The sequence below is a fragment of the Eubalaena glacialis genome, chromosome 8 (assembly GCF_028564815.1).
Source record: "Eubalaena glacialis isolate mEubGla1 chromosome 8, mEubGla1.1.hap2.+ XY, whole genome shotgun sequence".
Classification (NCBI taxonomy): Eukaryota; Metazoa; Chordata; class Mammalia; order Artiodactyla; family Balaenidae; genus Eubalaena; species Eubalaena glacialis.
The window spans coordinates 10122924-10245855 of NC_083723.1; the positions used below are offsets into that span (position 1 = coordinate 10122924).

At 57.3% G+C, this 122932-nt stretch overlaps 2 protein-coding genes and 1 long non-coding RNA gene across 8 annotated transcripts; 1 reads left to right on the forward strand and 2 right to left on the reverse strand.

The window, feature by feature from the left end:
- Nucleotides 1-8523: 8523 nt before the first annotated feature.
- Nucleotides 8524-101528, forward strand: CAMK2B (calcium/calmodulin dependent protein kinase II beta). 6 transcript variants are annotated; one of them, XM_061198385.1, is made up of 22 exons: nt 8524-8687; nt 41391-41485; nt 58905-58964; nt 66315-66369; nt 70178-70243; nt 76085-76157; nt 79998-80100; nt 80189-80272; nt 80976-81070; nt 81240-81362; nt 81822-81905; nt 82629-82671; nt 88660-88700; nt 88866-88937; nt 92027-92075; nt 93479-93592; nt 93935-94015; nt 95027-95140; nt 100083-100158; nt 100263-100357; nt 100516-100750; nt 100959-101528. In XM_061198385.1, exons 1-21 carry the CDS (start codon nt 8623-8625, stop codon nt 100746-100748), a joined length of 1821 nt encoding a protein of 606 aa, XP_061054368.1. In that variant the 5' UTR covers nt 8524-8622; the 3' UTR covers nt 100749-100750; nt 100959-101528. The 6 variants fall into 6 exon arrangements, with proteins under 6 accessions (XP_061054368.1, XP_061054369.1, XP_061054371.1 ...); XM_061198386.1 differs by lacking the exon at nt 100959-101528 and adding an exon at nt 100871-100915; XM_061198391.1 differs by lacking the exon at nt 8524-8687 and adding an exon at nt 58574-58620 and having other exon boundaries at nt 41463-41485.
- On the reverse strand, nt 65414-66519 carry LOC133096733 (uncharacterized). Its single transcript, XR_009701812.1, has 3 exons — nt 66356-66519; nt 65780-66015; nt 65414-65502 (listed from the first exon to the last, which is right to left on the reverse strand). It is a non-coding gene; the product is annotated as an uncharacterized LOC133096733 (long non-coding RNA).
- A 5241-nt stretch (nt 101529-106769) lies between the features above and the next one.
- YKT6 (YKT6 v-SNARE homolog) lies at nt 106770-115562 on the reverse strand. Its single transcript, XM_061198394.1, has 7 exons — nt 115270-115562; nt 112717-112799; nt 111416-111516; nt 110295-110399; nt 109940-110005; nt 107886-107987; nt 106770-107061 (listed from the first exon to the last, which is right to left on the reverse strand). Exons 1-7 carry the CDS (start codon nt 115371-115373, stop codon nt 107026-107028), a joined length of 597 nt encoding a protein of 198 aa, XP_061054377.1. The 5' UTR covers nt 115374-115562; the 3' UTR covers nt 106770-107025.
- Between the last annotated feature and the right edge of the window lie 7370 nt (nt 115563-122932).

The following is a 122932-nucleotide window of genomic DNA, read 5'->3' on the forward strand; positions in this document are numbered from 1 at the left end:
CAGTTTTCTGGGTTATAAATAGCACTGCTATGCATGTCTTTATTACAAATCCTTCTTTCCTCCGAAACCCTGAATAACCGGTGCCCAGCGAGCGCATCCTTCCAAACCCTCCTTGCTTCCCGGCGCGTCCCACCTGCGCCGTGTAGACCCTCGCTATGGACGGTCGCCTGGCAAGTGGACAAAAGGGCACCAGCGGCAGGAATGCAGCCTCTTCCAGGTTCATGGGCATAAACAAACCAAACAAAAACTAAAGGAAGGAGCACCCAGTATTTCCTGATGTTTTAGTCCTTTAAATTTAGAATGAGCTCCTCGTGCACCTGGGCAGAGGCTGTCAGGTGCCCTGGGCCCTGGTCATTTCCTGGTCAGGGCTGTTGGGTTTGTTTGCTTACCTTTATTTTTTTTTTTTCATATTCTCATTGACTTTTAAAAATAGTACAAATATAATAAGTGAAAACATTCTTATTGTGCAAAGTTCACCATAGTTTTTGCATTTCTTCTATGGTATTTTACTTTTTTTTTGAGTCTCTATGAGTCATTTGTATTTTCCTAGAAAATTTTCCATTTCAACTATGTTTTTCCATTTATTGGTGAAATTCTGTGCATAGTGTTCTTTTGTAATCTTTATCTCTTTATTTCATTTTTGTCCCCCATTTTTACCTTTTTGGACTTGTTATTGACCAGACATCAGAAATTTGTCTATTTTACTATGAAAAATGTTTTCAAAGATCCAGCTTTTGGTATTACTGGTTAGTTTTACTCTTGGTTGTTTTTTATTTCACTAATTTCTGTTTGGCTTTATCAAACTCCTCCCTTTACCTTTCTTGAGGTTGTTATTCTTTTCCAGTGTCTTCGGCTGTAAATCTTAGTCTATTCTCAATCTCGCTTGTTTTCTAGTAAATCAAGCTGGCTTATCTCCTCTGAACACTGCTTGGCTGCATCTCACAGCGTGTGAGACATGGTGGTCACTTGTGTCCGTTTATAAGTTTCATTTTTGTAGTTTCTGTAGTTTACAATTTACATTTCCTGCTGAGTGGATGTAATTGGCTTCCTGTAGTTATTTATTTTTAATGTTATTGCACTGTTGTCACTGATTCCTGCTTTTGTAGAATTTTTTGAGACCCTCCTTTGTCTGCTGATACTTGGCCAATCGCTGAGACTGTTCCATGTGACTAGAAGAACATGGATTCTCCACACGTGATACCAACATTTTGTGTAATGTTGTGGTTACCAAAGAGGAAAGGGGGGAGAGGTAAATTAGGAATTTGGGATTAACATAAACACACTATTGTATATATAACAGATAACCAACAAGGACCTATACTGTATAGCACAGAGAACTATGTTCAATATTTTGTGATAAGCTATAAGGGAAAAAAATCTGAAAAATACATACATACATATACATATATACATAATATATATCTGTGTGTGTGTATATATATATATATATATATATATATATATATATATGTATATATAAAACTGAATCACTTTGCTGTACACCTGAAACTAACACAATATTGTAAATCAACTATACTTCAATAAAAATCAATCAATCAATACTATTATAAAGCTAAAAAAAATTTAGGGGTAATTTACATACATAATGACATGTCACGCATGTAAATTACATTCACATAAAAATGCACTGATTTTAAGTGCACAGTTTGCTACATTTTTGACAAATGTATACACTTGTCTAATCACAGAGAAATACAGACCATTTCTACCACCGCAGGAACTTCCCTCGGGCTGCTGGGAGTCAATCCCCACATTGCCTGAGCAGTGCAGCCGCTTTTCTGATTTTTTTTTTTTTTTTAAAGATTTATTTTATTGATTAATTGATTGATTGACTGATTGCTATGTTGGGTCTTTGTTTCTGTGCGAGGGCTTTCTCTAGTTGCGGCAAGCGGGGGCCACTCTTCATCGCGGTGCGCGGGCCTCTCACTATCGCGGCCTCTCTTGTTGCGGAGCACAGGCTCCAGATGCACAGGCTCAGTAGTTATGGCTCACGGGCCCAGTCGCTCCGCGGCATGTGGGATCTTCCCAGACCAGGGCTCGAACCCGTGTCCCCTGCATTAGCAGGCAGATTCTCAACCACTGCGCCACCAGGGAAGCCCCGCTTTTCTGATTTTTATAACCATGGGTTAGTTCTAGAATTTTGTAGAAATCGTATCCTGCAGTATGTGTTCTTTGTGTCTGGCTTCTTTTGTTCAACTTTAGTTCCAAGAGATTCACCCACGTTGTCAAGTGTATCAGTAGTTCTTCTTATTTACATACACTGATTTGTTTACCTGCCCTCCTGTGTATGGACATTTACGTTGCTTCCAGTTTCAGCTACTATGAATAGAGCTGCTATAAACATTGCTGTACAAATTTCTTTTTTTTTCTTTTGACATACATTTTTTTTCTTTTGCGTAAATACCTACGAGCGGAATTAGTGGGTCATAGGGAAGGTATTTGTTTAGCTTTTTAAGAAACTGCCAAACAGTTCTCTAAAGTGGCTGTCTCTAATTTCTGCACAGTTTCTTTTATAGTGCTTTGCATCTGTTAACAATAGTAAATCCTAACAGCTATTAGGTATTAGCTCCTGTCACAAAGCAGAGACTCCCAGTTGGGATCAGAATTAGATCCCCGAGCTGGTGTGTACTCAGGCCCCTGCTCTTTCAGTAGCAGTGGGCTCTGCAGACGTTGGCGCCTTAGGACTGACACCTGGAGAATTGGTGGGCTATGCTCACGGGTGAGGTGGCAGAGACCACCGCTTGTCCCCCCTCCAAGATGCATTCTCCCCTCTTCTTCAGTGATGGATCCCCACATTTTAGCTGGGTCAAGACCTTTTCCCCAGCATCCTTTGCAGCTAAGTGAAGTCCTGTGATAGATTCTGGCCAGCGGGTCATCATGGGGAGGGTCATGCGGCCAAAGCTGACAAGGGCACTCTGTCCATCCTCCCTTTTGTTATGTGGCCACTAGGAACACGGATTTGATGGTTGGGTCTCCATGTTGGGGTCCCAGGAAGAGGGCCTGCCCCTAGTGGTGGAGCAGAGCTGTAGGCAGCTGCGTCCCTGAAGGCTACATGGAGCCGAGCAGCCATGACCGTGACCACCAGGGGTGCCACCTCTGGGTGCCTGGGGAGAAGGGAACAAACGTCTGTTTCAAGTCAGCCCCTAGCTGATGCACACAGGTCCTCTGCATTGGTGCTGGGGATCCTAGGCCTGTAGCCACTTCAGCATACCCTTCAAGCATGTGGGTGGAGGGCAAGCAGGTGAGCACAGGAGGGACCTGAGTGCAGGGTCTCCTGACTCATGCCAGGAGGCAGTTTCCATATGACAAGTCCCTGGTGTCCATGGTGAGGGAAATATGAGCTGGGCATGGCTCCCGGGCCCCTCCTGGCCATTTGGGACCCTGGTGTCATGCTGCCTGCCCCTGCTGGCCTGAGCAGCCCTGGTTGATGGAGACACCTGTGTGAGCATGTGGGAGGGAGCACCGGCCAGCCAGAGGCCTGGGAGTGGGCTCAGAAGGGGTCCCTGCACCCTGAGAGTGTGAATCTCCCAGACAGACCGTGCTGTCCACCTTTTGCTTGGATGCCTGGTGAGAAAGAAGGAGGTCTGGAGGGTTTGTGCCCTCATGTCCGTGGGCTGAGCCCTTGGACAGGCCAGGGGACGCTGCCCATGTCCTACTGGCTAGCTTTATTACTCTGCTTGTTAGTCACTCAGGTGGCTCAGACTCCCTTGGAGGACTCAGGTACCAAGCAGAATGTGCAGAGGAAAAAATGACAGATGTGGTGGTGCCTTTGCAGGCACTCTCTCCTCTGTCTGTTTCATTCCTTAAACACACCAGCTGGTTCTGGCCACAGGGCCGTTGCACGGCTGCTTTTTCTGCCTGAGATGCCCTTTCCCCCTATCCTAGTGTCTCTCTGCCATTCAGATCTCAGCTTAAATGATGTCACCTCCTCAGAGAGGACTTTCCTGGGCACCCACTCTGAAGTTGTCACCCTGTCACCCTCTTTGCTTTAAATATGTGTAGAGCAAATATCACTACCCAATGTTTTCTTGTTTGTTTCTTGTTGGTATTGGGTGTAAGCCCTGTGAAGGTGGCAGTCTTGCCCATCTTGTTCCCTGGTGTGACACAGTTGGCACACACTGACTGCATGCACAAGGCCAGTAGTCACCCTTGAGCAGAGCGTAGTGATTAAAGGCACCAACTATAAAGTCAGGCGACTTTGGAAACCAGTACTGATTTTTGCCATAGACTAGCTGTGTGATCTGAGCCCAGTTACAGATCTGTGCCTTGGTTTCCTCATTTGTAAAAGGAGGCTAATGATAGTCCCTATCTTGCAAGGTTGCTATGAAGTTTATACGAAGTGGTGGGAGTTGGACCTTCAGAAGAGTTTCCATAGTGTAGTGGGTACATTGTAACTTGTAGCTATGGCCTTCATCATCATCATCACCACCACCATCACCACCATAATTACCACCATCACCACCACCATCACCACCATCATTACCACCACAATTACCATCATAAGCACCATCATTACCACCATCACCACCACCATCACCATCACCACCATCATCACCATCACTACCATCATTACCACCATCCCCATCATCACCACCACCATCACCACCATCATTACCACTATCACCACCACCATCACCATCACCACCATTACCACCATCACCATCATTACCACCACAATTACCACCATCATCACCATCATTACCACCATCACCACCACCATCACCATCATTACCATCATTACCACCATCACCACCATCATTACCACCATCATTCATCATCACCACTATCAGCTCCATCACCATCACCACAATCACCACCATCACCACCACCACAATCACCACCATCACCACCATCATCACCTCATTATTATCACCATCACCGACGTCACCACCATCATTGTCACCATCACCACCATCATTCATCATCACTACTATTGCCTCCATCACGATCACCACCATCATCACCATCATTATCACCATCACCAACATCACCACCATCATTGTCACCATCGCCACCATCACTGCTACCATCACCATCCCCACCACTATCATCATTATCATCACCATCACCATCATCACCATCCCCACCACTACTACCGTCATCTCCCCACATGCCTGCCATAGTGTCCTGCGTGGGCTGCCATGTCAGGGCCAGGTGATTGGAGATTGATGAACTAGGGTCTTCCTGCTCTGGGGTACGGCAGCCTGCTCTTCCAGGCAGATGGCTGGGACTGGGAGAGGTGGTGGCAGTGACATCCCTCCCATGACAGCAACCCCTGGAGGCAAGGGGGACAGGAGAGGCCGTGGCTTTCCTGGGAGAATGAGCCCCATGTGCAGCACTTTTGGCTGTGCAGATGTGATGCTTGCTGCCATGGTGACCGTCCTAACAATAACCTCCCAGAACTGATATTCCCCACACCCACCCCAGCTGCCACCTGGGAGAGAGAGCCCTCCTCACTGACGAAAACCAGCTAGAAAGGATAAGGTGGGAGGTGGAGATGATGTGGAGGTGCAGGTAGAAGAGGGCCCTTCCTGCAGGAGGGGTGAGAGGCCAAAGCCAGATGAGAGGGCTTCTGGGGTCTGGAACTCCAGAAAGCATCATGGCTGGTAGCCCTTCTCCCTTCCAGCTTTTCCACTCTTCTGGGAGGAACCCTCTGGGTCTGGAGGTGGGGAGTGGGTTGTCCTGTGAGTGGAGTTGAGGGACTAGGCTGTTTAGGCAGGGACCCTCTGGGTTCCTTTGGTAGCTCAGTCATTCCTCACTGTGGTGCCCTGATCACCCTGCCCTCCCTGCTCTCCTGAGGGTCACACGGTGTCATGCCTTTAATGTTCCAGCCCAGAGGAGGGGCTGCCCTGTTGACCTCAGGAGCTAACAGGAGTAGAACGGCGGCCTCAGATCACACCCTTTCAGTGACCCTGACTTCTCATGTAAACTTGATCCTGGGCAGCCCCCCCACCCGGGGGAAGGGACCTCAAAACAGACACCCAGAGTGCTGCTGTGTCCTTGCCCAGGCCTGTAGGATGCCGTGCATGTGTGTGAGTGTGCATGGAGTGTATATGTGTGTGAGTGTGTATGTGAGTGTGTGAGTGTATGTTTGAGTGTGTGTGCATATGTGTACGGTATATGAGTGTATGTGAGTGTGGGTTGTGTATATGTGAGTATGTATTGTGTGAGTGTGTATGTGTATGTGTGTGAGCATGTATTTGTGTTTGTATGTGTGTGGTGTGAAAATAAAAGAGAAAAGAGGCTTAGTGGGGCAGTAAGGTTTGAGTCCTAGCCACTTCTTGGCTGTGTGACATTGGGCAAGTTGCTTCACCTCTCTGTCTCTCCGCTGTCCCCCTACTAACGTGGGGATCATAACAGTATATGTCTCCTAGGACCGCTTGAGAATTAAATGAGATAATACATGTAGAATGCATATAAGCAAGTCAGTGTCTGCTGTCACCGTGATTTTAATGCCACTGTGTCGTTGCGTGGACTCACGCTGGAAGGAGCGTGTGTGACCCTGTCAGCGCACAGGGTCTGCTTGTAGCCTCGACAGAGCCTGGTTTACTGAGGGCTGCAATTTCGTTTTGTTTGCCAGTTGTATTCTACTGTGTGGGACTGCCTCCTTCTCTTTCCGCTGCAGATGGCCCAGCACGTGTGGGGAGAGGCTCCTGTGGGGCAGAACACAACCGCAAGAGCAAGCCTCTTTTGGTCGGTGAGGGGCCTCCAGTCCTCCCCTGGCTGCCCCAGGAGAGGTGGGCGCCTGCCCATGAGGAGGCACCTGGGGTGCTCTGGTTCCAGCACTGAGCCCTGAAGGTGGTCTCCCCCTCTGCCCTGCCCTGCAGAGATCAAGGCCACATCCTCCACAGGGCCCCCTCTGCCCCCAATCCGGGTCCGGCCTTCACCCCGAGTGTTCCTTGGCCTCCAGCTGTCTCTTGGGTGCAAGCTGGGTCTGCAGAACCACCCAGGACTCGGAGTGGTCACCACCTGGTCTGCTCACCTGCCCGACAGCCGTGTGTCAAAGGCATCCTGGTCGCGGGGGCCCTGGGTCCATCCCCACCGCCCACTCCTGCCTTGGAATCCCTGCATTAGATCTTTTCTCCAGGAAGTATTTATTGTGGCTTCTGGGGCCAGCCCTGGGCTGGCCACCAAGGTGAGAGAGATGAGCAGGACAGGCCCAGAACCTCTGCCTGGGGAGCCTGCGGTACAGCAAGTGGCTCCTGTCAGGGCCGCCTGAACCACCCAAATCCGGAGCTGGCTGCTGGAAACTTCATTTCCTCCGGGCCTCCCCAGGACGGACCCCGGCCCCTTCCTCTCTGAGGAGCATGGGGGTGCTGAGCCCAGTGGGTTGTCTTCACTGGATTTGAAGTCCCGGTTCTAGATGGCAGCCTAGGTGTGGCCCTGGGAGAGGCTCTTCTGTGGGAAACGGGGTCGGCCCAGCCTCTCCTGCCCCTCCCCCCCGCTCGCTCCTCCTCCTCCTCTCCTGGGCCACTTTCAAGCTGGACCCGCTTCTTCCAGGCCCGAGCTGGGAGCAGGCAGGTGGACTAGGCCTGGAAGAGGGAAAATGTGTGCCCCTACCTGGGCAGGGGGGCTGAGAGCTCTCAGGACCCCAAGATGCAGACGGAGCAGCCACTGTTTCCCTGATTCAAGGACACGCTGCCCGAACTGGCAATGTCTGTTCCTGGGACCTCTGTTCCAGACACCCCAGTGTCGAGTGCTAGGAGGAGGGAAGGAGGGAGGGAGGGGCTAGGACCATGGGGGAGTGGGTAGCCTTCACCCTTTCATCTCCCACTCCCAGTGTCCCCAGTGTGCAGGCCTGGTCTGGGAGGCTCCTGGGCAGCTCTGCCAGGGGGCTGCACTGTGCGGTGTGTGGAGTGGTGGAGACCCGGGCAGCAGGGGTCCTGTAGCATCTCCTCTTGGGGGTGTGAGGAATGAGTCTGTGGAGGGAGGGTTCCCCCCTCCCCCATGTGCACCTGAGGCCCCTCCTGAGGTCCAGGTCAAGGCTGGCCTTCAGGGGAGAGAGGGGGCTGGGTTCACTGTGTGCAGTCTCGTGTGTGTGTGTGTGTGTGTGTGTGTGTGTGTGTGTGGCGTGCAGGGAGTCGCCAGGAGGCAGCGGAGAAGCAGGCTCAGGGAGCCAGCGGTTCCCTGTGTGCTTGGCCCCAGGCGCATGGCCGCGGGTGCTGGTGCCAGCGCAGCATGTGCAGGGCCAGGGCGCGGGTGCGAATGCTGGGAGCAGGAGTGGGTGCGAGAGCGTGTGCAGGGCGCGGGCGCCGCTGTAGGTGCAGGGCTCAGGTGCGTGTGCGGGTGCGAGTGCAGGGCGAGATTGCGGGCGCGGGGAACGTGCAGGGGGCGGCGGGCGGGGCGGGCGCGGCGGCGGCGGTGACAGCGTCGCCCGCGCTCCCCGCGCGTAGGTGTGCGGCGCGCTCCTGGCGGGCACGGAGCGCGCAGATCTCGCGTGCGCTCGCCGCCCGGCGCAGCCCAGCCCGGCCCCCGCTCGGCGCCGCGAGCCGAGGTGTCGCCCGCGCCCGCTCCCGTGTCGCCGCCGTGCCCGCGAGCGGGAGCCGGAGTCGCCGCCGCCCGAGCGCAGCAGAGCGCACGCCAAGCCCGTCCGTCGCCGCCATGGCCACCACGGTGACTTGCACCCGCTTCACCGACGAGTACCAGCTCTACGAGGATATTGGCAAGTAAGAGCCGCGGCGCGTGCGGGCCGGGCCGGGGACCCCGGAGGGCGCCGCGCTCCGAGGGCCGGGACCCTGGAGACAGATCCTCTGCGCCGCCGGCTCCGGGTGCACTGCGGCCCCGCGCGACCCCGGCTCCGAGCCCGGAGCGCACGGCCCCGCGCGGCCCCGACCCCCGGGCCCCCGGGGCCCAGCCGCCGGACCTCGGCGCGCGCGGCCCTGCCGGGCCCTGTCCAGCGCGACCGCCCGGCCGGAGGCCCCGGCTCGAGGCGCGGGGCTCAGCGCAGCGGGGGCGGCAGCAGGTGTCCCCGGAGCGCCCGGCAGACGTGACGCATTTGGCGGCCGGAGGTCGGAGAGGAGCGGCGCGCGGGGGCGGCCGCGGGGCCTGGAGCGCGGGGGAGGGGGCGGACCTAGCCGGGAGGGTCGTCCCCGGCGCGAGCCGAGCTGTCCCCACCCCCAACAAGCGGCTGGGCGCGGGGGCGGCAGGACTTGCTCTGCGCCTGCTTCTCCGCGTGGCTCCATCCGCGCGGGGGGTGCCAGCTGCGCTCCGCGCCGCGTGGGAACAGCCTCTGCTGTGGGTGCCCAGGGGAATCGGGGTTCTGGAGGATTTTCCCCCAGATCCTTCTGGAAAGAGGAGTCTGGAGAGCTGGGGGCTGAGGTCAGGGAGCTTGGATCAGGTCACTGGGGTGAAGATGAGGGCACGAGGTGGGAGCCTGTTGGGCTTCAGGGTCATGGAGGCAGGTGGGGGCTGGATTCTGGAGAGTTGTTTGCGGGGAGGTGATGGGAGGGACTTCGAAAGCTCGTTTCAGGTAGGGCCTCACCGGGGAACAGGTGGCTCCTGGGCTTTGCTCGCCAGCAGGAGCCGTGTAGGGCCCTAGACCTGCCTCTGCCGCCGGGCTCTACCCCGAAGCGGGTCGGCGGCTCCTCTCTGGCCTGCGGCTCTCCACTCTGTGCATCAGGGTGGCTGCACCTGGCATCTCCACGTCCGGCTCCAGAACTCCTGAAGCCCTGGCTCCAGCCCGGCGCGGCCAGAGCCCCGTTCTCGTCCATCCTCCTCCAGCCCACCCCCGTGGAAGGGGCGCTGGAGAGGTTTCCTCTTACTCATCCAGCGGCAGATCTTTTTATCCCTTTTTATCCCTTTTATTAAGAAACGTCTGTGGTGATACCTTGTGTTGGCGAGGGATGCTGATCACTGATAATTGTGGGCGCGAGCTGGGAGGAGTGCGGGGGGGTGTGAATTCCCCAGTTCTCCCTACACGTGGGGGACGATGCCAGTTAGGCCTGGGGGGTGCTGAGGGAGTGGGGTGGAGTGGAGAAAGCCCATGGCAGGGTGCGGGCAAGGCTGGGGACCCCAAAATTCCCTTCCCTCAGGTAGGGGCTGGTTGAGTGCCTGTCCCCAAGGCAGGGGGACCTGGAGAGCAGAGAAGGGGTCCAGCACACAAAGTGTGTGCATCCCGGAGGCCCTGAGGAAGCTTCCGGGGCATGTCTGGGAGCAGGCCTGTGAGGACAGGCGACGGGCTGGTGGTCCTCAGGTGGGAGCAGGTGGTTGTCCGAGGCAGAGGGCAGCAGTGGGGGGAAGGTTACCCCGTTCTAGGGGACCTTCTTTTCGTTTCTCTGCTTGTGCCCAGGCCCTCCCAACAGGCGCCCCCGGGCCCTTTGGCAGAAATGCCTCTTCCCGTTCACCCCGTCTCCTCAACCTAAAGCTGGCTCTGCTGACCTCTCCTTCGCTTTTCTGTGAATCTCCCTGGGCCAGCGGCCCTGTAGGGTGGTCAGACCAACCTCGGGCCTCCGGTTCCAGCAGCAGCGACTGGTTATTCTCGTCGCTGCCGTCCACACCCACACTGGGGGATGGAGGTCCTTGGGGCTGCCCTCGGGGAGGCCGGGAGGGGTGGTGGACCCTGCAGCGGAGGCCAGGCTCCTCTCCTGTCGGCAGGAACTGGCAGGAACGTGAGCAGCCGCGGGAAGGGAGCTGGGGGCCTGGGGTGGGAGTGGGTGAGGAAGCCTAGCTGTCGGGGGGCCCAGGGGCCTGGGAGAGGAGGGGAAGACACCCCACCAGCTGGGCCAGCTCAGCACCCCTTGGCGGGGCCCCCAGGCACCAGGCCCAGTGTGGGATGCCCAGGGGCCTGTCACAGCCCTGCTGGGGCGTCCCGGGGCGGGGGAGGAGGCTGGGCCAGTGCAGGGTGAGCTGCAGCGGGGCAGGTGGTCAGGAGGGAGGGTTAGGCACTCAGGCCAGCGTCTCCGCCCGGGGCTGAGGTCCGCAGTGGCCATGTCGGTGGTTGTTGACAGCGCCTGGCCGGCCTGAGGCACAGTTGGTGTTGCTTCCCGGCCCAGGTGGATGCGTCCAAGTTTATTTAAAGCTGCAGCCCCTGGCACCAGTCAGGCAACACTAAACTCCCTGCCCGGGAAGGGCCGGGCCACAGGCCCACAGCTGCTCTCATGATGCGGTCACCGGCCTCTCCCTTCCCTGCCCTGTCCCCTTCTCCACCTGTCCCACCCTCGCCACTGCTGCCTCTGAGCGGGATCGTTCCCTGGGGACCCGGGCATCGGGTCCGAGGGCCAGGAGAAGCTCTTTTCTGGGGCTCTGCCCTTCCTTGCCTGGCCAGGGCAGGGCTCCCCGACACCAGCCTGGAGGCCTAAGTCCTGGGTCAAGAGTCACCTTGAGCCCCAGACAGTCACAGGTCAGGGCGGTGAAGCCCTCGGCCCAACACGGACCGGCCAGCAACATGGTTTAAAATGTTTCCATATTGGATAGATTTTTTTAAATGGAAAAAAACTTCCAGGAGTAGTAAAACAAACACTTGTGTCTCTTCTACCCGGAATTGGAAACTGTTCCTCTTTTGTCATTTTGGCTTTAAGTCCTTTATTTTAAATTGTAAGAAATAAAGCGTTACAAAGAAATGTTAAGGAACCATTGTCCTCCAAACCGACTGTCATGCATTTGGAATTTATCCTGCCCGACTCTTTTTGCTTCATTTACGCACAGATAGAAGTATCGCCAACTAATACATAGGATTCTTTGGTGTGTTTTCTTTAAACTTTACATAAAAATTTGGGAGCTTGCTTTTTCACTCAGCTTAGTCTTCTGGGCATCTGTGCATGGGGACACATTCTGACCTTTCACTGCTGCTGGTGTGTAGTGACCGTAATATCTGTAGTACGTCGTGCTCCCTTCCTCATGGCAGTCGCGGTGTTTCCAGCGTGTCTCTCTTCCACTCCCGCAGCGGGTTTGCTGGCGCGCAGGTGTGAGGGTTTCTCTAGGGTTTGTCCCTCCTGCTGGGGGTGCCAGCGGGGGTCCGGGTATTCTCTGCGGCTCCCCTGGGCCCACTCCCTCCGGCCCCCTCCCCGGGCTCGGTGCCAGCCTGATTTGTCTGGCTGTTTGTTGGGTAGGAAGCAGTCTTGCATTTTGTGTTCAGGCTCCCAAAGCTTCCACTTTGGGGAGTCATCCCCTTTAAAATATGAGTGGTTCCCCCCTGGGAGAAAGCAGCTCCCACACGGCTTTGGATATAATTCAGGGGTTCATGGACCCCCCTCCCCTTGGGGGAAGGTTGTAACAACCTCTGAGGGGCGCATCACTTCGAACATTTGATTTTATTTGAGTCAAGTTGCCGGGGAATCCCCCCTCCCCTCTCCCCCCATTTTATAGGTATAGAACTGCGGCTCAGGAAGGGTGGGCAACTTGCCCTGGCAGCTGGGAAGGCCCCCACCTCCAGCCCAGGGCACCCCTGTCCCTCCCAGCTTCCCCCGAACCTCAGCTAGGCCCCGAGCTGACCTTGGTATGTCCTTGGCTCCATCCAGTGTGCCCCAGTCGGGGGAGAGCAGGTCCTGTCCCGGGGTGTGACCCCTCGCCGGCAGGATCGCCATGGGCCTTCCGTGCTTTCTCGGCGTCCTCTCAACTAGCGAGCGGCCTGCTAAGTAGTTAATAGATAAACTCAGGAAATTCAGAGCAAATCGACTGTGAGCCTCCTGAGCTCCGAAGCCTGGTTGCCAGGGAAGACAGGACTCAGGTCGGGGAGGAATCGCCGTGTTTGCTTTCTCCGCCCTCGGGCACATTGGGTGCTTCCTGCCCCAGGGCCTTTGCCAGTGCTGTTCCCTCCTCCTCTGATGGCCACACAGGTCATCCCCCTGGCTGCTCAGCGAGGTCCCCCTGCCCCCTTCCCGCCTCCTGCCCCACTCAGCCTCTCCCCACTTCTGTCTTCCCCTGTCGCTTGGCACCATCTGACACCAAGGTGGGGGGCAGGTCCTGCCCACAGTGGGGTCTCCTGCACGTGTGAGGAAGGGGTGAGTGAACCCGGTGGTCTCTGTCTGCTAGGCTGGCCCCCAGCGCTGGAGTCTGGGTGCCTAATGTGGGATATTTAGAGAAGAAGTCGTACATGTTGAGGCTGCTGTGAGATGCACATGAAGGTGAGGCTAGTTTAGTTACTATTGAACGGTATTTTTATACCATAACCTACTTTGCTGAGAGCTAAGAATATATCTTGCGCTTGCGACTTGCACTCTTTCTCTGCTGGTAACAGTTAAATGGTGCTTATTACGTTAAGGTGCTTGATCTGTGAAATAGGTACCGTGATCACTCCCAGTTTGCAGAAGAGGTGCCTGAAGCTCAGAGAAGCTCCACACGGGGCCAGGGTTTGAATCCAGGCGGTTGACTCTGGAATCCACCTTCTGGTTCTCTCAGAAGCTCATGACCCTACTCCATTCTGTGTTTTTAAAAGGCTGTTATTCCACTGGCTGACTCATGGCCCGCTTGTGGTCTCCTCTGACCCTGGGCTCCTCAGGGCCTCACCTGTCCTTAGCAGGCTGCTCACCAAGCCTTCTTCGTGCTTTTCCAGCACAAAGGCACTACGCTGCGGTTCCTTTTCGTAAAAACGTCATTTCCTTTGGTCGTCCCTCTGTGACAGCCAACACTGCCCCCATGTGAGGCCGGCAAGGCTTGAAATTTTATTTTATTGATTAAACAGACAACAAGGATAGTATCTTATAAAGAAAAACCAATACATAAGTACGTGCAGTAAATGTGACTCTTCCACCCTCAAGTTTCCTCATCCCCCAGAGGAACCTGGACTGTCTATTTTTTTTTTTTTTTTAATTTTATTTATTTATTTATTTTGGGCTGTGTTGGGTCTTCGTTTCTGTGCGAGGGCTTTCTCTAGTTGCGGCAAGCGGGGGCCACTCTTCATCGCGGTGCGCGGGCCTCTCACTATCGCGGCCTCTCTTGTTGCGGAGCACAGGCTCCAGACGTGCAGGCTCAGCAGTTGTGGCTCACGGGCCTAGTCGCTCCGCGGCATGTGGGATCTTCCCAGACCAGGGCTCGAACCCGTGTCCCCTGCATTGGCAGGCAGATTCTCAACCATTGCGCCACCAGGGAAGCCCCCTGGACTGTCTATTTTAATGTCAGTATAAGGATATATGTGTGTGTATATAGGCGCAGGTATGTATACTCACACATATACACGTCACATGTATGGTTTTAAAAACACGGATGCAGTCGCCATATTTGTGATTCTGCAATTCGTTTGCCTCTAACACTTTTTCATGATGATCCCTCCATGTCAGAGGGACTTTTCTTACATCTAAGGGCCTGTCAGTTCTCTTAGAAGCAGAGATGGGTGTATAGGTGGTGCCATATTTTTAAAACCAAACATGGGGCCCCATGACAAGCACGACAGAGGGAAGAGAGGATGCTGTGTTTGAAATTGGGGCTCCCAGGTTTATCAGGAATGCATGATCGTAGTGGATGAAGGAACACTTTTGTTCTTGGTGGGGCACAGGGGTCTTGTTCAAAAAGAAGCCAAGACCGTATTCCCCTCCTTTTTTTTTTTTAATTTGGGGGATCCCCCAAGAGCCTAGGGGAGAGAGATGCCATGTCGGATTTTCTTTCTTCTACTTAAAACGAAATTCTAGCAGAGATGGTTCCCTTAGAGAGCCCATACTGAGCTGCCTGGAATTTACCAAGTGCTTTAATAAGAAAGACCAAGGGGGAAAAAAAAAGGGGAAAAAAAAGAAAAAGAAAGACCAAGGGGAGGTGACATGAACGGCGTCTGCTCCTTGGAAACATCTTGTCCCTCCCACTGCTCTCCGTGGCCACCTGGTCCACGGCAAGAGACGTGGCCTTTCTGGAGATGTCAAATATATTTTCGAAATGTTTAATTCCCTCTCTCTCCGTCCCCTCAAAATGGAATCTGATTTGGTTATTTTTAAAGCATCTTTCACAGCTGCAAGTCACTTTGTTAGTGTAGAAACGTAAAAATGCATTATGTATAACTTGGTTTTCCAAAAATTATCATACTGGCATGTTACATAGAAATGTATATTTTATTCATATAAGGATCTGAATCTATTTAAAATCTATTTAAAATGAAGACATCCTAGTGGTGCTCCTAGGTGCCTAACTTTCTGGTGGCCTTTGTCTCCTAGGTTAGAGGGTCACCAGCTCGTTCAGTGGCCGCAACTCCTGGTGGACATAGTTCTTTTTGCATTGACATAATGATCCTAAAATAACTGAAGTTATGATTCTTTGTTAAGCCAGATACAAGCATTTGTTGAATTCTGGAACAGATTGGCAATAGCCGGGCATAGATTTAAGAACATTTTTTTGGAGGACGCATAACCCACGCTGTTCTATGGGCCTAATTTGAGAACTACCACCTTTCCCCGCTTTATGAGCAGCCAGTGGGCACTGGGGGGAAGAGATGCTGTGACCGTTACCACGAAACGGGAAGCGTGTCCTGTCCTCGGATGTAACGCCCGCCATGGCGTCGGGAACATCCAAGTCGGTGCCTGTTTTCAGCGACGAGCCGAGGGGCAGCCCCTGCCTTCCTGTCACTCAGCCCACGCTGAATTCCAGGGCTTAGAAGCATGCCCAGTGCACAGTAGGCGCCCAACAGAGTGGCTTCGTGTCACCCTCTAAAAGATGGGAGCCTTGTAGGTGGCTGGGGGCAGAAGGTGCTGGTGGTCTCGGAGGTCCTCAGATGCGCGGCTTGAGTGGCCATCTGTCTTGTCACCTGACGAAGGGTGGCATGACTTAGGTGCTGGCCACGGAGCTTGATGCCAAGTGGTCTGCAGCGTTCTGCCCGTCTCTTAGTAAAGTTCTTCACGTGGCTTTTGTTCTTCTACATTGAGGTGCAGCCTGATTTTCAAAGCCGTTGGTTCGATCCAGGCCGTCTGTTAAGGGCTTTCTGGGTGAAGAACTCCGGTCTAGTTAGGAGCTGCACCTGCTGAAGGAGGCGATCAGGGCGGTGGATCCCAGCCCCCAGCTGCACCTGGCAGACCCCACCTCAGACCAGCTGTATCAGACACGAGGAGGACGATGGTGATCCAGTGGGCAGTGCAGACACAGATCCTGCAGGGGCCTCTGCGCCCCAGGCCAGGCCCCCATGCCTGCTCCCTCTCTGGGCTCTGTGAGAGCCTCACCTGACCACGCGTTTGGAATTTGCCTTCCTTTTTCTGAACACTCAACGAAATTACCCCCTGACCCTATCCAAGTCACCTGGAGCAGGCCTGTCCAGAAGAAACAAAACTTGAGCCACAAAGGTCAGGCACAAGTGCAATTCAAACTTTTCTAGTACTTACAAAAAACTAAACAAAGAAACGGGTGAAAAGAACTTTAATAGTATATGTATTTAAGTCAGTTAATCCAAAATATTATTTCAACATGTAATCAATACAAAAATTATTGTTCAGCTATTTTATAGTTTAAAAAGTGTTATGTTTTTGAAATCTGTTGTGTGTTTTATACATACGGCACATCTCAGTGTGGACCAGCCACGTTTCAGGTTCTTTGGGCTGCGTGTAGGCAGTGGTTACTGTATTGGACAGCGCACAACTAGAGTTTCAAGGTCATTTCTATCATTATTATTACTATTTGCAACTTTTCTGGTTTCTTTTGCTCTTCACACATTCAGCAAGTCTGCCTGCACACTGATCATTTGCCAGGCATTTTCTGGGTGCTTAGGAAACAGTTAGTGAACAAAATCAAGGGTGCCTGCCCTCATGGAGCTTATACTGGTGGCAGAGGCAGGTAATAAACATTAAACAAATTACATGATCAGGTTCTTAGGTGATTAATACTTCTGCTCTGGGAATAATTAAGGAAACTCAGGAGTGCCAGTTAGGAAGGTTGTAGTTATAAAAAAGGTGGTCAGGCCAAGGAAAAGGAGAGAAGCCTCAAATTGCTAAAATCAGGAATGAAAGAGGGGACATTACAACTAATCTTATAGAAATAAAAGACGATAAGGGAATTCTATGAACAATTGTGTGCCAAGTTAGAGATAACCTAGATGAAACAGACCAATTCTTAGAAAGACACAAACGACTGAAATTGACTCAAGAAGAAATAGAAAATCTGAATAGACTTATAACAACTAAAGAGATTAATTAATAAATTAAAAGTTTTAAAATGTCCTACAAAGAAAAGTCCCTCAGGCCCAGATGACTTCACTGGTAAAGTCTATCAAACATTTAAAGAAGAATTAATACCAGTCCTTCAAAAACTTTTCCAAAAAATAGAAGAGGAGGGAATTCTTCCCAACTCATTCTATGAAGCCAAGAACTACCCTGATACCAAAACCAGACAAAGACATCTTAAGAAAACTACAGACCAATATTCCTTATGAATATAGATGAAACATCCTCAACAAAATACTAGCAAAACAAAACTAGCAGCATATAAAAAGGGTTCATTATGAGCAGGTAAGATTTATCCCAGGAATAAAAAGTTGTTTCAAGACACAAAATTCAATCAACGTGATATGCCATATTAACAGAATAAACAAAGAAACTATATGATCATTTCAATAGATGCAGACAAAGCATTTGACAAAATCTAATACTCTTTGCTGCTGGAAACACTCAACAGACTAGGATTAGAAAGGAACTTCCTCAACTTGATAAAGTGCCTCTATGAAAACCCCACAGCTAACATATTTAATGGTGAAAAACTGAATGCTTTCTCCCTAAGACCAGGAACAATCAAGTATGTCAGCTCTCTCCACTTCTATTCAACATTGTACAGGAGGTTCTAGCCAGGACACTTAGGCAAGAAAAAGAAATAAAAGGCACCCAGATAGGAGAGGAATAGGTAAAACGACCTCTGTTTACAGATATCATGATCTTGTATAGAGAATATCCCAAGGAATCCCTGAAAAAGCTATTAGAACTAAAAAATGAATTTAGCAAAATTGAGAGATACAAGATCAAGATACAAAAATCCATTATATTTCATTATACTAGCAATGTTCAATCCCAAAATAAGTTAGGAAAAGCAATTTCATACAATAGTCTAAAAAAATAAAATACATAGTAAGAAATTAACAAAAGGTAATACAAGAGTTGAATGTTAAAAACTACAAACTACTGTTGAAAAAAATTTAAAAAGATCTAGATAAATGGAAAGACATTTCATGTTCATGGATCTGAAGACTTAATATTGTTAAAATGGCAGTACACTCCAAGTTGATCTACAAGTTCAGTGTTAATACCTATCAAAATTTCTGCTGCCATTATTTATTTATTTATTAATTTATTATTTATTTATTTTGGCTGCACCGGGTCTTAGTTGTGGCATGCGGGATCTTTTAGTTGCAGCATGTGGACTTCTTTGTTGCTGCATGCGGGCATCTAGTTCCTTGACCAGGGATTGAACCCGGGCCCCCTGCGTTGGGAGTGTGGAGTCTTACCGACTGGACTACCAGGGAAGTCCCTCAGCTGTCTTTAAAAAAAATAAGTAAAAATAAAATTCATATGGAAATGCAAGGGACCCAGAAGAGCCAGATGATCTTGAAAAAGAACAAAGTTGGAGGACTCACACTTCCCAATTTCAAAACTAACTACAGCTACAGCAGTCAAGACAGAGTGGGTATTGTCTGGCATAAAGGTGGGCATAGTGTGGCAAGAGGATAAACACATAGATCAGTGGAATAGGATTGAGAGTCTAGAATAAACCCATACATCAATGGTCTGTTGATTTTTTGAAAAGGATGGCAAGACAATTCAATGGGGAAAGAATAAGGGTCCGTTCAACCAATGGACAATTGTGTATCCGCATGCAAAAGAATGAAGTTGGAACCCTACCTACCACCAGATACAAAAGTAGATGTACTAGTGGACAGTAAGTACACAAGATGCTCAACATCATTATCTCACAATGGCTCATAGACCTAATTATAGGAGCTAAAACCATAAAATTCTTAGAAGAAAACTTAGGAAGCTATCTTTGTGACCTCGGGTTTGGCAACGGTTTCTTAGGTACAACACCGTAAAGCACAAGCAACAAAAGAAAAGTAAATAAATTGGACTTAATTAACATTAAAAAACTTTTGTGTTTTAATGGACACCGTCAGGAAGGTGAAAAGACAACCCACGGAATGGGAGAAGATATTTGCAAAGCATATATCTGATAAGGCACTTATATTTAGAATATTTTCAGAACTCACTACCTAACAGTAAAAAGACAAATGGCCCAATTAAAAAATGGGCAAAGGACCTGAATAGACATTTCTCCAATAAAGATACACTAATGGACGATAAGCACACGAAAAGATGCTCAACGTCTTTGGAAAATGCAAATCAAAATCGCAATGACATCCCACCTCACTTCCACTAGAATAGGTAGAATCAAAAAGACAGACAATGCCAAGGGTTGGTGAGGATGTGGAGTTGGAACCCTCATGTACTGCTGGTGGGAATGTAAAATGGTGCAGCTGTTACGGAAAACAAGTTGACAGTTCCTCAAAATGTTCCCTTCCTAGGTATGTACCCAAGAGATATGAAAACAAATATCCAAAGAAGACATACAGATGGCCAATAGGCACATGAAAAGATGCTCAACATCACTAATTATTAGAGAAACGCAAACCAAAACTACAATGAGGTATCACCTCACACCGGCCATCATCAAAAAGTCTATAAACAATAAATGCTGGAGGGGGCGTGGAGAAAAGGGAACCCTCCTACACTGTTGGTGGGAATGTAAATGGATACAGCCACTGTGGAGAACAGTATGGAAGTTCCTTAAAAAACTAAAAATAGAGCTACCATATGATCCAGCAATCCCACTCCAGGGCATATACCCAGAAAAGATGAAAACTCTAATTTGAAAAGATACATGCACCCCAATGTTCATAACAGCATTTACAATAGCCAAGACATGGAAGCAACCTAAATGTCCATCAACAGATGAATGGATAAAGAAGATGTGGCACATATATATACAATGGAATACTACTCAGCCATAAGAAAGAATGAAATAATGCCATTTGCAGCAACATGGATGGACCTAGAGATTGTCATATTGAGTGAAGTCAGTCAGACAGAGAAAGACAAATATCATGATATTACATATGTGGAATATGTGGAATCTTAAAAAATGATACAGATGAACTTATTTATAAAACAGAAAGAAAATTAACAGACACAGAAAACAAACTTATGGTTACCTAAGGAGAAAGGAGTGGGGGAGGGATAAGTTAGGAGTTTGGGATTGACAGATACACACTACTATATATAAAATAGGTAAACAACAAGGACCTACTGTATAGCACAGGGAACTATATTCAATATATTGTGAAAAAAACCCCATATATCCACAAAGAAACTTGTTAATAGCAGCATTATCCACAATAGCCAAAAAGTAGAAACAACTGACATGTCCATCAACTGATGAACGGATAAAGAAAATGTGTTATATCCACACACTGGAGTATTATTCGTGCATAAAAAGAAATGGAGTACATTATGGCTTGTGGTGCCTGAGGGCAGGGTCCAAAGCGCCGAGGCCAAGCTGCAGTGAGCCATCCCCCGTGTTCCTTAGCCCCAGCCTTCGCTCCGTCTCACACTGGGGCACCTGTCACTGTGCCCAGAAGCCGCTGAGAGCCGCCTGGGAGCCGGAGGCTGGAGACTGGCGTGGGACAGACAGCAGGGGGTGAGAGGCCGGGGGGGACACCCGCAAACCTCTCCTCTTGCTCCCCCAAGTCCTGGTGTTTCATTTACCATGGTCTGGACTGGCTTTGGGTCCAGAGTGGTCTCAGAGTGGACACGAGGCCATGGCGGGACACAAGAGGCCACATCCTGACCCTGCCCCCCGGCCCGGATCGTGCGCCTGGACACAGTTCCAGAAGGCACCATCCTCGCGCCCCTCTCCTGGCCCTGACTGGGGGAGGGGTTTGTGCCAGGATGGGTGCTGGAGGGTGAGGCCCCTCTGGGAGCAGGAGTGGTGGGTCCCAGCGGGTGTGGTGATGGGCGTGCGTGGCAGAAGGGGAGAGGCTATCAGCGCGATTGGCAGTGATGGGATGGGCTGGAGTGTGGGTGGAGACCAAACCCCGAACCCCGGGCTCCGTGATTCTGGGACATCTGGTCTCCTCCTTCCCGGGCCCGCACACCTCCGTCACCGCCTCAGCTGGGTGCTCGCCCTTCTTTCTCCCTTCCTCCCCGCACCTCTCCTTACCTCCTCTTCTCCTTAGGCCCCTTCCCCAGGCTCCCGTGTCTTCCACTCTTTCTGTCCCCTGGGGCACCCTCCGGGCTGGGCTGTGACCCCCGCTGGCCTCGTCCCCAGCTCCCTGGCCGAGGCAGATCCAGGAACCCGTGAGCCCCTAGGAGCAGGGCCTGGCCAGGAACCCAGCAGACAAGTGCCACACGGCGTGAGGGTCCTCCAGCCCCTTGTGAAGACCGGTATCGGGAGGACACCACCTCAATGCAAGCTTAATGCCTCAAGCTCGGGGTCCCACTTCTAGGGACCAGTAGGTGCCTTGGCTTCCAAGCTCTGCCCCTGGCGTTGCCCCACATGCCAGGGCTCCACTTGCTTCTGTCCTCAGTGACCCCCTCGGGACTGTCCCATCCAAGACTCCTGGGCCGGAGCCTGGGCGCTGAAGCCAGGGCTCCGGTGTCCCCGTCGTTCCAGCGTGGGCTGCGCCCTGGCGTCTCCTCATCTGTGCTCTTTCCTTCCTCGAGGGTCTGTGGCCCCTCAAGTCTGGGGGGGGGTGCCTCAGAGCAGCAGTGAGACTTCTGGGGCGCAGAGCGTGGTCCCTGAAAGGCGGTGCTTTTCACGATTCAGGCCTGAGAGTGGGCGCGTTCGTATCCCTCCATTTTTATTTTCTGATCCACGAACAAATGCTCATCTTGACCGCTTGCCTGCGGGGCAGGCTGCCGAGGACGGCCTGTCCTGGGGGAGTTCAACCTCTCTTTTCCACTTCAAGCTTAGACTTTTTTTCCCTTCCTCCTTCAGCTGTGCCCAGGCTCTTCCTGGTGTGGTGACCGACGGGCCTTCCCCCCATTTGGCTGGCGGGACCCCGTGGAGCAGAGCCTGGGGGGCTGGCTTGGTCCCTCCGTTCCCCTTCTCCTCTCCTTTCTCCCCTCACTTAAAGGATGCTTAGGGGTCTCTCCTGATGCTGTCTTGGGGACGCCTTCTCCTACCTCCCCATCCTCAGGCTCCTCCGCGCTGAAATGCAGGTGATTCCTGCCTCTGGATCGAGCTGTCGTCTGAGCTCCACTCCCCTCTGCTTTCCCACGACCTGTGTCCCTCCGCCCCGAGGGACGGTTGGTGCTGGCACTGGGTGGGGGGCCAGGGCTCGGCTTTGCTGGGGACTTCTGTGCTGTCACCTCTCAGGGTGCGTGGGGTCTTCAGCCTCGGTCCCCACTGGGGCGCAGTCTGCGTGGACCCCCCTGCACCCGCTGCACCCAAATCAGCCTGGGGCTCCTGGACGAGCGGACACTGAGGCCTGGGCTCTGTGCGGCAGCGGCAGCAAGGTGGGTCCTTCCCAGCAGCAGGGGACAGTCGAGAGTGTGCCGAGACGGGGAGGCTGGGTCGGTGCTGCACCCCTGGGCAGGGTCTAAGGAGGGTTACCTCTTAGAGCCTCAGTCTCCTCATCTGTGAAAGGGGTGTGTCATCATGAGGTCAGTCATGCACGCAGTGCAGGGAGCCGGCCACGTGGCCACCCTTCCCAGGGCAGGGCAGGGAGGGCAGAGCCCGTGCACGGCTGCCCTGCGTCCCACCCCAGGTCCAGAGGCCTCTGACACTTCAGCTTTCCCTGCACTGTCTCTGGGGCCTGGGGCTGGGAGGTGGGGGAAAGAGGGGCCGGGGTGACCATTAAGGAGGACACAGCTCAGAACCGAAGAGGGGGCCCTCCAGGATGCCCAGTGCAGTGTGGTTGGCACTGTGGTCCGGCCACTTTTCTGTGCCCAAACCAAGGAGGGTGGGGTGGGGTGAGGAGGGCACCCACGGGCGAGGCAGGCGTCTCCTGTGGGTGGTCTCTGCTGCGGCCTGACCCGCAGAGCGGCGACCCTGCCTGTGCCTGGGCCCTGACTGGGCCCATCACGGCTGCTCGTCCCTTTCAGCTCATGGCTTTCTGTCTGGGATTGTTATGCTTTTTTTTCCTCTAAATTTTTCTTGTTTGTCAGCAGAGGTTAAGGTTTGATTTGTCATGTGGTTCCAAAGGCGCTCTTTTTAAAAACCTGATTTTAAAGTCAGCATGACAAGTTACCAAGTTATTCCATTTTTTCATAATGATTTCTTAGAGATACAGCTGCATATCCTACCAGGAGATTTTTTTTTGTGGTAAAATATATATAACATAAAACTTACCATCTTAACCATTTTAAAGTGCGCAGTTCAGTGGCATTAAGTACATTCACGTTGTTGTGTTATTATCACCACCATCCATCTCCAGAATGTTTTCATCCTGCAGAACTGAGACTCTGTCCCCATTAAACACTGACTCCCCATCCCCTCCCCCCAGCCCCTGGAACCCACCATCCTACCTTCTGTCTCTGAAGTTGACTACTCTAGGTACCTCATGTAAGTGGAAGCATACAGCGATTGTCCCTTTGTGTCCGGCTTATTTCACTGAGCATAATGTCCTGAAGTTTTATCCATATTGTAGCATGTGTCAGAATTTCCTTCTTTTTTAAGGCTGAATAATATTTCATTGTATGGGTGGACCACATTTTGCTTATCCCATTCACCTGTCAATGGACTTTGGCTCTTGTGGTTATTTTCTTTATTTTTTAAATTTTATTTATTGTTTTGTTAAAGACTTTTTTGATGTCGACGATTTTTAAAGTCTTTATTGAATTTGTTACCATATTGCTTCTGTTTTACGTTTTGGTTTTTTGGCCGCGAGGCATGTGGGATCTTAGCTCCCCGGCCAGGGATCGAACCCGCACCCCCTGCATTGGAAGGCGAAGTCTTAACCACTGGACCGCCAGGGAAGTCCCTCTTGTGGCTGTTTTAAAGAACAGAATACATGGTCTCCTCCCGCTGGCCACGACTTCTCAACACTGGGCTGTGTGGCCTTGGGCCACCATGTAACCTCTCTGGTTTCAGTTTCCCCCTCTATAAACCAGGAGGGTTGGTCAGATGACTTTGTGGGGTCCCTCATGTCTCCACGAATTGGCTCTGTGGAAACCCCACTTCCTTCCTCTGCGACTTGCCACGAAGCTCACCTGTCAGATGCCTGGGTGTCCATAGGCCCATCACACAGGTATCTGCATTCCCGGAGAATAAAACTTAAGAGGGATGAAGTCAAATTGACCTGAAACGCAAAACAAAAACAAACCCCTAGAGCTTTAATGGATACACACCTTGCAGGAAAAAAGAATCAAATGGCCACGAAGCCCATTGTCCTAAGCTCCAGATGCCCTCGGGTCTGGGCCACTGTGGGTGGCGCGTCGCGGTCTCTGTTTGGAGCACCTGTCCCGGCAGGCGGTGGTGCTCTCACGCCGCCCACATGCCCTGCCTCCTGCCAGGGCCCCCGAACCTTCCGGTCGGTGTCCCTCCTCCCCCGTCTGTCCTCCGTGAGCTGCGCAGCCTCAGCAGTAATTTCAGGCCCCCGGGGGGTTGGCTCGGTTCTGTCCCTGTCGGTGACTGCCTGGCACCGTGACGAGGGGGACGGATGCGGCTTTGAAGAGCTGCCTTTGAAGGTCGCTCTGCGGGCCCCTCGCTCACAGACCCGGGCTGGGAGGACAGTCCCCAGCCGCTGCGGCTGGGTGTGCATCCAGCTGTCCTGTGACCCGAATCGGCCCTCAGGTCCATCCACGGTCGCACTGGGAGGGCAGCCACTGGGCTGCTTTCCGGGGCGCACTGGCCCTTCCAGCTGTGCTGAGTGCATCCCAGATGTGGAGACTGGAGCCGGGCTCCGTCCCCATCCAGGGTGGCCCCTGAGTGTGAAGGTGGCAGATGGGGGTGCCGCTGGGGCGGGCCCTGGGCTCAGGTTCTGGGGGCCCATATTAAGAGCACGGTGACATGGAAGTGATGTCAGTGTCCCCAGATCAGGACAGTCAGCCTGAGCCCGAGGTGGGCGAGTGGGCTGACCTGGACCCCAGCACCCGGCCCCAGCTCAGCAAGTGCGAGCTGCTCCTTGTCGGAACCTCCTGTACCAGCTCCTTCGGTGCCTCTGCTGGACCCTCCTGGGCCCTCCTGGCTTGGCCGTCAGTGGCGGGCAGCTGACCATGGACAGATTCCCGGGGGGGGGGCATGTGTCCTTGGCCTCTGGCCTTGGGGGGTTCTCTCTGACACTCCCAACTGCAGTTTTCCTTTTGGAACAGAAATCTCAGGGTTTACATGCACGACTTCTCAACACCCCCCCAGCACCCCTGTGGAGAGGCATCAGGTCTCTGCGTCTCTGGGGTGAGGTGGGCAGGCAGGCAGCTCCCAGAGTCCCCCAGCTGAGCACCTCCATCACCACGCAGTTCTGTCATCTTTATAATCGAGGTGAATTCACTTCCTTCCCATAACATGTTCATGCTTGTGAAAATATCAAAGTGTTTGCAGTCATTTGCTGGTGAAATGGCTTGGTGCTCTCTGTCCAAGTGTCAGTAGAAGAGAGGCCCATGATGTGACACCCCGGCTTTGTCCAGAGCGCCCCAGATGGCTGGAGCAAGGATGGTTGTGGGTATCCAGGACGGTCCAGGGCCCTCTCTCTGAGCTGGCTCTTCACGATGGAAAACAGAGGAAAAGTCAATAACGGTTCCGGCAACCTCTGTGGTCCCTGGTCTCTGATAATTCAGGGTGAGTTGATTTTTGCCTGGTGGGCACTCGAGGGGGACGTGCAGGCACCCCAGGCGGGGCATGGGGCCAGGGGTGAGGAGAGGAGGGCAAGAGATCCAGGACGAGGGCCCCGAGTGGGGTGCCACCTGCACACAGGGTAGTGGGAACCCCGGGCCCCTCCAGGCCTGGCGAGACCTTACTGTCCATCCCAACGTCGTCCCCGGCCCCCAGATCATTGCCAGCTTCCCTTGACAAGCTGGAATCCCATGCTGTCAGGATTCTGGGGGCAAACAGGAGCAGACACAAGCGCTGCCCTTGAAGGCTCCAAGTTTATCTTAGGGGCCAAACAAAAACGTGCCTTGCTCCCTCTCTCCCGAGCATGTAACATGCATGATAGGGCCACAGGGGCTGCAGGTGGCAAAGGGGTGGGGGTTGCCTTCACATATAAAGAGCTCCTACAGGTCAATAAGAAAAGAGCCAAAATTCCAACTGAAATACGGATGAAGGGTGTAAGCAGGCAGTTCACAGAAAATGAAATGGAAGTTCTTTCAACCCATGAAAACATGAAGAATAGAAATTAAACCAGAGCCAGTGCTCGCTTGTTCCTGAGTTCACCTCGGGCTTCAGATACGAGACGGTTCTTCCAGGTGGCCCATGGGCTGATGAGGCTACCTCGATCAGTCTCCGGGCTCAGCTGTCCTGAAGCTGATGAACAGAGGCCCTGGGTGTGGGTGGGCTGGGGAAGGGCTGAGGCCCCACAGCGTAGGCAGGAGAGGAATTCCAGAGATGCGGGCGCCTCATCCCCCAGCCCAGGCTGAGCTGTCCAGCTGCGGGAGGCCCTGCTCACCCCCCTCCTCCTGCTCCTTCTCCGGTTGTCCTCCCAGCAAGTGCCCCGCCCCAGGGGCCAAGCGGGGCCATAGCGCTCCTGTTAGCTGCGCCCCAGCCTCTGCAGAGGCCACCGCAGGCCGCACCGCCGGGTCTGACCCGCAGGCCATGCCCTGGCCTGGTGGGAGGAAGGGGCACCGGGCACCGAGGGGTCCAGGGTGGTGCTGGGGCTTTCCTGCCCTCCTGTCCCACCTCTGTCCTTATTTTGGTCTTTGCTTAATGCAAACCCAGTACTCGGGTCATCTCCATGGCTTCTGGGGAGGGGGGACAGGGCCCAGTGTCGTTGCTACTGAAGAGAAGGGTGGAGAAGGAGAGAGACAGACACCTACGTGGCACGGGGGAGGGAGGGGTGGGCGAGAGTGAGGAGCACACAGACGTGAGCCTGGTCCCACAGGAAGCCCAGGAATGGCATGTGCCCACGGAGGCTGCACGCGACAGGCTGGATTTGAGGGGAGTCCTCAGCGGAGACCAGCTCTTGCCCAGGGGCCCGCTCTCTCTTGTCCCCTGGGACAGCCTGGACCACCCGCCCCCAGCAAGCCTCTGGCCTGGCCAGGATCTCATCCACCCCACCCCTTCCTCCACACTGCACCCCATCCACAGAGGGGGAGGGGAGTGGTGGCATTCTCCGTCGTGGTCCCCTTTCTAGAGGCGCCTGATAAATGTTAACAACTGGGCTGGTGGGCGGGGGCGACCCTGACCCATAGTGCTTGCCCATCCCTGTGGTGTAAATACCCCCATCATGTCGAACGTCAAGCTACCAGCATGACGTCAACCACAACGTTTGGTTTTCTGTAGCCAGTAAGAGCCAGCCTGTGAGCCAGACCCGGAAGGAGCCCTGGCAGCTGAGCCCCTGCTCTGACCACAAGCCCCCAGCCCCTCCTCTCCGTGCTGGGGTGGCGCTGCTAGACTTTTGCTTGGCTCAGGTTCCCAGACTCAGCTGCTCCTGCTCCGCCCCCACTGGAATATTCCATCTATTCCCGCCCAACCCCCTATTCTTTCTGAGCCAACAGAGGGCACCTGATAGGCGAATATGCAGGAAGGGTGCGGAGGGGTGTCTGCGTTTAGGTCTTGCCTCTGCCACCCACAGTGCCGTGAGCTCAGCAAGGCATTTGGTGCCCTCACCCTTCCCATCTTCCACAGGGGTCCTGAGAGCCCAGGGGTTAGACACTTTGGAAGCTGTAGAGAGTGGTCCTGGGTGCTATCAGATCTGGAGAGTCGGTGACACCCCCAGCATCCTCCTCACCTGTGCACGTCCTCGCTCGCGCTGGGGTGTCAAGGTTTCAGTGTGACTCGGATATACCGGAATTTTCCTTATGCTTTTCTTTCTTTCTTTCTTTCTTTTTTTTTTTTTGGCTGCGTTGGGTCTTAGTTGCAGCATGCGGGATCTTTTGTTGTTGCGGGCTTCTCTCTAGTTGTGGCTTGCGGGCTCTAGAGTGCGCGGGCTCAGTAGTTGTGGCGCGCGGGCTTAGTTGCCCCGCAGCATGTGGGATCTTAGTGCCCCTGACCACCCGCGTCCCCTGCATTGGAAGGCAGATTCTTAACCACTGGACCACCAGAGAAGCCCCTCCTTATGCTTTTCTGCATGTGGTTAAAAAATCCCCCAACTCCCACCCCTGTCATAAAAAGATGCTTTGTTTTCTCTTTATACTTAAAAAAAAACCTAATGGACTTTATTTTTTAGAGCAGTTTTACGTTTACAGAAATATTGGATGGAAAGTAGAGAGTTTCCATATTTACCTCACAGCCAGGCCCCGGTTCCCTTTCCTGTAACCATCTCACTTGCATTCAGACGTGATACACTTGTTACAATTGATGACCAACATTCCTACATTAATATTAACTGAAGCCCATCGTTTCCATAGGGTTCACGCTGTGTTGCACAGTTCTACATGATTGACAAAGGTATAATGTCATGCATCCATCATTACAGTATTTCAGATCCTCTGTGCTTCTCTATTCATCCCCTCCCATCCTCCAGAGCCTCAGACAACCACTTTTTACTGTTTCTATAATTGTGCCTTTTCCAGAATGTCATGTAGTTGTGAATCATACAGTGTGTAGCCTTTTCAGATTGGCTTCTTTCACTTAGCACCATGCATTTAAGTTTCCTTCATGTCTTTTTGTGACTTGACAGCTCATTTCTGTTTAGTGCTGAATAATATTCCCTTGTCTGGAGTTTCCACAGCTTATTTATCCATTCAGTCTACTGAAGGATGTCTTGGTTGCTTTTAAGTTCTGGTGATTATGAATACACCTACTATAACCATTTGTGTGCAAGCTTTTGTATGGACATAAGTTTTCAGCTCCGTTGGGTAAATACCAAGGAGCATGATGGCTGGATCATATGGTAAGAGTATGTTTAGTTTTGTTAGAAACTGCCAAACTGTCTTCTAAAGCAGCTGCACCATTTTGCATTCCCACCAGCAATGAGTGAGAGTTCCCGTTGCTCCACATCCTCACCAGCATGTGGTGGTGTCTGTGTTCTGGATTTTGTCCATTCTAATAGGTTTGCGGTGGTATCTCGTTGTTTTAATTTGGATTTGATGACATATGATAAGGAGCATCTTGTCATATGATTATTTGCCATCTGTATACCTTCCGTGGTGAGGTGTCTGTTAAGGTCTTTGGCCTATTTTTAATCAGGTTGTTTGGTTGTGCTTTTTATTATTGTTGCATTTTAAGAGTTCTTTGTATATTTTGGATACAAGTCCTTAATCAGATATGTGTTTTGCAAATATTTTCTCCCATCTGTGGCCTGTCTTCTCATTTGCTTACCCCATCTTTCACAGAGCAGAAGTTTTTTATTCGAATGAAGCCCAGCTTATCAATTCTTTCTTTCATGGATCATGCTTTTGGTGTTGTATCTGAAAAAGTCATTACCAAACCCAAGGTCACCTAAATTTTCTCCTGTGATACCTTCTAGGACTTTTATAGTTTTGCATCTTACATTTGGGCCTATGATCCATTCTGAGTTAATTTTTGTGAAACGTGTAAGGTCTGTGTCTAGATTCAGTTTTTGGCATCTGGATGTCCAGTAGTTCCAGTACTGTCTTAGACTGTTCAGGCTGCTATAGCCAAAATACCATAAACTGGGTGGCTTATAAACAACAAATATTTATTTCTCACAGTTCTAGGAACTTCAAGTCCAAGATCATGGCTCTGGCAGATTCAGGGTCTGGTGAGACCTGCTTCCTAGACGGTCGTCTTTCCCCTGTGTCCTCACATGGCAGAAGGGATGGAAAGATTTATCTGGGGTCTTTTTTATAAAGCATTAGTCCTGTTAATGAGGGCTCTGCTCTCATGGCCTAATCACCTCCCAAAGGCCTCACCTCTTAATACTGTCCAATTGGGGTTAGGATTTCAACATATGAATTTGGTGTTGGGGGGCCGGGGGTGGGCATGGACACAAACGTTCAGTCCATAGCAAGCACCATTTTTTGAAAAGATAATCTTTTCTTCCTTGAATGGCCTTTATTCCTTTGTCAAAAATTGGTTGACTATTTGTGTGGGCCTATTTCTGGGCTCTCTATTCTGTTCCATTGTCTATTCTTTTACCAAACCACACTGTCTTGATTACCGTAGCTTTATAGTCTTGAAGTCAGGTAGTGTCAATCCTCTAACTTTGTTCTTCTCAACAATATTGTGTTGGCCATTATGGGTCTTTTGCCTCTCCGTCTGCTACACTTGATCTTAGCCAAAAGGCTGAGAAGCAATTTTTGCCTCTCCGTATAAACTTTAGAATCAGTTTGTCGATAGCCGTAAAATATCTTGCTGGGATTCTGATTAGGATTACATTGAATGTGTAGATCAACTTGGAAAGAACAGATATTGTGACAATATCGAGTCTTCCTATTCATGCGTGGGATATCTCTCCATTTATTTAGTTCTTCTTTGATTTCATTCATCAGTATAGACCTTGTACATATTTTGTTGATTTATACCTAAGTGTTTCATTTTTTGGTGCTAATGTAAATAGTATTGTGTTTTTACTTTCAAATTCCACTCGCTCATTGCTGATATATAGAAAAGAAATTGACTTTTGTATATTAATCTTGTATCCTTCAACCTTGCTATAATCATTTATTAGTTCCAGGAGTTTTTTGGTCAATTCTTTGGGGATTTTCTACATAGATAATCATATCATCTGGGAAGAAAGACAGTTTTATATTTTCCTTTCCAGTCTGTATACCTTTTATTTCCTTTTCTTGTCTTACTGCATTAGCTGAGACTTCCAGTATGATGTTGAAAAAGAGTGGTGAGAAGGGACATTCTTGCCTTGTTTCTGAACTTAGAGGAAAAGCACCTACTTTCTCACCAAAAATATGATGTTAGTTGTAGGTTTTTTGTAAATGCTTGCTGCGGACTGAATTGTGTGCCCCCCCAAATTCATTGGTTGAAGCCCTACCCCCCCACCATGTGACTGAATTTAGAGATTGGTTATTTAGGAGGTAATTAAGGTTAAAAGAGGACATAACAGTGGGGCTCTGATCTGATAGGATTAGTGTCCTTATAGGAAGAGACACCAGACACTTTGCTCTTTCTCCATACGTACGCACTGAGGAAAGGCCAGGTTAGCACACAGCAAGATGGTGGCCACCTACAAGTCAAGAGAAGAGAGCTCACATAAGAAACCAAACCCTGCCGGACCTTGATCTTGGACTTCCAACCTCCAGAACTATGAGAAAATAAATAAATTTCTCTTGTTTAAGCCACCCGGTCTATAATATTTTGTTATCAGCCTGAGTTGACTAATACAATGCTCTTTATCAAGTTGAGAAAGTTCCCCTCTATTCCTAGTTTGCTGAGAGTTTTTATTATGAATGGGTGTTGGATTTTGTCAAATGCTTTTTCTGCATCTATTAATATGATCATGTGATTTTCTTTTTAAGTCAGTTGATGTGATACATTACATTAATTGGTTTTCAAATGTTGAACCAGCCAGGCTTGCACAACTGGGATAAATCCTACTTGGTCATGGCATATAATTCTATTTATACATTGGTGGATTCAATTTGCTAATATTTTGTTGAGGGTTTTTGCATCTATGTTCGTGAGAAATATTGATCTGTAGTTTTCTTGTAATGTTATTATTGATTCAACTTCTTTACTAGATATAGGTCTATTCAAATTGTCTATTTCTTTTTTTTTTACTTTTTAAAATTGAGGTATAGTTAATTTCCAATATTATATTAGTTCTAGGTGTACAATATAGTGATTCAGAATTTTTACAGATTATACTCCATTTAAAGTTCTTATAAAATATTGGCTGTATTCCCTGTGCTGTACAATATATCCTTGTAACTTATCCATTTTATAAACAGTAGTTTGTTATCCCCTACCCTTATCTTGCCCCTCCCCCTTCCTTCTCCCCACTGGTAACCACTAGCTTGTTCTCTATATCTGTGAATCTGTGTTTTGTTATATTCATTTGTTTGTTTTATTTTTTAGATTCCACACATAAATGATATAATACAGTATTTGTTGTTCTGGTCTATTTCTTCTTGTGAGAGTTTTGGCAAATTGTGTCTTTCAAGGAATTGGTCCATTTCATCAAGTTTGTGGACATAGAGTTGTTCATAGTATTTCTTTATTATCCTTTTAATTTCCAAGGGATCAGTAGTGATGGCCCCTCTTTCATTTCTGATGTTTGTGTCCTCTCTCTTGTTATCTTAGCCTGGCTAAAGGCTTGTCAACTTTATGGATCTTTTCAAAGAACAGCTTTTGGTTTCATTGATTTTTCTCTGTTGATTTCCTGTTTTCAATGTCATTTATTTCTGCTCTAACTTTTATTATGTCTTTTCTTCTGCTTACTTTGAATTTAATTTGCTCTTCTTATTTCTAGTCGCCTAAGGTGGAAACTTAGATTATTGATTTTAAAATCTTCTTTCCTAATATATGCATTCAATGGTATAATTTTTTTCTAAGCACTTTTTTTTACTGCATTCCACAATTTTGATAAGTTTTGTTTTCATTTTCATTTTGTTAAAATGTTTAAAATTTTCTTTTGAGATTTCTTCTTCTTTTTTTATTTTACTGTGTAATTTATTCCATAGTTTTTATTTTTAAATGTTTGTAAATTGTAAAATATTACACGTAGAAGATTTTCCATTTAAAAAATAATGTGAAACACCCCTGCACCTAAATACCCAGGACAAGAAGGTAAACTTGACCCACTGACCTTTTCCCTGATTCATATCCCTCTATCATTAGCCTCCTTACCCAAGAGGTGATGCTGTTGAGATTTCTTCTTTGACTCTTGTGTCATTTGGAAGTATGTTGTTTAATCCCCATGTATTTTGGGGTTTTCCAGCTATCTCTTCGTTTTTCATTTCCAATTTAATTCCCTTGTGATCTGAGAGCATACTTTGTATTATTTCTTTTCTTATAAATTTGTTAAGGGTGTTTTGTGGCCCAGAATGTGCTCTATCTTAGTGAAAGTTCATGTGAGCTTGAGAAGAATATGTGTTCTGCTGCTGTTGGATGAAGTCGTCTCTAGATGTTAATTACATCCAGTTGATAGATGGTGCTTTTCAGTTCCACTGTGTCCTTCCCAAATTTCTGCCTGCTGGGTCTGTGCATTTCTGATAGAGGGGTGCTGGAGTTTCCAAGTGTACTAGTGGATTCACCTGCTTTTCCTTACAGGTCTTTCAGTTTTGCCTCATGTAGTTGGCCATTCTGCTGCTGGGGGTATACATGCTAAGGATTGTTTTGTCTTAAGAGAAATGACCCCCTTATCATGATGTGAAATCCCTCTTCGGCCCTGGTAACCTTCCTTACTCAAGTCTGCTCTGTCTGAGATCAATATGGTATATCTTTCTCCATCCTTTGACTTTTTTTCATTGTGGTAAAATATACATAACATAAAATTTACCATTTTAACCATTGTTAAATGTAGAGTTTAGTGCCATCAAGTATATTCGCAGTGTTGTGTAACCGTCACCACTACCCATTTTCAGAACTTTTTCATCACCCCAAACGATAACTCTGTACCCACTCAGTAATCCCAGTGAGTCCCACTTCCTTCACATCCCACTGTGTCCCCTGGGCTGGTGCCCACCCTCTTGTTCCTGTTGGCTTTGCTGCCTTGAGCCCTCCAGGAAGCTTCTCAAGGATGTCTGTACCCGGTGGAACGGGGACTCAGGGGACCCCGCTGTGGCGGGAAGGGGTGGTGGATCCGGGCGGTACTGAGGGTGACCGTGTGGGGTGTGAGGCCCGAGAGGTTTAAGAGCAACACGGTGTCATGGACAAGCGTCAGAGTCGGGCTATTCTCATCTGTGTAGGACGCACAAACTTGACGTGACTGTATAAAGTAACAATGATGACGTGAACGCATGAGAAATGTGAAAAGATTACCCTTTGTGGTCGTTTATATCTAAATCTCATTAGGATGTAGGGTGCATTTTGTCATAAGCCTTACGTGGTCAGGACACGGCTCCCCCCTCTGCTCACGGAGCGTTCCACCTGCTCTCAGCATTGTCAGAAATGGAAGAAAATGTGCTCTCTGAGCTGACGTTCTTGGCTCTTCCAGATGAAGCCCTGCTCCCCAGGGTGTCTGGGAGGAGGGCAGTGGGGGGATCTTGATGCCCGCGTGGTTGGGGAGGGGGCTTCCGATGGGAGGAGCGGCCGCCATGGCCTGGGTGCCCTGTTCCAAGGGGCAGGCAGGGAGAAGAGGGGGCCACGCTGGGGTTTTCTCCATCTGAGATGCACCCACAGACTCCATGGGCAGCGCTGCTGTTCTTGTGTTGGGGTGGGTGTCCTCAGGTGGCATTTCTGTCCCACCCTGGCCATTTGTTTCTTTGTTGATGGATGCATTTGGTGTTGAGCCCTTAGACTAGAAGCCCTCCCTGCCCCTGGCTCTTGGCCCAATTGAGACTTGTTTGGGTAAAGATTTCTCTGGTCTTGAGGGGAGGGGGAAGGGTAAGCTGGGACGAAGTGAGAGAGTGGTAGTAACATATATACACTACCAAATGTAAAATAGATAGCTAGTGGGAAGCAGCCGCATAGCACAGGGAGATTAGCTCGGGGCTTTGTGACCACCTAGAGGGGTGGGATAGGGAGGGTGGGAGGGAGACACAAGAGGGAGGAGATATGGGGATGTATGTGTATGTATAGCTGATTCACTCTGTTATACAGCAGAAACTAACACACCATTGTAAAGCAATTATACTCCAATAGAGATGTTAAAAAAAATAAAAGTAAAACAATGAAGACGAAAAAAAAAAGAAAGAGATTTCTCCGGTCAAAGAAGTCAGGGAAAGGCTGTACCTCATACTCACTGGTTGGAAATTCACAGTACAGATGACCATGTTAAAGGCCCTGGGAAGTCCTGCAGTAAAAAAGGAAGGAAAGAAGGAGGGAAGGAAGGAAGGAAGGAAAACATTTTAACTTACTGGTTTCTAAACTTTTTTGCCCACAGAACCCCCTTTGTACCTAACATTTGTGAACATCCTGTGGAGCTAATATTTGATGATGGTCATTTGGGAAATGTTTGGTACACACAGTGGCAGACTCCATAAGGCAGAGTTGGGGGTCAGCATGTGCTATGGGTTGAATTGTGTCTCCTCAAAATTCAGATGTTGACTCCTAACCCCCATACCTCAGAATGCGACCTCATCTGGAAATAAGGTTGCATAGATGTAATTAGTTAAGGTGGAGGGTGGGCCCTCATCCAGTAAGACTGTGTCCTTATGAAAAGGGGAAATTTGGGCAGAGACACACAGGGAGAATGCCATGTGAACATGAAGGCAGATCTGGGGGTGATGCTTCTACAAGCCAAGGAGCCCCAGGGATCACCAGCAAAACCCCAGAAGCTGGAGAGAGGCCTGGGACAGTGTCTCCCTCACAGCCTCAGAAGGAACCGACCCTGCCAGCACGTTGGTGTTGGACTTCTGGCCTCCAGAACTGTGGGACGATCTCTGTTGTTTCAGCTGCCCAGCCCATGTACTGTGTTGTGGTGGCCCCAGTACCCTAGCACAGCATGGATGACTTATGACTTGAATTTCTGGCCCAGGCTCAGAGGTTGGGGCCGGGGAGCTGCCAGGATTCCAAGGAAGGACCTTGGAAAGGCCAGGGTCGGTCTTTGGGGAAGTGGCAAGAGCTGGCGTTTTCATCGCTGGTGTGGTTGTAAATCACCCAGCGATTGTGCCTTTGGAAATAAACTCTACAGAAATAACTGAGATGTTTACGGCAGGCATTTACAAGCAGGGGAATTGGAAATACCCCAAATGCCTGCCAATCAAGGAAGCAGTCGGCTACCCATGGAAGGAACGTTCTCTACAGTGAAGATGACAAGTATGAGATCTAGGTCAGAGAGTGGGAATTGCGTGTGAAGTGATGTTAAATATAAGAGGCCAAACACAGAGCAGGAACTCACGTGCTGATGAAAGGCATGCCAGGATGCTGCAGAGACCACAGGGATTAAATGTTGTCCAGTGTCGGTCTCTAGTCTGTCTACTTCAGGCCCTGTTCTGGAACCCAGGACGTTCTGGGTCCTGGGCAGGAGTGGGACACGGTCCCCTGAGCTCTGTGTGCCGTCCTGTTGGTGGATGCTGGGCAGCCCTCATGGGCTTGCGCTCTGGACATCACTCTTGTACTGGGACCTCATGCTCCTGCCCAGCATGGCACGTGCTTGCCCAGATCCCCAGCACACTCCCCTCACCGGCTCTAACCCCGAGACCGGGGAGCCTGGGGAGGGTCCCATACCCTCCTGGTGTCCCCGGACGGTGTCCACCAGTGAAGCAGTATGTAGCTGCCAGATCGTGCCGTGGAAGAGTCGTTCACAGGGTGGGAAAGTAGTGAGAGGGAAAAGCTGAATAGAAACAGCAAGAGGCTCCTGAGTGTTGAAGAGGAAAGCGTTCCTGTGGTGTAGACTTCACTGGAGACACATCGGAACATCGTGGGACGCCAGCAACGGGTCACAGAGATGGAGGCGGCTTCGACTTGCTCTATTGAAACCACTTGTTTACTCCATTTTCTGCTGCGAGCAGGGATTCTGTTTTTAAAATTGTTATTATAAGCAGGAAAAAAAACCCCACAACAACCTCATGTAGCAGTTCCTATTTTCTACCAAATTGCTTAGGTCCAGATTAAAAATATAAAGGCACCTCCCCCGTCATTTTAATCGAAGGTAGAAAAAAAATTTTTGCTAACACACAAATAAGCAGCAGCTTGATGTAGTTTAAATCCACAAATCCAAGCAAGCGAAGGGCCTGGTGTGGTGAGTGAGCGTGTCTGCTGGGCTGTCCTGCCCGCTACCCCCCTTCCCGCCCCCGAGTGCTGGCCCAGACCCTCGTCAGCCGAGCCCACTTGGGGCGGCCCAGGCTGGGCAGAATGGACGTACACGGCCTCAGGCTGGTTCAGAACATCCATGTGTTAATTAACGCGGTAAATAAAACTGTTGGACCAGCCAAGTGCCTCTGCTGCCTGCTCCGCCTGTTCCAGAAAGATCTTCTTGTGTGGATCTGCCTGGGGAGTCGGGGGCCAGGAGGGCTGTTTTCACTGAGCGGGCACCCCTGCGCTCAACCTGTGTGGGAGCCTTTACAAAACAGATAAACAAGGCTTTGGTCCTTTTCTTTCCCTCAGGACTCCTGGCTGCTTTTGGCTGTAAAAGTTAAGAAGGCTGTGGACGGGTCTGAGCCGTGGGCCCTTGGCTCTGGCTGGCTGTCAGGAATTCCCGCTCCCGAGCATCTGAGTTAGCAGAGTGTGGACGGGATCTCCCGGGTTGTTTGGCCACCGGGTGTGTCTGCCCCTGGGCTGTGCAAACAGCTCGCAGCCCTGGTGGCAGGCAGGCAGGTGCCTGCGAGGCTGGGACTGGGAGGAGAGAGGCGGAGTGGGGTGCAGGGCTGGAGCCAGGGATGGGGGCGGTGGAGAGGAGCTGCCACGTCCCTGGAATGTCTACTGGGAGGGATGCAGTGGAAGCGCGGAGCGGCCGCTGAGAAGCAGAAGTAGGGGCCCCCCGGGTTACACGATTCTGACACCCTCTCCGTGCCAGGACCTCTGCACGTGCTGCATGTGACGATCATGAGGAAGCCCTGCAGCCCCAGGCCCCGGATGCAGGGTCCCGAGAGCAGCAGCCACGGTCAGCGCTTCCGTGTTCTATTCTGCAGTCCCCACCGTGGGGACCGGGCGAGACCGGAACCTCCCGCCCCATCAGCCTCTCCCACCAACACCAGCTCGGCTCAGTGGGCAGAGGGCAGGCTGGGCAGCTGGGCTCGGCCAACAGAGCAGGGAGGGGACAGGTCCCCAAAGCAGGCGTAGTGGGGGCTTCCATGGGGGCTGCAGGTAGTCAATGTCAGGGGCAAGTTCCAGGTGGCAGCGGGCGGGCGGGCGGGTGGGCACGGGGGCAGCTCAGAGGCATGGCCCCAGGTTGGACGGGGAGCAAAGAGAGAGTAAAGGGGACGGGAGCCACTGGCTGGCTCACTGCGTCTGCCCGGTGTGCAGGGGCCAGTCACCCCCTTCGCTGGCGAGAGACTGACCCTCGAGTGCCACCGTGGGTCCACGCGGCCACAGCAGTGCTGGGCGCCCACCTGCAGCAGACCAGACCCCAGGCAGCTCTGGAGTTAACCTCCCTCTCTCTCTGGCCAGCCTCTCTGGTGTTGTGGTCCCACAGTAGACAGGAGAGAGCTTTCTGGTCCGCCAGCCAGCAAGGACTGAAAGAGTGTTTTCTTGCTTTCATTAGCTTTACCTGATTTTTAAAAGCCCCATGGCATGCTTGGTGCCCGGGAGCCTCCTCCTCTGAACACGTTATTCAGACCACTCTAAACCCGAGCGCAGCAGCACATGCCACACTGGGCATCGTGTGGCGACCTCGAGGTTCAGGGGGTACCCCCACCAGGCCCACCCTCTTCCCCACTCTCCTCCCTGACCTTCACCCGCACCCAGACCCCCACTTCTTGGCTTCTCCCCCGCCAGCTGTGCTGGGTGGCCTTGCTCCAGGTGGCCTTCCTGACCCTCCAGCCGGCCACCACCCGCCACGCCGTTCGTGGACGGTCGGAGTTTCGGGCAGCACAGGCAGGGCCCACCCGGATGCAGTCCACTGTCGGCCCTGTCTGTGCTTCTGCATCTTCATCCCAGCCTATCTGTGGGTACGGTGGGGAGCCTCCTGCTTTGATCAGGGGCCCCATGGCCTCCGCTCCGTAGGAGACATCCCTCACCTACAGACGCTCCCACCCTTCCACAGATGTCCCCCACTCATCCAGGGAAGCCTCGGGAGGTGACCCTCTCCTGCTGGCCTGCGGTCCAGAGTCTGCCCCATCCCGGGCTCTCCCTGTCCTTCCAGAAGGCTGCCCCTTCTTGTCCCACTGGCCTGACACGTGCTGAGGTCCAGCATCTCCACTCTCCACAGTCTACTGGTGGTGCTTGTAGGTCAGTCCTTACTCTCTTATCACAGTCTGGACACTGTGCCTGACCTCAGTATCCCCGATTGCATGTGGAGAGCCACAGCGTAGGGCCAGAAACGGACAGATGAATAATTATAATAAAGTGGGCAAAGTGAGCCGAGACACGTGCAGCGTCCGGCGTCCAGAGGAGACCAAGCTGACTTCCTGTGGGAGCTGGGAAAGATTTCCGAGAGGAGGTATTGAATTGAGTCTTGAAGGATGCGAAGGAGTTTGCCTGGTGGCCATGGGGATGTGCTTAGGATACAGACCCGGGCCCTTTGTCTGTGTTGTTGTCTCAGTGACTGTAAGTTTCCGGGGGGCAGATGCTGTGAGCTCTGAGGGAGGGTGGTGCTCACAGTGGCCTCACTGTTGTCTGTGATGTTCAAGGTGTCGGGGGCCCCCAGCCCATGGCCCGCACGGCACATGCTTTTTGGCACGCTGGCACTTCTGGGGGGCTTCCTTGTGATCGGCCTCGACTATCTAGCAGAGCGGCCAGGAAGGGGGCGGATGCTGGGGGTGGGGGTGGGAGGAGACTGGGGGATGGTGGTGACCGAGAGGCTGGCTTCAAGGATGGAAGAGGGGAGCCAAGGGGCTGCCCGAGGGGCGGTGGTCATCGGGGGCAGAGCCTCTTCCCTGCACTCTCCCTCCGGGTAGTTAAGTCACGGAGAGCCCTCTAACTCGTGAGCTTCCCCAGGCGCCTGGCCAAGCTTTCCTGGCGACTTCCACGTGTCTTCAGCTGGGAGACTGAGCTCTGAGGGCTCCCCAGGGGCCCGGCTGCTCCTCCCTGCTTCCGGCACAGCCTCACCCCAGGCCGGCCCAGGTTCCCCCTCATAGCTGACGGGCATTGGAGTGCAGGTGCCCCGTGGCAGACCAGGGTGGGGTGGCCGGGCCCGGGGGTCGGGCAGCTCTTTCTAGAACTTCTCTTCAGGCCGGGCAGCAGGGGCAGGAGAAGCCCTACCCCAGAGGGGTTCCAGAGGTGCCCTCCCCCGTAGCCGGCAGGCAGGACTCCGGGAGAGGAAGGCCTGCGTCCAAGAGCAGGCCCTGTGCCAGCCTGAGTGCTACCTATGAGCGCCATTGTTGAGCGCTTGCTGGATGCCGGGGGCTGTGCCTGCCGCCTTGCTGGTTTCCTCCAGCGTCTGGCTCCTGCCCGCTTGGCGCTGCCCTCATCACCAACCCAGAGCCTTCTACGGAAGAGAGAGCAGGGTCGGAACTGGAAGATGTGGGGCAGTGGGGCAGCCTGTCCAGGATCGTCCATCTGGCTGTCGGCTCTCGTTCACTTTATTTACGCTCATCCTGCCGTGCGCCAGGGAGGATTCCCGGCTCCCTGTCGCTTAGTCCTGTACTTACCCTGGCGGGACAGCAGCCGGTGGACAGGCTGTGTGGGCAGCAGGGCTCTGGGGTGGTGGTATGAGGGGGGTCGGGGGGAGGCTGTGTTCCGATGGAGGCTGTGCCTGCAGGGCCTCTGGGGAGGGAAGGCGGGGGAGGGGCGTGCGGTCAGGGGTGTCCCCAGCCCCCCTGGCCCCATGTGCTCAGCCACCTGTGGCCTTTGTGCCCACCTCTCCCTGGCGGCCTCCAGTCTGGACCCTTCCCAAGACATTTCCCGTTCCGGCTGTGTCTCATACGTGCTGGGTCTAATGTTCTTTGAAGATGATCTCAAATCAAATTAAACCGACGGTGGTGACAAGTTGAATACCGCGGAGGACCTTCTGATGGGCCCCAGGCTCCCTCTGGCCTGTGCCCCACGCCTGCCCTGGACCCACACGGGCCTGTTCTCTGGGCTCTGGCTTGCCGTGCCGCCTCCTACAAACCTTCCTCCTCTCAAGGGTCACTGTTTCGGGGCCACATGCAGGATGTCTCGATGGCCTTGGCAGTGGTCACCCACTCTCCTGGGTTCCCTTCTCTTGGCTCTCCAGGCTGGTCCCCTCTCCTCTCAGAAGCACTAATGCTGTGGGCGTGTAAATGTCTCCTCTGCTATGGGACTCTGCAGCCTCTGCTGTAACTTGGGGCAGTGTTGGTGGAGGATCCGGGGGAGCCTTTGCCTCCAGCTTTGCAGCTTAATTATGCGATGCTTCTCCCTCCCTCCAGAACCTTCACTGAGTCCCCGCAGGCTGCACCAACCTATTCCGCTGTCTGGAGCTGGGCCAGGGTTCATTGCTCTGGGAGGACTCGCTGGGTCTCATAGGCCTGGGCATAGAGCGAGGGAGGATGCTCGCCTAGAGGCCCTCGGTCCAGCTGGCCCATGAGGATGCCCAGGCAGGGGGTCTCGCAGGAGCTGGGTGTGCCAGTCGGCTGGGCTCTGCCAGCTGCCGGGAAAGGGGCCCCTGCCGAGCTGGCACTGGGCGGGGTGGGCTGGGAGTCGTTTGGGGGAGGGGCGCCCCTTCCTCGCACAGAGGCTGGGCCTCATGACCGGGTGCTGGGTGTTCACCGGGGGATTAATCGGCTCCCTGCCTCTGTTTCCCATTTCTCCCCCAGGGGGGCTTTCTCTGTGGTCCGACGCTGTGTCAAGCTCTGCACCGGCCATGAGTATGCAGCCAAGATCATCAACACCAAGAAACTATCCGCCAGAGGTAGGGAATGGCTGTGCTGGCTGGCGTGGGCCGGGGGCTGGGGCTGGAGCCCGTCCTGAGGGATAGGGCTCGGCCTGTGGCTCACGGGGGGCACAGATGGAGCGGGATTCGTGGCTGTAGTGGGACGTGAACAGTGCCCGTGGCCGAATGGGGCCGGGAGGGAGAGGCACCCGCACACCCTCACATCTGGAATTGCACTGTCGCTCTGGTTTGGGGGCTCGCGGAGCCCCTGCCTCACCTCCCCAGGGCTGGACGGGGAGAGGCGTGCGGCCAGGTGACTGAAGTGATCAGGTAAGGTCGTCTGCCCAAGAACTGTGGGCCAGAGGGGGACTCGGTGACCTGAAGACTTTGGGTGACAGGGCAATGCTTGAGGGGCGGCATGAACGGCACGTTTCCTAACTCAGCCCCTGCCGGTCTTCCGGACGCAGGGATGCACGTGGGGACTCATCTGCCTAGGCTGGGGAGGGCTCGGGGGTCTGCAGGGGTGGGCGTGGTGCTGGCCCCGGGCATGTGGCCTCACCCCATCCAGCACTGTCCAGAGCCCTTGCTAGGGGACGGCCTGTTCTGGGCAGACGGACAGACCCCTGCCCTCGTGGGATCCGGTGGAGTTCCACGTGGTGGGGATGAGGCGGGACGTGGGGGCAGGGGATGACATGGGGCGACAAGGCCAAGGTGGAGGTGCCGCCCTGAGCAGGTGATGTCAGAGCACAGAACCGAGGGGACAGGGGGCCGGGAGCCAGGCAGGGGGTCTGGTGGGGCCTCCAGCGTGGGTGTGGAGGCGTGGGCCATCCCAGTGAGGTAGCAGCACCACTGCCGCCCCCTGTGCTGGGGGGAGCCCACGGATCTCCAGCCCCAGGGTCAGACAGGAGGGGCTGGGTGACCCCCTGGGCAGGGGGAGCTGAGCTAAGCCCCTGGCCTGACGGTCTCCCACCTCCAGGCACACCCATGACCCCACTTAGCATCCAGACACAAATCTGAGCCAACAGAGAGGCTCCTTCTCTGCAAAGAGGCCCTGACTGTAGGCAGTCCTGGCCCGATTCCCTCCCCGAGGCTGGTGCTGAGAACGCCTCTGTCTGTAGGGTCTGCAGTTTCCAGCCCGGCGGCCTGTGTGGGCAGGCGGCTGAGCCCGCTGTGCGGTTCGCTGAGCTGCGTGTAGGTGTTGTTTGGGCGCCTGCTGTGTAGCAGGCCTTCGGGGCTGAGTGTTTCCAGGGGCGGGCGCTGCTGTCCCAGCCTAGCCGAGGGGCTGGTTGTGCTCGGGTGATGAGGATGACACAGGGCTCCGCAGAGACAAGAGTCTGCGAGCCAGACAGCCCTGGGGCGTGTGTGTCGGGAAAGCTCAGATCCCGCAGATAAACTGTGATCATAATAATAATGCACAAGCTAATATTTACCGAGCGTTTGCTGTACGCATGGTGCCGCCAGATGCAGGGCAGCTTCCGTGTTCCCTGACACTGGATGGGCGGCACTGGTGAGCCACCAGTGTCAGATGTTTTCGGGGGTATGTGTCCGCATGTGTGGAGTTTCTAAAGCAGGAGGAACATTCCGCTTCATTCCATAGGCTTGTGCCAGGCCACAGGAGGAGAGAGAGCCCACCTTCAGAGGTGCCGTGGACTAATGAGGGACACCCTAACTCATCCACCAGCTTTACCTAGCCTCTCCCAGTCAGTGCCCAGCACTGAGGACGGGGTGATGAGTGAACACACGCAAACAAGCCACTACAGCCCCATTCGAGGGGTGGGAGCACAGGGGACAGAACAGGGAGGTTGGATGGGTCTTGAAGGATGAATAGGAGTTTGTGAAACTCAGGCAGAAAACCACCTGGGTACGTTTCCATGGAATCACGCAGCTCCTTTCAAGGAACCTCACGCTCCCCTGTTTCTACCCTCAAAGTGTTCTATAAATCGGGAGGATCAAGGGTAGTGGAAGTCTGAAATTCCCTGCGTGCTCCACAATTACCACCTGCTCTTTCTTCCACCGCTGCAGTAGCAGGCCTGCTGCCCACTTCCTGAGAGCCAGCCTGCTTTCTGCCATTGAGTCCCGGAGGCTGGGCCCCCGGAGACCCCTGCTAAGGGCGCCGCTGTGGAGCTGTGCAGACCTGGGGCTCCGTCAGCCCTGCGCCTGGCCTCCGTCTCCTTCCTGGCTGGGCGCAGCCTGGGTTGGATGGTGGCAGGCAGCGCCGCCAGCCAGGACTGGTCTGGAATCGAAGCAGCCAGCCCTTGTCTGTTGTCACCTTCCCTCGGGACCACTTTCCGGGCCAGGGAAGCCAGGACACCCCCTGCTTTGCCTCTACTCTTGGGCCCCTGCATTGCCCAGGTCTGTGGAGGTCTTGGGCATTTTTTCCCCCTGTTTACCTCGTTATTATGGAAAATTTCAAACATCCCCAAATATAGAAAAAATGATAGAAGGAGCCCCCAGCTTTGACACAACAGTTTTCAGCTCCCAGGCAATTTTGTTTTCATCTGTAACCCTCCCCATCTCCTACCCCTGCCCATATATCTTGTAGCAGATCCCAGACTGGCCACCATTTCACCCATAGTGTTCAGCATGTTTCTGTAACGGAAAAGGATTCGAAAAACAACTGGCCACCTCCCTGTACAGGGACCCAGGGATCTTCTGACCCTCTCCAGCCCCTTTCGGGGCTTTCCAAGCTGAGTGGGCAGCTGAAGGGGTGAGGGGAGAGGGTCTTGGGCCCCCGCCACTCATCTTTACGCTGAGTGTGGGCCAGCAATGGGGCAGCCAGGCTGCTGGGTTTGGTCTCGTCGCCGCACGGCCCTGACCACCTCGCTGTATGACCCTGGCCATGTTACTTAGCCACCCTGTACCTTAGTTTCCCCAGCCGTAAAATTGGGATAAATCTGATATCTACCTCAGAGGGGCATTGTGAGGGTGAGAGAAGGACTAAGGTGCTTGGAAGGAGCTGGCTGAGTGTGGTACTGCCAGGGCACCCACTGCCTTCTTCCCCCTTTCTTGCCAGACTATCCTGCCCAGGTTGCAGGCTCCAGGACACCTCCTCCAGGAAGCCTCCCTGGGTCCTCCCATCCAGCTTGGAAACCCCCAGGTCCCGAAGCAGTCACCTTAGGCATTTCTTCATTGATCACTTGCTCCTTGAGGGCAAATGCAGTGGGTTCATCTCTGCGACTTCCCAGCTCCCAGCCCAGAGCCTGGGAAAACACATGTAGGAACATCCCACCCTCTCCTTACCACCCTTTGGGGGCTGGCTCTATAAAACCCAAAGTTCTCACCTGGCCTGACACTCAGCCTTCGGCCCTGTCTTCTCCTTCCCTCCCAGCAGCTCTGCTCAGGCACTTGGTCTTTTCTGGTTCTGTACACCCCAGGGCCTTTGCACCTGCCTTCTGTCTGGACATGCTTTTCCTAAACTTTGTATCTGCTTAACTCCTGTTGATGACACTTCCTCAGAGGGGTTTCCCCTGAGCCTCCAGTGGGAATCTGAGACCTAAGCACCCTGTTTTTATTTTATGGCTGTCTCTCCCACGAGACTGCCAGGACTTCATCTGTTTCATTCACAACTGTGTCTTCCACACCCTGCTCAGGCCCTGACAGGTGGTGAGCTCTCCATGTTTTTGAATGAATGAATGAATGTTTTGAGTGAATGGATTTTGAATGAGCAGATGTGTAGTCTGTGCTGGAGTGAGGTTAGTCTCCCAGGTGTGAAGTTGGGATAGGGACTGGGTGGAGTGAGGTCTAGAAGAGGGTTTGCTGCAGGGTCGGGTTTGCAGGGGAGGCCCCTGGTCACTGAGCACCTGAGCATTTGGGAGGTCCAAGTTCAGAAGTTCCATGGTGAAGCCTGAGGGTGGTCGGGAAGTAGGGAGGGGAGGCCTGGAGCCCACTGCTCCTCCCTGAATCCTGGTGACCACCGTGCAGCCTGCACCTGTGTTCTGCAGGGTCAGACATGCTCCCAGCAGAGAGTCCTGACGCCAGACCGGTTCCCTTCCCAGAAAGGCGACTTCAGAGATGCTTGCCCCACCTGTTGTCCTGGAAGGTGCGGGTGGAGGGGAGCGGCCCATGGGTGGGGAGGGGGATGCCAGGCAAGTGCCCCAGAAAGAGGGAGAGTGAGGAAGTGGAGACTGGACCCAGAGGCCGGAGGGGAGGCCCCACTTGTGCCGGCTTCATAGTCAGTGCAGTGTGGAGCGGGCTCGCTCAGCACTGCGGGGAGGGTGTCCACTCCTGGGCTGAAGAGACAGGCTTAGTCCTTCAAGGCCTCCAATGGTAGAGCAGCAGGAGGAGGCCGCTGGTGCTGGACACAGAAAACCTGTCCCACCCGGTAACTGGCAGTTCTCGGGGCCACGAGGACACTGCAGATTACACCCAGCTTGTGCCAACGGCAGTAAGAGTTAGATTTTTTAAATTTAATACTTAATTAAATAGAGGATTGTGAGACATTCAGAGTCTGTGAATGTACTGAATAATGAGAGATTATTAAACTACTGTTAACAAAAGCAGTTAGAGGAAAATTAATTGACGGGGTGGGGGGATAAGGAGACCATCAGGCACATGAGTCTTAAGAAGACTTCCTGTTGTTCCTGCGTCCCCCTCCCCCTCCCCTCGCTCACTGTCCGCACTAAGTGGCTGTTCTTGGGGCTGGTTCGTTGGCCTTTGGAGGGAGCCCCATGCACTGAGCTCCATTAGTACTTACTGGCCCCCAGCGTCCAGGGAGCAGGTGTCCCAGAAATGACCCCGGTCTGTGGCTGAACTCGGGGGAAGGACCCTGCACAGGAACGAGGGCTTAGGCATTTATTGTGTCCTGACCCTCAGCAGCAGTTTTCACGAGGTCGGTGGTGGGCGCCCCATTCCACAGACGAGGAAACCGAATCCCACAGAAGCAGAGACTTGCTCAGGATCCCACAGCCGTAATGAGCAGAGCCTGGGACACGGGCGGCTCTAGATTTCACCCAGCTGCGGAGGACCCAGGGTGGATCAGGTGTGGGGCTGACCTCACAGGTAGAGCTGACCTCACAGGTGGGGGGCTGACCTCACATGTAGGGGCCTGATCTCACAGGTGGGGGTCTGATTTCAAAGGTGGGGGGCTGACCTCACAGGTATGGGGCTGACCTCACAGGTAGGGGGCTGATCTCAAAGGTGGGGGGCTGACCTCACAGGTGGGAGGCTGATTTCATAGGTGGGGCTCACCGCCCGGGTGAGGGACTCACCGCACAGGTGAGGGACTCAGCGCACAGGTCAGGAGACAGGCCACAGATGATGAGATCTGGGGCTCACTTCTGAGCCTCCTCCCGCCCCCAGGCTGATGCCCAGTTTACCCCCAGCTACCTTCGCCTGGGGCCACCCCCTCCGCAGGGCCTGTGTGGCCCCTTCTGCCTTGGGAGGCACCCCTGCCGGAGCTGGGACAGGGAGGAGCTGTCTGGCCTCTAGGGGCCCTGGGGCTGAGCCTGCACCCCGGCCAACCCGCCCGGAACCCTTCGCACAGCAGGAACCGGGGGCTCTCCTGCTGCAGCCGGCGCTGCCGCTTTCCTGTCGGCCCCCCGCGACCCACAAACGCGAAGACGACCGAGTCAGAGGATAACGGGCGCCGGGGAATCCGCGGAACCGGGTTACCGGAGGACGCGGCGCCGCATTGCAGGGTCGGCTGAGCATGCGCCTCGGGCGCTGGGCTCCCCTCCCCTCCCCTACCCCTCCCCCCCTCCCCTCCCCCCCACCTCGGGCACCCCTCCCCAACCTGGGCACCCCTCCCGCCTATTCCGCGGCCCCGCCCCTGCCCCTCCCTGGCAGCTCCCAGCGCCCCAGGGGCAGAGTCAGGGCCTCACTGTATAATGTCCCAATTTCAGATAAACAATATTTTTTTAGAATAAGTATGTCCCAAACCCCCAGCCAGCTTTTGGTCGACGCTGCTCTCGAATCGGGGCTCCAGGGGACCCTGGGCAGTGGGAGGGGTCTTCCTAGGGACCCGGAGGGTGGGTGGAGTAGGAGGGTCCCTTCCTTTGCCCCAGGATCAGTCTTTAACTGGACAGACCCATCCCTCCCGGGTTCTGTTGCCAGGACTTGGGTTTTTACGGAGTTGGGGGCACCACCTGTAGGTGGGGAGGGAGTAAGAAGAAAAGTTGGGGGCCCTTGTGGGCGGGGGGGACCCCCCCAGTCCCATGCCAGGGGGAGGATGGGGGAGCAATGAGGGAACCGGCTGCGGTGGCCAGATTTAGAAGTAATTTGAATTTCAGATAGGCCGTGAAAAATATTTGAAGACAAATATGTCCCAAACTGCATGGGACATACTTGTATTAGAAAATTATTTGTTTATCTGAATTTGGGACATATTTATATTAAAAAAAACTTGTTGCTTACCTGAAATTCAGATTTAACTGGTCATTTTGTGTTTTATCAGGCAATGCCAAACACAGTTGTTGAGAGAAGAGGTCTTTTTGTCATTAATTCATTAATCAAATAGGCTAAGTCAAAACTTCCCCAAACTGGGGTGAAGGCAGGAGAGGAGAAGAAAAGGGGTGGAGGCCAGGCTGTGTGGGCAGGGGTCCTGGTGGACACCCCCTCCGTGTGCTTGGTGGCCTCACCTGTGAGGAGGAGGATGTGGCAGCTCCGTGGCCCTGTTCACTGGTGCGGGGGGGTGTCTGTTTCTGGGGCACGGCTGCCTCTGTGAACCCTGAATCCCACAGGCTTGGGGGCCTGAGACCGATGCTCCGTGAACTCAGGCCACAGCAGTGCCCACCCCATTGAGCTGTAGAGGGTCAAGAGAGGGTGGGGAGGTGGCAGCGCCTAAAAGGTGGACTCGTCCAGGGTTACTGGGAGGAAATCTCCACGAACTCCTGGGCCCTCGTGGGGTTGTTTTATCAGCCATTCCTGTCATTCCCCAGATCTGGAGAGGTCCTTACTGGCAGCCCTGTGCACCCCACATGCACCAAGGGCCCTCCTGGAGGTGAGCGTAGGGTCAGAGGGGCAGCCGCAGGTTTGAGGACCTGGGCTCTGGCCAGAGTGGCCGCAGCCTCCTGGCCCCCGCCCTCTTGCTCAGCACGGCAGCCATCGGCTCCCAGCAGGCTGGCTCTCTGTCTCCGCACAGCCTGTCTCCCAGCTCCGGGGGAGCGGGGCGGGGCAGGGTGCAGGGGCCTCTTGGTCTCCCTCCCTGAGCCCAAGGCTGTGCTTTGCGCACAGTAGGTCCCTAAGGAACATGATGAAGGGGTGGGGGGAGCAGAGCACTTTCAACTCAAGAACTGAGCTGGAGGAGGGGACTGTTGGGAGGCGGTGGTCTGGGCCACCAGTAACTACACAGATGGCAGGAGGAGGCTGGTGGGAGGGAGGTGTCCCAGAGGCCTTGCTGAGTCTGAGCAGGACCCTGACAGAATAAGCCCTGCACCCTCTGGGGGCCATGCCCTAGCCTGGAAAGCACGCCGTGCTGTGGCAGTGTCACGGGTGCTATCTTGGGGTGGGCTGTGATGAGACCCTACCCCCGGCGTAGGACCTATTGCACTGGGGCTGGGGAAGGAAGCAGGAAAGGAGGCGGCCACTGGTGGGCTCCTGCTGTCACCATGCCCTACTGCACTGGACGGTGATGCTGTCCCATTTTACAGTTGACAAAACTGAGGACTCGAGAGGACAGTCATTTTTATTCACATCACCTCCTTTTTGCCTACGAGTCAGCGTGGGAGCCCGCCCTAGGGTCGTGGGCATGACCAAACACAGGATGGGGACCCCGGACAGCTGAGATGGACAGCAGTCTGTATCACACAGGCTCAGAGCCCGGGGAGGACACTGCATGTCACGCGGGCCACTTCGGGTGCACTTGGGGCAAAGTGAGCAGCGGACTGAGGGAGGCAGGCTTCGTGGTGACCAGAGAGTGGGGTGCCCCTGGCTCCCCCAGGGGGATGTGGTTGCTTGTTTGAATAATTCCTTGCTGGCAGGGGACCGAGGCCACCACTTGGGGATAGGTCTGCTCTGCTCCTGGTCTGCCTGGGGGGAGGGCCACTTGGCTGGGTGAGCAGGCTGGGGAGCCTACAGCTAGGCCATTCGGGCCCTCCCGGTTTCACCGGACATCAGGGCAGCACATCACACGGGGCCTCAGTTTCAGGCCTTACATCATGAAATGCCACGTCTGTTTCAAAGCTGAGCTGTGCCCCATGTTGGGTGATGATGGCTCTGAGCCTGAAAAGGACGACTCTTCCCATGGAGGAGCAGCTGAAAGGCCACAGGGACTGCAGAGTGAGGGCTCTGGGGACCACGTGGCCAGCTAGCAGCCCAGAGGCCTCAGCGCTGCGGTGTGGGGAGCAGCAGGTCGCTGGCCCAGCTCCCATGCACCTGGCGGCTTGTCGTGCCCCTCGAGAGCCCTTTCTTTGTCCCAACGAGGCAGTGGCAGCTGCAGGACCCACACAGGTGCCCTCCCTGGGCTGTGTGGCTGCCGGGTGACGTTGGTGTGATCATTGCTGGTTGCGTGCCACCTTTTAAAAACAAAACACACACAAGAAGCTACCATGGGAGCCGCTCTTTTCATAACCATGGCTTTGCCAGTGCCCGCCAGGGGCTGAAGCGTGACTAGACCTTCCTGGGGACCCCAGTGCTGGATGCAGAGCAGGATGGGATGCCCCCACGGCCCTAGATGCTCCCTGGGTGAGCAGGCTGGGGTCAAGCATGTTAGCCCGTTGAAGGCTTGAGAAGCCCCAGGAGAGAGACCATAGGATGGCCGAGGCCTCCACGCCAGCCCCCCTGGCTGGTGGCCCAGCTCCGATGCCCTACCCCGCGGCCTTCCTGTGCCCCGTCCTCCATCTGAAAGTTGGAGGCGATGTTAATAACAGCCCTACCTCGCGGGGAGCCCTGGGCAGGTTGTGGGGCCTGTGAAGAGCCCCAGAGCAAGCAGCAGAGGCTAATCCGAGGCGACCTGCAGACGCTCTCGTGCTGTGGAGCAGGGGAACGACCAGCATCTCAGGGCAACGCTCCCCCGTGACCTTCCTCCAGCTCCTCAACCGGCTTGCACCCCTTGACAGTGACCGGATGGTCAGGCCCTGCTGCAGGACCCTGCACTGCCCCTGGGGTGTCGCTCCCACATGTGCCAGCCCCGTGAGCCCTGTCAGGAGGCAAGAGCCACCGAGGCCCCGGCTTGGTGACGTCCTTCCCGAAAGTCCTGTCTTCCCCTGCAGTCTGTCCGTTCTGCACCCAGAAAGGGGATGAAGCTGAGGTCGGAGCCTCCAGGGTCAGCAGGTGCTGGTGCTTACACTTGAACTGGCCTCTGTCTGCCCTGGTCCACCCACCCCCAGGCCTGCTCACCCACTTCCTGGGACCCTGAGGGCAGGACTGTAGGCGGTAGGGCGAGGTGCGCAGGCTGGAGGGTGCCGTGGGCTCTCTTGTGGACTCCGCTGGATGCTGTGAATGTCCAGGATGTTCTATCAGAGTCTGACTCAGCAGCTTGGAGCCACAAGAGCTTCCGGCCCGTGTTCCCGTGCTCTGTTCCTCTGGACTCTGAAAACTTTGGGACACGTTGAGTTAAGGAGTTGATGCTGGACGGTGATTAGCATGAGCCCACATGAAGTGGGATGTGGATATCCGTGAGCCTCCGAAGATTCTAGAAAGTGCTCTGTGCCATCCGATGGCGTAGGTGGTGGAGACGGGTGGGAAGGAGAGGAGGGAACCCCGAATGACGCATCCTGGGGCCCAGTGGCGCGGGTCACCTGGGGACAACGGGTCCTTGCCCTTGTCCAATGCAGCCGCGGACCCCCACCTCCCTTTGGAAGAATAGAAGCCCCTGGAGAGGAGACAACTGCTGGGGTCCTGAGTGTCATGTTGGATGGAGGCTGGAGGAGAGAAGCAAGAAAAGCAGCGAGGATGACAGGCCAGGTGCCCAGCTCTGTGGGCAGGCAGCGAGGAGGGGCCGGCAGCTGGGGTTTCCTCTCTTCAGTGGCCTCTCCCTGGGAACACCCCCCAACACTTTTCACAGATGGGAAACAGACTCAGAGAACAAGGCTTGGTCCCGTTCAGGGCCCTGTGTCCAGTGTCCCCGTGGCCACCGAGCCCGGCCCATAGGCGAGCCTGCCATGCCCCAGCTTGACGATGTTGGTTTGGGTTCACTGCTGGTTTAGCCTGGATGGAACGGGAGCCTGGGCAGCCCCCCACCCTGTGGAGGCAACAGCTGGACAGCCAGGATGGGACCTGGGAGCTGCCCCCAGCCCTGCAGGCTACGGCTGTCCTCGGACCTCCTGAGGTGGGCAGCGTGGGCATCTGACCTCCCCCCCCCCGGGGGGAGGGGCGGCACTGTCTCTGCTGGTGCAGGACCCCTGGGTTTGGTCACACCCACCCGGGTGAGGACAGGTGAGGCAGCCAAGGGCAGGGGCTGCTGCCTGGACTCCCCGCAGCTGCTGTCCTCCAGCCGCACCCGCACCCGCATGCTGCATGTTCAGGCAGGTGTTTCTGTAGACATGTCACCCTCTGGGGCCTGGCCACACGGACACTCCCACACCCCACAGCCTGAGGGCCGGCCGGCCCTGTCCACCCCTTCCCTGTGGGCATCCTTCTCCCGTGGGGCCTTGGCCACAAGGGAATGGATGGTGACCCCGGGGCGGGGGCCTGACCCCAACCTGACGCTCAGATCCCTGCTGACTCGGTGTCCAGGAGCTGCTGAGTTTGGCGGAGTGTCCTGGGCAGCAGCCACGGTGGCCCACGATCTCCAGCCGGTTCCCTGACATGTCCCAGCCTCCCATGTCCCAGGCCAGGACCCCAGCAGAGCCCTCTGCCATCCCCTCGTCCCCAGTTCTCCCTGGCCAGGTCGTCCTCCAGCCAGGGTGGGCAGGGGGGGGAACTGCAGAAGCCCGCAGAGACCCTTGTGCAGGTGGGGTCTCCCTAGTGAACACAGCCCGCCCGGCCCCAGGGACTAGGGGGGTCCAGTAGGCATCGGGGAGGAGAGAGCGTTCCTGAACCCCTCCACGTGCCAGGCGGTGTGGGCTTTCCACGCGGGGTTTCATGTTCAGTCCAGCTTGACCTGTCCTTACTCCTGACTTCCCGGGACGTGGCTGCACTTGTCCTAGGCCGAGCCCCGGGGAGAGGGTGGCAGCCCCTCCTCACGGCTGGGCCTCCTGTCTGCCCCCCGCCGCCCCGTCCTTCCTCTGCCCGTGCCCGGCGCCTCGCGGGTGTCCTTCTGCCGGTGACAGCACTGCTGCTGCCCCTGGCAGCTGGCGAGGGGCCAGGCGCCCACCCACGTCCCTCCTGTTGCCCTTCTCCTGGCTCCTCTCACCCCCCAACCGCCCCGCTCTGCTGTGAGTCACCCACAGCCAGGGAGCAGGTGGCGGCTGGGAAGGCGGCCGTCACTGGGGGGCTGTGAGGGAGGCCACCAGCCTCGGGTCCAGTCCTGGCCTTGGGGACTCTGAGCTCCTCTGGGTGCCTGTTTCTCGACCGTGTGCCCCACCCTGCAGGGTGCAGCAGGGCTCGCGATCATCCTCCCCCACCTCCAAGGGCTGCATCTCCCCCACTGACCTCAGCAGCTACCTCTTCATTCTTGACTCAGCTTGGGCTGCCCCCACCTGGGGGTCCCTGCCTGGGGGACCCTGCCTGGGAGGACCCGCCCTTTTGAGGAGTTAGTTCGGGGCAGGGAAGAGCCGGTTTGAGTCTCTCTCTGCCGTTCCACAGGGAGTTATTGAAGTCAAAGTTAATGCTTACAGTGAGTGGACAGCGCCCCCTGTGGTCACGTTTGGCAGCGCCTGTCTCTTCCTGCCCCTTGGGGTCCCCTGACTCATCCCCTTCGCGGTGGTGGGTGCCAGCCACGGCACAGTGACAGCCCCAAGCGGGCCCCTCCCTGCCTCCTGGGGGCTCCTGGGAGGCGTGCAGGGCTGCACGGGGCCACCTCCCTTCCCGGGTCACCCGGCGCCACCCCTCGGGGACCCCCAGAGTGCAGGGTGGGCCTGCACAGAGATCAAGGCAGAATCACCCAGAAGCTTCCAGGCCCTGCGTTGCTGGGGCACAGGCTACAGAGCTGAGGGTATGGAGCCTCAGGGGCTGTGACAGGAGCTCAGGCGGGTGACAGCTGGTGATGGCAGGTCCAGTGTAGCTGGTGTCTTTGAGTAAAGTGCTTTTTGTTTTGTTTGATAAGGGCTTTTATAGAGTATCAGTGAATGCTGTGTTTTATCGGTGGGGTGTTTCTCTGCTAGGAGAAATAAATAGCTTGTTTCTGCCTCTGCCGGCCCCCTCGTGGGAGCAAGTGTAAGTGTTGCGTGCACGTCAGGTTGCCCCAGACGCAACAAGACAGTCGCTTTTTGGCTCCAGGCCCGCAGGCACTTAGGCTGGTCTCCATGTGGGGTGCGGATCCGTAAGGCACCCGAGCATTTAAGAGATGGCTGAACTCAGGAGTTCCCTAGAGCTTCACATCAGAGGGGGTGTGAGAACCGAGTCTGTGCCCCCATGAGTGGCAAGCTCCTCCAAAACCCCACTCCGGTGTTCCCCCTTGAGTCTCCTTCAGGCAGCACCATCCCCCGCACCCCGACTCTGCTGTCCTCAGGGCTCACGGCACTGCTGCACCTGCTCCTGGGGACCCAGGACCGGTGTCCCCTGGGTCCCCAGGACACAGTCAGTGCTGGCCTTGGGTCCGTGGCGGGGAGGAGGGCGGAGAGGTCTCGCCTTGACAGGGTGGGGTTCTGGAGGCTGGCGGGGAGCTTAGCTTGTGCCCTCATTCCCTGGCTCCCCGTTTTTCATGTCCTATTTCAGAGGTCACCCTCAGACCCCAGAGGTAGGGCACGTGAGGGGTGATGCAGGGACCGACCCTGGAAAGGGGGCCCAACGCCCTCTGGGGACAGGATGAGTGGGGGGTGTCAGTGGGGTGGATTCTCGGGGCTCACTTGTCCTTGCTTTCAAACCTGCACAGGCGTGGCACACGTTCCGAGACACGTACCAATGTTCCGTAACAAAACGCCAGCCGACGTGGTAGCAGGGCCACGAGCAGCAGGTGCCTGGGCCTCAGGGCAACTCCGGGCACCCGGACCCTCAGGGCACCAGGCCACAGCCCTGGGAGGGCCCTTTCGAGCCTCTCGGCTGGGCTCGAGGCACCGTGGCCTCCACAGCCTTGGCAGGTGCCTGGTTGGCCCCTCCTGGGGTCACCTGTTGCCTGCCCATCACTGCGGTGGGCACGGCAGGGTCTGGCTGCTCAGGAAGACTCTTGGGACCTCCCTCAGGAGGGGGTACCGGGCTGGGGTGCCCGGGGTGCTGATGGGTCCTGGGTGGGATGGGCAGCCTTTTGACTGCATTCTCTCCACGGGCCTGCTTGGTGGTCACTGCCGTGGTCTTCTGAGCCCAGGCAGGTCCCTGGGGCCAGGGCCCGGGGAAGGAGGGAGGCTGGCAGGGATGAGCGGGTGCGGCAGTTCTGAGAGGTCACAGAGCTTGCTCAGGGCTGCTGGCCGGTCCCACGTCCTGCTGCCCGCCGGGGGACGCGGTGGGGTGGAGGTGTCCTCCCAGGTTCCCACTGGTGGTGTAGAGCCAGGACACACTTCTTGCCAACCGGACTGGGTTAAATTAAACCCACCATGTCTATGGTGGGTTTTACGATGTTCATTTGGACATTCAGAGATGATGCCTCAACTTTGTAGAAAGAAAATCATAGGATGCGGGCAGAGTTAGGGTGCTGGATTCTTCCTCACATGGCCACGTGCCGGGCGCGAGATGGGCCTCCTGGGCCGGGGAGGGGCAGCCTCCTCCTCCAGCCCCTTCTTGTGGCTTCTGGTTCCCATCTGAGGTCATGGAATATCAGCTTAGAGTTTTAATTCCAAGGCATATGTCACCATAGCGGGTTTTATGACACACCCTCATCATATTTAACTAGTGGCTTTGTGCTCACTGGAGACAGGATCAAACTTCTAAAAAAAACCAATATTTTTCCCTATGATAAAAGTAACACAAGATTGTTGTCCAAGTTGGGGAAAAAATGTAAAGAATAAAAATTACCCGTAATTCTGCCACCCAGAGTGAAGCAATTACTATCTTGATGTGATGTACACACTTGGACTCTTACCAGCTTGGACCACGTGTTGTGATGCAGAGTTTCAGAGCTGCTCTCTGGCTGAGTGCTGCTGGGCCCAATATGGAAAGGGGACAGCCGGGAGCGTCAGTGACCTGCGTGGCCATGGGATGGACACCAGCACCTGGGCTGGGCAGCCTGGTGTCTCTTATTTTTTTTAATATCTTTATTGGAGTGTAATTGCTTTGCAATGTTGTATTAGTTTCCGCTGTATAACAAAGTGAATCAGCTATACATATACATACATCCCCATATCTCTTCCCTCTTGTGTCTCCCTCCCACCCTACTTATCCCACCCCTCTAGGTGGACACAAAGCACCGAGCTGATCTCCCTGTGCTATGTGGCTGCTTCCCACTAGCTATCTATTTTACATTTGGTAGTGTATATATGTCCATGCCACTCTCTCACTTTGTCCCAGCTTCCCCTCCCCCCTTCCCGTGTCCTCAAGTCCATTCTCTATGTCTGCATCTTTATTCTGTCCTGCCCCTAGGTTCTTCAGAGCCATTTTTATTTTTAGATTCCATATATATGTGTTAGCATACGGTATTTGTTTTTCTCTTTCTGACTTAGTTCACTCTGTATGACAGACTCTAGGTCCATCCACCTCACTACAAATAGTTCAATTTCGTTTCTTTTTATGGCTGAGTAATGGTGTCTCTTCTTGACCCCAAACAAATAATTTATCCCCCCAAACATGCCTCGGAGTAAGTCCAGATTTTTTGGATGAGGCTCTCTGTCCTTGGTGACAAGATTCAGTAAAAAGATATAGTTGTTTGTTATCTGCTTCCCAAAGATGGAGTCCCACATGGATTTTTCTCCTGGTTTTTATTTATGACTGCAATCAGGCAGTTTTTCCAGAGAAAACTACCCCTGCTCCCACCGCCTTATAGCCTCCTGTCTCTCTCTGACCTCAGCCTTGCTCTGGCCCCATCCGCATGAGGGTAAGCTGCTCAGGTACCATCCACATCAGGAGGAATCCTCTCTGACATTATGGGGACAGGGACAAAATTGGAATGTAGACTGTGGGTTAGATTGAGTATCGTATCTGCACTGGATTTAGTGAGTGGGGTAACTGCCCCGAGATTATGTAAGAGAACGTCCTTGTGCTTACGAAACGCACCGAGTGTTACCTGGTAAAAGGACACAAAATGCGGGGCCTACTTTCACATGCTTCAGAGGAGGTAAGTGTATGTATAGGAAGGACAAAGATTATACAGAAGTGTGGTCCAGTAGTACTTTGTACTATTCTTGCAACTTTAAGTTTGAAAAATGTTCAGAATAATAAATGTAAAAAAAACCACTATGAAAGAACAAAGCAACCCATGAACCCACCACCGTGCACATCCAGCCCTCCTAATTCCACCCTGCGAGCGAGCTGCGGTCCTGGATGTTGCGAGAACCATTCCCCTGCTTTTCTCTAGAGTGGGCCTCACATATATGGAAAGCCATCCGCCTCCCACCTGGTTATGCTTAGTGTTGCCTGTTTTTGAGCTTCATGCAGACGGAAAAGTGAAAGCCACCCGGCTTGTGTTCTTTTGCGGCCGCTTTCCACTTACCCCTCCTAATGGTGACTCTTGGGCTGCATCTTGCCTGCTGATGCTGTAGCTGCCCCGCCCACCCTTCCCCCCCACCCCCGCAGCAGGATGGGTCACAAGAGTGCTTGCTGCGTTGGGTGTGGAGGTGAAGGAGTGAGGGAGGGAGCAAGGGAAGGTGCGAGGGTCTGACCCGAACGCCCAGCCCCTGCCCTGCGGTTCTGCCAGAGCCCTCCCAGGGCCAAGGGGCCTGGCAAGACAGATGGGAGCCGGGTGGGCAGCTCAGGGAGGTGTTAGCATCTCCGGGAGGCTTGAGTGCCCATCCTGAGAGGAGGGAGAGCCAGCTGGATGCCCCAGGTGTTCCCAGAGAGATTCCTGTCTACAGGCATGACTTTCCCGTTCAGGAGAGGCACATGTGTGTTTGCAGGTATGTCCGTGTTCAGGACTGTCCTGATTCTCCCAGCCTCTGTCACATGGCCCAGGGAGAGCTGACCACACGCTAGCCAGCGGGCTCCCTTCCTGCAGGAGGACCTGTTGGTGGCTGGGTCCTTTCCCCCCAGGCAGAGGCAGAGATGGGCTGGCAGTTCTGAGGAGGCCTACCGAGTGGCTTTACTGTTTCTGAGGACATTTTGTAATTAGCACATTAATTGTGTCCCGCTAGTGAGGGCTGTCAGGAGTTCCCTGGTGAATCAGGCGGTCCTGTGGTCTTGTCTGGTGTATTAATGTCCTCCCCAGGTCCCTGCAGTGAAGGGCTCAGTGCAAGCAGGGGCGGGGCGGGGGTGTCCCAGGCCCCGGGCACCCCCTCCCCAGTCACTTCCCACCCTGGAGCAGCTGCCATCCTGAATCCCCACCTTTCTTCACTGTCCGGCCACCCGTGTGCCCAGTGCCGTGCGTGTTGGCCTCCATGTGAATGAAGCACGGTTTGGGTCTTCCTCTGTGAGCGGCTTTTTCCACTCAGCCTCACGTTGGGAGGTTGGAGTGATGTGCACACGTTGATGGGTGTATTCTGTTGTGTGATTTATCTCTGCTTTCTCCGCTCAGTGGAAGTGTGTTTTTTTCAGTTTTTTACGGTGACAATCTCCATCAGCTTTTAAAATCCTCCTGGCACCTCTGTTTGAAAGATAAAATTTCTGGCTGATAAGTCGCTCGGTCCTTGGGGGGGGCCGGCCTCTGGAACTGAGGTCCTGTGTCTCTTGGGGATGGGAGGAGGGACACAGGGCTGGAGGGAGGAAGGGCAGTTTCGGGATCAGCACAGTCTTACCTGGAGTGACTTCTCTCTGAGGCTTTGACTCTTCTTCCTGCTGACGTTGCAATAAACACCAGGGCCCGTCAAAATTCAGGCCTGTGTTTTGTAGGTTTGTGCGTAGGGGTAGGGGTCAGGTTGAGCATCCTTTGCCCAGATGTCCAGCCAGAGGCCGGCCCAGGCCCATGCTGACCCGCACGCTGGTTGGACGCCCCCAGCGGGCCGACGGCACTGCTCTGCCAGCCCCTCAACCGCCTCTGAAGAACAAATCAGGCCTCAGCAGAAAGCTCTGCAGTCTGGAATTAGGACAATTAGTGAAGGATTAAATTGGTGCTGTCCGTTCTGTTGCTGACAGATGGCATCTTCTCTTCCTGAATCACCTGGGGAAACTTTTGGCCCCGAGTGAGTACCACTCCCGTCTCCCGTGGGCCTCTCACTCCAGGCACTGGGCAGCCTCTTCCAGCCCAACGCTGCCAGCCAGGGGTCGGGATGGGGGTGGGGGGCACAACGTGACGTGTCCCCTGGGCGGGCAGCGGTCACCCGGGTGGACACTGAGGGAGGTGGTGGCCAGGTCCTCCTGGCCGTGAGTCTCGTGGTTGGCAGTCTGTCCAGCGTGCAGTAGAGGGGCACGGGGTGTCACTGGCTGCAGGGCCACGAGGTGATGCCGTGTCCCTTTTTGTCCCCAGATCACCAGAAGCTGGAGAGAGAGGCTCGAATCTGCCGTCTTCTGAAGCATTCCAACATCGGTGAGTAGCTCTCGGGGTCGGGGTGCCAGCTCTCCCGTACAGCCAGCAGGGGGACCCCAAAGGCGTCCCTTTCCTTCTCCATTGAAGTATCCCACCCTCAGGCCCCTGGAAACATCTCCTCCTCCTGACCCGGAGGGATTTCTGCAGGGACTTTGGGGCAACCCTCTGGGGGAGGTCAAGGCCGGGCTCCTCCTGGACGGGTCCCTGCCCACCACTCTGTAAGTCTGGTCCATGATTCTGGTGAAAACACACAGGGGTCTCACGTTCCATGGCTTCAGAAAAGCCACAAGACGGCCTGGTTACAGAGAAAAAAGTTTGGAAACCGAAGACCACACCAGGCACAGCCCCAGCCTGAGGTCTGAGGCCTGAGGCCTGAGGTCTGAGGTCTGATTCTGGAGAACCTCTGCCGTCCCCCCAGCCCAGGGCCCCTGGAACTGCCATCTGGGTCAGGGATCAGATGCCCCTTGGGGGCACGTGGAGCCCCAGGAGCCCGGATCTTGGCCTCAGGGAGTGTGGGTGCCCTGCCCACGGTAGGTCCCTTCCTTCTGAAACCCCAGACTGAGTAGGGATTCAGTCCAGACACAGTTATAGGAGCTGCTGGGACCCCAGACCCCGGAAGCTGGTGCAGATCTCCCGGGGCCTGTCAGCCTCCGCCTGCCCCCCTCAGCCGTGAGCGGCCCCTGTCCGCGCAGCACAGCTGCCTGGCTTCTCCACCTCCGGTCCCTTTAGGGACTCCTGAGGAGCCCAGGACCCAGCCCTTGACCACACCGGGAAGCAGCCGGGTGGCACGGGGGGAGGGTGGGCCCGCGTTCTCAGAGGCACCCAGGGAGCTCGTCAGGGTGGATTCCCGGGCCCTGTTGCCCGCGTTCTGACTCAGTTGTGCCGGGATGGCGCCCAGGATTCTGTCTAAAAGGGACGCCAGGCTGTGCTCAGGAGCCACGTCCGTGCCACTCCCAGACCAGGGCCTCGGCCGCGGGACCAGGAGGGCCGCACGGGGGCTCGGGGTCCTCGGAGCTGGTTGTGGGAGCTGCTGCCTCCATGGCTGTGGCCCCTCCAGGCCGCTGGCTCTTGTGCAGCTGGCCCAGCCCGGGCGCGAGGTGCAGGGCAAGGCAGATCTCCCGTTCCTAGGCGGGCCCCTCGGTGTCGGCCCCAGGGCTGCTGCTGCCCTCGTGCCTGGGCCCATAATCTTTCTAATCACGGATTCTCAAGGCTGAGACTGTTGGAATCACGGCGTGCGGATTCCTGACCTGCCCCCGGGAAAGCCTGGCTCGGAGGCCTAGAGCGGGCCCAGGAATCAGAATCTGAGCCAGCCTGGTGGGTGATTCTGAGGTGGGTGTCCACAGGGACCCCAGCCCCCTCTTCACTGGGCTGGGGCACGTTTGGCAAAAGGGCTGTTGCCCCTCTGCCCGTCCAGGTCCAGAAGCCCGAGGACCCTCTCTCCTGGTGCTCCTGGCTGATGCCACCTCACCGCCAGCTCTACCCACACCCCTTCCCATGCCAGCTTCCTCTCCCGTGTCCGCTGAGCGCCGATCAAGTGTGGGTCCCCCATTCTGAGTGATTTTCAGGAATCCTCGTACTAGGGAGAAGACCCAGGTGTTCTTGGGTTGGTGTTTGGGGACAGTTCTTCAACAAGAAGCCTCCCTGCCCTGCCTGCATACCCCGTGTGGTTCTGGGTGGGTTCTGAGTGGTCCCTGAAGTCCGCGTAGGGAGTTTATTCTAGAACACAGGGGAGGCAGAGCTGAGACTGTGGGGTTCAGCTGAACATTCTCTGTAGACTCAGAGGGGCTCTCTGAGGAGTGAGTAGAGGGGGAGACTTTTGGGGGAGGTGAGGGGAGCCCCTTGCTCCGTGGCCTGTGTCTGCCCAGCCCCATCTCTGAACAGAAGTGCTCCCAGCCCTGCACCTTCGGGAGAGGAAGCAGGACCACGTTCAGATAGAAGTGGGGTAGGGGCTCTGGGAGGGGCTCCCCTTCCTGTCCTGGCTCACTCGGGAAGCAGTTGTGCTCAGGGCGTGGGCAGGGGAGGAGCCTCAGTTTGCCCGTCTGGAAAGTGGAGATGCTGCTGCCTTCCTCACAGGGACCCCCCTGCGAGGAACCGAGAGGGTTCCCCTGGGGAGCCGGGCATGAGCTGTGAAAGCCCTCCTTTCCGAGGCAGTGTGCTGAGGTTCAGGGCTCAGAGACCTGGATTCGGGCCCCGCCGCTCCCCTCAAAAGCCACAGCAGCCACTGAACTGCTTTGAGGCACAGTCTCCTTGTTTGTGGACTAGGCGTGTTTCACAAGTGTGTCAGTCGTCCAGGCTTGGCAACTAATTACCCCAAAACTCAACCAACAAGCGTTGATTTTCTCTGTTTCTGTGGGTTCAAGAGCAGTTCAGCTGGGTGACTGGGGGGGGCTGCCACATAATTTGTGGGATCGGTGCAGAACGAAAATGTGGGGACTTCTCTCAAAAATTATTATGAATTTCAAAACAGCAACAGCAGGGCAGGGCCCTCTTGAGCCTGGGGCCTGGGGCAGCTACACAGGTGGCCTGGCCATGAGCTGGCCCTGCCCAGGGCTCCAGAGACAGAGAGAGACAGAGACAGACCGAAAGAAAAAGAGAGACAGAGAGAGGCAGAGACAGAGATTGAGACAGACAGACAGAGACAGAGAGACAGAGATGGAGAGGGAAGGAGAACAAGGAACACAGTGCTTTTTCTTCCCCAAATTGTGGTAAAATATACGTAAAAATATTTATCAGTTTAACTGTTTTTAAGTGTACAGTTCAGTGGCATTAAGTACATTCACAATGTTATGTAACCATCGCCCTCATCTGTACTCAAAACTTTTTCATCACCCCCAGGGGAAACTCTGCATCCATTAAACGCTAACCACCCCCCCCCCCGCCCCCAGCGCCTGACACCCACCATTCTACTTTCTGTCTCTATGAATTTGACACCCTGGGAACCTCATTGATGTCGGGACCATACAGTATTTGTCTTTTGGGAAAGGGCTTATTTCACTGAGCCTAATGTCCTCAAGGTTCATCCGTGTTGTAGCAGGTGTCAGAATTTCCTTCCTTTTTAAGGCTGAATAATATTCCACTGGGTGTATATTCCACATTGTGTGTATCTCTTCATCCATCAGTGGAACTTGGCCTGTTAGCTATCGTGACTAATGCCGCCATGAACATGGGTGTCCAAGTCTCTGCTTTCAGTCCTTTGGGGGTATACCTCACAGTGGATTCTTGGACCATATGGTGGTTCTCTGTTTAATTTTTGAAGTTATGATCCAGTCTAGGAGGGGTCACGCTGTCACCCTGCCTTATTCTGTTTGTTTGAAGGCCACACACGAGAGTGAAGGAGCCAAGCTCCCCTCTTAAAGGAGGCCCATCAGAGGGTGTGAATGCTTCTCACGATCAGCACGTCGGCACGTGGTGGCTGCTGGCTGCTGGCTGGGCTGTAGCATTAGGAGCTGGTACCCGGAGTCAGGCCCCCGGGTAGAAGCTCCCCTCCCAGGGGCTTTAGTTTCTGTTCAGAGACCAGGGGGCACCTGGGCAGAGGAGACAGGTATGGGCCGGCCTTGGCAGTGCCCTGTGTGGGCCCCTCCCAGGAAGCAGGCCCGGGCGTCTGGGGACGGGCATGACCCGCAAGGGCCCTGCTGCGGGCCATGCCCTCCACAGACACGTCTGTGCTGTAGTCGACTGTCCATGAGGTTGGCTCCCTCCACCTGGGGTCTCAGGAATCCCCTCGTCAGCGCATATTTACGGACACCTACCCCGTGCCAGCGGGAGACTCGGCTGAGGGCAAGGCTACCTCCACCCTCACCTCACTGGTGGGCTGCAGCCGCCTCAAGAGGTTGCTGCTCAGCACGTGAGGGTGTCCCAAACTTCCCACGCTGCCCCCAGGGACTGTGGGTGACAGAGATTAAGCAGAGCCCGTGGCAGGCAGAATCTTCCACAGCCTTGTTAGAATGGGCCCCCTCGGGCGGTGAGCAGAGCCCATCGGCCTTGACTCAGCAGGCAGCCCTCAGCCTTCCTCCAGCCTCCTCTCTTCCTCCCTCCGGCCTTCCCTCAGCCTCCCATCACCCCTCAGCCTCCCCCAGCCTCCCTCCAGCCTTCCTTCATCCTCCCTCCAGCCTTCCCTCATCCTCCCTCAGCCTCCCTCCAGCCTCTCCTCAGCCTCTCTCCAGCCTCCCTTTAGCCTCCCCTCAGCCTCCCTTTAGCCTCTCTCCGGCTTCCCCCCAGCTTCCCCTCAGCCCCCCGTCAGCCTCCTCTCTGCACGCTGACCCTCTCTCTCCTGGGCCTGGCTCATTGATGGCAAATTCCCACCTCCTGGTTTCTGGGGCTGGAACTGCCTTCCCTTGCAGGATGGTCCACCTAGGAGCTGGGCAGGTGGGCACCATGGGGGACAATGCCCTGCAAGGACTTCCTGCCGAGATGAGGAGGCCAGTGCAGGAGGGGAAGGTGAAAGGTTTCCAGTCTCCAAACGCTCAGGGCCCATGCTGTCATTCCCCAGCTCTCCCTTCCCAAAGCCCATCATGTAATGGGTCACAGGGCCCTGCCCTCCCTCACAGCACAAGGGTCCAGGGAGGGGTTCAGGCGCAGCTTTGGAGGGGCAGAAGGATCCCCCACCGAGAGCCCCCTGGCCTGGGACTCGGGGTCCTGTCCCTGGAGGAGCTGTGGCCCCAGCAGCAGGAGGCGCATCCCTGGGCTCCCCCCACCCCCTTGTCCCCCTAACCCAGTGCTCCCAGGCCAGACTCTTTCAGGTATTACTGGGACTTTATCTGCCGCCTCTGTATGCCACCCACAGTGTTATTTACTTACTGTTTTTACTTAAAAAGATTCTATGACAATTCCTTTCTTCACTTAGTCCTGCCTGTGAAATCACGGGTCTGATGTGCTAGGTAGGTTTTCTTCTAAACCATTAAAGTAATACATAACTATTTTTTATTTATTTATTTTGGATGTGTTGGGTCTTAGTTTCTGTGCAAGGGCTTTCTCCAGTTGCGGCGAGCGGGGGCCACTCTTCATCGCGGTGCGCGGGCCTCTCACTGCCGCGGCCTCTCCCGTTGCAGAGCACAGGCTCCAGACGCGCAGGCTCAGTAGTTGTGGCTCACGGGCCTAGCCGCTCCGCGGCATGTGGGATCTTCCCGGACCGGGGCACGAACCCGTGTCCCCTGCATTGGCAGGCGGATTTCTAACCACTGCGCCACCAGGGAAGCCCCATTTAAAAAGATTCTATGACAATTCCTTTCTTCACTTAGTCCTGCCTGTGAAATCACGGGTCTGATGCGCTAGGTAGGTTTTCTTCTAAACCATTAAAGTAATACATAACTATTTTTTAAATGTTAAAACTGTTTAACTAAAAAGAGTGTCTACGCCCACGTGGCCTTGACTCCCATGCAGAACCCTCAGTGTCTTCCAGGGCGAGGCCGAGGGCCCTGCCAGCAGGACCTGGGAGCCTGAGCCCCTCTCACCTGCTTGGGGGGTGGGGCCTGCGGGCAGCGTGGCCTCCACCAGGAGGAAGGCCCATCAGCACCCCAGACTTATGGACCCCTGAGGCTCCCCTGGGGAAGGGGGCTCCCCTGCATGGGAGGAGAGAAAGGCCTCCCGGGGGGTGTCCCTCTGGGGCGCTGTCTGCAGGGCTGGCGGGGTGGTGGAGGGTGGACCCCTCCCCTCCATGCCGCCCCTCCACCCCGGGCCTTTCTTTGCTTGGAGTTCCAGGGGAGGCTGCTCGGAGGGGCCGATGTGCTGGGCCCCCCGCAGAAAGGAGTCAGCATGGGGAGAGCTTTTGGTCCCTCAGGGATTTTGCAGGAGGGGCCTCGAGGAGGTCGCAGTGAGCGGGGGTCTGCTGTGTGTTAGGGAGATGCAGACCCGCCCGGGTGGAGTCGGGGTCCGGGCGGACCTGGGTGGGGTGAGGCTGGACGCTGTGCCCTTGAGCAGAGATCACAGTGAGCCATGGGAGGGGGAGATGGTGAGAGAAGCAGACGTGTGCGACGAGGCGCCCCCAGAGCCACCCATGCCGCTTCTCCTTGGCGACCAGATGCCCTGACTGCTTGCGGCAGGGGCCTGCCTCCCGGGCGCCAGGCCGTGGCCCGAGGTCAGGGGCCACTGCAGCCAGATTGGGGTTCCTGGTGTGAGGACACTGCTGGCGGGGCCCTTGGGAAGCCCGGAGCTGGGAGAGGGAGGATGCTGGCAGCCAAGCTGGGAGCTAGGGCAGCCTTGAGGGCGTGAGGAAGGGGCTGTGGGCCCCGGGAGAAGCTCTGCTCTTCACCCTTTTGGTGCTGGTGGCCCCATCCCTCGTGGCCGGGGGGGGAGTGAGGCCTAAGGAGCAGAGGGGCAGAGCGGGCCGAGGCTGGTGGAGCAGCATCTCTGTGGGGGCTCCGAGCCCCCGTCCACACTGCTGCTTTGGCCTTGTGCGAGCTGTGTGACCCTCAGCCAGTAACTTACCCTCTCTGTGCACCAGCTTCCGCACCTGTAACCTCTCGGGATGAGCACACTGCAGGCTCCTGACACAGAAGGCAGGATCCGTCACGTGGGGGGGCAGTGTCCAAATGAGCCGTTCCTAGAAATACCTGCTGTTTAGTGCCGGGCGCGTCTCCACCTCAAGGAAAAGGAGGCACTGGGCTTGTGTTCTTTGTGCTGACATCCACTTCGCTGTTCACTCATTCATTCATTCCCTCATTCATTCGTTCATCAACTCCTAATCAGCACGACTCTGGCCGGGCCCTTGTTCCAGGCTCAGGGAGATGAAGAAAACGGGCTAAAGCAGAGAGGGCGTGCGTGGCGTGGCGCCATCCTACCGACCATGCCGGTTCTGGAATGGGAGCTCAGGGTCTGACCTTTGGAAGTGATGCTGCACTGGGCCCTGGGCAGGTGGTCCTCCGCCCGGGGGTCCCTGCCGCCTCAGCCTGGCCCGAGAGGTTGGCGATGGCGCCCTCTGCACTCCTCTCCCATGAAGTCCCTGGACGGCTCCTTTCCAGACCTGGTGGTGTGGGCCTTCGTCCCTGCACCCCTAGCCCCACCCCTGCTGCATTTGGGAGCAGGGGACCCGGCGGGGGCTGAGAGGGGTCAGGGTCTCCCTCCGGCAGAGGAAAGGAAAGGAAAGACCACACCCCTGAGGCCCTTGGATGCTGGCCTGGGGCCGGCCGGCCTGCAGGGCCCACGGCTCACCCCTCGGGCTCTGCCTGCAGCACCCACCCGGGCCCTCCCCAGCCCGTGCTGTGGAAAGCCCCAGGCCCTTGCGGGGGGGGGGGTGGGCCCTCCTTGGAGCGCTTGTGCTACTGGCCATGGGACTGGACTGGTCGGAGGTGGGCTGGGCGGCGTGGGTAGACCCCGGGCTGCTGCCCACGCTCACGGCCTCTCCCGTCCCCACAGTGCGTCTCCACGACAGCATCTCCGAGGAAGGCTTCCACTACCTGGTCTTCGATCTGTAAGTGCCGGAGCCCAGGGACTTGTGCTCTCATCTGCTCCCAGTGTTGGGCCGGGCTGGGACTCTTGGTCTCCCCAGCCCCTGCGGGTAGTCCTCCTACTCCCGGGTAGCCTCGCCCCCGGGTAGCCTCGCCCCCAGCTGCGTGGGCCAGCCTCCCTCGGCCCTGCTCTTAGCTGGTTGGCTTTGCGCTGGCGCACGGAGTCCCAGGGGGATGGGACTGCCCAGCTGGTCCCCTCCCCCACACAGAACGCCTGCTGGAGGCTGGGGCGGAGGGGAGGGAGGGAGGGGAGGAGCCCCGGAGGAACGGCCCTCGGTCTTCCTTCCCCTTCCTTCCCCTGGCTGGGGCCCACCGGCTGGCTTGAGCATTTGCGTGTGTGCATGTGTGTGTAAGAGTGCCTCTGGGTTTATGGTTGCGTGGATGCATTTGTGTATGTTGAATGGGCACGTGTGCGTGTGATTTGTGGGGGCGTGTACGTGTGTACACATGTGCACGTGATTTGTGGAAGGGTGTGCACAAGAGTGCCTGTGTGTTGTGAGTGCATGTGTGCGTGTGCGTGTTTATGAGCGTGCACGTGTGGGTTTCAGTGTGTGCACGTATGTGAGCATGATTGAACACGTGTATGTGTGTGGTTTGTGTGCATGGGTGTATGTGTGGTGTGTGTATGTGTGTGAACAAGTGTATGAGTTGGTGGTATGGACATGGGGTGTGGACATGTACATGTGTGCGTGCATGTCCATGGGTGCATGTGTGCACACACATGTGGCTTGTGGGTGTGCATGTGCACCCACATGTGCGTGTCTGTGTACACGTGCATGTGATTTATGGGATGTACGCATGCATGCGTGTACACATGTGCATATGTGGCTTGTGGGAGTGGACACACATGGGTGTGTGTGTGCACGCATGCATGCGTGTGTGGCGCTAAGTGAGAGTGTCTGGGGCCTCTGCTGCCTCTCACTTCCTGCTGGATTTAGAAGCGGTGATCTCATCCCCTCACTTCCCGACAGCTCAGGCTGAGTGGTGCTATATTTAGCTGTCCGTGAGTCAGCACAGCTCGGGACCCTGGGGTGGGCAGGGGTTGTAGCTTCGGGGTGGCTCTGTGTGCCCTCCATGAAGCCCAGCCTGGGGGCTGTGGCCATGGGGGCAGGACGTGTCTCCATGGGAAACTCCTCCCTCAAACGACAGTTGCCTCGGCCGTGGGGGCGTGGAGGCCTGAGGAACGAACCCCTGGCCCACGCGGGGTCCTTTGGCCAGGAGAGGCCTGCAGGGGCTGGGCCACCTCTCGGTCCCCCTGTGTCCCACAAGACACCACTTCAAGTCACCAGCCAGGTGACCAGGGCCGACCTGTGACACAGCTGCCGCTGCTGGGCCGAGGCTGTGCCCTGAAATGTCTGTCCCCTGGCCCCTGTGGAGGTGGCAGGCTTGCTGTCACCCCCGTGGGCCCCCAGACCCACCCGGTTCCACCAGCCTCTGTTGCAGGAAATACAGAGGCCCCCGGGCTGGAGGGTGGCCATGTCCAGGCCCCTGGTGGCCGACAGGTGGGTGGGTGTGTGTGATTCAGGAGTGGACAAGGTGGGAGAGAATGGTGTGCACGTGTGTGTGTGTGTACGTGTGTGCACACTCGTGCATGTAAGTGCGTGCACGTGTGTGAGAGGGTCTTGAATCCGCTGCCCCCCACAACAGGCAGGTGTGGGGAGAGGCTCTGCGCGGGGCTGGCGAGAGGAAACTGGCTGGGGTTTTTGGAGAGGGTGGCGAGGAGGGAGGACCTGGGCCTTGCACATCCTCCCCCAAACCTCTCTGGCCCCCAGGCCTGTTGAAACTCCCGCTCTGCAGCATCCAGGATAGCCCTAGGCCTCAGGCAGCTGTTTGCGGAGGGGGGCAGGAAAGGCCTGCGCGGGGGGCTGCTGAGGGAGGGGGAGGAGTGGAGGCGTGGAGATGCCCCCCACCCTGCGCACAGCCCTCCTGTGCCACTCTGCATCCCCTCTGCGACTCTGTAGCCCCAGAATTGGGGAGACGTTTCTGGACTGGGTTGGCATCACCTTCAGGAAGCCCCAGGCCCTTTGTCAGTTTGGGGGCTCTGTGGATTTGGAGATTGACAGTTTTCCCCACTCCCCATGCCTCAGAATGTCACGTGGCCTTGGGGACCAGGCCTGGGGACAGAGGAAAGGGCTCTCCCAGGGGCTGTGGCTGCAACCCAGAACTAGCCATGCTGTCTGGCCGGAGCCTGAGGAAAGGGAGGACACTGGCCTCCAGACCAGGCCCTTCCCGGTCAGCTCGAGACGCCAGCCCCCTGCAACCAACTCCCTGACCTACAGCTCTGGACCACAAGGCCCCAGATGCACAGACTGGAGCCTCCTGTGGATGCAAGGACCCAGAGGGCCTGTCCCCGGCCCCAGGTGGAGCCTCCTGGGGGGGCTTCCTGTGCCCCTGCTACAGCCCCGAGCAATACCTGTGGCCTTTCCCCCTCTGCCCTATGCTTGGACTCAGGGTCTGCAGAGCCTGACCTGTGAGCTGTGTGTGCAGAGAGAGGAACAGTGAGTCCCGCTCGCTTGGGCTGGACGTAGAGCCCCATCCTGCTCCACGCACACACGTGTGCACGCGGACACATGAGGCTCTGCTCCCTCGGGCGGTCACCTGCTCTGAGCCTGAGCCGCCTCAGGTGGCAGAGTGGGACCCTAAAAGCTCCCCCAAGTCCCAGGCTTGTTGGGAGGCTGACAGGATCTGAGGGCCAGCATCTAGCCTCGAGTGGGAGCATGCCAACACCCAATACATCCTCGTTTTTGTGTTTCTCTAACACTAAGAGAGAGCCCGCCCATGCCAGGGCCACTGTTCAGCAGGGCCCATGCCCGTGGTCGCTGAGTGCTGGGCACAAAATGAAGCCAACCCAAGCCCCAACTTCGAGAGCTCATGGGAACTGAGATGCAAATAGAGGGATTGTAGTGCATGAGACCAGCGCAGCTGCAGGTGGAAGGAGGGTGTGGCTGCGGAGGGAGTGTCCCTCGGTGTCCCCACAGGACACAGGAGGGAGACTCTGGACCACACAGGGGTACAGAAGCCCTAGATGGAGACTTCTGGTGGACTCAGAGCTTGCCGGGTGGAGTGAAGGGCTTGGGCGGACCCAGGGATGGCGCCTCCCTGCTCCCCGTGCATCCGTCCCTCACCCCTGCTTTTCACCTTGCTGTCCACGCCCACGTTTCCCAGCCCAGGGGATCTAGTCATTTTGGCAAGCGACACGTGGCAAGAGGGTGTGTGGACAGAGGTCCCACTCTCCTTCTGGAAATGGGGCTTTGAACACCTCGTGACCTTGCCCACCAGGGAGGCCAGATCCAGGCACTGTCTCTTCTGGCCCCTCTGCTCTGTATGTGGGCCGCATCCCTGGCCTTGGGGGGTTTGACAAGGGAAAACCAGATTTTCTCAGGCCTGGAATTAGTCACAGGGCCTGGGTAACAGTGAAGAGGCCTGGCTCAGACTCCTGGGCTGCGTGAGCCCAAACTCTGGGAAAGTCCCTGAGATCATCGAAACTCAGTTTTCTGAGCTTAAGAGTACCCGTGTCATGGAGGGGGCGTGAAGGCTAAAATGTGAAGTACCGCCCTATGTGAGTAAGCACTCGGTAAGCTGTCAGTCCCAGGTGACGCTGGAGACGGGGCGGAGGTGGTGGTGGTGATGGTGAGGATGGTGGTATTGATGGCTGTGGAGGTGAAGACGGTGGTGCTGGCGGCGGTGATGACGAGCAGGAGGTGGTGGAGACGGTGACGGTGGAGGTGGTGATGGAGGTGACAGGGCGACCTCTGTGTGCTTTTCCCACAGGGTCACTGGTGGGGAGCTCTTTGAGGACATCGTGGCGAGAGAGTACTACAGTGAGGCCGACGCCAGGTGGGTGCAGAGCCCTCACACCGTCCTGGCCCCTCTTCTCCTACCTGGCCTTCCCTCTCTAAGCCTGGTTCCTGCCCCTCTGGCCCACATCTGCTCTCACGCACGTTGTCCCTGACGTGGCCCCGGCCAATGGTCAGCTGGGCAGAAGTGTCAGGCTGCCCGCCTGGCGGACGCCCTGGCCAGCCCTGCTGGGAGCCCTCTGGGCAGGTCCAAGGAGCGGGGGCGGGCGGCTCGTGTGTCCTGAGTCGGGGAGGGCCCAGGCCTGCCCCATCTCCCCTGGGGTGGGTGGGAACTGGCCCACAGAGGGGCTCTCCTTGGGGTAGCTGGTGGGGGGAGAGCAGACAGAGCGTGGTGGTGGGCATCCTCCTGCCCTTCCCTTGGACTTGGTCAGCCCTCATGGTGGTCGAAGGGGACCGACCTTCTCAGAGATACCATCTGCAGTGCGGCTGCTGGGAGATAGCAGGGCCCTTCCCCCCAGAAAGGTAGGCCCCCCGTGACCTGCTCTGGCCCATGCTGTTGGCCAGATGCCACCCCGACCCGTGACAGGGATGTCACTACTGACAGTGCGTCTCAGCTTGGAGATGGCTGCGGGCCACCAATCCCGGCCCACCCAGCCTGGCCCGCCCGGCTCCCCAGGAGACAAGCGTTTAAAAGAAAAAGAAAAAAGGCTGACAGTGGCCCTCTCTAGGAGGTGGAGTTACGGATGCTTTTTAATTTTTTAATCTTCTTCGTCTATTTTAAAATTTTTCTTTAATGAATATGTATTCCTTTTCTAATCAAGAAAATGAACGTTATTTTAAAAAGTAGCTTTTTGTGACTTGCTTCTGCACCCCCAGGCAACCTTGCCCGTCGGTGACAGCCTGGGTCCCCGTGAGAATATGTGAGTGGGTCCCTGGTGTCACCCGGGCGCCCACAGAGCTGGGCAGCAGGAGGCTGGGGGCCTGGCGGGCGCTGGGGTGGGGCGTTGGAGCCGGGGTGAGCTGGGGCGTCGCCCGAGGGCGCACGGGCACTGGCTGCTTTTCTGAGGCTCCTTGAGGAAGGGCTTTCATTTTGCACAGCAGCCTGGGAACGACCTGTTCCCTTCGAGAGCAGGAAGACTCCATTTTTAATTCCTACTTACAAGAAAAGTAGAAAGTAGAGCAGAGGCACCTCCTCCTGCTCTGAGATGCTCAGGCGAGAATGTCCCAAGTATGTGCGCCTGCCTGCTGGGTGGAGCCAGAGCCCCAGACCTGGGCCGTCCTGACATCTGTCAGGGCAGGACAAGAGAGGAGGTCCCCAGCGGCTGCCCCCAGGTCGGGCCCCAGGGCCCGCAGCCAGGGCAGCGCCAGGACCAGGAGGGCTGCCTTCCAGCGGTACCGGGGCGCCTCGGCGGGGCACTTGCCTTCACTGTCCTCTTCCCACCCCCCCACCCCCCCACCCCGCCTGGAGCATCCTGCCAGGGCTCCTCGGTTCTCAGCACCCGCCGCTGGGCACAGCCCAGGGCCTGGCAGCCTCCTGCGCTCTGTGGTTGGTGGTCTCGCTGGAGCGGGATGTGGCCCACAGCAGAGCCCCGCTCTTGGCTGGGAGCCCCCAGTGCCTGCCCCTTCCCCATATGCCCGACGGCCACACTGCCTCCCCTGCCACGTCCCCCACGCATGCCCCGTCCCCCCAACACCTGTGTCCTCGGAGCTCCTCCCTTGCCCACTCTCACCTCCTACCTGCCTCCAACCTCATCTTCTCCGATGCCCACTTCTGCCCCCGCCCCCCCCCCCCCAATTCTGTGGCTCCCTCCTGCCTGCCCGGATGGCCGGCATCCTGACCTTGCTGCCTGGGCCTCCCTTGTGGAGGCTCTCCTGGCGTTTGGGGCCCCACCCACAAATGCCTAGTTTCCTCTCATAGACTCCACCTTGCTCATAGCCAGACTGCCAGGGGGGCGAGAGGGAACGAGGGACACTCTCGGGGATCCCTTCCAGCTGGCCTCACTCATTAAACCCGCACCTCAGGCTGCCCTTTTTCCCGGGAGTCCTGGACCCTGGAAGCGTGCTTTTGACCTTTGTGTTGGTGCTTAGCCTTCGGGCAGGAGGGCCTGAGAGAGTGTTGTGGACGCCCACGTGGGTGGGTCTCCCACGGGCATCATCAGGAGCTGTGGCAGATGGGGTGAAGGCTTTCTCCCGCCCTGGGAGGGTGTGCCCCCAGGACCCCGAGTGAAAGGGGCCTGGGCTCTGCTGAGGCTGGAGCCCTAGATGCCCGGCCGTGGTGCTGGGCACCTTCCTGGCCAAGGTGCAGGCCCGGCCCCCACCAAGTGCATCAGCCACCCTTCCAGCGGCCTGCCCGGGGCCGTGCTGCTCAAAGCTGAGCGAGTGATGAATTTCCAACGTGTCACATTTCTAGAGGAAGAGGAAGCAAGGCAGGAGTTGCTTTTCTGAACCTTTTTCTAACCAAGAAGGCTGGAGATTGCTCTGAGGAAGAAGTGGGATCTTTATTTTGGAGTTTGTGGGGAAAAGGAGGGGTCTTTTTCAAACCTGGGAAAGCAAAGTTCAGAATATTTAGAGCCCATTTTTAAAAACCCTGAAAAGCAATATGGCTCATGAGGGATGCTTATGGGGGCCCGTGAGAAGGCTGGCTGTCCCAGGGAGGAGGGAGGGGGAGGGGAGGGGGAGGAGGGGGGAGGGGAGGGGGAGGGGGAGGAGGAGAAGGAGGGGGAGGAGCATATCTGAGGTGACAGCCGAGCCCAGAGCCCTGAGAATAACGTCCAGGACCTGGTCAGCGTCTGGAATGCCACTTGGGAACAATTCTGACCACAAAAGTGACTTTCTAAGTTGTTCAGAATATGAAAAAAGACCCCACGAGGAAGATGGTATGATGTAAATGGCAGGCAGAAGGGAGGCAGGACCTCATGTCTGGCCAGGCAGCCTCATGTCCTCCAAGGCCGTGGTCTCAGCCGGGAGACCAGGGCGAGAGCAGGGTGAGGAGGGCCCCGGGAGCGGTCCCCAGAGGTCCCTGGAGGGTGGGCTAGCTGGAATGGGCCGCTCTCCAGGCAGGTGGGTGTCCCGTCCACCTGCAGGCCGCAGAGGCCACTCCCACGTCAGTCCCAGAGATGCTGTGAAGAATAGGCCCGGGAGACAGGCGAGCAGCGTTGCCGCACTGGCTGTGGGGAGGGGGTGAGCAGACCTGCACCGTTTTCTCTTGGGGAACGTGGTTTGCTTGGCCAGCTCATTTGTGAGCACTGGGGGCTAAGCCAGCACATCTCTCCATCAGGGCGGCCACGAAGCGACCTGAGCAGGGCCTGCGGGATGGGCGGACAGGGGCTGCATCAGAGCTGTAGGGCTGGACTTCAGCCAACGGGCTGAGTTCTGTGATGCTCGGGGAGAGATGCTGGCTCAGCAGGAGCAGTCACCCCATCTCTGGCGCTGGTTTGGGGCCCTGCATCCCCAGGAGGAGGCGCGGGGGAGGGCAGAGGGCACAGCCCACCCCCATCTGAGCCGACGTATCAATCGGTGCTGCGGCCGATGGATCCCTGGGTCCAAGAGACGTTTGGGGAACACGTTCGTACAAGGCTGGGCCTGAGGACACAATCAAGAGGAAAGAACCGACATGTCCCTGTGGTCATGGAGGCCACAGTCTGGAGCAGAGACGGACGCTGCCCAGACGCCCACACAGAGCGCGGGCCGCCGCGTGACTGCAGTGGGGACGACGTGGGTGCCTCACGCTTGTTCAACACGGAGGAGAGTCCAGAGAGCGTCCTGGGGTTGAGAGCGGAGGCAAGCTCACAAGGGTTGAGGAAGAAGAGGTGCTCGACCCAAAGCTCAAGACTTGCAGGGGTCTCAGCAGGCCTGAGCTTGGAGCCAGATCATTCCAGGGCTTTCGGGGAGTGGCCAATGGCCCAGGAGATGCCAGCCTGTGGGCTGTGAGGGCTGCTGATGCGCTCGAGGGAGGGGCGGGGTACCACGGGGATGGCAGGGCACACGGCACACGGCTGGGACGGCTGTCCCCGGGGGCAGAACCAGGGTCTGGCTGCAGTGGCACAGGCGGGGTCTGGTCTGCCCCAGGGTCCCCGAGCCCCTGTATGGGGTCGGGTGCTACAGCGTGTGGGTGGTCCAGGGACTCGAGGCTGAGCTCCGTGAGGATGCAGTGATGCCCCCAGCATGCCTCCGCAGGGCTCTGGGTTTGCCAGGGAGCCGCAGATTCCCGGGGACTGGGAAAGCCAGCGTCCCCTGCCCCGGGCCCTGGCTCAGTGGCCTCAGCTACACGTGCTGGGCCTTTATCTGGCCTCTGTCTGCACCCAGCGGCCTGTCCTGACCTCAGAAGAGTTTCCCCGACCTCACGGCTGAGCTCTGCCCATGAGGAGGGAAGCCCCTGGGTGGGTCAGCCTGGGCAGCGGGAGGGGTGCTGAGCCCGTGTCTGCAGTCACGGGAGGGCTGGTGGTGGCTGGGTGTGGAGCTGGGGATGCAAGGATGGGGGTGAGGACCACAAAGGATTGTTCCTGGCAGATGAGGACGTTGTGGGAGGGGCAGGAGCGGGGAGGGAGGCACTGGGAGCAGGTCGGGCAGGAGAGCTCAGGGCGTGGGGTGGGGGTGGGCTTTCCAGCCCCTAGAGGCACCTGAGCGCAGGGGGTGCTGGGGGACTGTCGCCCACAGGTTTGGGCCCGGCTCCTCTTGACCCCTGCAAACCTCAGGAATCCATCATCAGGATTCTGAGGTCTAGGTTTCTGCAGGGGGGAAACGCAGGTCTACTTTTCTATGCAGCAGGTGGTCTCCAGATGTGGCCAGAGGTATTTGAGGAAGAGGCCTGTCCCCTATTCCTTCTCTGAGTTTGCTGTTAGGAAAACGAAGCCCACCCCTCCAGCTAACCTTCAGTCACTCCACAGGGTCCAGCCATGGCAGGTCCTGAGGGAATCTGCCTGTGCATCCCTCGTCCCCACCCAGAGGGGCTGTGGCTGAGACCCCAGGGGGTGAGCTCCAGGGAGCCTGTGGCCCTCCTGTCTCCCGTGGCTGGTAACGCTGCAGGGCTGCTGTGGGAGCCCAGGGTCTGTGCCTGGCTTTGGGGGCAGCTGGAAACTTTCCAGTCCCCTGGGGCCACCTGGGGGAGGCAGGCTCAGGCCACAGGGGCTGGGGGCATCTAGGTCTGATGTTCAGGGCACGTTGCTGAAGCACAGGTGTTGGAGGCACCTGAGGAGAGCTGCGTCTCTCCCTCCAGCCAGTAATACCCTGGAGGGCTTGGGACTTCTCCCGGATCTGGAAGGAAGCCCCTGGCTTGGGGCCCTGGGCTGTGCCAGGCTGCCTCTTCGCCAGGAGCGCATCCGGGACCCCAGGGCTGCTATGGAGCTGAGCTGTCTAGCACGGCAGCCAGCAGCCAGTGTGGAGGTTCAAGTTTATTCAAATGAAATGACTCCTGCTCTAGCACATGAATGACTGGAGGCTGCAGCATTAGCGCTGCCCCAGAACAGAGAGGGGCCCTAGTGGCCAGGGCGTCACCCCACACTGCGGCACTGGCCTGCCCTCTCACCTCTGCCCTTTCCTTGCCCAGGTTCCCCCATCTCCAGCCTGCCTTGCAGGGTGTGGGCTCAGGCTGGGCCTCCCTCCTGCAGGGCGCCCAGCTCAGGTCCAGGCTTGGCCAGCATGAGCCTGGGGAAGAGTGCCCTGGGGCCAGGCATGTCTCCTCTGAGCAGCACTTCCAAGGGCCTGGCCAGAGGGGAAGGCGGGGTGGGGGGCGCAGGGGGCCTGGCCGCACCTTGATTCCCTGCTTCCCGCGGCCCCCTGCCAGGCTGGGGACCCCACCCCAGTGCCACACAGCACCCTGCTCCTGCACCCCCGCCTACTCTTCGGGGGCCACCCGCACTAATGCGCCTGCTGTTTGCTGCAGTCACTGCATCCAGCAGATCCTGGAGGCGGTTCTCCATTGCCACCAAATGGGGGTTGTCCACAGGGACCTCAAGGTGAGTCCCCCACCGCGCTGTGTGCCAGGTGTTTGTTCAGTCTGTAACTGCATGTTGTGTTTAACAGGAGGCTCTGGGCTGGGGCAGTGCGAGCGCCAGGAGACACTGTGTGCGTGGGACGTGTGCACGTGTGTGTGCATGTGTGTGTGTGTGTGAAGGTGCATGCATGTGAGAGTGTGTGCGTGTGCACCAGCACGTGTGTGAGCGCGTGTGTGTGCATGTGTGTGTGTGTGTGAAGGTGCATGCATGTGAGAGTGTGTGCGTGTGCACCAGCACGTGTGTGAGCGCGTGTGTGTGCATGTGTGTGTGTGCGTGAAGGTGCATGTGAGAGTGTGTGCGTGTGCACCAGCACGTGTGTGAGCGCGTGTGTGTGCATGTGTGTGTGTGTGTGAAGGTGCATGCATGTGAGAGTGTGTGCGTGTGCACCAGCACGTGTGTGAGCGCGTGTGTGTGCATGTGTGTGTGTGTGTGAAGGTGCATGTGAGAGTGTGTGCGTGTGCACCAGCACGTGTGTGAGCGCGTGTGTGTGCATGTGTGTGTGTGTGTGAAGGTGCGTGCATGTGAGTGTGTGCGTGTGCACCAGCACGTGTGTGAGCGCGTGTGTGTGCATGTGTGTGTGTGTGTGAAGGTGCATGTGAGAGTGTGTGCGTGTGCACCAGCACGTGTGTGAGCGCGTGTGTGTGCATGTGTGTCTGCGTGTGAAGGTGCGTGCATGTGAGAGTGTGTGCGTGTGCACACGTGTATGTGTGTGTGCCTGTGGGCACAGGTGTATGTGTGCTCACATGCACATGTGTGTATATGTGTGTGGGAGCATTGTGTGCGCATGCATGTGCGTTCATGCATGTGTGAGAGAATATGTGTATGTGTGCATGTGTGCACATGTGTGTGCGTGGTGTTTGTGTGTGTGCATGCATGTATTTGCACACGTCCCTCCCAACACCTCTAGGCTCCAGGGCTGAGGGGACAGTTGTCAAAAATCAGCCTATTAACACATGTCCACGCGGGGTCTCGCTTTCTGGGCTCCGGTTGAGATTCGGACCTGGCAGGTGGGACACAGGTGATGCCCGTGTAGGTGGGGCTGATGCCTCGGGAGAAGGGGGTGAGGGACCAGCCTGGGTGGTCTCTGCAAACTTCCAGCCCTTTCTTCTAGTCTCTGTGGCCCTTGGCTCAGCTCTGGGCAAAGTGACCATAGAGCAGTGAAAACCAGGTTTGTCACCCACAGGGCTCAGTGCGGCGGGAGGGTCTTCAGGAGGAGCTACACCCCATCCTCCTCCCTCCCTCCTTCTCCCCCTCCCTCCTTTCCCCCTCCCTCCCCCTCCGCCCTCCTCCTCCTCTCAATTTCTCCTCCTTTCTTTGCTTTTAGCTTTCTTCAAGTCTGGGTTTGGGTCAGTTTCTTCTGTTGGGGGGTGGGGGGACCCCTGGGCCTGTCATCCCTGCTAAGAGACCTGCTGGTGGCGTTTGAGACCAACCTTCCCATGGGTGCTCGGGCTGAATGGGGTCACGCCCTTCCTTGGGCCACCGAGGGGTGTGTGTCTGTGAGCTGATCTTTGTGGGGCTGCTTTTGGAATGTTGTCCTGCCAGGAGCAGGCCCAGGACCCTCTCCTGTGCCCTTCCTGTGTTCCCGCTCCCTCTCTGCATGTGCCGTGTGGTCTCCTGTCCTTTCACATGCCCACCCAGGCCCGCCGTGTCTGCCTGTCCTGTGGGTCCCCCTCTGTCGCTGTGTCTTGTCTGAATCGGCCTCATTTGGGGGCCTCTGGGAGGAGGGGCCACAGGGGAGTGGGCGCGCATCCCGCCTTGACTATGGACCCCGTGATGCATAAGTAAATTTGAGGCCAAAGCACGAAAATGGAGATGGATGCTCCCCCCAGGCCAGGTGTGCCCTGGGGGCAAACAGAATCCTTGCTGAAAAGAAGAAAAGGGGGCAGGAGTCTACCAGGTGTCGGGGGAGCAGACTGCCCCTCCTCCTCTAGAGAGGCCTCCACCACCTTGACTGAGACAGCCCCCCAGAAGCGATGCTGTGGTGGGTGTCCTCCCAGCCAAGATGTGGAGGGCGGAGAGAGCAGAGGGGGTTGGTGCCATCTCAGGGTGCTGCGAGGGAGCCAGGGTGGAGCCCGGGGGCAGGGCATCACTGCTCGGGCCCAGCTGGGTCCCCTGCCTCTCCCCCCCGCCCGGCCCCGGGCCTTCTCGTCCAGTTCTTCCCAGGGACCAAGTTCACTCAGCTCCTTCTTCCTGGGGAGGAGTGCTGGTTTGTTTCCTCGGGGTGGGGGTATCTGACCTGTAGAAGTCAGGTCAAGCCCACAGCTGCAGTCCCTGACCCCTACGATTTCAGACTTCTTTTTTTCATTTAATATTTTAAAAATTGAAATATAGTTGATTTACAATGTTGTGTTTATTTCAGACTTCTTGATGTGGGGTGTGTGGAGAGATTGGGGTCCCCTTGTCCCACGCACATTTGCAAAATCAAGGTGTTCAGAGGCGGGCTTCCCTGGTGGTCCAGTGGTTAAGACTCCGTGTTTCTAATGCAGGGGGCGCGGGTTCGATCCCTGGTCGGGGAAGTTCCACATGGCGTGCGCTGTGGCCAAAAAAGTTGATGGGACGTGCATTAAGAAATAAACTTTAAAAAAGGAAGAAAAGGGGAGTATTAAAAAAAAAAAAAGACCAATAATCAAAAAATAAAATGTTCAGAGGCCTCCAGGCCGTGCTGGGCAGACAGGGCTGAGTGTCCCCAGCACGCATCACCTGGAGGGACAGCGCCTCGTCCAGTCAGCTGTGTGGGCCTGGAGGAACTGGTTTCTGCCGTGTGGGGCTGGCGTACTTCATCTCTTCCACGTGTTTTGTCCTAACACCCCAGGTGTACAAGCGGTGTTAACTCAGTTCGGTTGGTGGTGTTTGTCTTTCTTGGTGGCAGCAAAGTGGCAGTGTGGTCTCAGCGGGCCTTCCTGTCGGGAGGGTGGCCTGGCGAGGGGGGCCGAGGGCCCAGAGAGGCCCCTGGCAGTCAGGGATGAGGAAGTCCAGCGGCTTTGAGCTCTGAGCGCTGACCGCTGGGAGGTGGTGAGGCTGGTGGGATAGGCTGGGATGGGAGGGGCCCAGCGCACAGGACACAGTGGACAGGGACCCCCTCGGGCCTTCGGGGCCAAGTGTCCCCAGTCATGGGGCAGCAGCGTTGGCGCTCCAGTGGGACAGGGATGAATGTCCTTCCAGCTTGAGCAAGGGTGCTGCTCCCCGACTCAGGGAGGTCTGCATGGGACCTTTCCCACCTGTGGGCACTGGATGGGCAGCGGTCAAGGCAGGCCCCCTCTGCCCAGCATGGGGCTGGTGGGACTTGGTGGGCAGACGTCCTGCACTGCCCGGCTCTCGGGGGCCCTCGGTTGTTCCTTCTTGCCCTTTGAGGGTTGCCGTCCTGCAGGAAGTGCCTGAGCACTCCAGCAGGCAGCTGTCTGTGCAGCCAGCCGTGGTGAAGGGAGGGAAGCCCCTCTGCTGGTGGAGGTCCCGGGCCCCTGCACAGCCTGCCAGGGCCTGTAGGGTGTGCTCAGTTTTGGTCCCAGCGCCCTGAGTTCACAAGCTTGCGCTTTGAGAGCCAGCTTCCCTCAGCTCTGGGGCGCCTGTCCCTGCCCCCGGGGAGTGGGGGGGCAGGGACAGACTGTGGGGTGCAGGCCCGGGGGGCCCAGAGCTCTGGGATACAACCAAGCCAAGGGTGTCAGCTGTGCTGGGGGGACACCCACGTGGTGGCGGGTCAGACCTGTGCGCCCCTGTCTGCAAAGCACTATTTTGTCCCCCCTGCCTCCCGTGACACCCCTGGGTGTAAACCACACGCTCTCGGGCCGGTCACCTTCCCCGCAGCCCGAGAACCTGCTCCTGGCCAGCAAGTGCAAAGGGGCCGCAGTGAAGCTGGCAGACTTCGGCCTGGCTATCGAGGTGCAGGGGGACCAGCAGGCGTGGTTTGGTGAGTAGCCGGCTGGCTGGCCGGGGGCCAGGCTGGGGACATCAGCTGCCCCCGCGGCCGCTCACATGGCCCTTTCCCCTCCCGCTAGGGTTCGCTGGCACGCCAGGCTACCTGTCCCCAGAGGTGCTGCGCAAGGAGGCGTACGGCAAGCCGGTGGACATCTGGGCGTGCGGTGAGGCTGGTGTGCAGGGCGGGGTAGGGCCGCAGGGTCACCGTGAGGGACCCGCCGCTGGGCTGACTCACAGGGCTACCCCCCGCTAGGAGCGCCCTCTCCACCCAGACTGGAGTCGCTAATGCGATCCTGGCTGTTGCTGAGAAGCCCACCACCCCAGCGCCTGCCCTGCGCTCCGCAGAGCGGTCTGGAGAAGGAGCGGCAGGTGCCCGGGTGGTGGATGGATGCTGGAGGGCTGGAGACCGTGCACACCACCCTGGCGGAGCCTGTCCTCTGCGCAGCGGAGGGGCCGGCCTCGGGCCTCTCCTGTGAAGTAGGGTGAGGGTAGAGCAGAGGTGAAGGAGATGTTTATGCCATTCCGCCGTCAGGGTCTCCAAACAGTGACACTTGCTGACGCTGGCTGCGGGGGCCAGGGGGGGTGTCCCACTGGACCTTGAGGGTCCCGGTGTCCTCATGGGGCTTGCTGGCTTCGGGCAGTGACCCCCACCCTAGCTGATGCTGAGAAACTGGCTGAGGGTCCCCTAGCTGTCAGGCGGCAGAGCTGGGCATCTGACCCCCACGCCGGGGGTCACACAGCTGACCCCACGCAGCAGCGCCCCACTGGCTCGTGGCCGCGCTGTGGGCTCCGTGGGCCGGGGCTGAGCCGCCGGGCGCAGGCAGCGCGGGTGGCAGTGCGAGGCCCTGCCCTTGCGGTTCTCCGCAGGGGTGATCCTGTACATCCTGCTCGTGGGCTACCCACCCTTCTGGGACGAGGACCAGCACAAGCTGTACCAGCAGATCAAGGCCGGGGCCTACGATGTGAGTGCCGGAACCCCCCCCCGACCCCTCCCCGTCCGGGGGAGGCAGGCTGGCAGAAGCAGGGAGTGGGGTGATGCCGCCCGTTTCCAGATGAGGCCCCCCCAGAGAATCCTGTCTCCTGCCTGGGAAGGGGGCTTTAGGCTCCCTTGTGCGTGGCTTCCCTTCCTAGTTCCCGTCCCCGGAGTGGGACACGGTCACTCCTGAAGCCAAGAACCTCATCAACCAGATGCTGACCATCAACCCTGCCAAGCGCATCGCGGCGCACGAGGCGCTGAAGCACCCGTGGGTCTGCGTAAGTCGCCCCAGCCTCAGACCGCTCCCCGGCGCGTCGACCCTGGCGCGCTCTCCTCTCATCCAGTGGGTCCCGTGGTTTCCCGGGGGCTGCGTGGCCTGTGGCTTTAAGGCTGGCGGGTTTAAAGACCTTAGTCCCTGGGAGACTAAGGAGCTCCGTGGGAAGAGGAGGCCCAGTCCAGGGCGTGAGGGGATAGAGTAGCGAGGCGGGTGAGGGACAGGTGGGGGGGTGGACAGGCCATAAGGGGTGACGGGCTGGGGGGTTAGGCAGGCAGCGGGGACAGGTGGCCTCCGGCTGCAGTGGGCGGCTGGCAGCTCTTGGCACAAGGGCCCTGGGGGTGCTGCTGCCCTAAGCCTTGCCCCGAGCCCCCTCTTTTGAGCCCCGCCTTGGGGACAGAGCTGATGCCCCTCGGGGCTCCTTGCAGCGTGTGACCCCCTCCTCCCGCACCCCTCCCCACAGCAACGCTCCACTGTGGCCTCCATGATGCACAGGCAGGAGACCGTGGAGTGCCTGAAAAAGTTCAATGCCCGGCGGAAGCTCAAGGTGAGACGCCGACCCCAGCGAGCGGCCAGGGTGCCACGCCAGGCACGCGTGCTCACCCACCCAGAGGAGCCGAGGGCCCTGCCCTGGGAGCAGCTGGAGGGGCTCGGGCAGGCCTGTGGGGGTCCCAGTCACCTAGGACGGGCTGCTCGTCAGCGCGGTCCCAGACTAGCCCCCCCGTGGCAACAAAACCAGAGGTGCCCAAACGTGGGCCTGGCCCCCAGGTGCACAGCTGGTCCCTCCTCAGCCGCCCACGCCGCCCATGAGGCATTCCTGGGGCTCCCTGGGGGGAAAGGCGCCCTGTGGTCGGTCATGCTCTCTGAGCGGGAGCCGGCTGAGAAGCTTCTGACCTGGGGCAGGTTTGGTCAGGAGATCAGCCGAGCTCTGCTGCTTGGGTGGGCAGGGGGAGGTCGGGAGGGAGGGAGGGGGGCGCCCTCCCTACAGGCTGCTCTGTTGGGAGTGAGTGTCCAGGCCTGGCGGCTGGCGTGCATGTGACTGTCAGGGAGAGGAGGCTCCGTGGGGAGAGGCAGACCCCCAGCTGCAGCCCCGGGGGGTCTTGAAGCCTTTAGGAGCTGGGCTCAGTGGGCAGTTTAGGGCCTGGGGTGTGTCTCTGTTTTAATGCTGGACGTGGGTGGCATGTCTGGGTGCAGCTGCCTCTCTGCGAGGCCGTGACTCGAGGTCCGGGCGGGGGTCTCCGCCTGGCCTCAGCTGTGTGTCTCTCCCCAGGGCGCGATCCTCACCACCATGCTGGCCACGCGGAATTTCTCAGGTGAGTACAGCCTTCTCCAGGAGGAGCAGGCCTACGGAGGGAAGGCTGGGGAACGACTCGCCACCAGCTGCCTGCCGTGTCCTCACCCCACTGTCCCCTCCTCTGCTGCTGGCCCGGCCCGACCTTCCTCCCTCTGAGACCCTCGGGCCACAGAGGAGGCCTGGGCTCCGGCCGGGCCCCGCGAGGGCACGTCCCTGAGTGTTGGGTCTGTGTCTGAGCTGCCCGCCGGCCGGGTCGCAGCTCCGTGTGTCTGTCCAGGCGTTGGTCAGCACCTCTGTGGCCTCGTTGTTGTCCTGAATCCTCTGAGCACCCGTTCTGTGTGTGGGTTAGGGGGCGGCTAGAGGAGGCTCCGGATACTCTGGCTGGCGGCCGCCCACCCGGGCATCGAGGGTGGGCAGGGCTGGGGGTGTGCGGCCGCTCTGGGGGGCTGTCGGCGACCCTGAGGCCATGGGCCCAGGCAGGCCCAGTGGGGACAGAGTCACCCGAGTGGGGTGGCTGCCCCCTGGCGCTCCTGTGGCTTGTCTGTGGCCTGCGATGCTGGTGAGGGAGCGTCTGTGGTCCGTCCTCGTTGTCCGTTTGCATCAGCACGCGCCCCATCCTGTTACTTTTGCTGTGATGCTGTGCTGCCGGGCCGGGGGGGGGGGCATGCTGTCACACCAATACTAATAGGACATGTCCTGTCCGCACGCCCAGCCAGGCACCCGGAAGGCCCCGCTGGGGTTTTCCAAGGAGAAAGGAGGCAAATGCTTTTCCAGTGTCAATCGGTCTCCATCTTGTTTTCACGCTCTTGTGAAAGGGATTCTGGAACCATCCGTCACCTAAACTTTGACTCTAATCTTCTTCTGCTTCCTTTGTCTCTTCTCTTCCCTCACCTCGCCCACCCCTCGTCTGTGTCCGCCCCTCCCCTCGTCTCTAACCCGGTGCTAACAGTGGGCAGACAGACCACCGCTCCAGCCACAATGTCCACCGCGGCCTCCGGCACCACCATGGGGCTGGTGGAACAAGGTAGATGTCCCGCCTGTCGGCATGCAGGTCCCCTCGCTGCACGCAGCCGCCGGCTGGGCCTTGAGAGCCTCCCCAGAGGCCCCGGGAGCCCCTGCTCCCGCCGTGGACACACCCACAGAGCCCCCGTGGGCAGGGAGGCAGTCCCAACTGTCCCAGCGGCCTCAGACCCCACCTATTTCAGGAGGGGCCAGGCTGGCTGACCCCTGAGCCGAGTTGCTCTCCATGCCTTTGACTGAATTCCCCAGTCCTGGTCCCTGAGTCTGGGGGTCAGGAGACCCCTCTGGTCAGAGCCCTTTGCTGTCTCAGGCTCACTCCCCACTTGTCCATCATGACCCCCGCTCAGAATGACCTTGACACCAACCCCAGGAAGCCTCGGGGCTGCTGCTGAGAGTTTGAATCCCGAGTGGGGGCCCTGGGGAGAAGGGCGTGGGCAGAGACCCTGCCCCGTGAGAGCCCACTCGCCACCCTTTCCACCCCCGACCTGGCCCGCACACGCTCCCAGGGCCCTGCCCTGCGCTCCCAGCCGCTCGCACGGAGCCGGTGGTCTGTGTTGAGTCCCAAACACGCACGTCTGCCCCATGAGCCCCAGGACGGGGCCCTCGGCCACCCAGAGAATGACTCTGAAGGCCTCCTCTTGGTTTCTTTCTACGAGGCCCCCGTTACCTCGTCCCCAGCCTGTGAGGGGAGAGGTTCATTCTGCTAACCTGTGCCCCAGTGTGTGAGGGGCAGACCTCCCAGGAGGCCCAGGCCAGCTCCCGCTCGTCCAGCCGTGACCTTGGCCGGACCACATGAGGCTAGTGGGCCCATGGCCCCAGCCCGAGCTGAGGGTGGCACAAGTGTAGGGTGGGCAGAGCCAGCTGCAGCTGAGGGGCCTAGAAGAAGCCCGGCATTTCCTGCCGGTGCCTCGAGTGTCGGCCGGGACAGGGCAGACGCCCAGCCCCTCCCAGGCCCGGGCCCTTTCTTTACTGCACATCCAGCCCAGCTCTTACCCCATGACCCCGCAGGGTGCGCAGGCCCGCCTGCCCACCCAGAGGACCCCGGCCGCTGCCTCCTGGGGCTTTCAGGGCAGGGCTGTCCTCAGCAGGAGGGCCTGTGCTCCTCCCGTGAGCCCGGTGACAGGTCCAGCAGGCAGGCCCCCGGGGGTCGTCCTGAGTCAGCTTCATTTTCTGGGCCTTTCCGGAGCACCTGAGAGGGAGGGAGGGGCAGAGGGACACGGGACAGTGAGACTAGGGGGTCCTGGTGAAGCCGGGGGCGGGGGGGGGGGGCGGTGAGCGAGGCAGGCGCCTCTGAGCCGCTCCCACCTGCAATGCCCGCTGCCTGCAAGGGGATGTGAAGCGTCCGTGCATGAGGCCGCGAGCATGTGCGGCTCTGCCTCCGGCGCCCAGGGCCGCTCTGTCCTGGGGGTGGTCCGTGCATGTGGACGGAGCCCAGCATGGCTGTCCCTGAGTGACGAGCTAGGGGACGAGGTAGAGGCTGGGCCCTGTGGGCTGAGCCCCCCATCCCTGCTAGGTCAGCCCACCTCAGCCAGTGCGTTGGACCCAGCAGACACGGCAGGCATGGGGCTCAGTCCCAAGGCCGTCGCTTCTCTGTGGATGACGGCCTCTGGGGTGACATAGTGCCCTCAGCCAGCGGAAGACCGGGTGTCTTTGTAGATCTCTTGCAGTTCATCAAGGCGGCTTGGTCAGTCCCACTTGGCCTTCACCAAGAGGAGACTCAGGCAAACTGCTGGGGTGGCAGTGATGGCCTGGCCCCAAGGACCCGGGCCGGGGTGGGGCAGAGGGTCTCTGCTCGTCTCCGGGGGTCTAGGGCGCCTGGTTGGTCCACCTTGGCTCCTGCTGTGTAGTAATGAATTCGATTTGAATTCGACTTGAGAAAACACAAAGGAAACTCCCTATGCCTTTGACCACTAGTGTAGATGGGAGTCAACAGGATTCTGGAGTTATTCTCGGACAGAGATGTGAATTTCCAGGAAACACGGCGGCCAGGAGCTGCACTCAGGAAGACGGCAGCTGTGTGTCCAGACACGCTGCACCCAGACACGCAGGTGCAGGTTACAGGGGTTCCCAAGGAGGAGTGTTTGGGAATCGATTACAAGGACAGGTGTCTGCTGCAGGGCATCCTGGAGCCTGGGCCGTGGTGGCCGACTGAGTCCCCGGAGGGGTGGCTTGTTAGGGAGCGGAACTGGTACCGTCCCGTGTAGCACGGTCTGGAATGTGGGTTTTGATAGAATCAGGGACTGAAGGGACCCCTCTTGCGACCCAGGACTGTCCCAGGGTCTGACCCAGGGGGCCCCCTTTCCTGCCCAAGGGGAAGACCAGGCAGAGCTGACTCTGCCCCCGCCAGGGCACTGGGCTGGCCCTGGCCGGACTTCTCAGACGAGCACTGGCGTGCACTGGCTCTAACTCAGCCGGCCGGGAATGCCGCTGACCAAGGCTGTGTGGCACTGGGAGGTGACTCTCCCCAAACTGCCCACCTTAAATTGGGGGCTGGGGGTCAGCTTCCTCGCCTGCTCAGCTCTCGCGACGAGTGCCTTCAAGACGGGCTGGACCCCACTTTCCTCCAGCTGTGTCCGGCCAGCTGGTCGGCCAGCATAGACAGGGTCCCTGGGCTCTGTGAGCACAGCACAACCCCCACTTCGGGGTCAGCAGGGAGGCTAGGGCCATGCTGGTCAGGAGTGAGGCTGCAGGCCCTGGAGGCCCGGGAGTTCCCATGTCTGCAGGGCTGGATTGTTCCTCCGTGGTGAGTTACAGGGAGGCGGACGTAGCTGCCACCAGGGAGGTTTTCACAGTCCCCGCAGTGGGAAGTGGGTTGTGGCCCTGAGCAGGCGGCATTTCTGGTCCTGGATGCCCGCGGAGCAGGGCTGCCAGGGCATCAGGGTGTGATCCTGAGTCCGGCCTCACCAGGTGAGGCCTCGCCCTTCGGAGGATGAACTGGGGGACGAGGAAAGGGATGACCTGTGGTCCCTTCACTCGCTGGGGTACTGTGATGCTTCTCACGGGGTGAAGCCCACCGGGCGACAGGGTTGGGCCAGGAGTCAGGCTTCTCGTTAAACTTTGGCCCATGGATCCTGGGAGGGAAACTTGAGGGAATTGACGGGTCCACTGGGGAGGAAGGCTGGGAATGGAAGCTGCGCCCATGTAGCAGGTCTCTGATGACCCCACGGGGCCCTCTGGCTGGGGGCAACCACCTGTGTGCCAAAGCAAAGCCCGGAGGGTGGCGATGGCCACCTGGACAGGGAAAGGCAATCAGCAGGGGGTGGCCCAGCGGCCTGGGACTGGCCTGGTCACTGCACTGGGGACCTTGACCAGTGGTTCTCGAACTGAAGCAGCGTCAGGATCCCCCAGAGCAGATGAACAGTTAAACTGATGCTGAGCCCACCCCCGAGTTTCTGCCTCGGGAGGTCTGGGGCGGTCCAGGCGATGCGATGCGATGCGGATGTTGCTGGCGGGGGTGGGGGTGGGGTCCAGGGGGACCGCACTTTGAGAATCGCTGCAGCTCTCTGGGTCTTTCTGATGTGCCGGCGAGTCAACGGTCTCCAGGGATGTTCCCAGCAGGAAAGGTCCCCGCGCAGGCCTGCTGGGGGCCATCCTCCTCCTCCCTCTGGGCAGGCAGCCTCCCCTTCAGGGCTGCCCAGCCAGAGCTTTTGGAGCTGGCGGTGGGAACTGTGCCACCTTCCTTCCAGGGCAAGGGACCCCACCCTCAGGCATCCGACCCCAGGGCTGCTTCTCTAACCCGCACCGGCTGTCCTGGGGCACCGCTTGGCGTGAGCGTGGGAAGGGCGGGTGAGGCAGGAGCCGCTGAGTCCCGGGCTGCAGACTTGCACTCCCTGCCTGAACGTCCACAAATCTTGTTTTCTCTCTCTCTTCCTTTCTTCCTCACTCCCTCTCCTCCCCTCCTCACCTTTCCTTTTCCGTAAGGTAAGCTGACTTCCTTTTTTTTCTTATTTTTTTTTCAAGTTCTGTGATTAAAACTAACCGCTGCAGAGGGTGCAGATACTGGGGGGCTAAGGGCCTATGGGGTGTGGCAGGTCAGGGCCTCTGAGGCTGGCGCACAGAGAGGCAGAGGCAGAGGCAGAGGCAGAGCCGGGCCGCCCCCGACCTCCTCCCCGGGGGGGGGGCGGGGAAGGCTGGGGTGAGACGGACCGTCTGCTGGGCCAGAGCGTCTGAGGGGTGGTGGGAACCTGGGATGCAGGTGGCTCTTTGGACCCTCACCCAGGTGTGTCATCCTGTTGATGTCACTCAGAGCTTAAGGTCCTTGGTAGGTGGGCACAGAGGCCCTAGTTGGCCCAGTCAGCGCTGCCAGAGCAAGGCCGAGCAGTGGCCCCAAGGCTCGGGCTGCGGGGTGGTTTAAGAGGGAGAGTCAGGCTGCCCCTCGGGGGCTCTGAGCTGAGAGGCGTGGCCTGAGGCCTGGCCATGGGAGCAGAGCTCCGGGTCCGGTCTGCCAAGGGAGGGGGGCCAGGAAGCTGAGAGCAGGCACCTGGGGTTGGGACAAGCCCCTCCCTTTGTGGGTGGCCAGCTGTAGCCCACCCACCCCTGCCTGAGAACATGGGGGTGCCTACCACTCCAATCTGCTGTCCTGCCCTGTGTTCCCATCTCGGGTGAGGGGCAGCACCCTGCCTTCCTTTTCGGGGAACCCGCATGCTGCCCTCCCGGAAGCTGCTGGTCACAGGTGGGAGGAGAAACCTTGGTGTCCTCCAAGGTCATGGTAGATGGCCGGGGAAAGGCCCTGTCCCGGGGACGAGGGTCCTCGGGCAGCGCTGGCCAGGCCTTCCCCAGGGCGGCCCTGCTCGGCATAGGACACAGGCCCACTCTGTCCCCAGCTGGGCGCAGAAGCTACCTCTGCCTTGGGACCTTGGGTCGCCTGCTTGCTCAATCCTGGGGAGCCCAGGCTCCTCGCAGGTCCCCGAGGCTGCCTCACGCCCAAGGGGTGGGCTGCAGTGGGACCCGGGCCCCTCACTCATCATGTCTGTTTCCTCCAATGCAGCAGCCAAGAGTTTACTCAACAAGAAAGCAGACGGAGTCAAGGTGAGGCGCTGGCTTGGCCCTGGGTGGTCTGGGTCTCCCCCTCCCCCGTCTCAAGCCTACAGCTTTGCCCAATCCCCGAAGCTCCCTCTGGGCCTCCTCCCCTCCCAAGGAAGGGGTGTGACCCCCTCATTCTCTCCCTAATGGCTTCTCTTCCTCTCTCTGCAGCCCCAGACGAACAGCACCAAAAACAGTGCAGCTGCCACCAGCCCCAAGGGGACGCTTCCTCCAGCTGCCCTGGTACTGAACCCCTCAGCCCCCCGCTTCTCGGCCCTCCCGTACCCCGGCTGTGTGGTGGCCACCTGTCGGGAGGCCTGGGGTAAAGCTGGGGTCTGGCTGCCAGCCTGTCTCTGACAGACGACACTTAGCCCTTCCGGCCCCACTGCCGCTTGGATGTGGGAGTGAGGGTGGACCCCAGTTCAGGCCAAACCGGAGAGCCCCTCTGGGGGCAGCGGACAGGCCCCTGCTGACTTGTGGGTCAGCAGTGAGAGCCCGTCAGGGAGCCAGTGAGGCTGAGAGCCAGGATCCAGGGCACCAACCTTGCTCGGCTCCTCTGCTTGCAACAGGCTGACCCAGAGATCGGCCCGGGCAGGCTCTGCAGGGAGAGTGGCCCGGGGGTCGGGGGTGAGGACAGGCTAGGCGGTGGGGACTCCCCCGCCAACCCCTCTCCCGGGTGCTGCAGGGGTGCGCTGTCTGGGAGGTGGGGGCCTTTGGTTTCTCCCCAGGAAGAATGGGTGGGCCTGACCTTAGCTTCAGAGCCCAGTGATCTGGAGGGAGACAGAGACCCCTTGGTGGTTTCCCTGGTGACGGCCCAGCAGCAGCTGTCGGGTCTAGGGCAGCAGCAGCTGTGGCGTTTCCCATCAGAGTCTGTGTCCTGCAGGCCCCGAGGCAGGTGGGGGGAGATACACTTCTATGGCTGTGCTGGCCTGTGGCTGCCCGGAGGGTTCAGGGGTTCCTGCTGGGGAGGGCTGGGCAGACGTGAGGTCAGAGGGACCTGCCAGCGCCAGCCCTCACCTGGAGGGTCCTGTCCAGGGGACGGAGCTGGTGGTGCAGGATTGTGGCCAGCGGGTACCGGCCCTCCTGCCCAGTATGCTGTGCGCCTGTGGTGTCTTGTACAGAGCAGCCCATCCCGAGAGGCTGGGGTTTGCTGGTCCACAGGTTCTGAGTTTGCTGAAAGCACACTTGGTGTCCCCGCAGGCCCCAGGCCGCGCTTCTGGGAGTGAGCCCTGGACCGTCCGTGGGGAGGCTGGGTTTGCCGAATGGCCATCCAGCGAGTGGGAGGGCGGCCTTGGCCCAGGAGGGGAGGGTCCCACGTGCCGGCCTCGCAGCCAGCCCCGTCTTGGACCCCATCCATCCCATGTGCCACCCCACCCCCATGACATCTTCAAACCTGTGCCCCGCCCATGCCGAGGCAGAGGGTCCCGCGGCAAAGAGAGGGGGCAGGGCGCCCGAGGCAGGGCACCCAGCGTGTGGCTTCTCGCCACGGCCCTCAGGCGCACGCTCTCCATCGCCCTCCCGTCGCAGGCGCCCGCGAGGTCCGGGCAGGTCTGCTTGTGCCATCCACATCGTCCCAGGTTTCTCTCCAGCTGCTCTGCTCCCCGCTGGCCATCTGCCGCCGTCCTGCTGCGCTGCCACCCTCTCCTCTCCTCTCCTCTGGGGGGCTCCGCTCTCCTCCTCTTCTCACTTCCCTCTTTCCTTCCTCTGTGCTTCCTTCTTCTGTAGGAACCTCAAAGCACCGTCATTCATAACCCAGTGGACGGGATCAAGGTACTGCGCGCTCCTCACCGCCCTCTTGGGAGCGTCTGCTCAGGCAGTAGGCAGACCCCCTGGCCCTGGGGAAGCTCTGGGATGTTGACCCCGGGGAAGCATTTGTGCCAAGACAACTGTGCAAGGGACCCCTCCCAAGGCAGGACAGAGCCCCCCAAGTCCGCGGGCTGCTCCCTTTTGGGGAAAGGCCCCAGGTGCTGCCCTTTTTGGAGGCATGGTTGTACCAAGTCCACGGTGGACACAGGAGCCTGGGCTTCCTCATGTCCTGAGCAGGGTCCACTTCTCAGACCCTCTCCATCCTGCGTTGGCGATAGCCAGGCCCAGCCTAGCCAGGAGCAGCCGAATGCAAGGCCCATTTCAGAGGCTCAGGGTGCCAGGAAGAGCCTGGGTGCCCTCCGTGATGCGCGGCCAGGGCTGCATGCTCCAGGGGAGAAGGGCCGGCGTGGGCTGCCCGGCGTGCCCCCGAGTGTGGGGCAGGGAGGAGGGAGCACAGACTCCCCCCTGACCTCACCCGTTGCTCCTCACCTCTGCCCGCTGCACCCGGTGCTTCCCGCTGAGCTGACCCCTCCTCCTGCTCCTCCTCTCTGCTCTGGCATCAGCTCCCATCCCATCGGCATCTTCACCCCGGGGCCAGGGAGGGGCTGGCTCTCTGGGGTGGGGGGAGGGATGGGTGGGTGGCCACGCTATGTTTCCAGAACCAGACTTCTACCCGGGCCTGGGATCCTCAAAGGGTCCCCACACACCCCAGCCATGGGCCAGGACCAGGGGGCCTTGGGCAATTGGCTCTGGGCCGACCCCCAGGCTCAAGGTGCTAGGAAGAGCCTGGGTGTCCTCTGTGACTCGGGGCCAGGGATGGGTATTCCTAGGACGCTGTGTCTGGAGTGAGGCTTCTGGGGCTGTGGTGTGAGCCCTGATCCTACAACCTGTAGACAGCCCCATTCCTGGCCCAGGGCCCAAAGCAGTGTGTCCTGTGAGGGGGCTGGAGGGGGCGGGGGGGGGTCCCTTGGGGACCCTGTTAAGATGTTCCTTCTGAGGAGCAAGCAGGCCTTCTGGGGACTCGGTGACAGGTGGCTGGCACCTGGTTTTGTATCTGAAGGGCAGTAAGCCAGGAGTGAGGTAGGAGGTGCTGGGGCCACCTCTCTGCCCTTAAGGCCACCTGAGAGGTAAGGCCAGGCCTGGCTGGACGGTCCAGGCCTGGGGAGGAGGTGTGGTTACTGCTGCAGTCTGTCTGGGCCAGGCCAGGGTTCCTGAGCACCTACTGGAAGCTTCCGCCCTGTCTGCCAAAATGCATGGGCTGTGGATGATTTTGTGCTTCCCCCGGAGTCTTGGAATTCCAAAAAGCTTGTTCTTCTCTCCTGTGAATGAGTCATCTGAGCACAAAGTCTTTCCACTGGGTGTGCCTTGTGGGGCGAAGGGGAAGTTGGGGTACTCAGCTGCTGGGGACATGGTGGCCCAGCCTGGGGACAGGTGACCCCTGGGGCTGGTGTGAAGCTCCAGCACTGCCTGTGGGTTTCTGGGGTTCAGGCCACGTCCTGACCCATTGTCTCCCCGTGTCTCCGCAGGAGTCATCTGACAGCACCCACACCACCATAGAGGACGAAGACACAAAAGGTACCCCAGCTCCCCGCCTGCGGGGGCAGCGGGGCGGGCCACTGGCGGGTGGGGAGCTGGGATGGAGAAAGGCCGAGGCCTGTGATGCGGGCGTGTCCCCCAGGGCTGACCCTGCTCAGGGCTGCAGTCCCACCTGAGCCTGGGTACAGACCGGCGCCGGGCAGTCTCCAGCATAGCATCCAAGCAGAGCCTGACGGGCCCGGGCGCCCTGCGCAGCGAGGAAGCTGCTGCCCTGGGTGGGCCGGTTCTCTGCACGGGCCCCCAGATTGCTCTGGGGGCTGTGCACCCAGTTCCCACGGTTGCATTTGCTGTTTCTTCTCTCAAAGGTCCTTAAACCTGTGCCTGCCCGGCTGGCAGTTGATTCGTGGACGGGCAGCAAGGGGCGTTTCCTGGGCTCGTTGTGGGATTGGGGGGTGGGCTGCAGAGACTCGAGCTCCAACCCACTCTCAGGGCTCCCAGGCCGAGCTGGGCCATGCTCTGTCTGTGCCCCACAAGGGCCCCAGGGTGCCGGGCGCCATGTGCTCACCCAGGGCCCCCTCTTCCACCCTCGGCTTTCTCAGCTGCCCCCAGGGAGGGGATCTGGTCCCCACTCCACTCAGGCCAGGCCGCCCGTCCCCACGTGGAGGGCCCGCCTGACCCTCTCGGCCACACGCTTGTGTAGATGAGCACTGGGTGCCCTCAGGGCTGCCCCTGGGCTGGGCAGTGGCCACTCTGCCAGTTTAGGGGGATGCAGTGACCCTGTCCTGAGTATCCTCCCTGCCCCAGAGTGGAAGCGAGCATAAGGCTTTGGCCTCTGGACGCAGGGAGGGTGGACGTTCATGTGTTTTCTCCAGACTGCAGGCCCCGAACCATCAGCGTGGAGCATGGAGGTCATCCAGACCTCTCCCAGGCCCTGTCCTTGCGGTTCTGTCCCTGCCTCAGCAGGCTGGGGGCCTGAGGCGGCCCGAGCCTGCAGGAGCATAGGGGAGAGGGCCAGCCCGGCCAGCCTCGTCCCAACCCCTTCTCTGGCTGGGAGAGGGTGGGCAGATGCCTGAGGGGCTTCGTGGGGCAGGGCAGGGCAGGGACAGGGGCCCCGGGGGCCTCTCACCTCAGCTGTGTCATCCGTCAGATGCGGAGAAGCCTCAGTGGGCCCAGGCCTGGCCTCTGCTGGCCTTGGCACACAACCTTCCCACCTGGAGCCCGGCCTTCGAAGGCCCCATGTCCAGCCCTGCACGTGGTCCCGTGTCTGCCTCACATACCTGCTGTGATCGCACAGCCCTGGGCACGCGGGGGTGATGGCGCTCCAGGAGCCCTGGACCCCACCGCGTGGCTCTCCAGCTTAGACCCTCTGGTCCTTCTCCTGTACTCCCACTCCTCTCCCGCGTGTCCTCACCTGCGTGTTCACGTCTCGTCTGTCTGCTCAGCCCCCAGGGTCCCTGACATCTTGAGCTCTGTGAGGAGGGGCTCGGGGACCCCAGAAGGCGAGGGCCCCCCGCCCTGCCCGTCTCCGGCTCCCATAAGCCCCCTGCCCACCCCATGTAAGTAGCTGGGCCCCTGCTGCTGCGGGGGTCTCCCTGAAGGGCCTGCAGCTCCTCTGAGGGGGCGCTCGAGAGCCAAGGGCCGGTCGAGCTTGGGCACCAGCCTGCCCCCGACAGCCCCCCTCTGAGGCTCCCCAGGGCCTCTGTCCCTCAAGCCCCGCTCCGTGCGGGCCTTCCCCACTGGCCTGGGGGGCCGCCCGGTCCACCATCCTGCTCGGGTGTCAGGGCCAGGGCTCCTTGATGCTGAGACAGGCCCCAGGGCGGGAGAGAGCAGAGGCCCTGCTTCCCCTCCCCCAGCCTGGCCCGGCAGCCTCCTCATATGTCTGCCTCCTGTCCCCCCAGCCCCCAGAATCTGTGACATCCTGAGCTCCGTGAGGAGGGGCTCGGGGACCCCGGAAGCCGAGGGCCCCCCGCCCACCCCATGTAAGTAGTGCCCCAGGCCTGCTGCTGCTGCCCAGCGGCTCCTGCGTCCTGCCCTGCACGGCCTCAGCTGCTCCCAGGCCGGGCTGCCGAGGCCTGGCTAACCGGCTGGCCGTCGGGGGGCACACGCGCTAACTCCCCCCCACTCTGCTTCCCCGACCCTCACCTCCCACACTGCTCCCCACACTGCTGTCCGGGGCCCCAGGCCTCTCCCCCAGAGGGTCTCCCAGGCCCAGGGCAGCCGGCAGGGTGCCTCTGAGGCCGCCCACCCACATGCCCTGCCCCTCGGGCCCTGGGCCGTGCCCTTGCCAGTCACGCGGACTCCGTGTGGGCCCCGCGGAGCCCAGGCACAGGGAGCTGTTACAGAAATCCTCTCAACCACAGGCCTGTGGGTTTAAGGGGAGAAGAAAGGGCCCGGCCTCCCTGCAGAACTGGGTTCTCCGCAGAGGGCCGGACGTTCTGCACATCCTCCACTCACTCATCCCTTCCTCACCTGTCGGGCGCCGGCTGAGGGCCTGTCCTGCACTGGGCTGCCTCCTCTGTCCCCTCCTGGGCCAGGCTGCCCTTCAATGAGGGCACCCCCCGCCCGCAGCAGCTTTCCACGCACCCCCACCGACCTGGTCAGGCAGGTGCAGGTGCCTGAATGTTCCTGAAGCTTCCCCTTGCGCCCCACACCCCTCTCTGTCCCCTCCATCCCCCGTGTCCCCTCTCTGTCCTCCTCCGTCCCCCATGTCCCCTCTCTATCCCCCTCCATCCCCCATGTCCCCTCTCTGTCCTCCTCCGTCCCCCATGTCCCCTCGTGTCCCCCTCCATCCCCCATGTCCCCTCTCTGTCCCCCTCCATCCCCCATGTCCCCTCTCTGTTCCCCTCCGTCCCCCATGTCCCCCCATGTCCCCTCATGACCCCCCCGTCCCCCCACTCTCTCTGGCTTTGGCTCATCAGCTCATAGGTTTTGTCTTCTGTGTGTTCCCCACCTGCCTCGTGTTTCTCGTGTTCACTTCTCGTCTGCCCCAGCCCTCAGGATCTCTGACATCCTGAACACGGTGAGGAGGGGTTCGGGGACCCCAGAAGCCCAGGGCCCCCCACCCTGCCCGCCTCCGGCTCTCCCAGGCTCCCCACCCACCCTGTGTAAGTAGCACCTTGAGTGGCCCTGCTGGCTGCTCCTGGGGGCTCACAGGGGTGTGGAGACCCCTGGCTGCGGTGCACCGCCCCCTGGCTCTGGGAAGGGGCCGGCTCGCGGGTAGGGGGACGTGGGGTGCAGGGAATTCCACATGGAGCTGCGGTTTGGTTAAAGACATGCACGTGTGGGAAGAGAACCAGGAAGCAGGTTCCCGTGATCTACAGCCACACGCTCCCAGGGTCTGCAGTCTGTGGGTTTCTTCCGCAGCGAGGATGGGACGGGTGCCGGCCGGGGTGGTGCCTGGGGTTACTCCCCCGCTGGTGATGCTAGGGGCGGGGGCCGGCCGGCCGGGCGCTGGGCTGGGCCACCTCCCCAGGCAGGGAGGAGCCGCCGCAGCCCGTCTGCCGCCCGCCAGTATCGCTTACAGGGATGGATGACACCCCAGGGCGACAGCCATCCCCACCTCCGGGGAGACACCGGGCTCTCAGGAGAGGCTGCGGGGCCGCCGGGGGCCGGGCATGGCGGGGGAGAGGCTGGGTGAGTGCCGGGCCAGAAGGGTGCTGACCCCCGCCCACCTGCTGCAGGCCAGCCCCAGGGGCTGGGCCGAGAGGAGGGAGAGAGGGAGGGAAGCCCTGCGAGCAGTCGGGGAGGCTCGGAGGCCTGAATACTGTGGCCTGAATCCGGGCTTGGCTGAGGGGAGTGGAGGCGAGTGTCCTAGGTGAGGGAGCAGGGTCTTGCGGGTGGGCGCACAGCGGAGCCCGTGGGAGTGGGCAGATCCCCTTCGCCATTTGTGCGGCGTCTTATCCGAGTTTAGAGGCCTCCACGTCCCGTCTCTGGGATCCTTGCGGCCCCTCCTGTCACAGATGAGAACGCTGTGGGGAGGAGGTGCGGAGGGTTGTGCCCAAGGGGGCCACGTGCAGTGTGACCTCGGCCCAGGGCTGTGACCCACCCTAGGAACGTGCGCAGGCCAGGTGGGGACCTCTGAGGACAGGGCATGCCACGGGTGCTGAGCACCGCAGGCTGACCCGGGCGCCCACAGCACTGGCTTTGCCCCTTCAGGGGTCTGTCCTGAGCTTGACCTTGACTCCGGGAGGCGCGGCCACAGAAGGTGCTGTGAGCAGCACTGAATGGGGGGGGCCTAGGGGCCTGGACTCGGCAGGTGTGGCCGGGCCTGCAGGGTGCAAGGGAGGGGCAGACGCAAAGCCGTGGGGGGCACCGAGGGCAGGGGGGCCCCCATCAGTCTCCCTCAGGGAGAGGGGTTCTCGTGCCTGGATGTGCACCCTCCTCTCACCCGGAGTTCCCAGCATCCCAGCTCCATAGGCCTGCGTGAGGGTCCTCGGGTGAAGGAACGTGGGTCGGGCCGGCCCGGAGAAGGGACTTCTGAGGGGCCGTTGTGGGGTGAGATCTGGCGTTCAGTGGGCTGAGTGGGTGAGTGCCAGAGCCGGGGTGCCCCCGCTCCAGCTCTGGGACCAGGGATTGGCCCCTCCCAGCACCGAGGCCCGGGCTGCAGAGGGCCATCCCTGGGCTGGGTCATGGGTAGCCTCCTTTCCCGGGAACGTCCCCGCCAGCTGTCTCAGCGTGTAAATGGGGTCGGTGCCCACTGGCCGGGGCCGTGTTCTCCATGATCGGGGATTACGCACAATCCAGGCTGATCCTGTGCAGCTGCCTCCCTGGGGTGGCTGGGGGCATCCTGGTGCCCCTGCAGCTGCCGAGGGACAGGGCTTGGGGTCAACCTGGGGTCACTGGGGTCCCCCTGGACCCTTTGCCGGTGGCCGGGCCTCCCTGGCCTGTTAGCTCACCCCAGGAGAACCGGATGGGACATGGGGGCTACACTTCAAGCCAGACCTCAGCTCCGTCGCCGGAGCTGCCTGGTGGGGAAGACTTGTCCTCAATAACAAGCGTCACCGCTGCCCCCAGGAGTCCCTTTGCACAGCATGCCACTGGGGGAGGAAGGATTGCTCCGAAGCGTGGGGTTAGACGTGGGCGGCAGCCTCTCCGAGGGTCAGGAGCATCCAGCCCACTTCTGGGCTGTGACTGGGCTCGTGTGGCCTCAGCTTTCCCATCTGCAGAATGGACGTGGTGGCTGTTTCCTAAACTTCAGACTTTGCAATGTGTGCTGCGACCCTAGGTTTCTATTTACTTAATTCTTTCTCTTTATACTGACTCCATTTTTAATTACGCTTTGTTTAAAAACGCTCACTATTACTTCATTAAGTGGAAGATTCGGCTCACCACAGTGCAGTAGGTGACTGTAAAATCAGAGCACACGGGAAACAAAACAGAAAAAGAGTCACTCAATTCCAGCTGCAAGGCTGTTGGCTGAGGGCTCACGTGGGGCGGGGGTGGCTCACGACGTCTGTGAAGAAGGGGGGTTGACAAGTGTCGGGGTGTCGGGGTGTGTAGACGTCCCCTTGGCAAGATCAGCAGGATGGCCCGGAGCTGACGGAGTAAATCGCAGGTGGGAGGTGGGGGCTCCTGAGCAGGGGCTGGACCTGGTGCCACAGGCGGGAGGCGGTGAGGTCCCGGGTGACGGGCCGCCCTGGGCAGGGACGGAAGTGGCAGGGACTGGGTGCTACCCTCGGACAAGCCCAGGCCCGGCCCTCTGGGCGGGGTCTGGTGGGGGAGCTAGGCTGCACTGGGGGGCGATCAGAGCCTGAAGCTCGAGGCCACCTCTGCAGAGGTGACAGGTGAACTGGGGATGGGGATGGATGAGGTCCCAGAGGAGAGAGGGTTGCCCAGAATTGGGAAACGCCCAGGCAGAAGGCAGAGAGGTGGGCAGGCTGCGGGGGGAAGCACTGAGTGGGGAGACGCAGTGTGATGGGATGGGCGAGGGAGGGAGCGGTGTGTGGGTGGAGGTGTGAAATATCCAGAGGGTGAGGACAGAGGCCGGCCTGCACATGTCTGTGTTGGGACAGAGCTCTGCAGGTGGACGTGGGGCATCAGGGCAGCTGGGCCCACAGCCCGCCTCCTGGAGGCCAGCTTCCAGGGCTGACCAGACAAGGTGGGGCTCGGGTTCTGCAGAGACAGTCTTAAGCCCAAACCCTGCTATAGTCCAGACATGGAGTTCGGTGAGGATCAGAAACAGGACACCAGCAGAAGCGCCGCCAGGTCCAGAGAGAGGGTGTCTTTTAGATAGGGGAAGCCCACGCGTGCTTGCGGGTTGGTGTGCACACACACACACTACAAACACACACACGCATGCCCATGTGCCCACACTCTCACCTGCGCACGTGTGCACGAAGGTGCACACACACACACATATGCTCATGCATGCACTCAACCATGACACCCTTGGGTGTCATGGAGCTCACCCTGCAGCCACTGTCCAGAGCCGGTGCGGCACGACCCAGGCTCCCAGCTCAGACACGGGCACGCCTGGGCTCGCACACAGCAGGCAGCATCTTCTACCGTGGACTCTGTCCACTTCCTAGCTGGGTGCCTGGGAAAGTGAGCACCCAGACAGCCGAAGGTGCTGATGGGAGGGCCGTGGGCACATGCTCCAGAATGCTAACTGCGCCCTTTTGGAGCTGGCAACCCGCACGCTGGGAATGTAGCCTGCAGATCAACTCACGCGTATGCTGGTCCCGGCTGCTCTGGCAGCTGAAGACTGGAGACCTACACATGCCCATCACTAGGCCTGGTTTAGTGGGGATGCCCATCCCACAGGAGTGGCCGTGCAGAGAGTCTGTGGTCCCGATGTGCTGCTGGGAGCAGGGGGGACACGAATACCCATGCTGGGAGTGCGCAGACATGGGCAGCTGGTGTGGCCGTGACTGGGGAGGGAACTGTGGGACAGAGCTCCTGGGATCGTGCTTTCGGTGGCCTTCTTGGGTCTGAGTTTTATCACTGGCACGTTATCACTGCTTTAAGAAATCACCACGTGTGGATGCGTCTGTGCCTGTGTGCACACTCGTGTGTGTTTCCTGTGTGCCTTTGGGTGTTTCTATATCTGCACAGAAGTGGTTAAGCACCTCACTCAGGACGGTACTTCTCTGGGGAGAGTGAGTGAAGAACAAGATTCAGGGGAACACAGGCATCTGCATCTTTATCTGGAAGGTTTTATTTCTTGAAAAGAGATCTATAGCAAGTATGAAAATGGTTCAGATTTGAATCAGCAGGCTGTGGGCTGTATTATTCTTTCTGCTTCTTCCATGTGTTTAAAATGTTTTGCCTGAAAATAAATGGTAGTTAAAGAGATAAAGGGGCCCCCAGGCGAGCACCCGGGGGACTGGGTCTGTCTAGGACCAGAGGTCAAGTGGGCAGGAACCCGGAGAAGGCTGCCGGCCCAGGGCCTCAGGTGGAGGGTGCAGGATGGAAAGGTGATGCCGGAGGACTGGCCTGGGGGCCCAGGACCGCAAACAGGTGGAGGCTGGAAGAGGCAGAAGGCCAGGCGGCAGCCTGCAGTCTTCCAGGGAGAGAGGGCAGTGAGGCCTGCACTCTGCCTTCCCCTGGGCCCGGCTCCCTGGCCTTTGCACTGAGGGCTGGCCCTGCAGTCTTCAGTCCCCTGCCTGCTTTGTGAGCCCGCCCTTAGTAGACAGCCGCCTCCCCAAGAAGGACCATGAGAGCAATGTCCGTGGCGGGGGGGCGGGCAGGAGCTGGGAAGGCTGGTCACAGTGTTGCAGCTGTCGAGGGCCCAGGGGATACAGCCGGAGGGACTGGGGCATGGCAGGCTTGGCTTCCTCTTCCTGCCTCTTCCAGACCTTTTGTACTCCTGATGGAGTATTTCCGTCTTTCAGGGATGTTGTATTTAAGACAAATAAGACAGAGGCTTGTTGGACTTGGAAATGGGGACCCCGTTGGTGGCCCTGAAGGGAGCAGTCTGAGCCGGGCAGCCTCGGGGTCCCTCCTGGAGGGGGAGGGGCGGGGGCGGGGACGCGGGGGCGCTCTGCGCAGGACCCCCCGGGGCTGCAGGGGGCGGCGCGCGGGTCACTGGGCGGCTGTCCCCCACAGCGCGGAAGCAGGAGATCATCAAGATCACGGAGCAGCTCATCGAGGCCGTCAACAACGGTGACTTTGAGGCCTATGCGTGAGTCAGGGCTCCTGGGCCCATCCTGGGGCCGCGGGGTGGGAGGGGGTGGACGGAATGGGCAGGTTCTGAGGGGCCCCTCCTCACCTGGGTCTGCCCCCCAGGAAAATCTGCGACCCAGGCCTGACCTCGTTTGAGCCCGAAGCCCTGGGCAACCTGGTTGAAGGGATGGACTTCCACAGATTCTACTTCGAGAACTGTGAGTGCGGGGCGGCGGCAGGAAGAGGGCGGCACCCCCGGGGAGCCCACGGGTCCCCAGCCAGGTGCCCAGGGAAGCCCTGTCCCGGGAGGGGGAGGGGTGGCTGGGCTGGCGGAGCGGCGCCGGGGGCGCGGTGCCAAGCCCCTGCCCGCCCACAGTGCTCGCCAAGAACAGCAAGCCGATCCACACGACGATCCTGAACCCGCACGTGCACGTCATCGGCGAGGACGCCGCGTGCATCGCCTACATCCGCCTCACGCAGTACATCGACGGGCAGGGCCGACCCCGCACCAGCCAGTCCGAGGAGACCCGCGTGTGGCACCGCCGCGACGGCAAGTGGCAGAACGTGCACTTCCACTGCTCGGGGGCGCCCGTGGCCCCGCTGCAGTGAAGGTGAGCGCCCCCGGGGGAGGCGGGGCTGCGGAGAGCGGTGGGGAGGCGAGCGAGCGTGGTGTTAGGGGGGCGCGGGCGCCGGGTCAGGGCCTCCAGGCTCCTCTCCGGGCGGCCCCGCAGGCGCCCACCTTGCAGACACCAAACCCGAGTCAGACGGAGAGCGGCCGCCCGACGCTGACCTGCCCGCCCTCGGCCCGCCCCGTTTCAGAGCTGCTGCGGCTGCTTTCACGGGACAGACTCGGTGTTTGGAGCCCAGCTGCCCTCGGGCGCACGGCCTGCCTGTCGCATGTTTGTGTCTGCCTCGTTCCTCCCCTGGTGCCTGTGTCTGCAGAAAACCAAGACCAGATGTGATTTCTTTTTAAAAACAAGACGACAGCCGCACACACAAAATTGATGTCGGATGAAACGGAAAAAAAAACGAAACAAGGGAAAAAGCTGTAAAAAGCCCTGGCGTTTGTGGGGCTTCGAACCTTCTGGCCGCTCCCCGCCCAAGCTCCACGTGTCCGTCTGCTCCTGGCTTCCTCCAGGGACCGGCCGGGGCAGTGAACTTGTCCGCAGGGGCCTGCCACCCAAGGAACGGTGTTTGCTAGGTGGCGCCCACCCCCACGCGTCTGCATCCTCCCTGCTGCGCATGGCTCCTTGTCAGGAGTGTCAGATGTCGTCTGGGGAGGGGCTGGGGGGGCTGAGCATGGCTGTTCTCCCTCCTGCTTCCCTTCCCATCTCTCCTCCCCGAGAAGGCGCAGGTGCGAGCTCCCGGTGTCCCTGGCATGGGTGAGCAGTGCAGAGGCTGGGCCAGCCCCTCTGGGAGGATGCGGAGCCCTCGGAGAAGGCCCTGCGGGCCCAGGGCTCCAGCTCTGGCCCTGTCGGGGCCAGGGAGGTGCACTGGGTCGGGCAGGGGGTGCAGGGGGGTCACCCCTTATTTTCAGACCTCACGCCTGGCAAGAGACATGCCGAGAGGACGCTGCTGGCTGCGGCCCAGTGTGCAGGGGACCCCGGGGCTGGCCTCCCTTCTGTTCAGGCACCTCTCCCTCTTTGCCCCCCTCCCCGCCCCCCCGTGTGGGAGTGGGGCAGGAAGGAGAGAGGGGTCAGAGGCGGGTGGGTGCCTTCGGCTCCCAGGCCGAGGCAGAGTACAGGCAGGTGTTTGCTGAAGGAAGCTGCGCTTTCGGAGTCTGGGCCCAGGGCAGCAGGGAGCGGAGGGCCGCACGGGGCTGCGTGTGACAGGGACCCCCGGGGTTGGGAGAATGCGGGCTGGGCTCACCTGGGGTCCCCCTGCGTGCTGGCGGGCACTGTGGCAAGCCTTCGGGATGGGCCACGTGGCCAGGGGGCGGCAGAGAGAGCCAAGGGCCGTCGTCTGGGTGTGCGAGTGGGTCTGAGCTGGCCCACTGGGCCGTGGTTGGGGGGTGCAGGGGCCGTGATCGCAGGTGCAGGACCCCCTGCCCCAGTACCTGCCCTCTTCAACTCATGTTGTTTTCAACACGGATTTTCTTTATCTTCCCCCGCAATCAAGCCAAGGGAGGGGCCCGGAGTGGGGAACAGGACACAGGATGCTGGTCTCCAAGGGGACTGTCCATCGACAGACACTGAGTGGATGCTCACCTGCCCGTCCGCGGCTGTGCTCAGGGCAGCTGTCCCCACCCATGGACGCGGGGTGAACATCTGCCAGGCTCCCTGGGCCTCGGGCAGCGGCAGGGCCCGCCGTGGACAGTGTGTGGCCCGGCCACCCTTGCCTCCTGGGGCCTCCTCCCCTCCTCTCCCCCTTCTCTCCACGGAGCTGCCTGTCTGGGATAATTTGGGGATTTTTTTTCTGGGGGATAGTTCTTTTGCATGACCCCTCATGAGTAAGCCACACCCGCTCTTCTAGCTAGATGTCCGCGGTGTGGCAGCGTCGGCCAGCCCGCCCTGCAGAGGGTCGGCTGCCTGCGGTGCTGGCCGGCCTTTCCTCTTCTCTCTTTTTGCTGAGTTTCATTGTCTTTTCTTTCTGAGCCTTGTAAGTGTACAAAATTATTATTTTGTTCTGTCTCGGGAAACTGCAAATAAAAGGAAAACAGGACAAACTGCTTCAAGTGCATCCGCGTGCTCTATGCCAGGACCCTGCTGACCCCTCACCTCACGGCAGGTCCCTTCTCCGCCGTGTGGGCCCCGGGCTGGCCAGGCTGCAGAAACCCTAGGCCAGACGTCTGTTCCCGAGCCCGTCTCGGTGGACGGCACGCCCAGGTGGGGCCCCTCCGTGCCGCTGCAGGTCAAGCTCTGCCAGCTGTCCCCACCCCAACCTCTGGTTCCCCTGAGGCCGCTGTCGGCCCTGGACAGACCCCTGAGTCCCCACGCCCCCAACCTCTCCCATCACCCTAGTGGTCTCTGAAGATGAGGCCGGGAGAGCAGATCTATGTGGGAAGAGCCGCAGGACCAAGGCCTGCTGCCCTGTCCGATCTCTCCCTCCACCCATCCGTTCTTCGTGCGTGTTGATTGGAACACGCGGTGCCCGAGGCCAACCCCGGCTGCTCCTGTGGGCCCTCACGCTGAGTTGTGTAGACGGCATGTAGACGGCACACAGGCCAGCGTGGATGTCAGACACTGACGTCAGAAGCAGAAGAGCAGTGGCTGCTGAGATGCAAAGAGGACAGAGCAGGCGATGACAACGGGGGCCCGGAGAGGCTCTGCGAGGAGGCCCGAACAGCAGGAGCCCAGAGGAGAGACCGGGGGACAGAGGGATGCCAGGTACAGAGGCTCCCAGATGGTCCCAGACTGAGGGGAAGGGGGGAGGGAGGGAGGGGGAGGGGGGAGGGAGGGGGGAGGGGGGAGGGGGGAGGGGGGAGGGGGAGGAGGGGGGAGGGGGGAGGGGGAGGAGGGGGGAGGGCCCAGGGTTGGCACAGCCAGGCGGTCCCCACCAGCCCTTCCCTCTGCAGCTCAGCCCCAGCATGGAGGGACGCGTCACCTGGCTGCCCATGGCACCCCTACAGCGGGGGACACAAAAGCCTGCTGGGCCTCCCTCGGGAACACTCACCCTCGGCCTGTGCGGCTGAGTGAGCGCTGGCCACGTGGCTGCCTGGCCTGTCTGATCACCTGACCACAGAGCCGCATGGCAGCCCGGCCCCGCGGCTGTCTGACCACGTGGCCGCATGACCACACTGCTGCATGGACACATGGATGCATGGTCGCCTGGCTCTCCGGACATCTGCCCTCGTGGCCGCACACACTCAGGCCCCGCCGGGCGAGGGCTGCTGGGGCCTGCCTGTGCTCTGCTGTCCCTTCCACAGGCCTCTTGGCCCACCTCGCTCCCAGGCAGACCCTGGGCAGCCCTGCTGGTACCCCAGAGGCACCCTCCTGTGGAGATGGGCAGCCTCGCCTCCACGCCTGGTCCCCAGGCCCTGCTGCCTGTCTGTACCTTACGTCTCGAGCTTACTCACAGAAATACAGGCTTCAAAACAATCTGATACACCAAACGCACCCACCCAGGGGATCCAAGTGACTTCTGATGAGACGGCTGCCGCTTCGGGCCAGCTCAGTCCTGTCCACTGGGACAGAACAGGTCTCCTCCTCCAGCCTCGGCATCTGGTTGCAGGCACCTTCAGATGGGCCAGGAGGCCCTCGATGCCAGCTTGTCGGCCCCGTGGGCAGTACCCGGCAGGGGCCCTCAGGTGTGCAGGCAGGAGGGAGGGCTGCACAGGGAGCACCTCGGAGGATCCGAGAGCCGGGCACAGAGAATCTAGGACAGAGCCCGCGAGTGGAGTCTGTCCCCGCCGCCGCAGTATCTAGGGCTCCACTCACCTATCAGCTGTAATCCGAGGAGCCTTTCCAGGCCAGGCCTCCCTCCGGGCACCCGCCACCGCCTCCCCCTACCCCGCCCACTGCGGATTCTGAACCCTGAGGCGTGCCAGGACTCCAAAACCCAGAGCAGGGCCGGCAGGACGGGCAGAGGGAGGTCAGTGAGAGGGCCTTTCACTTGTCATTTTAAAAAGCACCTGCTTTGGGCAAAGCTCCCTGGGCCACGGGTAAACCCCCTGCCCTGGCGGGTCCTCTGAGCAGGAAAAGCCGGAAATGCCCACGCTGCTCCCTATTCCAATGGTCAGAAGGCTGAAAACAGGCCCCAGGCCAGCGAAGAAACAGACTGAGAAGTGTTTGCAGACTGTCTAATGACCAGCTGCCGAGGACATTCCCCAAACTAGGATGAGAGTCCCAGGCCTGCAAGGATGCGGGGAGCCCAGGGAGCTCCCACACCCCAGCAAAGACGCCCCGCGCTGGAGGAGTTCCCGTCTGTGTGGCCCCGGCTCTGTGGCTGTGAGGCAGCCTCCCAGGCAGGTTTCCCAGGTGTAGCGAGGACCAGGTCACAGGGTTCAGAGCAGGGCTTCTCTCTGCTCTGCGGCTCCGTCACCCACTTCCTGCTAGAAAAGTCTGAGGGGAGATGACCGCTTGGGCCTGGCGGGGAGGGGAGCAGGGGATGGCGGGTTAAGGGAGATGCTGTCTCCCCCGACAGGAACTGCCCCAGGAGAGGGGGGACCCCAAGCTCTGCAGGCGCACAGCACGGAGGGGCAGGGCTCCCGCTGAAAGGGGTCCCTGGGGCTCCAACAAAGCACAGGACTATTTTGGAATTTCAAAAGTCAACTTTATCCAGATAGGAACCTTTCAAACAGAACACAGAGAAAAAGTTAGGTGGCAGTTACTAAAATACACTTTGCCAAACGACCTAACATTAGAATACAAGAGGAGCTGGGGAAATGCCGGATGCGGGGTCTCGGCCAGCCCCACCCCCAGTTCCTCCCCAGTATCCTCCAAAGTGGGAGGAGAGTCAGTCAGACAAAGCTCCATCGTTCCTAAGGGGAGGTCACAGCCACCTCAGACGCCAGCGAGCAGGCTGGGTCCGCGCCTTTCAGGGGCACCCGCGGCAGTAGGACTCACACGGGCAGGCTGCTTTTAGGCCCAAGTCCTCTGGCCAACATAACGCCCAGAGAAAAAGGGCAGCTGGCAGGTAAATCTCTTCAGGTGGGGTCCTCGGAAGCCACGCGGATCCCACCTTCTGGCCCAAGTGAGGGAACTCGCGGCCGCTGGCACTTTCTGTCAGGGCAGTGGGACCTCCCAGTTAGGGCAAGAACAGAGTGCGCAGGGAAGGACACCCAGGGATGAGACCACACTGGTTGACACCACCCCAGAAGGGGCTTCCACGGAAACTGAGTCCCGCAGGGGCATCCTGAGTTTGTGTCCTCAAGAAGCACAGCAGGGCCCCAGGAGGCAGTCTGGAACATGGCAGTAGGGCCCGAGGGACCAGAGAGGCTGAGAAGGGCCCAGAGCCCCCCGGGCCACTGCCTGGGCTGCTCTGCGTGTCTGTTTCCAGGGTTGGGCCTCAGAGCCGTGGGCCTCGTGCTGCTGGGGGCTGGGGGCGGGGGAGGGTGCGGGCTCAGCAGTGCTTCTGCAGGGGGCTGGGCTGGAGTGTGGAAGGCTCAGACCGTAAGTGGGGTGCTGGGAGCCCCCGGGCTGGCTGGCACCTTCTTTTGGTGCCTGGTAATGGTGGCCACAGTAAAGGTCACTTGCTAAGACATGTGTAAGTCCCAGGTGATTGTCAGGACAGTCTTGTCACCAGAAAGGCAAGTGAAACCTGTTCACGAGAGCCTACAGCACACCCTGCTATGATCCAGATGTTCAAAGCCAAACCGCAAGTCGGGGCAGGCGCCCCTCCCCCACTTCCAAGGCATCTCTGTGGAACTCGCTGGACGGGCACTGCAGAAAGTCAATCGCAGCCGGAGCGCAAGCAAGGTCTCAGAACTTGTGAAGCCCAGTGGCTGTGTCCTCCCGACGTGGACGCGCTGGCCCGAGCCCCCATCGGCGCCCCCCACGCCCACCGTGGCCCGCAGTGGCTGTCCCGCCCCAGCCCTGTAGTCAGGGCACCCCACTCACAGGAGTGTTAACACAGCTAGCGTACAGATAAAACCCAAAGGTGTACTGAAGATCAACAAAGAGCTGGCTCTGACCCCACCGTGGGCCTTGCACACGTCCTTCCCAGGGGGTTAGAAACGAGCCCTGCAGCATCTACAGGAGTCACTGAGCTTTATGGTTTCATTCGGCCCCAAAATACACGTTTAGGGGGCCTCAAATTACTAGACATGTGAATCTGAACGTTCCCCACCCCCAGGTCCCTTCCACCCTTCGGTTCCTCCCACGAGCTCCAAAGCCAAAGTTGAGTCTGTCCCACTCGGGTCGTTCCACGGCGGGTCTGCTCCCTGGGGGCTGCAGTTCCGATGTGAGTGACGGTGGCGTTCCAGCGCAGGGGCCTCTGCTGGCTGCTGTCACATGATCGCACAGCACGAGTTTTGCTTCCGGGCCTGGAAAGAGACAAAGAAGAGCTGAAGAGGTGGACCTCGGCGCACGCAGCACTGGGAGGTCCGCGGGGATTGGGCGGCTTTACCGGGGGCTCCGGGAATCGCAAGGAGAGAGAGAGAGAACCGGCCCGTCCGCCACGCCTGGAGCGAAGCTGTCCAGGAGCAGTTCATACCCCTGAAGTTATTTTGTCCGCCTTCCGTTAACGCTATCAGTAAGGAAGTAAACTTCCTGTTGTTAAGCCAATTACAAAGAACAGGAACGTAAGTCGGGTCGGCTGAGTCTCTTCCTCTGCTCCGGCCCCATCTCCCCGTAAAGCTATCTGAACCCACAGGGGTGTTTCTTACTGAGGATGTCTTCAGAGAACAGAGAGGTTCACACTTGGTGTGTGGGGCCTCCGTTACCTTCCCTCTCGCCTCCTGTTCGCACGTGCCCCCTAGCCCCACTGGCATCGCCCTCCAAGGCACACGTGAGCAAACGTGTGTGTGGATGGAGCAAGTAAACGCAGCGCCCCCGCTGTTCAAACTGAAATCCTTCAGCTGAAGGGAAGCTAACCAGGAACGTAAGAAACTCTCTGGGAAGGCGGTGCACTGCTGCTCCTCGGCAGACAGCAGGGATGCGGGGCCCACCCTTCCGGCCTCCCGGGGGAGGAGCCCGGAGGCAGGGCAGGGCAAGGCCCCTGCGCGCCTAGCCTCCCACAGCGCCCCAGTGAACCTGCCGCTACTGACCGGCCACGTTACTGACCGATCCAAGGAAGACTTGCTTAGTGGTGAGCACGCGGCCACTGCTCTCGGGAAGGGGTGCTCGGGAGCGGCCGGGCCGTACTCACCGTCTTATAGAAGGCTTTAGACTGTGTTCCCAGCACTTCGGACTTGGACACCAGGTCGTCGAGCTTCTCGCCTCGCTCTAGCAGAGACTCCATGGTGTTGTGCTGGACAGGAAGAACAACAGAAGAGGACGCTTCGCTCTGTTCACACGGTGAGTAGACGCCAGCCCCCCCGTGAAGCTCAGTCCCAGGAAAGCACTTCCTTTGGGCCCCTCCCCCATAACTGGGACACCGCATCAAGACACAGTGTCCCAGACCTGTGGAGGAAACAGGACCTAGTGACCTTCCTGGAGAATCTAGAAGGTTCTAACTGGGACATAAAGCACTTCCCCCAAATCCTCCGCAGCACAGGCTCAGACAGCCACAGTCCAGGAGGGATCACCTACGCCTGTATTTATACACACACATTCCTACTGCACAAAACGCTTCCTGTTCCCCCAGGGGAACTGTGTCTGAATCGCATTACTGTCAATTCTGTGAGAGCATCTCTGCACTTAGGCAGTGCAGACAGACCCTTTCTGAATGGGTGAAGGGACGGAGGCCCTCAGAAGAGCCCCCAGCCCCGCTGCCAGGACCATCAGGAAGTGGCCGACTCACTCCCGCCCCAGATGGCCATTGCTAGGGCAGCTGCAAGGCCCTCAGAGGCCTCTTCAGAGCAAGTGGCATGAACCTAGCTTTGCACATGTGAAACGGCACAGAATGAGGAGTGAGCAAAAATGTCCTTTATCTCTACACACAGCTGAGCAACTCAGATTTCCACCATAAAAAGTTAACTGGCTCAAGACATCAATGGGATAAAAGGCAGCATAACCCGTAATCCAGATTTTATCACTGCAGCCAGAATGGGCTGGGCGTCCAGGACCCATCTGCTCTGTGCAGTGGAGAGAGAAGGAAGGACAGAGAGCGAGTGTCCCCCGGCTCTGTGGTGCTCACGTGCGCAGGTTCTGAAGCAGCAGAAGGCAGAGACAGGGCTCGGTTAGGAAACGTGGAGAAACACGTCACGAAAGACAGAAAAGTGCCGGAAAACTGTCACATCTTTCATTCCAAAGCCCCAAAACGTTACCCAAGGTATGGTTTAGCAGACCTAGGCTTGGAGCCCCTGGGATGCTCTTTGTAGAACACAGCCTCCTGGGCCCTGCCCCAGACCTGAGTCCAACCCCAGGAGACGCAGACGTGCATGCAAGCTGAGCCAGCGTTAGTAGGAGTTTTATATTTGGGGTAGTATTTGTCTCGGCACCTTTTCTGGGTTTTATTTTAATTTTGGGGGGCTGTGCTGCGCAGCTTGTGGGATCTTAGTTTCCTGACCAGGAATCGAACCTGTGGGAGGGAGGGCACAGGGTACGAGACCACGTCAGGGAGCCTGCACTTTATCCTGGAGCTGACTTGGGAGCTGCTGAAGGACTTCAGGCAGAAGAGTGACAGATCAACAGCTACTGTCTAGTGGACAGACTGGAGGGAGGCGGGAAGCCAGGGGACCAGTCAGAGGCAGAGGCCCCAAGAATCAAAGCCAGTGCTGCTCGAGGGCCAAAGGTAGCTCAGAGTTTTAAAAAAAAGTTGAAGCAGCAATTACAAACCAGGAGATTTCAGCTAAAAATGCAGGGTTCCCGCTCTTCTAAAACAGGCCTGATTCTGACAACTCTGGGCCTGTATTTAGTCAGAGCGGGTGAGCCTCAGTCTGCGCCGAGACCCAGACCCTGAAAGGGAGGCGCCTGCTGGGCAGTGGCTCAAGCTAAGGCAGGCACCGCAGAGGCAGGACCACAGAACTCAGACCCGCCGAACCCAGTAACTACCCAGACAGGGAGTGGGGATGGGAATATGCTGGGTCCCTCAAACAACGGGTGCCGTTAACCAAGACGGGGCGCAGGAGGGATCCTGCTGGGGTTGTCTGAGTGAGTCTGGATTTGAGGCCTCTGATGCATGGGGACAGGTGGGCAAACACCGCTTTCAGAAAAGCGCTTCGACTACAACTACAACAAGCGTCGGCTGCGCGGGCTCGACTACTGGCAAATCTTTCTGCCCCTCAGTTTGGGGACTTGCTCTCCTACTTACTTACTTACCAGGATGATTTTGGTCTCATCTAGTTCAGCCTGCACTTTAGTCATGGGGTCAGCTTCTCGGGGGTTCTAGGAAAGAACCAACAATAAAAACGATGTCAGGACTGGAGTGGCCGCCTGGAAACAGGGCTCAAAACCAAGTGAGCTGGACACACTTCCAGAAGTGAAAAACCACAGGCTGTTTAACCACATGATGGAGAAGCAAAAGCCTGCCTAGGAGCTCGGGTCCAGGGCTTAACGTGGGTCCCTGCGTTTTTCGAAAGGACAGCAACATCCACATCGCCCAGAGCCACAGCCACCAGGGCCGCCGGCTCTTCTGTTTCACGCAGCTTTGGGCCACACAGTCTTTACACCCTACCTGGTATCTACTGAGGTGACCGTCCAGGCCTGCATACTGGATGGTATCGGGGGATCCAACTGGCCAGTCTATCCTGTCGACCTGCCTGGAGAATTCATCCAGTACCTGCAGGACAGAGGAGCTCAGCAACACGCCCTCCCCTCTGCTGCGCTCATCCGAAAGAGAGGGCCCAGGCAGGAGGGTAGAGGAGGATGGCTAACGGCAAGGGGAAAATCTAAGCTCAAGTTCCTCCTTCCTCAGTATTCTGGGAATTAAAAACCAAGGATGCCTAGCCTGATATGAACCTCATCTGGTGAATGATAAAAGTATTAGAATTTCAAACTACAGATTTCCACTTTTATCAGGTTACGAATTTCCAGAACAAAGGATATTGGCCCTCTAATTTTCCAAAACAATTCTTCAGAAAGGTAATTAGGTCCTTTGAGTTTAAGCAGCCACCAGATTTCATGTGCTTATAAGTGTATGAGTGTTTTGGCGGATGTGAGGCCAGGGCCTTTGAGGAGTTTATCATTAGCACCACACAAACACACTGAAGGACGAGGCGGCGCTAGCCCCACAGCGGGAGAGAAGCTGCTGTAACTGCACGATGGGCCAGCAGGGGGACTCCTCGAGCAGAGGCACAGAGGTGGGGAGGGGCCCGGTGTGTGCTGGACAGGCCTGTCGGAGTGGAGGAGGGGAGGAGGGGAGGAGGGGCGAGCATGCAGTCTAGTGTGGCTCAGAAAGAAATGAAAGTCATGACTTTGAGGGCAGAGGCAGGAAGAGAGCCAGCAAGAGGAGTGATGGGGGCAAAAGCACAGCCAGAGCTGACCCGAGGGCCCCCTCCCGGAAGGAGAGATGCTGTGACTCTGTGGCCAACAAGAAGAGTCAAGGCAGCACCAGGGACACTAGTAGGGTGAGAAGCAGAAATCGGCAGGGGCAGGGGCAGGGGGTGGGGTGGGGTGGGACGGACGGGACGGGGAAGGTTCCCAGACTCTCTCTTGGTTTAGGGTGAGGAGAAAAGCTGAGAACAGGTTGATTTTGGACACACTATTTCGCCCCTTCCGCCTTGGGCCCTGTTGTCACTCCCGGCCCCAGTCCACACTCGTCTGTCCAAGTACAGTCCAGCCGAGCTGCAGACACACCTTCTCCAGCAAGGTAAACGCCACCCGGGATGGGTATTCATTGTCAGCAATGACCACTCCCGCCAGACTGTCGTTTCTCACGTAGACATGGCACAGATATTCTAGGGAGACAAGAGGCCAGACACACAGAGGGTGACGTGAGGGCTTTAGACTTTCTCACCACCAAAACCAGTCAGAGCGTTACAGTGCTGGGCTCCTGCCTCCTGGGCCAACGAAGCGGCTCTGAGTGAGGTTTATGGTGAGGCCCTGCACATAGGACAGCGCGTGTAGTTCTGACGGCAGTGCAGCCCAACACCTGCTGCAGGGCGAGTGAATGCCCCAAGGCCCAGCGTGCAAAGCCAGGGTCTAAAGGAGCACCAGTGGTGCAGAAACATCGCAGGCAACAGGGCCCCAGGTGCATGTCCAAGTCACATCCTTGAGCTCTAGGTCAGGCTTGCCTGTATCTTGGGAAGCTGCAGCCCTCTGAGGCTGGGCTCTGCTCCGCTCCCAAGCTGATGGAACCCTGGCCAAGCCAAGCAGCCTCCACTTTCTTAGAAATCACCTGTCAGGGCCTCAGCCTTCCTCATTACAGCAACCTAGCCTGCTCCACTCTGGTGGGCCTTGGCAGGGATGGGGCAGGACGGGAGGAAGAGACAAAGCCCAACCAGAAAAAAATTAGCCACGACTGGCTGGTGTCTCAAGCATGTGCTGAAGTCATCAAATTATCAAAAGGTAGTCTATACAAGGGCTTCTGCAAAATAGTCACAATCCCTGCAATTAATTTTTGTCACTTTAAAAGGATTCAGAGATGACACAGCTCACCAAATGCCTCTAAAATAAATGCCTCTAAAATAAATGCCTAAAAATTTTTACAGGAAACCTGAATCGTGAAGAAGAAAAAACTAAGGTCAAGAGGAAAAAATAATGAGTTTCCAGATTCCTGGGCAAAAATCTAAGCAGCACAGAATACAGTATTACCTCCACAAGGCTGGGTGGAAATCCCTTCCCGAGATGTCTACAACTCCCGAGGGGAAAGAGGACACAGCAGGAAGGCCGCTTACTGCTCCGAGAGGCGGACCCTAATCTTAAGCGAGCCCAAGCTTTTGGGGGTGATTTTAACCAGGCAACTTCGACACCAACAGTGGGCACAGAATCTTGCGTAACAGGAAAACGAGGAGGAGGGAAGAGAGCAGCTAGCAGAGGAGCGGGGTCCTGGCAGCCCTCTCCATCACGCGGCAACCGCTCCTGCTGATGGAGCTCCGAGCTGCCTGAGGTGGGGCGGCCAGGCCAGCACACACTCACAAGGCAGCAGGTCCTCTTACCTTGTTCCTTGACAGAAGCTCTGCTGCCTTTCGAGGAGCGCTCCACAATCAGCTGACTTGTGAAGGTCATGAATTCCTGAACGCTAAGAAACACAACACATATTACCTGTTCCTGTCACCTTGTCCCCAACACAGTGGAAAGGGACCTCTGAGCGTATACACTAAGGAGACGCTGTTTCTTGGTTTCATTCCTTTCCCTCCCAACCTTAGGAAGAAATAATAAACACCCTGTCAATGATCACAAATACAGGTAATTAGAAATCACCAAGACCATTCAAACCACATCTGCTTGCTACCTAGCTCGCTCAAACAAACCACTTCCAGACTTCTGGGGAACGTTCTACAGGTTATACTTAATTTAACATTTTGGTCAGTGTATGATTTGGGGCACAGTGGAGAAGCAAAAGCCAGCTCCTGTTTTCAAGGCTCCACTAACTTCTGAGAAGTGGGGACAAGTAAAATCTGTGACAGAATCACATAAGTGGCAAAAACTGTTCGGCGGATGCACAGTCAGTTATGGCAGCTGCCACTGGCTGAACCATGCAATGCGACACATGTCCGCAGTGACTGCTGGCTCTGAGAGAACAAGGCCTCCGGTCTGCTGGGGCAAATCCACCGTACGAGCCCGGGGCACTCTGGAAGGAGTGCAGGGCAAGAGCTCAGCCAAGACGAGGAAACAGAAAATGGCTTGCACAGAGGCTGAGAGGGAGGAGGAGGTTCACGGGCCCAACAGAGGCATGTGGCCGGAATGGAAGGGTCCCAGGTGACAACGGTCCAGCTGGAGGAAGCGGAATTAACAAGAAGCCTCCGACTGGGAATGCCATGTAAAGGGCCGTCAGCACAGGGCCTTGACTTGGGGAATCCACAGTTAGCCCCAGCAGATGTGGATACTTCTGAAACCGCACGGACAGCCACACTGATGAGTGAGGACTCCTGACTCGGGAGTGGACTTCCCTGGCTGGGATCCCAGCTCCACCACTTATGAGACGTATGACCTCCAGGGCAAGGTACTTACTGTACCAGGCTTCATCTGTAAATCGAGATTTGCTGTGATGATTAGATGAGCACTTAGCACGATGTCTGGCGCACAGTATTACTTGTTATTATTATCTTGAGAGGGTGATAGGATCAAAATGATCCCTTAGAGAAAAATCTGAAAATAAGGAAGTCCTTGCAGTAAAGCTAAAAAGAGACAGAGCTTAGAGTAGGACTATAATTAGATAAATGAAGAACTGCATTCATTGTGAGAGCCTGCATACAAGGGCCAGAAAAGCTGGAAAACCCTTTGAAGGTTTGAGGCTTGGGTTCTGATAATCATGAGGCAGGCAGGATGTAAGAGAAGAGGACTTATGAGAAAAACAATGAGCTCGGCTGGACTACGTGTTGTTTTAAGAGGCACTGGTAGAGATGTCCCTACAGTATCGCAGTTGTGTTAATCATCTGAAACTGGTCTGGGTATCGCGAACCAGTGAGGTGAAAGTCCTACAGTGAAATCTCTGAGGATCTTCAGTATACGTGGGGAGGGGAAAAAGAAAAAGTGAAAGAATCAGAATTAGCCAAGTTAGCTCCCAAAGTTCGATCACAGAAAAGCAGCAACACAGAACAGAGACTAGAGGTCATGATAAAGAAAGCTAAGAAGTACCAAGAAGGACCCAGAAAGAAGCAGAAAGTTTCGACAAAATAACAAGAGGAATTGTTTGAGATCCTGCCAGTAAGCCACTCTCATCAAGAACAAAACAGCTGCACTGAAGCAGCGAAAACAGAATCCAGACTGCAGATTCCCCCAGACCCGGAGACTGGATGACCACAGACCCAGACTCTGTAGGGTCCTTCTCCTTTTGTGCCTGAGTCACCCCCATCCCTCCCACGAACAGGCTGGAAGTGTCTGTGGTAATTCTAATACACACCTGATTGTATTAAAGTGCCTCACGAATGTTCAAAAGCTTGTAAGCCCTACAAATCCCAGGCTTCCTTCCAAATTTTCACCGTAGAACCCTTCTGTACCACGAAAGCCCAACCATAAAGAGCGTACGATTTGCGCTGGAGTCCTGGCTGGTTTGGTATCCATCTCTTGGGACCTCAGTGACTTCACCCATAAGATGGGACAGTATACCAATATCTCTCATACGGAATTGCTGGAAAGCCCCACCAGATAATACAAACGTGGCTCTTAAGGTGTGGCACGTAAGCTTCCTAGGTCAGCATCACTAAGTGGGCGTTGCTGGTTTAAAATATAGATCGCTGGGCCTCCACTGGACCCAGGAATCTGAGTGAACCTGGGGAATCTGCACTTTTTCAAAGCCCCCTAATAATTTTTATACGACAGAAATTTGGAAAAACCCTGATTACAGCATTACATTCTACGGTGGGATAAGGCTTTTTGCGATCGAAAAAAACATGATTCTTCAGAGGCACAGTCCGCAGGCCGAGGAAGAGGCCCCCGCCGGCTCCACTGCGGGAGGCCGAGCCCCGGCCCTCCCCCGATTCCGGGGCCGTCTCCAACCCCGACCCCGTGCCTCCTCGCCCGGGCGCCGCCCGCCTGGGCCCGCCTACCTGGACCTCTGGAAGAAGCTGAATGAGGACACGTCGTACGCGGCTTTGAGCAGCACGGCCTTGGCATCGCCTTTGTACAGGACACTGAGGCTGTACAGCCTCATGGCGCCGCGCCCTCGGGCCGGCTACCGCCTGGCCGCGGGACCGGCTCGCAGGGAGCAGCGCGGCACCGCCCCTCGAGACCACCCCCGGCTGCGGACGGGTCGACCGCCGGCTTCCTCCGCCTGGCTCTGGGTCCACTTCCGGCTCCGGTCAGGGGCCGCCGCCCGAGGCCTAACGAAGGGTTTTCGTGCCCCGGACGCAGAAAGGAGCAGCCGGAAGCACGGGCGAGGGGGCGGGGCAGAGTGCTGCGCGTGCGCTTGAGGTTGGCCCCGCCCCCCGGGCTTTCGTAGGCCGGCCGGCTCGCTGCTCGTAAGTCCCTAGCCTTCTCCTGCTGTCCTTCTCTCTGCGAGGGCCTGTCCTTTTCTCCCTGGCCGTCCTGAGTTCTCCCAGGGTCCCCTCGCTTCCTCCCGGTCCGTTCTGAGTCCTGTAGGGTCGCCTGTGTCCCCCGGCGCTGTCCTCCCTCCGAACGGTGAGACCCAGGGTCCCACCCACACGCCAGGGCTTTGTAAACCCCACACGAGGGACTTTGATTTATGGGCGAACTGCTGTCCCTGGAAAGTGTTTTGTGAATCATATCTCCTTTCTGAGTGAAGGGCAGGGACCTGCCGGGAAGTGAAGGCATGCCTCTCATTTTCAGATGATTGAGTCCTCTCTTGCCATTCCCACGCCTTCCTCCTGCCTGCCTGGGAGCAAGTCCCTGGTCACACAGGTCCCTTCAGCACAAGCCCGCAGGGGTGAGGGCTCCTGGGCCTGCCCACCACCTGGGAAACCAGATGTCTAACCACTGATTTGGGAGCCAAACTGCTGACCTCACAGAGTAGCAGAGCCACTTCACCTCAAAAGGGGCAGAAATTCATCTCCAAACTGAGGGAGCAGCTTGGCTTACCGTGACTTGGAAAACCTCATTTTGCTTGAGATGTTGGAATAATGCTTTTTCAATGGATGGGGATGAATGAGGCTCAGTTCCCTAAGGGTAGTACATCTTTCATGCTTCTTGTTTGTTAAATGGTATGTTATCCGAAAGCATCTTACAGGACAGAGGTGAAAGGACCTTGGTGTTTGGAAGTTGGCAGAAAGGTTACACAACTATCATGCTACAAGCAGCCAGATCTGAAATGATGGGAAAGAGATGGTAATATTTGAAAAACCAGCAGCATCACTCTAAACATTACCCTAAATCAGGGTGTCTCAACCTTGTCACTGTTGCTGTTTCGGATTGGATAATTCTTTGTTGTTGGCGGCTGTCTGTGCATTGCAGGCAACATCTCAGGCCTTTTACCCACTAGATGCTGGTGGCACCCCACCGGCCATTTGGCAACCAAAAATATCTCTGGTAGGACTTCCCTGGCCGTGCAGTGGTTAAGACTCTGAGCTTCCACTGCAGGGGGCACGGGTTCGATCCCTGGTCGGGAACTAAGATCCTGCATCCGTGTGGCCAAAAATAAACAAACAAACAAATAAATAAAAATAAAAATACAAAAATGTCTCTGGACATTGCCAAATGCACCCTGGGGAGCAGTGGCTTAAAGAACCATTGCTCTAAATATTCCTGTGGCTGAAGGAAGTTCCCACCGCCTGCTTTCACTCAGCACCTTCCTCACCGACCCTCTTCCCTGGCTATTTCCAAGTGCAGAGGGTGGAGAGAGCTTTCCCACATCCCCTCCAGTTTGGTACTAAACGTTAAGAACAGACTTTGGCCAACACCAGGCCAGTGTCACGGGATGGTGGAGAGCTGTTAGTGCAGCCCCATCCTGACTGCGCTGACATAGTTGACCTCTAGGGGGCGGTTGAGAGCCATTTCTGAAGACAGTTCTCAAAGTCCTTTTTCCTTTGCCACTAAAAGTCGTACAAAAGGAGGAATCAGGAGGACAGTGTTGGGTTGGAATAGATTTAAATGTATTCACGTGACACATAATAGTAATTGTCTTGAAGTTTCCCTTACACCAAGCACTTTTCCATATGCGTCCTCATTTAATCCTCACAAAAACAGAGGAAAATATTATTACCACCTTACAGACATAGAAACTGAGATTCAGGTTAAGGAAATTGCTCCTGAGAGGCACACGTCAACACCAAAACACGTAACAAACTTTCACAGCTCTAGCAGCGCTCTCCCTCCTCTCAGGCCTTGCTTGTCCTCCATCACCCCAGAAAGCCTCGCTTGGCCTACGTGGTTACCAACTCCCCAAGCTCATCCATCTTACTGAGTAGCAAGGCCCACCTTCCACTCCAACACCCCAGCTGTCACCCAACTTGGATTCAGTCCCAGCACTTCCACAAACCACAAAACCACAAAAGTGAACAAACCATTAACTCCTCTGAGTCTCTTTCTCTCCTTCATCTGTAAAACTGGAAAAATACCCTTTCCGTAAGCATGTTGCTGGGAATGATAAGACATTATGTTCCAAGCCCTAGTCATAGTAGATGTTTAACAAGTAACAACAATGATGATTACATGTATTGTTATCATTCATGACAAAAAGGAGAGGTCATGGTGGGTTACAGGTGTCCTGCAGGCTGTGGGAAGTGGAGATTTGATGGTAGGCTGAAATCTGAGGAAGGTCTGTAGATTGCAGATTAGTATTGTATCTGTTTTAATTTCTTGATTTTGCTCATGGTGTTGTGGTTATGTAAGTGAATTCTTTGTTTTTAGGAAATACACACAAGTACTCGGGGGTAAAAGGACATCCTGTCTGAAACAGGCTCTTAAAGGGTTCAGATCTATAATACATATGGAGGGTAAAGCAAATATCATAAATTTAAAGACTCAGGATGAAGGGTATCCGGGAGTTTCACTGTACTGTCCTTGCAGCTGTCCTGTAAGTCTGCAATTATGGGGATAGAAAAGATTGTAGGGCAGGGCGCTGATGTCATGCATGCAGCATCCACACTTGTGGGGATGGCACATTTCTCTGGAGTCCTGGCCCCCCTCATTTGCTGGGCCCTGCAGACAGAACTGGAACAAGGCTGCCCATGACAAATGGCTGAGGCTCTCTTCGCCCCCACTGGGCAAGGCAGGCAGCCATCCACGTTCGAGGCTTTGCTCAGCTCTCAGAAGGCACTCAATTTAGCTGCACAGTGGAACCCTCTAGGGAGCTGGATAAAAGCTGGCTGAGGGGCATACTCCAGGAGGCCCAGCCTAGGGGGGAAACCAGCCATTCAGTGGCCTCGGTCCCCATACCCCCTTGTCCGGCCCGTCAAGGCCAGGGCAGCAGGGCTGTTTTCACTCTAAGCCTAACACCAGCCTCCACAGCCTACCCAGGAAAGGGGCCCTGAAAGGGGCCACCAATGTGGTCAGGCCTCCAAAGGAGTTCAGAGCATGTCACCTTAAATATGTTGCTTTGACATATTGATTATTTTGAACCAACCCTCATTTTCCTTAGTCACTTCTCCGCAGTTTACTCTCCCGACCCCCAACCCCGTTGTCCTGTCAATTCTTCACAAATTTATCGTTTTTTTATAAAAGTATAAAAGCTTTTTCTCTGGTCACTTCTTTGGATCTTCATTCTCTCGTGAAGGCCCCTCTGTACAGGTAAAAATTTAAATAAAACCTGTATGCTTTTCTCCTGTTAATGTCAGTTTAGTTCCTAGGCCCAGCTGGAGAGCCAAAGAGGGCAGAGGAGAATTATTCCTCCCCTATACCTTCTTAGTAGTTCACCAAGTCTAAGGAGCACGGACTTGATGCCATCAACCGGGGTCTACTAGCAGACCCAGCCCCCAGGAAGGCTGCTCACTACCACCACTGCTTACCCACGTGTCCTGTGCTCCCACTCGGTTCTCCAGGCCACAGGGAAGACAGGCACAGACATGGCTCTGCCACCAGCAGAGAGGGAACAGAAGATGACAGAGCAGGAGAGGACCGGGTACACTATAAAGTTTACCTGGAGGCACTGGGCAGGAAGAGATCACAGCCAAGGAAGACAGGAGGCAGCTGGGAGCTCCCTGAAATAGAGGGACAGGCACTCTCAGAGCTGCCTCCCCTGCAGGGGCTTCCCAGGAGCTGTATTTGTACCACCAGGCACCCCTCCCCTGCTCTGGATCTAGGGATGGATGTGTAGCCCACTCTGGATACATGGTCACTTAGGCAGGTGACTTGATCTGAGGCACCCTTACTCCTGTGGTGCTGCCCTGCACAGAAGGTGGGAGAAAGTCTGCAGAATAGGAAGGGGGTAAGTGGGGCAGGCAGAGGCCCTGGGAGAGGGGCAGAGCCGGCCACCATGAAAGAGGAGTCTGGGCCTCACAGCAGCCTGGTCCCCAGGACCTCTGAGAGCAGAAAGCAGGACGGGAGTCATCATAAAGGAAAAGTCACGACTAAGAATCTGAAAGTGCAAGCGATAGAGCCCCCTCCCCAGCCCATTCCAGCCCCACAATCTCTGTTCCCACATGGGTGCCAGGAATTCTGAGCCAATCAACACAATCCCATCCCTATTGCCTCAGAGATTGGTCTACAGATGGGCACCTGACCCACGTCTCAGCCAATCAATGCAGACCCTCTCCCCACATCGGCAGAGTAGGCCATCCAATTAGAGCAAAGCCCAGGACTTTGTGTTTGACACTTGGGAGAAGCAATGGGATTTGCCCAGATTAAAAAGGTCAGCGAACCCCAAACAGTATCAGTACAAACTTCTGCTTAAACATAGAAGATGAAATACATATGTTTATATGAACTCCACTAGAATGACACAAAGAGGGCAGGAGGAGAACGGCAAAAAGTAAGAGGCTAACCAGGGTAGGCAGGTTTAAATTGGGGAGAGGAGGCAGGGTGATGGGGGCTTAGCAGAGTGAGGGGCTGAAGCACAAGGTCCCGGAGCTGCAGGGGCTGGGGGGGTGCGGGGAGGAAGCAAGGGGAGCCCTGAAGAGGCTCCCTCCCTCCTGCACCACAGATACTTCGGCCAGGAATGTACCATCCTCTGCCTCACCCCAGGGAGGAAGATGCAGGACTTTCCTATGGAGACTTGAATGTTCAGAGATTCTGCCACTTTGAGGCCCCCATAAAATCACCTATTGTTTCAAGTAGTCCCTGTTGGGTAAATGTCTCCTGTGAGGTCACCCCCAAGGCTCTGACCTGTGTGCAGTGTGGCTGCCCTTGGATCAGGTGATATTCCAGTCATCTGTGGCCAGGGAGGCCACAGGGCTATGCAGCAGGACCTGGGACTTCTGCATGAGGACTGCCTTGGCCCCTGTCCTTGGGGGATGGTGAGCCTTTGCAGCCCAATCCTTCAACATCCCCAGTCTCAATGAACTCATTTGAAAGTGGTAAAAATAATACCAGCCCTGCCTACTGCCCCAAGACTGTCTGATCAAATGACAGAATGAATACAAAAGTACTTTGTGAATCATAAATGTTTTAATCAGTATAATTATAATGACAATTTCTCCTCCATATAAATATATTTCCTTTCTTTAGGAATAAATCTAATAAATGTATACGATCTATAAGAGAAAAATAATGACGCTCACCTGAAGGGCATAAAAGAAGACCTGAACAAACAGGGCAACTGGCTACATTTCTGAATGAGAAGACTTGGCATTATAAAGATGTCTGTTCTCTAAAATGGATCCCCAAATCCACAAATTCAATGCCTTTCCAATGAAATTATCAACAGCATTATTTTAGTGCAATGGGAAGAGTAGATTCTAAGATTTATATGAAAGATAAAAGCCTTATGGTAAAGAAAATTTTGTAGGAAAATAAAAGGAAGGGATCCCTTCCCACCAGATATCAAAAAACTGAAAAGTGCCACTGAAAGCATGCAGTATCTACAGGAATGGGCAGAGAGACATCCAGCTCATAGAGCTGAGGCCAAGGCAGGCAGAGTACCAACAGCCACTTTTACATTCAGACAGTCTGTTGCTGACAGAGGCAGCAAAATAAAAAGAAAGAAAAGAGAGAGAGAGAGAAAGAGAAAAGGAAAGAAGGAAGGGAAGAAGGAAGGAAAGAAAGAAGGAAGGAAGGAAGGAAGGAAGGAGGAAGGAAAGAAAGAAAAATCACCCAAATGTGCCACTTCCCATCTTTGTCCCATGCACCAGAAAGGATGACACCCAACCAAAGAGAGCTGGATGCCTGCACCTCAAGTCACCCCAAGGCATCACCTCTGGCTGGGAGCCCATTCTAGATGGCAGCTGCACCCTGGGGGCAGGGACAGAAAGCCCCACATCTGGGAACCAGGGATGAGGGGAAATCCTCCTGATGCCTCCTGGGCAGATGTGGAAGAGAGTGTGTGGTGGCCTCAGAGCAGCTCCTCACAAGTCCAGCCTCAGTTCCTGGAGCATCACAAAGTGTTCTGACAGGCTCAGATTAGCTGTGATCCCAGACTTGGCCTGGTGGCCTTTGAGGACACCTGCAAGGTGACCAGAGCAGAGCCGTTCCCTCACAACAGAGAAATAACAATAATGGAGCATAAACTGTGGTGCAGTTATCAATACAAATCAGTGGGGAAAAGAGAGCCAACAAATGTTAGACTCCTACCTCATACTATACACAAGCAAATTCCAGAGGGGCCAAAGTGCTGAACATTTTTAAAATATTGGAAAAATATTACAAGGAAATGTGGGAGAACATTTTTCTAATTTTGGGTGGGAAATCCTTTTCTTTTTTTAAAAAATTATTTTATTTATTTATTTATTTTTGGCTGTGTTGGGTCTTCGTTGCTGCGCGCGGGCTTTCTCTAGTTGCGGCGAGCGGGGGCTACTCTTCGTTGCGGTGTGCGGGCTTCTCATTGCGGTGACTTCTCTTGTTGCAGAGCACGGGCTGTAGGCACGTGGCCTTCAGTAGTTGTGGCGTGCGGGCTCAGTAGTTGTGGCCCACAGGCTTAGTTGCTCCGCGGCCTGTGGGATCCTCCAGGACTAGGGCTTGAACCCATGTCCCCTGCATTGGCAGGCGGACTCCCAACCACTGTGCCACCAGGGAAGCCCCCAGAAATGCTTTTCTTAACAAGACACGAGCTTCAAAAAAAGAAAACAAGACAAATTCATAAAAAAGAAATACTTCTGTGTGTTAAAAGACACCATTGATCAAGCCATATGTTTAGCAATAGGTAATACAGCATATTCAACAAGAAAAGGATTAATAGATATTATGGATGGAATATAAAAATAGTTTATACAAATTGAAAAGTAGAAGACAATTCAATAACAAAACAGTTAAGTAATATAAACAAATCATCCTTAGAAAAAGGAATACAAATAACCATAAACATATGAAAAGGTGTCCAGCACTTTGCAATTCAAATGACAATGAGATGACAGATAAGCAAAAGTTACAAAGATTCATCATCTCAAGGACTGGCCAGCATGGTGTCAAACTCCTAATGACGCTGGAAGGATTAATTGGTGAAGCCATTTGAAGGGGCCAGTGTAGTTCTGTCTGCACAATCATAAAATGTGCCCAGCATTGGACCTAGCAATTCAGCCTCTAGGAAGCATCCAGAAGAAACACATGCACGTGTTGACCCTGGTAAAAGGCCAAGATTGATAACAGGGGAAAACGGAAACTGCCCAGATGACCATCAATACGAAATTGGTTTAAAAATATTTCAGCGTATCCATTTGGAGAGGTCTC

Coding starts and splice junctions, on each gene's coding strand:
- CAMK2B (XM_061198385.1), top strand. CDS start 8,623: ATGGCCACCACGGTGACTTGCACCCGCTTCACCGACGAGTACCAGCTC. Junction 41,486..58,904: donor CAAGAAACTATCCGCCAGAG/GTAGGGAATGGC, acceptor TTTTGTCCCCAG/ATCACCAGAAGCTGGAGAGA. Junction 66,370..70,177: donor CACTACCTGGTCTTCGATCT/GTAAGTGCCGGA, acceptor CTTTTCCCACAG/GGTCACTGGTGGGGAGCTCT.
- YKT6 (XM_061198394.1), bottom strand. CDS start 115,373: ATGAGGCTGTACAGCCTCAGTGTCCTGTACAAAGGCGATGCCAAGGCC. Junction 110,400..111,415: donor CGTTTACCTTGCTGGAGAAG/GTGTGTCTGCAG, acceptor TCTGTCCTGCAG/GTACTGGATGAATTCTCCAG. Junction 107,062..107,885: donor CTAAAGCCTTCTATAAGACG/GTGAGTACGGCC, acceptor GTCTCTTTCCAG/GCCCGGAAGCAAAACTCGTG.